At 39.4% G+C, this 118,999-nt stretch overlaps 8 protein-coding genes across 9 annotated transcripts; 2 read left to right on the plus strand and 6 right to left on the minus strand.

The window, feature by feature from the left end:
* Positions 1-8,160: 8,160 nt before the first annotated feature.
* On the minus strand, positions 8,161-13,828 carry LOC146307084 (uncharacterized). Its single transcript, XM_084710905.1, has 6 exons — positions 13,474-13,828; positions 12,164-12,323; positions 10,144-10,245; positions 9,916-10,041; positions 8,956-8,997; positions 8,161-8,573 (listed from the first exon to the last, which is right to left on the minus strand). The coding sequence occupies exons 1-6, from the start codon at positions 13,641-13,643 to the stop codon at positions 8,475-8,477; spliced, it is 699 nt and encodes a 232-aa protein (XP_084567031.1). The 5' UTR covers positions 13,644-13,828; the 3' UTR covers positions 8,161-8,474.
* Positions 13,829-15,442: 1,614 nt separating this feature from the next.
* LOC146307085 (bestrophin-3-like) lies at positions 15,443-25,672 on the plus strand. Its single transcript, XM_084710550.1, has 14 exons — positions 15,443-15,594; positions 15,763-15,925; positions 16,852-16,946; positions 18,492-18,579; positions 19,216-19,361; positions 19,977-20,131; positions 21,077-21,154; positions 21,354-21,506; positions 22,290-22,370; positions 22,924-23,075; positions 23,212-23,302; positions 23,714-23,832; positions 23,999-24,271; positions 24,779-25,672. Exons 2-14 carry the CDS (start codon positions 15,774-15,776, stop codon positions 25,173-25,175), a joined length of 1,980 nt encoding a protein of 659 aa, XP_084566676.1. The 5' UTR covers positions 15,443-15,594; positions 15,763-15,773; the 3' UTR covers positions 25,176-25,672.
* Positions 25,673-26,785: 1,113 nt separating this feature from the next.
* Positions 26,786-31,621, minus strand: nots (nothepsin). Its single transcript, XM_084710551.1, has 9 exons — positions 31,292-31,621; positions 30,803-30,983; positions 30,274-30,391; positions 29,518-29,636; positions 28,728-28,927; positions 28,230-28,355; positions 27,765-27,909; positions 27,513-27,611; positions 26,786-27,073 (listed from the first exon to the last, which is right to left on the minus strand). Exons 1-9 carry the CDS (start codon positions 31,348-31,350, stop codon positions 26,897-26,899), a joined length of 1,224 nt encoding a protein of 407 aa, XP_084566677.1. The 5' UTR covers positions 31,351-31,621; the 3' UTR covers positions 26,786-26,896.
* A 925-nt stretch (positions 31,622-32,546) lies between these two features.
* On the minus strand, positions 32,547-40,072 carry cct2 (chaperonin containing TCP1, subunit 2 (beta)). The gene is made up of 16 exons (XM_084711067.1): positions 39,992-40,072; positions 38,700-38,774; positions 38,545-38,610; positions 38,198-38,309; positions 37,407-37,483; positions 37,210-37,322; positions 36,857-37,059; positions 36,487-36,587; positions 35,940-36,067; positions 35,632-35,735; positions 34,777-34,896; positions 34,516-34,644; positions 33,933-34,036; positions 33,538-33,637; positions 33,132-33,273; positions 32,547-32,963 (listed from the first exon to the last, which is right to left on the minus strand). The coding sequence occupies exons 1-16, from the start codon at positions 39,992-39,994 to the stop codon at positions 32,933-32,935; spliced, it is 1,608 nt and encodes a 535-aa protein (XP_084567193.1). The 5' UTR covers positions 39,995-40,072; the 3' UTR covers positions 32,547-32,932.
* A 448-nt stretch (positions 40,073-40,520) lies between these two features.
* LOC146307088 (uncharacterized) lies at positions 40,521-44,194 on the minus strand. The gene is made up of 5 exons (XM_084710520.1): positions 44,128-44,194; positions 42,952-43,013; positions 41,784-41,958; positions 40,913-41,055; positions 40,521-40,672 (listed from the first exon to the last, which is right to left on the minus strand). Exons 1-5 carry the CDS (start codon positions 44,143-44,145, stop codon positions 40,564-40,566), a joined length of 507 nt encoding a protein of 168 aa, XP_084566646.1. The 5' UTR covers positions 44,146-44,194; the 3' UTR covers positions 40,521-40,563.
* Positions 44,195-46,663: 2,469 nt separating this feature from the next.
* Positions 46,664-57,679, minus strand: myrfl (myelin regulatory factor like). Its single transcript, XM_084711312.1, has 24 exons — positions 57,432-57,679; positions 56,574-56,724; positions 54,941-55,034; positions 54,607-54,668; positions 54,053-54,479; positions 53,679-53,894; positions 53,346-53,541; positions 52,868-52,944; positions 52,577-52,687; positions 52,409-52,502; positions 52,115-52,315; positions 51,916-52,024; positions 51,671-51,780; positions 51,339-51,484; positions 50,394-50,555; positions 50,210-50,275; positions 49,830-49,876; positions 49,468-49,629; positions 49,316-49,363; positions 49,144-49,228; positions 48,781-48,855; positions 48,472-48,583; positions 47,055-47,126; positions 46,664-46,794 (listed from the first exon to the last, which is right to left on the minus strand). The coding sequence occupies exons 2-24, from the start codon at positions 56,644-56,646 to the stop codon at positions 46,702-46,704; spliced, it is 2,838 nt and encodes a 945-aa protein (XP_084567438.1). The 5' UTR covers positions 56,647-56,724; positions 57,432-57,679; the 3' UTR covers positions 46,664-46,701.
* Positions 57,680-66,721: 9,042 nt separating this feature from the next.
* LOC146307090 (leucine-rich repeat-containing G-protein coupled receptor 5-like) lies at positions 66,722-98,443 on the minus strand. Of its 2 annotated transcripts, none has more exons than XM_084710746.1 (20): positions 97,925-98,443; positions 87,697-87,768; positions 85,996-86,067; positions 85,235-85,306; positions 82,831-83,046; positions 81,607-81,678; positions 76,158-76,226; positions 76,003-76,074; positions 75,407-75,478; positions 74,306-74,374; positions 73,420-73,491; positions 72,986-73,051; positions 72,530-72,601; positions 70,715-70,786; positions 69,925-70,050; positions 69,216-69,370; positions 68,693-68,773; positions 68,007-68,250; positions 67,583-67,737; positions 66,722-67,505 (listed from the first exon to the last, which is right to left on the minus strand). In XM_084710746.1, the coding sequence occupies exons 1-20, from the start codon at positions 98,173-98,175 to the stop codon at positions 66,784-66,786; spliced, it is 2,802 nt and encodes a 933-aa protein (XP_084566872.1). In that variant the 5' UTR covers positions 98,176-98,443; the 3' UTR covers positions 66,722-66,783. The 2 variants fall into 2 exon arrangements, with proteins under 2 accessions (XP_084566872.1, XP_084566871.1); XM_084710745.1 differs by having other exon boundaries at positions 68,693-68,776; positions 97,925-98,199.
* Positions 98,444-103,031: 4,588 nt separating this feature from the next.
* rab21 (RAB21, member RAS oncogene family) lies at positions 103,032-116,080 on the plus strand. Its single transcript, XM_084711278.1, has 7 exons — positions 103,032-103,533; positions 112,091-112,150; positions 112,245-112,352; positions 113,068-113,131; positions 114,429-114,483; positions 114,602-114,690; positions 115,048-116,080. The coding sequence occupies exons 1-7, from the start codon at positions 103,396-103,398 to the stop codon at positions 115,185-115,187; spliced, it is 654 nt and encodes a 217-aa protein (XP_084567404.1). The 5' UTR covers positions 103,032-103,395; the 3' UTR covers positions 115,188-116,080.
* The last annotated feature ends 2,919 nt before the right edge of the window (positions 116,081-118,999 follow it).

A 118,999-nucleotide genomic window follows, 5' to 3' on the forward strand; every position in this document is an offset into this window, starting at 1 on the left:
ATAACAAACTGTTGGGTTTATGCCACAAAAAGATGTGGAAAAAATGTTGTTACAGCCTCTCAAACTCATCTTTTCACCATCTTCAAGGCGTCTTTGTGGTTTGAGACAAATATACCCACAATGCAACAGTTCAACCAAGTTTGAACAGTATTCATGCCTTTTTTTGAACCAGAAAGTGAGACAGGGGTCTTTAGGGTATAGCTGACCCTTTTTATGCCTGATTAAATCATCTGGGACACAACTTTAAACATTTTCATACAAAATATATTTTAAAACAGAGATGATTATAATAGCAGATCTTTACACCTCTGTTATCAGTAGGTGTTGTTAGTTTTAGACTTTAAAGGATTTTAACACATTTTTAAATTGTCTGAAGTTGTGAATTCGTGTCTGGTTTCATGACACAGTTTAGAAATTAAAAATATTAGACTAAACCAAAACATTTAATAAATTACATATATTTCAGATTTAAAAAAAATTAAGAATACATTTTCTCCAAAAGATTAAAATTAAAGTGTTGGTATTAATAATTTTCCAAGGATTATTTGTAGGACATGATTTGCCCCAATTCTCAAGAATGAGTGTAATTTATTACATGACAAATCTGTTAGTGAATTAACTTTTTGTATTTTAACTACACTGTGTATTTCAAAACATGACAGTGAAATTTAAAAAATCCAATCCAAATTTAAATTGTACCACAATTTCTCAACTGGAATTTTGTTTTAAATCAATTAATACAGAAATTTGAGTTTAAATTACACACAATATTAAGTTGTTGTATTTACCAACTTTATAATGTCGGCACGACTGAACAGTGTGTGCAACTTAAAAACCTTTATCTAAACCAATAAATTAGAATTTTTATCTTGTAACCATGAATTTAAGTATAAGTGGTGGTATTAGATCCCCTGAATTACTTTTTAAAGTGAAACATAAACTTGAGCTGCAATGATGAATTGATCAACAAATAAACTGCCAACTATTTAGAAAATCTGTCCAAATTTTCTGATTTCAGCTTCTTAAATGTGAATATTTTCTGTTTTTTTTACTCCTCTCTGACAGTAAACTGAATATCTTTGTGTTGTGGACAAAACTAGACATTTGAGGACGTCATCTTGGACATTTTTCATTATTTTGAAAATACAAAGGATCTAATCGATTAATCGAGAGATTAATCGATGATGAAAATAATCACTAGTTGCAGCCCTGTGAACGCAGGCACTCGGCAGTCGAGAAAAAAGATGTAAAAAGATGTCGGAGTCACGCCAACAGAGTGACTTTTTTGCAGATATTCATGCTGGAACGATTTTGCTTTGAATTGTAACAAGACCTTGGCGTTATGTTAAACACAGGCTGCATCATGGGAAGTGTAGTCCTGCAGATGCATGTTTATAAAACTGATACAGGCTGGTCTCATCCCCCTGTTTGGGGCAAGTCGATTCAGCCAGCGAAGCAGTTTAACCTCTGACCACCACAACGCTGAGGCAGAGTCGCTCGAGACGAGCCTGCTGTCACAGTGCTGGGCTCAACACGTTGCCATGACAACCACGTGATGTTAAATAGTGTCAGTGCTGCAGAAGAAGAAGATCCACTTCCTGTTTGAAGTGTTTGATTCTTTTTTTTTTTTTTGATTTTTTTCAAGCAGATCATCTCTTTCGATAGACGGTCTGAGACTACGGCCTACACACTCTGCTGCTGCTTACATAACACACACACACACACACGCACGCACGCACACACACACGTTAAAGTGATGCTGGAGGAAACTAAAACAGGAAATAAAAAGACAAACTCCAAGAGGGAGAGACGGAGGGAAAGCGACAGAAAAGGCTGCAGGAAGACAGAAAGGAGGGATAGAAAAGGAAAAGAAATGAAACAAAGGACAAACATTTAAAGGTAGAGGAAGATAAGAGTGAAGGAAGGAAGGAATGTAAAATGAGGTGAAGGAAAAATTAAATAAAAGATGAGAAAAGCGGGAGGGAGAGGAGAGAGGGATCAAAGAAAGGCAAGGGGAGAGAAGGAGGAAGGAACAGGAAGAGAGGATGGAGTAAAGGAAAAACAAGACCTGGAAAGGAAAGGAGGAGAGGAGGAAAGAAAAGGAGAGAGGAGAAAAGAAGAGCCAAGACAAGGAAAGGAGGGAAGGAAAGGAAACAAGGAAAGGAAAGGAAAGGATGCAAGGTAAGACAAGGATGGAAAACAGGGATGAGGGAAGGAGAGGAGGAGAAGAGGAAAGGATGAGGACAAAGTGGAAAAGAAGAGAGAGAGAGGACTGTCAAGGAAAGGATCAAAGGAAGGAACAAGGACAGGAGGCAAGTAAAAGGAAAAGGACAAGAGGGAAGGAAAGTAGATAAGATAGGAGGCAAGGAAAAAGAAAAGCTGGAAGGAGCACAGATAGAGAAGGAAAGGAAAAGAAGTGGCAAATGAGGAGATGAGGAAAGGAAATAAAGCAAGAATAGAAGAGATGGATGGAGGGAGAGGAGAGAGGAAGGAAGGGAGAGAAAGAAGAGAGGAGGTAAAAGAAGGAAGGGAAAGGTAAGGAAGCTCATGAGGGATTTGGGAAGAGAGAAGAAGAGTCGGCAAGGAAAGGAAAGGAGACAAGGAAATGAGGAGAGGAAGAATTGAGAAAGAAGATGAAGGAGGGGAAATGAAAAAGATGTGGCAAATGAAAGGAAAGGGAAAAAGGAAGAAAATGAGGGATGAGGAAAGAGAGAAGGAATGCAGGGAAGGAGAGGAGGCAACGGAGTGAAGGTAAGACAAGGAAGCAAATGAGTGTGGAGAGAAGGAGAGGAGGTAAGGAAAGGAAAAGAGGGAGGGAACGCAGATAGAGAAGGAAAGGAAAGGAAGGGAGGAGAGGAGACAAGGAAACAAGGAGATGACAAGAGGTAAAAAAGGTAAAGTAGGTAAAGAACATTCGGTCACGACTTTTAAAGTTACAGACCGGCAGCAAGTGACTGATGCACACACACACATTCACACACACAGCCAAAGATATCGCTGATACAACATTAAGCAAACACACATGCATCTTTAACACACACACACACACACACACACACACACACACACACACACACACACACACACACACGGAGCTGCAGAGAGAGAGCGACTCACCCAGAAGATCACCGACTCGTTCTCCATGATGATAAACTGAAAAGAAAAAGGAAGGACTGATGATGGAGAGAGAGGAAGAGGAGAGAAGAGATGATGGAGGATGGAAAAAAGAAGAAGAAGAGGAGGAAGAGGAGGAGGAGGTGTAACTGGAGACGAAAAGAGAGAGGGAGGAAGAAGAAGAAGAAGAAGAAGAAGAAGAAGAAGAGGAGAGAGAAGGAGAGGGAGAGGCAGGATGAGTGGAAGGCTGGTCGGTTCAGCCCACACACTGCTAGCATGACACACACTCTGAGTATTAGGAGTGTGTGTGTGTGCGTGCACGTGTGAGCGTGCACGTTGTCTCCCACTCCAATGCGTGGGTTAGAAAACACACCTCTCTCTCGAGCGAGCGAGCGAGCAAGGGAGCAAAGAGAGAGAGAGAGAGAGGGGTAAGCAGCGTGGGTGTGGAGGAGCGGCCCCGTTGTCATGGCAACGATGCACTAGCAAAAAAAAAAAAAAGGACTCAGATTCAGCATCCAGGCATCATCATCGCCACCGGACCAATGATGACAAGCCCTGGTGCATGATGGGGGGGAAAAAAAAGAAGAACAGCTGTTCAGTTCTTTTTTTTTTTTTTTTTTCATATTTCAGCAGCGTTTTGATTTAATGACATTCTTCTATATGAGTGTGACCGACCAATCAGAGCACTCGTGGCAGGAGTCACATGACCCCGCCGGAGATGAAGAGGGTGTTTTCCACATGTGAACCTCTCAGTCAGTCAGAGACGCTGGAGGATCACTGACGGTGTTTAATGTTCAAGTCTGTCGATGTTATCACAAAGATAAGACGGATCAAAGACAAGATGGAAAGAAAAATGTCTCTTTAACACTTTTAGATCACAAACCTGCTCATACTGGGAACCTGTTTTACAATATATGACAAAAAAAATAAGGAAAAACTCTCTTTTGTATTCTTTAGGGATGATAACAAGTAATCACTGATCGGTTGTTAAGAATTTGATCGGTCATGTAAAATTTAATTGGCTACTGTTAAATGAACATCTGAAACATGAAGCTCTTCATATGTTTCACAGGGTTCCAGAAGGGTTCTTCCTGAAGGGCTGTGGTTCTACCCAGAACAATTTGCTTCTGAAGAACACATCGGAAGAAAGGGTTTGTCAAGGGTTCTTTGTAAGATTAAGGGTTCCAGTAAGAACCATTTTCATCCAAAGAACTGAAGAACTGTTTCATCAAGTGTTCTTTGTACCATAATATAAAACGGTTCTCGGGAGAACCCACTGGGATTGATTCTAGATAAAAACTCTTGGAATATAAAAAGGTTCTCGGTTGCTCAGTGAACGTTCTCCTGTCCTGTTTCCTGTTCTTAGATCTGCTCTGTTTGTTGAAAAGAAAACATTTTAAAGACGATTCAAAGATGCTGGGAGACTTAAAGATGACAAATAGTCACATGATTAGTTAGCTAACGTTACAAAACTAGCTACAACTAGCTACCTAGTTTTGCTAAAATTAATTATCAGATGTAACTAGCTACCAAATGATTGGTGTAGATTAGTTAACTAGCTAGTTAGTTAGCATTTTGCTGACATTAGCTATTTGATGTAACTGGCTACCTGATAATTGATGTAATTAGTTAGCTAGCTAGTTAGCAAAGGTTTTGCTAACATTAGCTATCAGATGTAGCTAGTTAAGTTATGATTAATGTGGATTTGTTGGCTAGCTGGTTAGCAAAACATGAGCAGTGCATCCAGGGAACATAACGCTGTTTGGTTTTTTGCTTTAAAGTCAGCATTTTGAATAGATTTTATATTTTTTCTTCATTTAGGTTTAATATATACAAATATTTTGCACCATTTGGACATTTAAATTTATATTTATTTAAAACTGTTAAAAGTTTCAGTGCCTTTTTGTCACGTGTTGAAAAAAAGTGTTTATTGATATATTCTTTATATTATACTCTGTATAAAGAATATCAGCCAATATAACAATATTGGAATTTTTGAAAATCCCTGATATCAGTATCAGCCCAAAAAAATTCAGTATTATTTAGACCTTAATTTATACATTTCCTGGGCTGTAATGCTGTCAGAGTTTATTCAACATGTTGCTGTGGAAATAAAGCTTTGAAACGATTAAATGATCATTAATGTTACCAATGATCAATTAAGGAAAGTCCTTTATATTTGCCACTCTAGTCCAGCGCTTCTACACTGTAATATTTCTCTGGAAATAACCTGCATCTTATTGTTTCATACAAAGATTTCAGACACTTCAGACACCATGTCTGTTTACCTTCTTATTCCCGGACAAATAAAAATAGAAGATTTGTCCTGATTTTTAAGCAATACTGACCTGCCTCACTTCAGTTTGATGATGGAGAGAATAAACAGCTTTTTAAACCGTTGCACGCTGACATTACAAAACGATAAAACAAACTGTCATCAGATAACTCGTTTTTTCTGAAGCTTGAGTTGAAGTCTTGATCACAACAATCAGTTGTGCGTTTATTTATGTGGCTTGAAAGGTTCAGCCGGATGTCAGAGCTGCGTTTGTTTGAACTGTCACTGCATCTGTACGTATGAAACAAACAATAGTGGAACCCTCCCCTCCCACTCTGATGGATGAAACACGAGCAGAAAATAAACCTCTAATCTGCGGCTTCCCTCCTCTATAGATCTGCGCTCACATCCCCCCACTGAAACTGAGAGAAATGAACTCAGATCTGTTTCTTCCTGAATGAACTGAGACAAACGGTGAGAACAGATGGAGCCTAAATCTTATCAATGGAAACAATAAGCCGACTGCTGGCTGATACAGTCAGACTGCTACAACTCAGCCACAGTGAGAAAAAAACAGATCATTAACACTAACAAAGAGTTTGAATGAAGCTGGTGATGATGTTAAAATTACAGTTTTGTGAAGGAGGTCTGGTTAGTTTGGTGAGAGCAAGAAATCAGCTGTTTCTGGTTAAACAAAACGTATCTTAGTCTTTAAAATCAGGTCTCTCACTGCAGTCATCCTTTCCATGATGTTGTCAGATTATTAGAAAACAAACTTAAAAACAGCTGTATGTGCGCTCGGCGGTGCGCGTCAGCTGCACTCCATCACTCTTCTCTGCTTCCATCACAGTTTCACCTTATATTTTATTTACCTCATTGCATTGTTTTAGTCTTATTACAATTTTGTACCAAACATTACAGTAGGTTAGAAAATATATTTAAGACCTTTGTAAATGAAATGGACCATTTTTAGGATGTGCGGATACCTACAGATGTGAACTGTCAGTGCTGGAGATTTAAATATGCTGACAAAACATCCTGTATTCAGCTGTACTGAAGTTTTTTGGCTGGTGCAAAGTTACAGCGCCCTCTGCTGGACTGAAGGAGACTGTACTCTGATTCTTTGACTCCTAAATTATGTGTTAAATCTGACCAAAAAAATCTCTTTAGCCACAGTAAACATCAACTCCACTCTGAACTGTTTGTTTGTTACAGACTGACGCAGCAGCAGCAAATTAAACCTACAAACCTGGTTCCACTTTTCTTTCCTTTTAGGGGTTTTTCAGCAACGTCGGATAAAAAGTTTCCCACCGAGCTGAAAATTTGCACTTTGGGATTTACATTTTAATTTCAGGCTGAACACTCGTCTGATAACAGACTGTCTAGTTACCATAGCAACAGCCCACCTGCTGGAGATTAAAACCTGTTTAACATGTGTATCTGAGGTGCGTTCAGGTGTTGGAGCTCCGCGGGGCGCTGTTACAAACCCCACAGGAACCAGCTCTGGACCACCGTGTTCTCCTCAACGCTATAAAGATCTTTTACAAAAATGTTTTGTGCTGTTTAACCCTGAAACATTCAATTTACAGCAACATCTATTAAATATATTGTATATCTTGAATGTCTCATCTAAAGCTGAAGACACAGTTGCAGATTACTATCACTTGCAGACCGAGTGCATCGTTCCAAATGATCACAGAGCACATTGTGGATTGAAAATGTGCAGAAAAAAACACAGCCAATTTGAAAATACTCTTGAAAACGCACCAAGCTGCAGTTTCTGCCAACGTAAATATCAGCTGTGTGAGCTGACTGATTCGATTAGATGCATTTTAATTTGTTCTTCGGACTAAATGTTTGTTTGGAAAGTTATGTGTGGATTCAGAGCGCCTAAACAAAAGCAGATTCTCATTTCTAGCTGACGACGGTGGATTTTGTTGGCTAAAATAATGACTTACAAGCAGCTGGCTGATGTGACTTGAGTCAGCTGAGTCTCCAGCTGATGTTTTAATGTTTCCATCTGACACGTTTTAAAACATGAACCCTGTGAAAGTGTTTATGTAAAGTTAGCTAACAGCTGGATACATGATATAACATTAATGCTAACAGACTGAGGCTAAAGCTAGCTTACATCTCAGCAAACATTGGTCAGATGGTGAAATACAGCAGGTATATCTACATGATAGATGACAGAAATACACTCATTAACTTGGGAAAAGGAAGCGCAGGGACTCAATTAGCGCAGCAGACCTTGAGACGGGTCACCCAGGAGCCGGGATAAGAGCTAAGCTAACCCCGCTTAGACCTGCATCATCAACCCACTTTGATTCTTCATCAGCCCACATCCTCCTCCTCAAACCCTCACAGAACAAATGCAGATGCAGTGGATCTAACAAGTTTATTTGGAGGTGAAGTTACTGCAGCTAGTAAGTTAGAATTAGTTAGCCAGACATGCTAATGTTTGCAGCTCATGTTAGAGCAGATGAACAAAAAAAGACACAGAGCCTCCTGCAACCTTCAACATGAAGAGACATGTAAAACTTGACAAGTTTTTTTTTTTTTACGTCTCTCTGACAGTAAACTGAATATCTTTGAGTTGTGGACAAAATGAGACATTTGAGGACGTCATCTTGGAGTTTCAGACATTTTCAGACATTTTATGGACCAAACAAGTGATCGAATCATTGAGAAAATAACTGACAGACCAAGCAACAGTGAAAATAACTATTAGTTGCAGCCCAACTTATAAATTAATTCACATGTAAACCAGAAACGTTTGAACTCCGAGTTCATTTATTTAGAAAAACAAGAACTTTTCCAAAACATCTTTTTTATCGTCTACAACATTCAAACACGCAGAGGGAATGTTGATGAAATATTTCATAGAAACCAAATACAAAGTTAACACATCAGATTCTATAATGATCAGTAATCTGATTACTGTAATCTGATTATAGTGCAACTAATACAGAATATGGTGCTTACAGGTTTCCTGATACTACTCACTGTTTTTATGACGCTGTTATTTTGGTGTTTTATTCTGATCTCTGTATTCTGCTCACTGTTCCAGTGGTGTGCGTTTGTTTTATGTCTCTTTCTGTCCCTTCAGTAGCAGGTCCATGTACGCTCCGGTTACAAGACTCTCCTTTGAAACACCGAGCTTCTCCATCAGATCCTCGGCCACCTTAAAAAATAAACACACACACACACACAAAGGACAGATCAAATCAAACTGTTTCAAACATGAAAGTTGACCCAAGGTTAAACTAACAGGAGAACATCAGGCGACTGAGTTTAACTTGTCTTAGATCTATTTTTATTTAATTTTACCTTTTTTTTTTTCCAAACCCCCACAATTAACATGCAAGCAACACTCTGAAAACTAAAGCAAGCTGCATTAATTTAATCTAATAAGTTTTAATCATTTATAGACCTCAGTTATCAGGCTGCTGATGTGCTGTGAAAATCAGTTACGCTGCAGTGAAAGCAGCGTGTCGAGACGACCGAGACTGAACACAGGATCTCGTCTGTGCAACATGAATCTCTACTAAAGAGCTGAAACGTACCTGCTGTCCCTCTTCAACCGTCTGCTCCGGACGCATCACCACCTGAACAAACAAACAAACAAACAGGTTATTCAACAGACAAGTTCACACTTTCTGAAGTCTGGATCCATTTTGTTCATCAACACATTTAATCACCTGTTTGTCTTTGAGGACGACTCAACTCTCTCACTGAGAAAATGACTTCCAGCTCAGTAACCTGCTCCTGTTCTGTTCTGTCTGTTCTCTTCTTCTGGGAAATCTCACACACTTCCAAAACAAACACTGTAACAACTATAATAAACCGCCGTGCAGCGTCTGCGTCACTCGTGACGCCGCTTCAAACGCAGCTGTGGAGGTGATATCATGACTCAGTGACAACACACAGTCACACACACGATCCACATCAGGTACAAAGTTTCACTTCCGACGCACCTGTCCAGTTTCATGACATTTTGAGCTCCTTTAACTCTCAAAAATGTGATTTATTTGAATATATTATCATAATTCTTTACAATAAAATAATCACCTCACTCCTGTCGGTGCTTGGGCACGAATGACAAACAGATTTCTGTTTTTAAGTCAGACTTTTGTTACAGAGAGGCAGTTATTATGGACTAAACAGTATTGTTTTATGAAACTCAGTATAATATTAAAAAGTATCCAGGAAGGCAACATCAACATGTAAAGGTTGATCAGTTTTTTTGTTTAATTGTTTGGCAAATAAAAGTCTTAAAGTTGAGGATTTTGAACTTATAATGAAAATAAAATAAAATAAAGATAAGCAGCAAATCGTCTAATTTTAGAAGATGAAAACTGAATAATAAGTTTCATTTTTGCTTCCATCCATTGATCGATTTATCATTTAAACACCAGTTAAAAGACGATAAAATGTATGTTTCAGAGCGTGTGTGTGTGTGTGTGTGTGTGTGTGTGTGTGTGTGTGTGTGTGTGTGTGTGTGTGTGTGTGTGTGTGTTTGTTACCTCCAGCTCCATGTAGTTCCCCAGTCCCTCCACTGCATCCAGGTGAACTCTGGTCTGACCAATCAGAAACAGCCGTCGCTCCTTACGCACCTCACCTCTGACCCCGAGGGCATCAGACAGCACGGCCTACACGTGCACACACGCACGCGCGCACACACACACAGTTATAAACCTGAATAAACATCAGTGTGTAGCTGCAGAAACACACTCTGGTTGTTGTGTTTTTACCCTGAGGCTCGGCGGGTCGCTGGTCGGACTGATGGAGTAACGAGACAGTTTGGGTCCATCTGTGTCGGGACGCTCGTAGAAGATCAGCTGACCGGACTGGTTCTGAAAAACAAACAGAGTCAGTTTTATAACCTGAGGACAAGATGTGGTAGATTCACGCAATGATACTTTTACTTTTACAGTAATTTTATTTTTCATTTTTACTTTTGCACTTTTATATCCTTTTCATTTTTAAAAAAAGGATTGTTAATTTTTAGTCATCTATTAGCCTTTTTACCTCATTAAAGGTGTCATTTTTACCCATTTTCATTGTTTTATTTTCTTTTTATTAACTTATTTTCTTTCAGAATTATTTCTAGTGAGTGTTGTTCCTTTTTCTTTTAGCTTTCTGAAATATTCTGTTTTATTCATTTATATTCTTTTTTTTTTCATTTTCATCATTTTTTTTGTCTTTTTTATTTATATATTGTCATAATTATTGCTTGTAAGTGTTGCTCAGGGGTATTTTTTTACACATCATTTTAATGACATTTGCATTGATCACTATTGATTACCTGAAGTCAAACCTCCCTTTCACACCTGTGTGCTGTCATTCAGGGTTCAGCGTTAATGTTTGTTTGTTTCCACTACTTGCCTGACATCAGTTTTGATTTGCACTTTGTAAATTGTTTTATATATTAGTGGTTATCAAATAACAAAGACTTAAGTTGACTGTCATGTTTAATCTTGGGTCGCAGCAGATAAACGTCAGAAAACTGTGAAAAATGCCCAAAAATGTCTTGTTTTGTCTGTCCAAAACCCAGATATGATACTGGAAAAAAAAAAAGTGGAAAATCTCCACATCTGAGCATTTTCTACCATTTTGATCAATTATCAAAATAATTTAACTCTTTAATTATTTTATTAAGGCAAGTGAGTTGCCAGATTTACTAACCAAACATGGTATTTTACAGGCAAGCAGGCAAACCTTACTGTCGAGCTCTGGTCATTAGTTCAAACTAGTTAAAACACAAGGAAACACACTTTACTTCTGGTTCATTGGAGTCAGTCAATGTGATTCTCCCAGTGGCCACCAGGTGGCGCTCACAGTTCAGTCTCTGTGTCTGCAGCTCAGTCTCTCTCTCTCTTCATGTAAATAAGACTCAGATGTTTAATTTGGAATAATAAAGATATTAAAAAAATAAAATAAAACATTGTTTATTGACAGCTGGGTAAAGAATATTTTACTAAATGAAAACAAACTTTTATTTGTACAGAATTTCTCAGGAAATATGGAATTCCAGTTACTCCAAAACTGTTTGCAGTTGGTTTTGATGCAAAACCTTACTGTCTTTTGAATTTATTGCAAGAAAATATTACGTTTGATGTGAATCTGCAGTTTAAATTTGACTATATCTTAAATAGTACACGTTTCAGTCATCCTGGAGGACTCGGGATCCACAACTCCTCCGACTAAACCATCGTGGAATTCCAGATGCAAAATTATTAAATAGAAGTCTGTTTGGAAATTTAAAAAGAATATTGTGTTACCAACAAAAGAAGTAAGCATTGTTTAAAATTAGACAATTATTTTATCCAGTAAACCAGGTGCTTGCAAACTTCAGAGACAATACTGATCTTTAAAAAAGTGTTTTTTGCAATAATGAAATGAGAGAATTTCTCTTTCGTTTTATGGATGCCTACATATTAAACTAATTTGGTTGGATTCAGAACATTTCTTTAAAACTGTAGACTCAACTGCTCAGCTAGAACAGTGACAAAAATGAAACTGATTGTTTACTTTAAATCTTTTTAATTTGTATGAGAAATTGTATATTCACAAATGTAAATGGACTAAAAAACCACAAACACAACAAGTCAGAATAGAAATCAGACATTATATTAGAACATTACATGGACTGAAAAATGGTAAAGCGTTTTTTCTGGTCTTATTTTGATGTGGGTGAAATTTTGTCAGTGATATGGTTATAATAAAGATATATGATAAAATAAAACACACACACAGTCATGTTGTCAGTACCATGAAGTCTCGGAGCTTCAGTCGTCCTTGGCTGCAGTTGAAGAAGGTGTCGCGCTGTCTGATGATCGTGCCCTCTGATTGGCTGAGCTGGGCGGCCTTCTCTGCGAACTTCGCCGGGTCGCTCACTTTGGCCTTGATCTCCACGTTTGACGGCATGGTTCTGAGCATGTGCAGAACAGATACACATTTATATGTATCCTCAACGACAGTGTCAATCAGTTTATTGATTATACGTTTTTCCAGTAATAAACATTTTATGGGAAATAAAAATAAACTACTTTTATTAAAATAAGTACCTTAAGTTATACAAGGTGTCTTTGAAGTTTTATACACTTTTGCCCACGTTACATCAGGCAATATTTAACATCTTTAGAAACTTTGGAAACTTTTGCTTAGATTCTGTACTGTTAGATTCTGTACTGTTTAATTGCTGATATTTTATCTCAGACTCTTTTTTTTTTATCCTAAATCCCTTATTTAAAAAATTATGGAGTGGAAGGGTGTTGCTAAATGCATTATTGACATTTTATGCTAAGATTTTGCATTATGAGCATGTTGTCTTTACCTATGACAAAAAAGAGGAGAGGGTATATATATCATAAATTTATTGATTATTATAGCCAAATTCCATAAAAGTTTACAGGCCAAAGGCCCAGAGGCCTGTAGAATATGTGCCTGTGCCTTTATTTTTATTTATTTATTTATTTATTTAATGTATTTAGGTTTTATTTTCATCTAGTTGTCTCTCCCCAGTCGCAGTTGTCCCCGTGGCTTGTTTGAATTATGAATTTTGTCAAAATGTTTGACATGCAGGATGCCTCTCCCCGGTCGTGTCTGATTTGTGAAACTCTCGCGGGATTTGATTACTCGTTTGGTCGTTGTGCACGTTAGACACACTATTTACTATTTATAACGTTACAAACATGTAGTTCAGATCTATTTAGTTTTATGGACAAAAAAAAAACACCTGGTTACGGTCAGATAAAGAACATCATTTGATAACTCTCGCGAGATCTTTCGTGGGACTGGAGTTCTCTTCACACGCACTTTAGTAAAACTGGCTTTATTTTCTCCTGAACGACTCAATTTGCGAAGTAGGGGTTGGTTACAGTCAAAATAAATGAAACAACGATTACACAGATACATTTATTTACCAAGACCTGATTATTTATTTCGAGAATTTACGAGAAAAGCTCGCGTGCCTGGAGTACAGTGAGTGTACGTTATTAATCATGGCGGGCGGTTATCTAACGGCACAAATAGCAGTATACATTAACACAAACTAACCACAGGCCTAATGTTTCCCTTACCTGTTCACGGAGTCTCTGCTGCTGTCTGTCGCTGTGTCCTCTCTCGATTTTACCGCCAAACACTCCCTCCTGCGGGGCGGAGCACCACCGGTCTGAGAACAGCTGAATACCCGAAGAGAGAGCCGAGAGAAGACGGCAAACTGACCGCAAAGCAGCGATCTGAGCCACATTAAAACAGGGGTCCACACTACACACCTCCGTTCTGTCGGTCCTGCCTAGAAGGGAACCCTTAATTTGCAAAACACTCGCGAGATTTGTAGACGTTTCTCCATTGTACGCCGTGTACAAACCAGTTATGTTTTATGACGCTACAAAGATGTGGTTAGAAAATGGTTTGGGTTAGGACCAAAAAAACACTTGTTTAGACTGACATAATCATTGTAGTTTGGGATAAAATTGTCACTCTCGCGAGATCTTTCCCGAGTCTGGAGTTCCCTTGTAGACAAGAGAGTTTCATACCAGAAAAGATCACTCTGCGTCTGCGCAGAACAGACGCAGCGAGGAAAGAAAGACGTCTCACTCCGGTCCATTTCTACTGTACAAAAGTAACAGCAGCCATCATGGCTCAATTTTAAAGGAATGTCCACCTAAAATCTGTCTTTTGAGTATAAAACACTCGCCCCACACATAGATTTGTATAGCAGCTTTGAAAAAATGTGTAAATTAGCAATGCATAGTAGTCAAACACATCCAAATGAAAAGACCAAATACGCCATACACGTGACAGACAGACGCAATATTTTTACATAAAGACAAACATTATTCATAATATTTGCTGAATTTAAAGTAGGTCCCAAACAATTAAGAATTTGTCAAAGATAGCATTTCACAAAGTTTATAAAGTTTCTTCTAACTCAAAAGCTCACAAAATTGTACATTTTTTTTTAAGGGAGTCGGGGGGCTTTCACCATGCACGAAAAGGAGGTAGTCTATATCAGTTACTCTTTACTGCATTTGCAAAATTTGTCATGTCAATAAAATGGTGTGTTTACCACGGGTTCTCCTGTAATTTAGAAATATATTATATAATATAGGTCAGGACATCTGCAATTTGGAGAAGCAGAGAGGAGCACAAGTAGGGAAGCTAAGTGATGTACTGCTGTGGACAGGGTCAGCAAATGAAGGTATTTCAGCCACTGAAAATGTCCACCTTAAATAGTCAATATCAGTTTAAGTGCTATATTTTGAGTATTTTAACCACTTTATCTTACGTCAGACAGATTCCTCTGACAGGAAACCACAGTTATATAAGCCAAATATCGCTCCCTTCAAATCAACCAAACTCTAGTGGCAAAGTCATCAATTCTACCTTCCAGAAAACAGGAGTTGCTGGTCTACTGGTGCTTCTATGTTTGTGTTACTGTGTGACTTCAGTGTTTTAAAAGGACAGTTCGACTTCACCAAAGTTACACAATAACACAAACAAACCAACAGACTGAGGCAGCAGTAGACCAACAACTCCTGTGTTCTGTCAGCTAAAATTACTGATTTCGCCAATTAAGTTTGGTTAATTTGAAGAGAACAATACTTGGTTCATATAACAGCAGTTTCGCATCAGAGTCTGACAGCAAAGTAAAGTTGGGAATATATTCTAAATATAGCATACACTTAAACTGATTGACCACCATCTACTGTAGGTAATACACTGACTACAGATAAATACCTCATATGACTACACTTCAAATAATCTGAACTATCCCTTTAAAGTACAACTTAAATAAAATATTGATGCCAAAAAGACTCTGGTGTGACATCATGTTGTCACTGACAGCGTTTCTGTTTATACATGTTTACCTCCACGGTCAGCTATGCCAACACGCACGTAGCTGAAACATGACTACATTTAGCTCGTCAGATCATCAGTATAACTCTGGACCTCTGTACATGTGTGTGTGTGTGTGAGTGTGTGTGCATGTGGTCTGCTGCCTGGCATTACCGGGCAACTGGACAGCATCACGGTGAGAAAACCAGGGAGCATCAGAGGGAGAGAGGGAGAGAGGGAGGGAGAGATGGAGGGGGAGGCAGTGGCAGTTGGATGGCATTTGGAAAAACAAATCAGGGAAGAAGGAGGCTGATGGAAAACACGGCTGAGGAAAAACAAAGACGTCTTTGAGGTTTTCTGTGAGTAAAATTCTTTGACAATAACAATAATTATCATTTAGATTCATAACAACAGTCATAATATTACAATGGGATTAATTATCCAAGATGTAAATGGAAAAGTAGAGTACTGAGAGTCTGTCTGTCTGTCTGTCTGCCTGTCTGTCTGTCTGTCTGTCTGTCCATCAGGGGGTCTCAGGATGACCGTCACATATTCCAGTAAGGTTGCAAATGCCTCCTTCTTCAGTTTCCACCGGCTGCTGCTGCGCTGGAAGGGAAGCATCTACAAGCTGCTATACAGAGAGTTCATTCTGTTTGTTCTGCTCTACACTGTGCTGAGCCTCGTGTACAGGTCACACACACACACACACACACACACACACACACACAGTTACAATGTGTTTGTGTGTTTGCAAGGTGGTTTATTAGTCAGTTATTAGGATCTTTGCATCATAGAAATCTGTCCTTTAAAACCTGTTTCTGATTGTACGTGTAGGTCCTGTTCACACCTGATATTAACATGTGCTGGGTGATCCAATCACAAGACAGCTCTGAGTGCATCAGCTCACACCTGGCAATAAAATGTGTCTCCACATGTGTCTTGAGAGACCACTTGTGATCTCATTTTACCCGCGCTATATGCAAATAAACATGTGCATCATTTCTGTCAATCCAAATGCAGCACAACTGTAGCAGCCAACATGCTGGGACAGACGGGACGCAAAGAAAGAAAAAACTTCATGTAGAACATTAGCCAAATGAACAACAAGGCCCAAATAATTAAGAATTTGTCATAGACTGCATTAAACAAAGTTTCTCCAAACTCAACAACTCTCAAAATTGGGCAATTTTTTCAGGGTTTTTGGGGTTTTCTTCATGTCTGACCCAGAAGTAGCCTATGCTGGTTTCTGTTTACTGTATTTGCTGCAAGTGATGCTGCGACAAGCTGAGTGTTGGTTTTTTTTTACATGGAAGAAACAACTTACTGTGTTGCATTTAATGCTGAACTCACAAGAAGGTCCAAATAATTAGGAATTTGTCATAAACAGCATTTTACAAAGTTTATAAAGTTTCTCCAAACTCAGCAACTCTCAAAATTGTGCACTTTTTCAATGGAGTCTGGGGACTTTCCCCACAGTAGACAAAGAAGAAGCCCTTATTGGTTTCTGTTCACTGTAAACGACACCACAACAAACTGTTGCCGCAACACTTTTTTTTTTTTTACCAGGAAGGAACAATTTAATGCGTTGCATTTGTTGACGCCTGTGTCCTCTGCAGACTCGTCCTCACCAACAGTCAGAAGAGGTTGTTTGAGAAACTCTCCATGTACTGTGACAAATACGCAGAGCAGATTCCTGTCACCTTCGTTCTGGGTACGTCTGACTGCTTACTGACTGTTTACTGTCTGTTTACTCTTCATCTAGCACCATCGTCAGGTCAACATTTTAATGAGTCCAATACTTTGGTTTATGATAAAATACCAGAAAATGCTAATTAGCAAATGTTAGCACACTGATCTAACATTAGCAAGTTAGCATTAGGTGCATTCCCACCCACCTTTTTAAATTCATACCAGCCAGCCAATCAGAAGCCAGTGTCGTCTGTTGCAGCTGTATTAAGCATCAGAAGTAGTTTTATTTTTCAAGACAAAAATAACACTTGAGTTTGACTCCAATTTATTGACGAAATCCTAAAGATTATCTACAGATTCTTTACAAGCTGAATCAATAAATACCTGAGAGGAGCCCTCTGACAGATAACATGATCATTATCTGTCTCGTTATCTGTCTCGTTATCTGTCTCGTTATCTGTCTCATTATCTGTCTCATTATCTGTGTCCTTTCTGTCCCTGGTGGACTCTAATGGTTTACAGTCTACTTGTCAGATTCACGGGGGATTAAAGAACACAGTCAGTGTTTGTTATTATTAATAATCAGAGGAGGAGCCGCGCTAATATTAGTCCTCTGAGAACAGAGATCAGACACACGGACGACACATGACTGCTGCGTTTGGACAAGAAGACACTGAGTAAATATTTACTCAAGTACTGTACAATTATAATTCAGGGGTTTTTTTTACTTGTAACAGAGTATTTGTACACTGTAGTATTGCTTATTTTACTGAATTATAGTAAATAGATTGTAATAGATCGATAGTAAAAAAAAAATTATAGTAAAAGATCTGGGTACTTTTCCATCGCTGTTGAAAACTAACAACTAAAATTAAACTCAAACAGAAGCTAAAACAACTAAAATATAAACGTTACGCTCCTTCTTAGAAGAGAGCCTGGCAGACAGACAGTTAGACAGAGAGACAGGCTGACATTTAGACAGACGGGGTGTTTGGTTGCCTCATTAGCAGGCTGCTAATGGAAACAGATCATTAAAGAGCAGAAAAAGACTAAAAGCAGGCTGAGTGTTTGTGTATCTGATCTCCACCCTGATGATTTCCACCAACACTCACAGAACAAACAGCGTCTGTATGTTCAACCTTCAAACAATCCTCTGTTCAACAAATCCAAAGTTTCCTCAATAGAAAGAGAAAAATAACATACATGCCAGAAAAATGACATAAGCAAATACAAATTTTAAATAATATAAAAAAAAAAGAATAAATAAATGCTTAAATAAATTAAAAAATAACACTTTTTATAAGTAAAAATGATATTTAATATAATGTCAGGTCGTATTTCTCACATAATTCATGGGTTTACGTTGAGTTTGGGCTGTATTCCCTGCATGTGTTGTCCCTGTCACTGAAAACTCTGAATGAGGGACGGGTTTGGGCCTTTTTGGCCTCAACTTTTAAGGCTGGATTAAAGTTCAAATTTAGGATGAAGCTGCAAACCAAGTTTTATTTGTATGAATGCATATGTATTTAATGAAAATGTTGTGAATGTGTGTTTGTTTGTGTTGTAGGTTTTTATGTGACTCTGGTGGTGAATCGATGGTGGAATCAGTTTGTTAACCTGCCCTGGCCTGATCGACTCATGTTCCACATCTCCAGGTAAATTAAATCTTCCATAAGAAAACATACGTTGTGAGAGGTGATTCTTATTCTGCACAGTGACACTTGCTTGTGATACTTTAAGCACATTTTGCTGGTAATATGCATGCATTTTTATTCAAGCAAAATTTCAAATGCATGACTTTTACTTGTAGCAGAGTACTTTTACATTGTGGTATCCTTACTTTTACTAAAGTTAAGTATGTGAGTACTTCTTCCACCGCTAGCATTAAGTTGTTAGTCTTCACCATGTTTTAATTGTAGATAATCACTCAGATTTTAGAGTCGCTAAAGTAAGACGGATGAATGTTAGTTCAAATGCACAGTTGCTGATAGTAGATCTTAGTTAAAAATTCAACAACAACAAAATTCAGCCCAAACTTGACCTGAACCCGTCCCTCATTAGCATATTTCAACCACAACCCAATTACAGCCTGACATTATTCTCATATAATAATGCAGCCCAAACCCAACTTAAGCCCATGAAATATGTGAAAATTATGGCCCGACCCAACCCAAAACCCGTCAGGTCCCATCAGGTTCGGGTACAGGTCTCAAGCTTGAGTTGGTAGGTGGTCCTGTAGTGTGTTTACAGTCCACCATGTGATTTATATCATCATCTGCCTCCTGCTCCAGCTGTGTTCAGGGTAAAGATGAATATGGCCGCCTGCTGCGCCGGACGCTCATTCGTTACATTAACCTGACATCACTGCTCATCTTCCGCTCTGTCAGCACCGCCGTCTGCAAGCGCTTCCCGACAATGGACCACGTGGTCGAGGCAGGTGAGAGTGTTCAGCTGGTCGACGGGCGACAAACCTGGAAACTTCTTTATTATTATTATGTGTACAATCTACACAGTATTTATATATTTTGTGTGCACATGTGTAACTAAACTCTCCGTGCTGTGTCTAAACTGAAATGTACAAAAGTCAGATGGAGTTCAGCTCCTTCCCGGCTGTTCTTCTTCCTTCCTGTAGCCGTCTGATCTGGCCCCAGGGATTGGCTCGTTATCGGCCAATTACAGCTGCAGGAGAGCAGAGCAGATTGTGATGTGCCTGCATGTCTGATTTGTTTTGTTTTGTGAGGAGTTAAAGTCCTAATGAAAGAGATTTGGAGAGTTTAACACTACAAGATTTCTACTTTTGCATTAAGGTGTGTTTTCTTTTTTTCTTGTTTTTGTCTTCCACAGCACAGGTGGAAATATTGGTTGATCTGTTGAACTGATAAACCCTCAATTCCACAGAAAATCACATCAACAACTAGATTTTCATAAAATTTGCTGTTGCTAGTCATTCCCCTCAATATTATATATTTATATTAAGTGCAAACAGGTTATTAAACTAAAAGAGATAAGATACTGATGACTGGTTGTGAATAATCTGTCTGTCCATCTGTAGGTTTCATGACTCCAGAGGAGAGGAAGGTGTTTGAGAACATCCGTTCTCCTCACCTGAAGTACTGGATTCCCGTCGTCTGGTTCTCTAACCTGGCGTCTAAAGCTCGACAGGAAGGACGCATCCAGGACAGCATCGACCTGCAGAACATTCTCAATGTGATACATGGGATTAAATTTAACATTTTTATATTCTGTGTTAAAATATGAATTTATAGACACTTGGTGGTAGACGACACACGAACATGAAGGATAAAACAAAACACGCTAAGATAAAGGAAAAATGCTGCAGGAAAATTGAACATAGCATGTTTTTAGAGGTGTTTCAGTACTAGCTAGCTAGGCCCATTTTATGGAAACAAAACCTAAGTTAGCACAAGAGGCTAACAAGTCTGTGTTAGGAGACAAGTTAAGTTTTAACACAAATATTTCAAACATTAATAACTGTCTAAATAAATAGCTGAATACACCAAGACTTTTGTACCAAACATGAACTAGCTAACAGCTATCTGTTTTGCAGATTAAGAATTAAGAATATATTTAGTTACAAAAAAAATGAATGAAGCTAAAACAAAAAACTTTGTGTTTTAAAGCAGAAGATTTTTTCTTTCTTTTGATATATTCCATGTTAACATATTAATATAACTGAATATTCTGTGAGTGCTGAAAAATCAATGAATTTAGTCAAAAATGCTGTTTTTTTTGTTTTTTTTTGCAGCCAGTGTAGTCGCCCCCTGCTGGCCATTAGAAAGACTGCAGGTTGAAGGCATTCCTGCATTGGTTTCACTTTTGAAGCTCGGTCCACTTCTGCATAACTGAGCTGATCTGAAGTGCTTTGAGCCTCAAGTGTCCCTCTGGTGTCACATTAACACAAACTGAAGTGTCCCATTAGGTGACAGATTCGTCCTGTCACAGAGAAATTGGCACTTAGGCAGCGACACACACTCGTACATCCAGTAAATCCATTTGAATCCCTGTTAGTCTGTGACCACATAAACCAGACATGTAGGTAATGTGACACCCAGCTGACTCCCAGCGGGTGGGGGGGCTTTTTGTGGACGTCAAACTGTCCCCCCTGATGTCTCTTTGTCCGTCTCTCTGCAGGAGATGAACACATTCAGGACCTGGTGCGCCACTCTGTTCGGATACGACTGGGTCGGCATCCCGCTGGTTTACACACAGGCCTGTCTCTCTACTTCCTGTCTCTCTACTTCTTGTCTCACATCTGTCTCTGTCTCATGTTTAAGACAGATGGAACTGCAGCTCATCTAATCACATCAGAGATCGTCCTCCATCATTACTGTAACCCAATCAGAGTTCTGGACCTCCCACACGGAGACACACAGAGGAAGTAAAGTCTCTGTCCTCTGTCTCTCTTCAGGTCGTCACTCTCGCCGTCTACACATTTTTCTTCGCTTGTCTGATTGGTCGTCAGTTCCTCGACCCCGCCCAGGGTTACCTGGGTCACGACCTCGACCTCTACGTCCCTGTCTTCACCCTGCTTCAGTTCTTCTTCTACTCCGGTTGGCTGAAGGTGAAAATCACTTTTACATACTTTGATTTAATGTCAACAAAAAGAATAAAACCATCAACATGTTTGGTTCCTACTCAACAGAACCTTTCACAATAAAGTTCTACTTCCTGTTCATTTGTTACAGGTCTACAAAAGCTGCACAGAGCGACAACAGAAAACTCAAAAGTCAAAAATACAGAAGAATAAAATCATATAAAGTATTTAAATATACTCCCTGACGTTATATTTAAATATTCCCTCACTGTACTCAACAAGTAATACAATTTAACAATAAAACAAACTTGCCAGTGATAAATGGCGCCTACACTGAGGGTCTAATATGAAGTCATGTTTGACATTAGCGACACACATCAGCGTCTGTTCTGTTCTCGTCTGTCTTGTTTTCCTCTTGACTGAGACATAAACAGGTGTGCTGTTGACCTCGTTGTGGTCTCTTAACCTTGTGCTGTTTTATTAATAACATCTCACATAAAGTTATTAATAACTGACTTGGTGGATACGAGCCAGAGAGGCAGAAAAGAGCCTCAAGAGCAGATTTAAAGATTGTCCTCTGTTTAGTGCGAGACGAAAGACAAGAACAGTCATTAAATTAAAAGTAGTCGACCCTCTGACAAACACTGAACACTGAATTTCATTACTCGATTTTGTATAAATCTGATCAACAGTTGAGGCGGAACCAAGAGGCTGCAGCCAAAAGTCCTTAAAACAAGGACAAATTCAACTTATGTGTTTAGTCGTGTCTTTCCACAGTGAGACTGAAGTGTGTTTTTTGTGTGTCGTCAGGTGGCAGAGCAGCTGATCAACCCGTTCGGAGAGGACGATGACGACTTTGAAGCAAACTGGATCATCGACAGGAACCTGCAGGTAAGCAGCCAATCACAGCGCTCAGAAACCAAAGCCAAAATCCCACCTCATTCGAGCATAAAAACTTGATTCTTTTCCTTTTAATTTCGCCGTTTCCATCCACCTTTTATAATGTGATACTTCAAGATGTATCAACATAAAAATATGATGATGGAAACATGGCTTCTAATCAATCTGGACTGTTATTGAAGCCAAATATTGTTCTCTCCAAACCAACAATATTCCATTGACAAAATTAATAATTTTACTTCACAGAACACAGAAGTTGCTGGTCTGTTGCCTCGATCTGTTAGTTTGTTTGTGTTATTGTGCGATTTTGTAACTTGAAAGAGTTAATTTGAATTCATATAAGTTACACAACAAACCAACAGATCGAGGCAGCGGTAAACCAGCAACTCCTGTGTTCTGTGAAGTAAAATTACTGGTTACTGGACAGCAAGGTAAAGAGCTGGAAATATATAAATAAATATAGTGTACACTTAAACTAATTTAGATTTTTTTTAGGTGTTGGTTTGTTGTCACTTCCTGTTTACCTATGTACCTGTCCCTGCAGGTGTCTCTGCTGGCTGTAGACGAGATGCACATGAACCTGCCTCACATGACCAAAGACATGTACTGGAACGACAGCGAGGCGCGGCCGCCATACACGCTGGCTGCTGCCGACTACTGCATCCCATCATTCCTTGGCTCCACCACCGATATGGGGTCAACACACACACACACACACACACACACACACACACTCAGAGCTCAGTGGGTAAAGTTATATCAGGCCAGAGTTCATGTTGTCATATCTATCTGCAAAATGAAAAACTTTTGTCCAATGTTTTTTTTTTTCCAGACTCTCTGATATCCTGCAGTTGGATGACGTTGATGTTACTGACAGTCGTCCACGACATCAGGACCCTATTTTAGCTTGGCGCCAAGAATCGGTAATAAAACATTTTTTTATATATATATATATATGTGTGACTATCGTAGTTGAGCAAATATGGAAGCTAGGTCAACTTTCCTGTTTTCCTTTACCCATGATTTAAAGGTTCACATCTTAAGTTAGCTATTGTTAGCAGAATGCAAGCTAACTAACTAGCTACAGTCCATGCAATGCTAGCTAACTAGCATGAGTGATGTAAATTAGTTAGCTTGCTTAATTAGTTTGTTTGCTAGCATTTTGCTAACTTTTACAAGTCATCCAGCAGCATCTTTTTCATAATTATCTTTTCAATGTAGATGAACTACACACACAGTATCTTACAGACTGATATCTACAGTCATTCATACAAACAAACAGATTGTATGTTTACAGAAAACTTTATTTCAGTCGTATTTTCTGATGTTTGTAGGTTCTGGGTCGAGTCCGCCGGCTGCTGAGCGTTCAGGAGCCTCCTGACCTCCGACCCCCTCGACCCATCTTCAAACGACACAGCAGTGATGCAACAGGAAGCTTCTTCCCAGACTTCAGGTACAGAATTGATCAATTTTAAGTACTAAAGACACCCATACTGGCTGAATTCAAGTGACAGCTGATATGGTATTTGACCCCAAGGTGGCTCAGTGGTTGAGACTGTCTGAGTCTGATTGTATCAAGTCTTCATGGCATTCATTTAATCGTACGTCAATACATCCAGGGTCCATCCAGGTTCAGAGATCATACGTCCACCGTCTTCCTTGCCTGTGCCCCCTCCTGCCATGGACACCCTGTCCACCTTAAGGGAGGTCAGCAGCAACCCTCCGTCCCCTGAAAGCTCGCCCTCTGCGGTTTTCCCCCGGCTCGTTGTCAGCCCCCCTTTGTCTGGTGACATCTGTCATAACGTGGACTCTTCTGGCAGTGAAGCAGCAAAACCTCAGAATGGACTGGATCCCTCACCCACTGAGGAGAGACAGGGGTTGGACGCCCCAAGGTAATTCAATGGTTTTCTGCTCAAAGTATGATAAATTCTGACTTTCAACTGTTTGTTTATCCACCTGTACCTATAATAAAACCTCTACGCTGTGGTTTTGAGATAATGTTTCAGTCTCAGCTTTGAGAGTATGCATCTTCTTTCTCCTTTAAATATTATAACCCTACCCTTCCACTCCTTTAAAGGCTCTTTTCCAGCAAATAAGCTCTGGCTCTTGAAATGCTTCTGCTCAGGATTTTAGCCAGTGAACCGGCCCATTTATCCACTTGTTTTTAACAGAACCACTGTAATCAAGGATGCATCATCAACAAAAGGCATCACTGAATGCACAAAGACTTGTAGAATATGATACTCCCTTCTTGGTTGGCTGGGAACCAACTTTTTAAGCCTCAAATCAATTTATTTTTGGTCTACATGCTCCAAACAGAATTAGGTGTAGAACCAGAGCAAAGACTGTTCCATGTTGATAGAAAAGGTCTATAACTGACTCAGTCTTTCTATTTCCAGGACCGGCTCTGCAGTCTGTTGTTCCCCCACCCAGCTGGGGCCCAAGGAATTCCGCTGGACATCACTAACGGCTAAACATTGCCCACCAATCCAGCCACGGGGGCGTCAGTTCTCCCTCCAGTTCTCCAGGCAGACTTCCAAAGGGTCGGTGCGCAGCCTACCGAGCCCCAAGGCTCTGGGAAGGCGGAGACGAGGCCTGGCTCGATTCCAGTCCAGACGATCACCTGGTCTACCTACTGACACTCTGCAGCTCCCAGATCTTGAGTTTGACCAGGACTTCCAGGGAGTGGCAGGAACTGAGGATGACCGAAAGGAAGGAACAAACAACAGCGAGGAGTCCAAACACTCGGACTCCCAGTCACAGAGCTTGGAAAAATATGAGAACAACTCACAGTAACATAAAACTGACCAAAAAGAGCCAATCAAGAAAAGTTAATTCAAACAAATGCTTAGAAAGTTCCAGCCTCTGAAGGGATCTTTTGAAGCTTGGCGTTTCTGCTTTTAGCCAACTTTGTCACTGGAAACAAACCGGAATCCTAACTCAACGATGGAACACCAAAGAACACAAAAGATACACAAGAATCCTAATACTGGTAATCAACTTTTGAAAGAGTTGTGCAACTTGACCCAATCAACAACCACTACAGCTCAGCATGATTGACTGAAATCTGCCATTGAAGAAAAAATCCCTTCTTGATGCCTTAATATTTTCTCTGTGGAATAACAACTGAAAACTGAATCTGTTTTGGAAAAAAATGTGTTGACCTTGTATTTGTAGGGAAAAGTTGGAGGTTTCCCCACTCACTTCAATACAAATCAGTTTTTTCTTGGATGCCATCTAGTGGCCATGAGAGGAACTGCTGCTAAACGGCTTCAGCTTTGGCTCCAACACTGTGGTGATTACTCAGGATTACTGACTGGACTCTAAAGGTTTCTAGAAGAAACTCTTTTCCAGCACAAAATCTTCTGCCTTCATGTGATAACAGTTACATTTGTCTGGAAATGTAAATGAACATATAGTACCTGGTGCTACTGCTAAATCACCAAAAACTGTACTTTTTAAAATAAAAAGTTGGGACTGACACGTCACTGAGTCATCAAAAATGAAGAATCTCCATACTCAACAGCAAATGATGATTGTTTGTCATTGATGATGTTATGGTTTTGGGTTTTAGTTTCCTGTCCTGTGTTGAAAGAGTCTTCCTTCATGCGCCTTTGTAGACAACTTCCTGTCTTTGTCTTTTTCTGGCCTGTTCTCTCTATCACTTGCGTTTATACTTGTGAGTATTTAGTTTGTGTGTTTCCCTCCTTTATTTGCCAGTTTGTATTTCACAGTTCCACGTGTGTCTTTGTTAACTACTTCCTGTCTTTTCCCGGCCTGTTTTCACTGTGACTTCTGTTTCAATATTAATTAGTTTCCTGCATATTTACTTTATGTGTTTCCCTCCTTACTTTGACAGTTTGTATTGTCACAGCCGTGTAGCAGATATATAGGATAACGGACCCAAATGTAGACTCAGAGAACAAAGTAATGCATTTCAAAATATTAATTGCAAAAGTAAACATAGGGCATGCTTATGGGGATGAAGAGGCAGGCAATGGTCAATACCGGGAAAGCACTCCAACACAGGTGAATAAATCCAAGGGAGCAGGCAAAATGCAAAATTCAAAATCCAAATGGAAGGCAAGGTCCAAGAAAAACAAAGTAAAAGTCCATAGATACTGGGAAAACACAGGACAGAGGAAGGACTCTTGACACAGAACTGCCAAGACATGAGGGGAACACACAAAGTAAATACTCCAGGGAGGCAACATCAATCAGAAACAGGTGAAACTGTGATCAGTGACCAAAAAAAGGTGAGAAACAGACAAAGACAGGACATAAAGAAACAGAAATTAAAGGAGAGGTGAGACACTCATGATCAGGGATAGTCTATGTTTGGGCACCGTTGAAAAAGTCAGAAAAGGATGGATAGCTTAAGCACAATTCCGCTAGCTAGTTGCAAATGAGTGTGATTTGTGTTAGTACCTTCAGAAGAACAACAAACTCATGTCCTGCCTTTTTAACTGTATAGTTTTTATTGATCACACAGTTGTTAGCTATTGAAAACTGAAGGGTTAGTCTTCAGTTGGGTGCTTGGCAGAGGCAAAGCCCACCCGGTCCTGTGCTCTGTCAAAGATGCTGTAGAACTCTGTCAGAAATACATCTCCCAGAATCCACAGAGGGCCTTCGGGAGAAACAATGTCCACGGCTTGGAAACCACTGAAACACAACTCCCTGTCGCCAAGCATCTCCTGGAGACAGATGATGGAGGCAAAGTTTGAGTATCATACTGTGTATTATATATCATGTAAACCATAAAAAATAGCGTAACAAATTATTGTTTCTCTCCAAACCAAGGGGTAACACTTCACTCGAAGGAGTGTGCATAAGATTGTCATTATACTGTCATAACCATGTCATGAATTCCCTTGACCTCAAGTAAAGTGGTATCATTTGGATTTGTCATAACAATGTCAGTAAATGTTAAAAGGACAGTTTGAAAAGGACAGTCATAAACACCACTCATGAAGACTGCTTCAAGGTCATGACAGGCATCATGACATGATTAACATTACAAAGACATTTTTGTCTTAGTTAATGTCAAGTTGTCATAACAGTGAAGTCTTTTAGCCATTTGGAAAGATAAGCTAAGGAAGACAAAGACAAGACAAGATGTCAAACTTGCCCCACCTTCCTGACGTAGTGCTCAGCAGTCAGTGTGTAGTGTTTTCCTCCCAGGGTGAATGTCACATGAGGCAAACTGGACAACCTGACACAGTCAATAAGGAACTGACACACACACACACACACACACACACACACACACACACACACACACACAAAAAAAAAAGGTAAAAGTCAAATGAAATTTTATTTTAAAAAAATCACAACTATCTGAAATTTAGGTAACACACTTAGATTATATAAGTAATTTTGTTTTACCTCTCCTATGTTTGTCGGCGAGGCTCCAATCAGCTGCTGAAGTATGAGGATGTCATCAGTTGGTCCGGCGATAAGGGAGGTTCCAGTATCAACAATCGCCTGGCAACCGTTAGGACAGAACGAACTCACACCCTGCACGGCCACACTGCAACATCCACAGAGATTGGAATTTTGCACATTTTAGGTAAGTTGTGGGCAAATTCTTGTTTTTCTATTGTCATCAGGAAATCTGCTCACAGAGATAAGTAAACATCCCTCCAAGTGAGGACGTTGCACTGTTTCACCTTATTTACAGAGTAACTGCACATTGTCTAATATTTCTGCTTGGACTGCCACCTAGTGGTTACTGCAAGAACTGCAGAGCACAAGAGACAATACTGTCATTTGCCACCAAAATCAAGTGCATGTTCAGGACTTCAGCTCAGTGATTACACAGAAACACAGTATTAAAAAGACAAGGGAAACCTGTCCATCTTAATCTGCCAGTATCCCTTAGCTGTGACAGGGATCCAGTTGATTGGTCCCATGTACAATGCCTCGTCTGTTCCACCCAGCAATAGCTCGCCTTCTGGGTTGCCATTACTTGTCCTCCTGCAGGGAAACAAAAAATGCATGATTGCACTGAATAATTTTCAGTGAGAAACATGTTGTCTTCACTTAGAGACAGACCTATGATCTCCAAATTTGTTTTCTTTTTTATATCTCTTTTGGGGTCTTCTATGCCTTTATCTTATAGAACAGCAGGAACTAGGACAGGAACCTTTCAGAAAATGTTGAGAACCCCAAAAGACCACACTCCTTAACCCTTGGCAACTCTTACGATTCTTCAGAACCCTGGGACATAGGACCCTAGATCTCTTAAATTGCCCTCTGGAACTTGACAACAGACAAAACTTGTGAGTCGCTGCATTGGTCGGGAAAATCCCTGAAGATGTAATGTGTTTTAAACTGTTGAGGTCGAACCTGCTGAGGAAGAAAGAGAAGACAGGATTCTCCACCGTCTTCTGTGCCATCATGTTGTCAAAAACGGGGTTTCCAAGAATTTCTGCCAGGGACGGGTAGCCCATCCCCAGAACACCGTCAAACTTTGCCATTACAAATGCGGCACCAGGCTCGTAGACTGACTCCCCAAACTCCTGGTTCAGGGTGGTCAGGCCCCCGACCTGAAACAGAGGACAAAGGATTAAAGAATATCACAAAATAAAGTCCATTTTCAGCTTCTCCAGCTACAAGGGGTCAAAACAAATCCTCAAACTTTTGCAGCTCATATACTGAAGAGAGTGTTAGTTCACTTTTGAGGTTGTCTCTTGAAGCTGGTTGGTTACTGTTGACTCTAAACCCAAACTAAATTTAACTCCATTGTACCAAAACTTTGAACTTTAAACAGTGATCAGGCATTAACTTTAAACTTGCACTTGAGGAGGTTTAACTTTTAAAATAGCTGCCATTTTGAGATGGACTGAGCAAAAATAATTCAATGCTGAGCTATCATGAGTAGGCTAACTAGGCTAATCAACTATTTAACTAGCTAGCAAACAATTTAAACTTTTGTTAACATTTTAGCTTGTTAGCAAGCAATATATTTTTTATTGTTTAGCTAGCTAGCAACAAATACAACTGCTTTAACTTTTTAGCTAGCTAGCAAACAGTATTACTTCTATTTCTTAGTTAGCAATAAACAATGTAACATTTTGTTAAGGAATACAGAGCAGTCAAAAGTTAACTATCAAGAAATGAGTGGAACAGAACCGACCTTTAGTGTTTCTCTGGCCATGACTCCCAGCAGGTGTCCTGATCCGTAGTGAATCCCAAACATCCGACCATCATGATGGAATGAGGTTGAGTCAAACGCCCTGAAACGCTTGTGCAACGCTGTGAACACACAAAGACCAAACAGTTGTGTTTTCACTCACTTCAGAGGATGTTACATTGACTTACATTCGTTTCCTGGAGACTTACCCTAACCTTGCTCCTTCTACTTTCTTACCCAAAACTTCATTCTATGCTAAGTTTTTTTTTTTTTTTTTTTAAGATTATTCTTTGGGCTTTTGCCTTTATTTGAATAGGGACAGCTAAAGATGTGACAGGAAAGTGGGTAGAGAGAGGGGGAACGACATGTAGCAAATGGGCTACAGGCGGGAATTGAACCAGTGACCGCTGCAGAGGACCAACAGCCTCAGTACATGGGGTGAACGGTCTACCAGCGGAGCTATGGGAGCAGCCCCTGCCAAGTTTTAACCCTAAAATTTAACAACTTACATTGAAGCTTCCCAAAAGGACAATAGGTCCCCACCATGGGAGTGTGTAAACAGGTGTCCCCACAAGAGTAGTAACACAAGCACACACAGACAGACCTTGAACTTCTTATCAGAGTCAGACTGAAGCTGAACCGTCCTGTCATGCTGTCCTGACCCACAAATACAACACTTTTAAAATACTAACACAAAGTCAAGCACTTGGATGATCTGTGACCTGTAGTGTTATAATGTGTTGTGTTGTGTTCAGGTACCACAGGCTTGGCTGACGCAGTAGGTTGACGGCACCCAGAGGTCAGCTGAACCTGTGTCAAAAACCACAGAGAAGTTCTGCTCCGGAGTCCCCAAAGTGATTTCACCAAAATACTGAGCCTGAAAAAATAAAATAAATACACAATGTAAGTCTCCAGCAGTATGACTCTAATAAAGAAAAACAAAAAAACATGGTTTTGTTATGGAAAATGGTTGCTGGTTTGAGACCTGACTTAATATTCATCAGCTGTTCCAATATATTTCTTTTTTTTCCATTTTTTTCCCTGATACTAATTCTGAAATCTATGTATCGGACGAGTCAGTGCAGCCTGCTGATCTGAGCCGCAGATTTAAGGAAGCTATAAAATAACTGTATTATAATTTCTTAATACATGGCTTTGTGAAATACTCGGTTCTGATTGATAGCCGACTGTTGCTGGGAAGAACAGACTGTTACTATGGACATAGTAATAATGAAAAACAAATAGGCAGCATCTTCCTGCAGGGTTCTAAAAACTAAGTTGTTCTTACGTCCATGAAGTTGTAGATTTTCTCACTGGAGCGTCCGAGCCGCAGCGATGGCGTGCCCGGCGGGAAGCACTGAGCGTAGCGGCGGTTAAACATGTCAGGACGGTGATCCTTCAGGAACTCCTGCAGCAGGCCGTCAGCTCGCAGCTGCGAACGAATCGAAGGCATCCGTCTTAGAGGAACCCTGAGGGGGAAACATGTCAGTATCCTGGAGTTAACACTTCAGTGATTCACAAAATTTTTAAAATTTCTTAAAGGAATACAGCTTCAGTGAAAAGACTAAAACTTCAAGGTTTTTTTGGACCTTGAGATGATCTTGAACTAAAACTGAGGATAAAAGTTCATTTCTAGCTATATCTCAAAATTGTGGGAATAAAAAAATGTTTAAATAAATTAACACATATTATTATTAACTTGATTTGGTTTCCTGTGAGCAGCCAAATGTAAGACTTGGCTGCTATAAACAGTTAATGAGGTTTGTGTTTTACTTACCTGACCAGCGCTGAGCTCGTCCATGTCCACATCAACAGCAGCACCAACAGCTTCATCATGTCTGTGAGTCCGTCCGTCTGTCAGACTGATGTTTGGCAGCTGACGAGGAGTTTATCAGGATTCACTGCTGCTCTGATTGGATCTAAGTCACCGTGAGAAAATCCACCCCAAAAACTGGACTGCATCACAGACCAACTGAAAAATGCATCATCATAAAGCTGAAAACAGGCAGACAGACCATGATGCATTGCTGTAAATAGATTAAACTACTTTTACTTTTTGTACTTTAAGAACATTTAGATACTTTTACTTAACTAAGGAAAGTGGGACTTCCACTTGTACTGTAGTATTTTATTATTAGTGCCAAAAACAAGAGGTGGACTTTTTAAACTGGATTTCAAGAATAAAAAACTTGAAATCTCAAGAATAAAACTGAAATACAATTCTGATTTTCATTCTCAAGAAGGTATTTCAACTTTATCCTAAAATAAATAAATAAATAAAATCCTTCTTTATTTTAAGTTTTTCCGTTGCCTGTGGCTGATACTAAAAGTTCCGACTTCCATTCTCAACATTTCGACTTTATCTGAAATGCAAAATAGAAAAAAAAGAAAAATCCTCCTCATTTTTTTCATGACACTAATAGTCTTCTGTGCATCTAAAGATTCTTCATAAAATATTAATTCAGATTTGGTAAAGTGTGGATTTGGACAATGCAAAAAGCTTTTTTATTATAAAAACCCTCCCTGTCCCTTTTTATCATTTTATTTCAGTGTCTTAATTCTCAGTGTAAAATACACACTCACGTTGTGTAGTTCTGTTGTGGACAGTCCAGACTTGTTGGGTAACTTCAGTATGTCGACACTCTGAGGTCTCAGTCACTCTGACCTGATGAAGCAAATAAACTGCAAGCACTGAAACACAATCAGCTGACACACGTACAGCGTTGATATCTGGGTTCTTAGCTGTTTTAAAAGTTCATATTTGGGTTTTTAACCATGCATTATAACACTGATGTGATGCTGTATAAACTTATGATGGATATGATCAACTGAGTTTTGGACCACAGGAAGATTAGCTGGTATAATTTCTAAATAAATAAATAACCATTATCAGCATTCATATTTGGGTTCTTAACCAAACTATTGTAACCACTGTTTTTTAATAACATGATAATACTGTTTATATAGGGTCTACAAACACACTGAGAAACGCTCAGAACACTGAGAAGGAACAGAAAGATGACAAACAAATCTTACGATGAGGATTGGTTCATTTATTTCAGTAAACAAAACAAACAACGTCCAAACTTCTGTTGTGAGCGACATCGGCACAAACCAGCTAACGTTAGCGTAACCAGCTCCCAGCACTGTGACCTCGGCTAATGTTAGCATCACAACATTTGACATTAGCTTCACACTTATATCGACCTCAGCTAAATATGATTAGCTTCCGTCTTGCTAGCATTAGCAGAGCCGTGTCAGATGGTCAGCTAGCGTTAGCAGCTAGCCTGTGCGGTGCTTCCACAGTGAGTTTAACAGAGAAAAAACCAGCGGCGCGTTTCTTTAATTTGAACTACACAGAGGTGATAAATAACAAAACTGATCCCCTCCCCCCGTTCATCTTCATCCTCCTCTTCCTCTAGCAGGGGTGGTGGTCAGGAACTCTTTTCCTACAATAAATAAACAACAGTCAATAACACAATAAAACCTTTAATTTGAGGAATTTACCGCCATTGTAGTCCACAGCGTTCAGGTGTTGTATAAAATTTAAAAAATAACAGACATTACAGATTAGCAGCCTGAGTCAAAGATACGAGACGAAGGTGTGACGTTTTTACCTGGGAGCAGCTTTGATGATGTTGTCGACTCTCAGGATCATCTCAGCGGCCTCAGAGGCGCTCAGCAGCACCTGACGCTTCACCTGGAACGACTCTGTGATCCCCAACTCCGTCATGTTTCCCACTGTACCTTCAGACATGTCTGCAGGGAGAAGAATAACACACACCGATCAGGAGCTGTCCACATGTGAAGCCTAACAAAAATCTGTCCTGTTTCGAAGGACTGATCTGCACACGTGGACAATTTTCTGCTGATGTGACTTCAATTTAAACTTCAAGTCACGATTGACTTCCAAAGCTAAAATAAGACACACTTGATTAAGAACTTATGAATTACAGTCTCGGTTTAAATTAGTAATATTTGCAGTCTTTCAGGTGATGGACATTTGAATATCTGTTCACTCACTCAGTCCGAAGGTGGTCTTGTTCTCCTGGTGTGCAGCTCTCAGCTGAGCCACCAGGTCGGCGCTGTCGTAGCCGGCGTTGTCGGCGATGATGGTCGGCAGCTGGAGGAGAAAACCGCAAGATAAATTAGATCAATAAGACTCAAAACAGATTTCCTAAAGCTCCAACATGCGACTTTCTACAGTTTTATTTCCCCTCCTCACACAAATGCTGTCAACAACCTCTAAAGACGTTTAAAGCTTTTAAAAGTTGATTTGTCATTTTTCAGTTATGAACAAGAGATCACTCTTAAGGGAACAACCACAAAAACTAAACCACTAAAAGTTTTCTGGTTGGCTGGAAGAAAGGAAGGAGATCTGGAAAATGGGCTCAAATGTGAAAAAGAAGGGTTTATACCATCCTCAGAGCCTTGGCGAATGACTCCATGGCAACTGCTTCCTTTCCTGGCGTCCTATTGGCCAGATCGGTCACCACCTTAGCCATCAGCATCTCAGAGCAACCTGATAGAGAAGAGGAGGGGTCAGATCGCTGAGAGTTAATATCAGTTTAAGTGTTTTTAGATTTTTTTTAGGCGGGAAATCACTGTTAAGTAAGCCTAACATTGCTCTCTACAAACCAACCAAACTCCATTGACAAAATCAGTAATTTTTCCTCACATAACACAGGAGTTGTTGGTCGAATGCTGCCTCCATCTGGTGGTTTATTTGTGTTATTGTGAGACTTTGGTGAATCCAAATGATCCTTTTAAAACACTGAAGTAACACAATAACACAAACAAACTAACAGATGGAGGCAGCGGTAGACCAACAACTCCTGTGGAAAAATTACTGATTTTATCAATGGAGTTTGGTTGGCTTGAAAAGAGCGATATACATCCATATAACAGTGGAATAAAACTTTTCTGACAGCAAGGTAAAGTGTGTGTGTGTGTGTGTGTGTGTGTGTGTGTGTGTGTGTGCGTGTGTGTGTGTGTGTGTACCTCCTCCGTAGACGGTACGCGGCTCCTTCACAGTCTGAGCCAACACACACAGAGCGTCGTGCAGCGAGCGCTCGGCCTCGTCCAGAATTTGCTGAGTTGCTCCTCGCAGGACAACGGTGCACGCCTCACCTGAAGGAGGGAGGGCGCGCATTAGTGGGGTCAAAGGTCAAACTCAGGTGCAGACATATACTGCCCTCTACAGGCAGACAGCAGTAACAAGTAGTGGAGCTGAGAAAACAGACTGAAATGTGACCTCCGTACCCATGGCGACTCCAGAGAAGTGGATGAGCGTGTCCTCTCCGATCATCACCTCCTCGATCAGTTTGCAGTGACCCAGTTTGACCAGCTCGGGGTGGTCGAAGGTGGAGGTGATCTCGCCTCCTGAACACACACACAAACACACAGTTCATCAATCAACTGATCGGACACGTCGATCAGAAATCAAATTAAAGCACAACCACAACTGAAAAGAAGGAAAATACAGCTGCACCTAGCAATTATTTTCAGCATTTATTAATCTGTGAATTATATTCTAGATTTTTTCATATAAAAATCACAAATTAGAAAGACTGGGGTGATATGTTTTAAATCTAAGGTCACTAAGATCTTAAATTTCCTGCCAAAGAAAACAAAGAAAACCGTAAGAATTCACAACTGATAAGCCAGAAAAATGTGGGCACTTTGGCTTAAAAGTATATAATTTAAATCAATAATGAAAATAGTTTTGGGTTCATTTCCTGTTGATTCAAACAACTGATCGAATAATCGCTCACAAACCGAACACAAAAGTCAGTCTATGAAAAGCAAAAGAAGAGTAGATGTGATAGTCGGTGTTTTATTTCTTCATTTTTTTCTATCAACCGTTCTGTTATTTCACTGTATTTTAGATCCTGTTTTATTTCATTTTCCTGTAATAAAACACTTTTTCATTATATCTGAATAACTTTTATTTATGAATTTATGCATGAAATATTTCAGTTGATATTTACAAGAATTTTTAGGCCTTTTTTTTTTGCTTGTTCACTTTTAATTCACAACATTTTTACTGAACTTTTTTGTATTTCAGGTGGGAAAGCAGCTGTGTGTGTGTGTGTGTGTGTGTGCGTGTGTTCGTACCAGTGACCAGAGCGAGGCGCTCGACGCCGGCGAAGTCGGCGTGTTCGATGGCCATGACACCAGCCTGAGCGAACAGCTGCTCTGGATAGTTATAGATCAACTGTCTGTGAGGAAAAAGAAGTTCAGTCGTGTTACAGAAACAGATAAAACATGTGAACAGCTGGTAAACCAACAGCGCCCTCCACTGGACGACTATTAACTTCTAAACATTTAATTTATTCCACTGCTGTTTCCTGTAAAGGATGTACAGTGTGCAGGTCGTTACTCTGTGTGTGTGTGTGTGTGTGTGTGTGTGTGTGTGTGTGTACCTGTTGATGAAGCAGTTGATTCCATGTTTCAGGATCCGGTCGACCTTCTCCTTCATCTTCTCTTTCTCTGCAAGTTCGATCTCTGCAACCTTCGCTGTCGAGTCGACACGAACCCTGGAGCCAAAGATCTGAAACACACACACAAAAACAAACAAACACACACACACACACACACACACACACACACACACACACACACACAGTGTAAATATACTGTGAATCAAGAACAGAAACGTCAAATGTGACGATACAGACGTCCTCTTCTGCATTTTCGCTTTAATCATCCACCTGCCAACCAACATTGCAAATTAGTTTCTCAGATTCAGACATTTCTCAGACGTCTACGCCAAATTTGCAAAAAAAAAACAAAAAAGCTAAATTTACAGTGTCACGAACCTAAAATTTGTTACTTTCCTATTTTTCACCAGTAGAGTAATTTTTTGCCATTCAGTGGACATCAATTCAAGATGGCCACCATATGAACCCCGTGGGACATTAGACACCTGTAGGGTTCTGTGTGTGTGTGTGTGTGTGTGTGTGTGTGTACCTTGATCTTGTCGGTGTCCATGCCGGTGTTGGCGATCAGGATCTTGACGTTCTCCAACCTCTTCGGCTGGTTCACTCCGATCTTCTTGTCCAACAGGAAACCTGAACGAAGCAGAAACACACGTGGTGTTACAAACCAGCCAATCAGAACAAAACGATCAGCTCAGCAAGTTGTGATTGACGAATCCACTAATTAATTCATCTGAATAACTGAACAATAATTTCAACAGTTCTGATAATTACAAGAATTCTTGCATCTTTTATTTGGGATTTCACTTTTTTAGTTATTATTTGCAACTTTTTTGAGGACAGCTCTTATTTGAAGCTGCAGGTCGAAAAGCAGCCACAAAGCGTGACATCACAGCCCTCACCTTCGTCCAGGTACGAGTCGGTCAGGCTGGCGCCCAGCTTCTTGATGATGTGGATGGCCTCCAGGTTCCCGGAGCCCTTCAGCCTCATGACGGCGTTTACGGCCAGCTGGGCGAAGTGGTCTTTGTGGTGAGTCAGCAGTTTGGAGGACAGCGTCGTCCGGGCGATATTCAGCAGGTCCTCCTGGAAACGAGCTGAGTCGTTGCTATGACAACAGGCAGGATGGTAGCAGGCAGAAGGAGATGAAGTCATGAGGAACAGATTTCTCTGTCAATCAGCTGAATTTTATCTAAATTTATTGTAATTAATTGATGATGTTGGATTATTATTTATTAAAACAGACTCTCAGTCTCACCTGTGGTCCACTGCAGCCTCACGCAGAGCGTCTCTGGCCACCTGAGTCGCCTTCCTCCAGCCGGAGATGATGGTCTGTGGGTGAATCTTCTTGGCGATCAGAAGCTCCGCCTCCTGCGAAGGCGACAGTGACGTTTAAAGAGCAGCGGTACGCACAGGATGATTCATTTGATCGGTTAATTTTTAACAGTGTCTTACCCGCAGGAGCTCTGCAGCGAGCACGGTGACGGAGGTCGTCCCGTCTCCAACCTCATCATCCTGAACCTTCGACATGTCTGCAAACATGGATTTAAATTTGATGCTCTCATGAGGCTCTATTCTGCGTCAGGTTGTTGCAGCAATTTTTGGGTCGATACAGTTACAGATTTTGCACAAAAATTAACCATTTTTGATCACTGGATATTTGCTAAAATCGTCAAAATCCCTCCAAAATACCACACTAAGACACCAAGACCTTCAGGAAGACCAGAGGAAAAATTTATGCCGTGATTTAGGGTCAAAAACTTTCAGAGGTTTCTGTAAGAATTGAGCAACTGGATGGCAAACACTAATGATTATTCAGAGACCTTTTAATTGTAAATAGAGCCTCAACTAACGTTTTTTCATTGTTGATTATTTTCTCAATTAATTAATTTGCTGTTTGGTCCATGAAATGTCAGAAAATGGTGAAAAATGATGATAAAAGCTCAAGATGACGTCCTCAAATATCTTGTTTTGACTGCAGAGAAACCAGAAAATATTCACATTTAAGAAGATGAAATCAGAGAATTTAGACTTTTTTCTTACAAAAAATGATTCAAAACGATTAAAAACAGTCCATTGTCACTGCAACATCTTGACATAAGAGGTGAAGGATACTCCTTTGAAATCAGTCATGCTGTTTTCTCACTCGCTAAAATTTAGCGAGACTTTGCAGCATTATTTAGCACCTTTCCTGATGAGCTGCCATGGCAACTTCCTTTGGTCAAATATCCAACTGCTTCACTCACCAACCAGAACTTTGGCAGCAGGGTTGTCGACTCCGATGGCTTTCAGGATGGTCGCTCCGTCATTGGTCACCGTCACCATACCGCCTTTCCCTCCGCCCAGCAAGATCTTGTCCTGAACAGAAAGAAGAGAAGAAACTGTTCAACTACAGACTATTTCCCTGAAGACAAATTTGATCAAATTAACTCCAAACAGACTCCTTTAAAAAAAACTCTTTTACAGCAGCTAAATCTGCTGCAAAGAAAACAGTTTCTACATGTTTATCTTTAACCAGATGTCGGTGGCTTTTCTCTCAGAAATACAATACAATGTAGAATCTAAACAATTTTCAGAGATCAACACGACCTACCATCCCCTTCGGTCCCAGAGTGCTCTTCACCAGGTCTCCAATGGCGATGGCGCCCACGAAGGAGGACTGCAGAAAGAATACACAATGAAAAAAGAGTTTCGGCATTTTTTTTCTTTCTCTAAAATGTAAGACCAAAATAAAACTCTCAAACCCACCAGTCGTGCAGTTTCAGCTTTCTCTTCATCAGCTCCATGTTTGAAGATGTTGACGGGGGCCATCGATAAGGACGCCTGCAGAGACACCAATCAACAAATCGATCAATATCTACACACAACTGACTGTAAGATGAGGAGTCCAGAGTTTATCAGCGTTTCACTATGTCTCTATTCTTAGGCCTCATCTCAGGACAAATGGTTCTGGAACTGGGACGACACTAAAGAGTGAAAAATGTAATACTGTGATTATTTTAATAGATATTGTGATGATTAGAGGTTTCACACTTTCAATATTAATCTGAAAATTGATCGAATTGATCTTTCAATTTCAATAATTAAAATTAAGTATTTATTTTCCTGTCAGTGGGGCGTCATGATGACAGCAGGCAGAATAATATCTTAATTCACTACATGAAAGGCTTAATGTTCTCTGCAAAGAAGTTGAAAGAACATATGCATATTGATAACTGCATGAGCCAAAATGGGTTGAAACATATCGGTAAAAATCCTGTATCATGCACCCTAGGGCTAAATAACACCTAGATTGTACAAATCAATATCTTAATCAGTGGTTTAAATAATCATTACGAGACTGTGTGGAGAATTAGAACAAATTTAGGCGTGGACAGTTCTATTTATTCCGAGCGCCCCTGAAAGTAGCAGCAGCAGCAGCGGAGCCCTGCCCCTCATCTTAGAAACCGCTAGAAGCTTCAGACAAATTATTAAGACAAAGAATTAGAAACATAAAACCTACTGACGAGTAAAAGTGAAGACATGTTAGATGAAAGTAAAACTTAAGTACTGTTTCACTCACACATCATATATGTTTAATATTTTATTTTTACTCTTTAGGCATTATTGTGTGTGATAGCCGGTTTGTTCCTCTCTTGACAGCCACAAAGCCCAAATGACAAGCTAAACTAGCAACATGCTAACAGGCTGTTTGAGGAGAACAGGACCGAGCAGACTCTGACAGATACACTCAGAAACACAACATTTAAGTTTACATCAGCTGTGACAAACCACACGGTCTTATTAAGCTGTATTAAACACTGAACGAGTACTCTGCAGCTGTTAGCTTAGCCGTTAGCACATTCATAAAGCCCATGTGCTTGCTCACCGGTGGTTAGCATCCCCAGCTAACAGAAAGCTAAACTGACGCTACAAACAACACAGACGGTCAGTAAAGAGCTTAACAGCGTCTCTGTGAGCTCAGCTCCACACAGAGCTGAAACGGGTTATTCTGGCTGTTTTATTTGTATATAAAAAAAATAATAAATGTAAAATCTCACCATGATGTCTGTGACTCAGGGCTGAAGCCGATCACGCACACAGAAGAAGGGCTGGACAGCGGAGTGACGCAGTGACGTACAAACGTAATGCTGCATTCACGGCAGATCACGGAAGACACGCTGCTGCTGCCAGATGTTAGAAAATAATTTGAGATCATCATTTCTACACCTGAATTTTTGTTACACTTATTTGAATATGTGAGTCGGTAAAATGTAACACCTTTTTTGTATGATATTATTACGTTTTTACGAATTTTTCTTTATACAATTTTCTTTTAATTTGCTCCTAGTTTTATGACATTTCAGAATGACTTATTTCATTCCTTGAAAAAACTGAAAAAGAAGAGCGCTTTCAGATTTGTTGAATTACAACATTAAAGACACATGGGGAGATAAAAATGGCATCAAATCTACTGTGTGAAAGTTTCTTGTTTAGATTCTGCTGTGTGTTTTTGTACATTAAGGAAAGCAGAAGGACAAAATCATGGACAAGAGAGGCAATTTAATTAATTTATTTTATTTAAAAACAACAGAAACTAAAAATGTTTACAGCATATTTCAGCCCCGCCTCCTCATTTCCTTTTCAGTAGGCCACGCCTCCTACTTCTGTGATTGGCAGCCTGGACAGGAAGACAGTAGATGTGCATGGGGAACTTCCTGAAGTAGCTGCTGACCCAGGGTCTGTGGAAGATGACAGAAAACACTACAGTCACCTTACAGTGGAGGAAAAGGGTCTCATTATTTTTAGCTAACAGATTTTGCAACTCAGCTTTCTTGGTCGCTCTGAGGAATTTATTGCTTCAGTTGACGACATTTAACATCAACGCTGACTGGACATCCACATGAAAAGTGGTGAATTTTCCCTTTAAATGTGAGGCGATCAGGTAGTTGTGTACTAGTCAGGTGTGAGCGTGTGTTTACTTGGTGACTCTCTGGCTGAGGCTCAGGTAACACAGGTTTGTTCTCAGCAGTTTGTTCTCCTGCTGACGGAGAAACTCGGCTTCCTGCTGCCGCTCGAGGTCCAGACGCAGAGACTCTCGAAGCTCCGCCTCGATACGACCCAGCTGAAACACACACACGGAAATTCATCTACTAACAAGTGTATCACAGTCTGATATGTCTTCTTCTTCCTCTTTTTTTGACTTAATCCCCGACACACCATCGGGCTGCCCCAAATACTCACGAGAGCATCAAATGTGGATTAATCCGCCTCTGAAAATAGTCCCAAACAAATGTACTATTTCCTCCTATTAAAACCTAAATGAACAAACATTTTCGTGGTAAGAACTACCTAAAATGACAGAAACCATGTCTGGGTAACATTTATTTGACGTGTACTTTTTTACTTTTTTAGTTTGGCACATGTGTGGGCGGGTGAGTCAGACCTATACTGCAGCCAGCCACCAGGGGGCAATCAAGATGTTTTGGTTCCACTTTTGGGGAGCTGCCATGACACTCATCTTTATATGCAGTCAGTGTTTGACAATAAGAAAAATATAGAATAGCTGCAGAATTACATTAAAATGGCAGCATGTGCAGTTCCAAGATTTGCCACCAGAGGGAGCAAACATGTGTGACATTTAGTTCACACTGATTGGACATAGAGGCATTCATTTTTAGTTTAAGGAATAAAAAAATAACTTAATTGTTTAACAAAGCTGCGGTAAATATTGAAGGCTCAGAATAAAAACACATAAATGGTTTATTTGATCATTTCCTCTGCTCAGAATTAAATTTCAACATTTTCAAACTCAAAAACAAAGAGGTGTTATTGTATTATTTTAAATGTTACCTCCTCCAGCAGACTCCTGTTGTCCTCCAGCCTCCTCTGCTGCTCATACAGAGCCAGAGACGCCGGGTCAGACAGACGCATCACTTCCTGTCTCTCTGCTCCGTCCACGCCTGGCCTACCTGCTCCACCGCCACCTGTGAGCTGCTGCTGGACGATGGGCGGCAGGAAACAGGTACTGACACACAGAGAGAGTGAAGAGTTCATATTTCACTTCATCAGGTTGTAATCTTGTCAAGCAGCTTCTGCGTGCTGAGTGGCAGAACTAATGAAGACACACACACACACACACACACACACACACACACACACACACTCTCATCCATGTAAACCAGTTTCCATTCAGATTTGTTTACAGTCGGGTCTGATCACGGTAACGAATCCCTCTGCCAAGGTCGTGCTTCAGTGGAGAGTATCACACACACACGCACACACACACACACACACACACACACACACACACACACACACTGTAATCAGATTGTTCAGACTGAGTTTCCAGCTCCTCTGCAGCAGTGTTTCCATCCAAGCTTTTATTTGAATCCATAGCGTCTAATTTTATTTATGTTTATTATTATTTAATTCTATTCGTCTGCCGTGTTTCTGCGTATACAACCCCAACTTCAAAAAAGCTGGGACACTTTGTAACAACATCCAGAAACACTGAAGACTTCTCTGGACCCGAGCTCATCTGAGATGGACTGAAAGTGGAAAAGTGTGCTGTGGTCTGACGAGTCCACATTTCAGATTGTTTTGACAAATCATGGACGTCGTGTCCTCCAGGCTAAAGAGGAAAACGACCATCCAGATTGTTACCAGCAGCTGTGATGGCATGGGGGTGTGTTAGTGCCACTGGCATCATGGGTAACTGTCACATCTGTGAAGGCCCCATTAATGCTGAAAGGTACATACAGGTTTTGGAGCGACACATGATGCCATCCCTGCTTTTTTTAGTAGCTGCAGTATTTTAATAATTCCAACATGGAATCAAAGTAGTCTGACGCTCCATCACTTTCTCTCCAAATGTAATAACGGAATGAATTTGAGTATTTTGAAAGGGCAACATTTAGTCTTGCAAGTGGACTCATTTTTGTGAACACAGTCAATACAATCACACATGAACGCATCATCAATGCTGCACTGCTTTTCAACCAATCAGCCGTCCTGTTACCTGTGTTCTCTGCTGTCCGACTCCTCCCGAATCTGAGAGAGATGTCGACCTCCCAACCAGCCCTGCAATACACACACACACACACACACACACACACACACACACACACACACACACACACACACACACACAGAGGATAGGGTATCAGTTAATTACATGTTCACAGAGGTCTGACTGAAGTCTGGAAGAGGAGGAGACAGACAGACAGTTTCCCCCGATGATAGTTTCCGTGGTGACAGGAGACATCTGTCCGTCAGTCTCCAGGCTGACAGATGACACCGCTGCACACATACACATACACACACACACACACACACACACACACACATGCACACACGTACTCACAGACAGCTGAGTAGAGATTAGTCACCTGTTTCAGCTTAGAAACTTTACACCTGTTTTTTGTTTAGTTTGGATTAAAAATTTACCTCAGAGGTCCCAAACTTTTTACTGTCTCACTGGGACACAAACTTATAACACCTACTTTTATAAATTGTTAAAGAACACATATCATGAATTTAAAGTTTTTGTTTTTTAACTTTTCCTGGAGGTTATAGCAATTAGTTATCAATGGCTAGCACTGTATTTTTTGTGTGCAAAACTTGAAATTTGTAAAGTAAATTGTAACTAAAGCTGTCAGGGAAAAGTACAATATTTACCTCTGAGATGTAGTGGAGTAGAAATAGAAAGTAAAACAAAGAAAAAGAAGAAACAATCAATTTATGTACAAGCATCTCAAATTTGTACTTGTATACGTACAATAAAATTATGATGGGCTGACCTTTACTCAATTGATTTAAGTAGATTTTACTTAAATACGTTCAGAAATTCCCCTTAAATGATAACAGAAACAGATAATACGACCAGGACCAGATTAAATTTTCAAACTTTATGGCTGGTAAATCAGGACAATATAAGCATTAAAAATAATTTCAAGGGCCATCAAATGAGGTTCAAAACTCTTTACTTACAAATCTTTGAATGGAAACTATGTCCATTCTCACTGAACATTTTGTAAAATATACTTAAACAATATGGAACTGCAGGAGGGGGCCATATTCTGAAAGACACAAATTTATGTAAAAAAAAAAAAAAGGAATATTTTTTTTGTGTAGACAGTTCAGTGAGATCTCACAGTGACCACAGAAAACAGTTGAATGATGTGAACATACTCACAGTGTGCTGGGCGTCCATCTCTGTGTCCAGTCCTGCAACTTTACCTTCCTCTCTGCAGCTGAGACGTTTGTCTCAGACACCTAATTAGTTTGGTGTTTCTGCTGCACCTCCTCCACCTGAATTAGTCATCAGTGTGTGTGTGTGTGTGTGTGTGTGTGTGTGTGTGTGTGTGTGTGTGTGTGTTTTACAGTGGAGGGAGTTATATGTTAAGAAAATCAACCCTGTGATCAAAAACATATTTTTGCAAACAATGGCATGACTAATGTCACTATAAAAATGCATTTACAGCTGTAAAAATACAAAAGTAGAAGCTTGATGGTCTGCCTTTATTTCTTAATCTGTAATCTTTGTGTAGAAAAAGAAAAAAATCAAATATATTACCTCAAATACTGACCGGGGCTTTTACTTACCTGAACTGCAAAAGGCACCAGTCCTTTATTTGAAGCAGGCTTGTATTAGAGACAGGTCTTTATTTCTAATTTCCACAGTTTGATAAATATAATTAGGGGTTCAAGCAGAAATGGCATAGAGCCAAAATTATTCAGAATTTAAATCTTTTAATTCATAAGAATCTGGTCTTTTGATTTAAAAACATCCTTTTCACAACCTGCTTGGACACCGTTGAAACCTGCTTGCAGATCTTGTTGATCATAATTTTATATGAACCCTGATTTTGATCTGCTCCCACTTGCTCTGTTAAAGTTACTGCATTATGTTGTTAATACATGATGTGAGGTAAACAGAGGTGTAATGAAATCACAAAAGACAAATTCACCCCTATTTACACTGTGGTGACCCCAACCTGACATCCTACAGCACTGTGGGGACTCGTGTACCTTCTGGGGACCAAAACATTTATCATCAAAACATTTGAGTGACTTTAGGCTTAAGGTTCAGATTTAGTTTCACCCACTTAGAGTCTTTATAAGGTCAACTGACAGTATGAACCCTTCTGATCCTCACACTGTAAATATTAAAACATTTTTAAGTAAAGACAGATGCAATGCGATTTTAAAACATTTTATTAAACTTGTTTTCATTTCACATAAAGCAGAGCAGCAACGTTCAATTCAGCTCATAGAAAAGATTTATTCTTAACAGTTTCACACTCAGAAATGAAAAATGACTTTTTAACAAGTAACTAACATTTTTGCATCAGTCAGACACAACTTTCCTGTTTATTTTTAATTCTGCTGTTGAATTACTACTTTTTTCCCAGAGTCTTAAAGTACAGTCATTCAATTTCAGAAAGTTTTTGTTGTTAAAGACGACATTACAAATAACAGTTGAAATATGAAAACCAAAATTCTGAGAACAGAATTCAGGCTTCATTTGCAGAATTACTGTAATTCATTTTGAAATAATGCCAAAATTGTAATCTTGTCCCACTTTATTGGATCAAATAAAAACCAAGACCAACCAAAACAATAAACTGCTTAATTCTAGACATTTTTCAAACTTCTTAATGAAGTTAAAATATGCTTTAAGACATTTTGGCATTTGATCCTGGATAACTGAGCAATGCCTCGGCACAGGTTACATAGGTCCACTGCATGACTCATGACCTGTTCAATCAAACCCTGATATTTTCCGTTTTAAAGTTTTCAAAGGCCTAAAACGTTAAAACTCTTAAAACTATTTCACAACAATATAGCATAAACCTTTTTCTTTTTTAATTTGAAAATCATCATTTATTTAAAAATAAATGTCCAAATTCTGTTAACTGAATTTTGTACATTGTCATAATAAATCCCATTCTCGACTATTGACATTTGTTTTAAAGTTGATTATTTAAGGGCTGGATGTTGATGAAGTGAACTGTGGGCTCATCTTATCATATTCAATTTCTGTTGGGTTGTTTTTCTGTCGACGCTTTCTCACAAAGCAGGAAAGTCATGAGAATGAAAGACAGGAAATACAAGAACACAAAAGAACATACTGTCTATCTCATCTAAACAACTTCCTCTGTAGACTATTTTTGCAATTATGCAGTACAACATATCCACAAAAGTGACTTATATCACAATAAAAATGGATTTTCAGCTTAAAAAACAAACAAACATAGAAGCGATTACACTCTGCTTCTATTCATTCGATTCTCATTTTTGTGTTAAAAAAGGAAAAAATTAAATATATTACTGTATTTCCTCAAAAACTGACTGGAGCCTTTATTTGCCTTGACTGCAAAAGGCAACAGGCCTTTATTTGAAGCAGGCTTGGATTAGAGACAGGCCTTTATTTCTTATTACTTCTGTCTGACTCTTCAACAAGCGTTTTATTGTGAAACATCTGCAAGAACGCGTAGTGAAAAACTCACTGCCATATTGTGGCTCTTATGAGTTACAACACAATACAGTTTGGCAGAGATGCTAAAACCAGCAGTGACTGAAATAACACTTAAGAGCAACAAAGTGTTGAAAATATCATGATTATATTAATGAATTCATCAAATTAAAGCAACAGTTTATATTAGCTGGTATGCACATTTTATATTAAGACAGCCACCGGGGTCTTTCCACTCCGGCCTGTATTCAAGGCCCGGCCTGTATTTGAGGAAACGCAGTAAATGTGTGTCTATGAGTCCATGCAACGTCTGTAGAAGTAGAAGTAGTAGTCAGTGAAGTATGCCCCTGCAAAGTTACGGTCAGTACTGCAGTCTGCTTGACCCTGAGAAGAGACATAAGCACACTTATATTACTTATAATAATATGGTAAATATTACAAAATAAAGGCTGTTGTGTCTTTCCAGAAGACAGTAATTCAGTAATGCTCTCATTAAAAGTAAACAATCTGCAGCAGATTAAAGATTTCTGAGGTTCATAAGTTGTAGTTATTTATAGATGCACTCAGTAACAGGTGTGTTATGCCACACAGCATCCTGCCTTATGGAAGGAAAGGACAGTAGAGAGAAAATTCAGTGTTCTTACAGCCACGGTGGAGCGAAAGTGATACCAGCTGTGATAAAGTCGAGACACATGAAGAGGCCACGCATGTTCTCCCTGCAGAGACGGATCAGAACACAAAAATCAGCTCCAGGTTTATTTAACAAAGGCTCAATACAAACATGTCACATCAGGCGTAACCTCTAACTCTTGCATTGAAACCAGCATTTCATTTGAAGCAAACTCTGAATGAATGTCATAAAATTTAGCAGGGCTGCAACTGTTGATTATTTAAATTTTCATTTAATCTGCAGATTATTGTTTTGATTAATTGATTGGTCTATAAACTGTCACAAAAAGTAAAACACATTTTCTCAAGGCTAAAGGTAACATCATCAAAAAGAAAGAAAACATTCAGTTTCTACATTTAAGAAGACAGAACTGGGGAATATTTACTTGAAAACCTGCTTAAATAATAATACATGATTATCTGTTGATCAATTTATCGACTATTATCGATTGGCTAATCGCCTATCCATTGCTGTTTGTATGCATAGCTTCAGTGATTTTATGTTTCAATGCATGATTGTTTCTGTCTGTCCTTAAAAACATTTTTAGGGTTTAGGGGTTTGTGGTTGTAACAACATGAAATTTTTAATGGTGTGATAACCATCTAAGGAAATATTGTGGCTTCACAGCATTATTATTATCAGTATTATTATTATTATTATTTATGATTATTACTGTCAGTCCCTGTCCTGGATTAGCGTCCTGAGCGCGGCTGTGATTAGCACGTCGTCGTCCTGATGTGAGGAAAACCCGACCAGACATCCATTATTCATCCGTGTTTCCTCACACTTCCTGCATTATTAACTGTGATGGTAACTGAGTCGGTGGACTGGAACCTCACTGACCCTAAAACCAACACACACACACACACCAGCTGATCCAAGCGTGTGTGTTTGTGGTTTTAAATCAAACACGGACGTCCGGTTTACCTCTATGGATCCACAGCTCGATGTGGGAAATTAAATCACACTTTTATGGAAAGCCTCTAAGTAAAGAAATACCTTTTCTTTCAGTTGTTCATAGAAGTTTGACGTGGTAGAAAGTAACTAAGTAAGTAACTGTGAACAAGGCATCTATAGTCTAATCGACTCTGATGTTGATCAACCAATCGGCAGAAAGTTGACCCTGTGGCCCACTTTGATTGACGACCTCCTCATTTGTGTGAAATGTAAATATCAGGGAAATGATACAGAATATAGAAAATATATTAATTAATTAAATGATGTCATTTTAGTCATTTATGTGTTTTTTTTTCTCCATTATTATGAACCAGAAACAGCTAGAAATCAGTACACGCTGACACTTTGCATCAGTGAATAGTAGAAATAAATCTGTGACAGTTCAAAATGTATTCAATCAATCAGATATAATCATGTGAACTGATGGTTTTTACCTGTGTGTTTGTTGGGTATCTGCTCCCGGTGACGGTGTTTATATCCAGCATGGCGGAGCAGGCTGCTGACTCATCAAAGCTGCACAGATGAACCACCAACAGCTCCGTAGAACTACACAGAAAAAAAAAAAAAAAATCAATTTAGTGTCATGTCACCTCAATTAATCCTACTGAAACTACTATTTATACTATAATACTGATTTGTATGTTGTATACTGTTAGAAAGATTTTATTTAATTGTTAAGAAGCTGATATTTCTAAACAACAAGCAAACAAGTGGTTTGATTTTTACGGTCAGTCAGAACTTACTTCATGAGCAGCGTGACTCTCATGTTGACTGGAACAAACTGGCTGATGGGAACTCTGAAGGTGTATCTACCTGGCCTGAAAAAAAAAAACACAATCTAATCAATCATATCAATCATTTTAACTCACTACATTTAAGACACCTGATCACAGCGGTGGAAAGTAACCAAGAGTTTATATTAAGTACTGAATTTCTGTGCAATTCTGTGGTACTCAGGCTTGAGGAGTAACAGATTACATGTGACAGGATTATGTAATGTGGATACCAAAGAGGTAACTGTATTCTGTTACAGTTGAAGAAAACAGATACCCCTTGTAGCATTCGGATAATAGAGTAATTCTGGTGTATTTTGCTCCTTCACTCACCCACATTCGTCTCTCAGACAGTATTTGCTGTCAATCACCTGCTGATTCTCTTTGATTATGAAAGTCTGGATGGTGGTGTTTGTCCCTGAGAGACAGACAGAATAATAATGTGTGCAGATAATCTCATCAAATTGTTTTTGTCAGCTCAAAAATGTACAACGTGAACACTCACAGTCTCTGGCACTTTTCAGTTTGTCGTAAAGTTTTTCTCTTCTTATTTCTGTTGGGCAAAAACACACCGACTATAAAACCAGAAACCAGCGTCACACACTCCGATATGTGTGTATTAATATCTACAATCATTGAACACTGAGCTGTTGTCACCTGTCAGATTAGATTTTTCTGTGCCAGGTGGTTCAGTGGAGGTGATGTTGGAGTCGGTGCTGCCCCCTGCTGGTGGAGTGCAGCAGTACACCTGATCACAGTACAGCAGGTCACAGAAGTCCACGGATGGGGGCCAGGGGCCAGGTGGACCGGTAGGTGGGACTGGTAGAGAGAGGGAGGGAGTTACCGTAAAAATGAGTTGTTCATTTATTGGGTTTTTTTTTTTTAGCATTGCTGCTAATATATAGAAGAATTTGGATCATGTGAAAAATAAATCACAACTCATAAATATGCCAACTTCAGAGCAAAAAGTTGAGATTAATCTCCGTAAACACAGTCAGTGCTGTGAGGTCGTAGGTCACCTGTACTGCTCCAGGCTGTGGTCTCCGGAGGAACCACACTGCCGTTACTAAGAGAGAAAAACAACAATCAGCACAAACAACCGCACTGAAGTGAGGCTGTAATTAAGTTGCTATATTACTGGTAACCATGACAACCCCATAAAGGCAAATCATGTTACTGTGTGCAATGTATGTGGTTACTAACATGTTACTATGTTACAAAAGGAATGCAAAGGTTACTCCAACAGTAGTGGTTACTAATGTTTTACTCTGGGGTTTCTATGGGATATTTAGTGGTTGCTAGGTGTTATCTGGTTATCACTAGGCTTTAACTAAATGGACTTAAACTGATGTTTCCAATTTAAATAATAATAATAATAAAAAAAACAATGGTTGTTTACCTTATGCCAGGAGAGACATCATAGTCCTTCAAGTTTAGTAGGTACAGCACGGTGATAGAGATGATGCTGCTCACACATAAACACACAGTAATCAATATTTGGAAGGCTTTGGAGTCAATATTTTTGTTTCTCAAATAAGCATTATTTCCATGTGGTAAAAACAGGAAGTGACATCAGGCCTCACCAGAGAGCCATGGTGGCTATCAGGGTAAAGACACTGGCCTGGAAGACTTTATGCTGCAGACAGTGACTGTACTTCTGACTCCAGCCGTCCTTCTCAATGTTCCCAGTCTTGCAAGTGTCTGGATTCGGCGGCGTCGACACAGTGCTGTGTTTCCTGGACTTCCTGTTGAGGAAAGCACAAGAATTACAGCTTTTATTCTGAAAATCACAGAATTTTTATGATGGCTTACAAATGTGATCCGTCATTTCCACAGTTAAAAGACACAGCTTACCATAATATACAAAAACAAAATGAAAGTACATAGCAAAAAGGCTTTAAGCAATCATTTCTAGATAACAAAATAATAATTTTATCAATAAATTATCAAGATTGTGTCGACCTGTGGCCTTGAGCAGAGTTCAACTGTGAACTTGCTGTCCTTCAACCTGGTTCATGGAATTCTGCTTCACTTACTCATGGCCTACATTTCCCACAGTACCTTTCAACAAATCACAGACAAAACCAGAGCACAGAAACTGCCCAGTTTGTGACATTTTTTCACAACTTTAGGAGAAATCTTTTAGCTGCAGATCATTCTGGTGTTTTAAAGCTGCTGCCCTTCCTTCACGCACTCAGAGTAGCCTTCAGAGAGTCCTTGAACTGTGATTTGCACGAACACACTGATAAGACAGTAATGCTGCTTTTATGCAACACACACACTCATGCGCACACACACACACACACACACACACACACACACACACACACACACACACACACACACACACACACACACACACACTTCATCCATACTTTTCCATGGCGTTGCAGTAGAGTCCTGCGTGGGACTGATTTCTTAATCCTGCTGGATTTTTGACCATTACTGCCCACTCTTGCAAATATTCTGGGCATTCACTGGAACTTGGAACTGGAGTTGTATGATAACAGATGAATGGATGAAGGTACCCGGTGGAGCGCAGGCTGCCTGTCAGGCTCTTAAGTTTTGCCAGTCGCCGGTTCCACACCTCCAGCTCTTTGATTCGAGTTTCCAGGTTGTCTGTGAGCTTCGACAGCTGCTGCACCGCCCCCACGTTCTCCATAAAGATCTGCTCCTATAGATCAGTAGAAAGAAAGCAGTTCCTACATGAAACTGCTCACAACAAGGTCTGTGGACTATTTTCAATTACAGGGTCACAAGTTCTGGAAAGGGGCACTGCTCTTGAGTTTTTCAAATATATTTATGATGCCTTTGAAGTTTGAAAAATCTGAAGTGTGGTATGAAAGGTGGAGGAAGTTACCTTGTCCACCATGAGGAAGTTATGAATCTTCTCTCCATCAGAAGAGCTGATGTCTCCGACCTCCCTCACCGCTGATGGCAGCAGCTCCTTCACCTCCTGAGCTATTATACCTGAAATACCAGGTAATAATGTCATTATAAACCATTCAAAATAAGCTCAATATATCAAACATCACACTCACCTGGTATAATAAATAAATTACAGCTTTAATAAAATAATAACACTGTAATAATGTGGTTTGTTACCTGTCTGGTGGGTGTGGTCTATTCCCATGGTGGATGCAAACTCTGGTTTATAATCGAACTCAACTATTCTCATCTGAGTGATTCTTTTCAACTGCTGCTCAGAGTCAATCTGAAACAAAACACACACGAGCACATTTTGAGAATGGTACATCGCCAGATGGATGGATGGAAGTATTTGAGTGATATGTCGCTGTCTTACCTCCTGTATGTTTTCCTTGACGCGGCAGTCGGATGGCTGCATGATGGCACCCATCACCTTGGCGTTGCCACAGACAACTAGCGCCTCATCAGGAGAGTCTGTGTTGATGCCCACTCTGCCTTGGCAGACCACAGCATCCTGCGCCACCCCCCGCTGCCACAGGGTGTCCCCGTCCGTCTCAAACTGACCGGGGTTAGACGCCTGCAGAGAGGAGATCGAGGACAGTTTCGTGAACAGGATGCAGAGATTTGTGGTTTGACTCACGGTTTCTTTGTTTAAGGTCAGCGTTGTTACCCGGACGATGATTCTCTCCGACACCAGAGCTGTGAGAAGGAACGTCTCCTCTTCTGCCACTGCAGCATACAGACCAACCACCATCTGAAAATATCTACAAACAAACACACAATTAGCACGGAGCTCCGACTGTTGTCCATTCATCCATTCATTGACTCAGTGACACACCTTTGGTCAGGGTTGGGTTTGCCTTTCTTCCTCATGTTGTTGGCCGTTGTCTCACTGAAATGCAGTCGACCAAGCGTTACCTTGGTGATTTTGCCGCTGGGCAGACTGACCCTGGAGGATCATAATTTATTGTTTTAGAAGTATTTATTACATATTACATACTTCCACAAACCTTGTGGTGGTACAGACCCAAATTGATTGAACAGTGCCAATGGTGTTTACAAGGTTTGCTCATAAATAGCTGGAGTGGCTGGTCATGGTGCGTGTATGGACACTTCGTTTGTTACCTACCTGACAGGGTGGAAGGGTTTCTTGCTGCGGTCAGGCTGAGACTGCTCGATGGTCACCTGGTGGCTCGGAGATTCCAGCTGTGAGAGTGAAACATACAAGTATTACGCAGAGGAAATACTCCCACAATTTTCAGTAGCTTTTCAGATTCTCTGGCAGCTGCAGCTGAAGTAGCACCTTGTGCCAAATCTGATCGGATTCATGGTTTCTCCCAGGGTATTGCAAGGCCGGATTACTACCAGGCCTAAGCATCAGGGGATTTTATTATCAGGGGATGTTTTTTCAACAACATTACTGTTGGAAACATAGGTATAGTTGGGGAGCTCACCACTGACATCTGTTTATTAAAATATGAATGCACTATAGAGAGGCAAAGTCCTGGCCTGGCCCGTCCTTCCTACTGACCGTTCGGTGCACTCAATTTAGATATTTTTCTTATATTTCTTATTACGTAGACAGACAGGTGGAGTCTTGCACACACCTTGATCCCGAACACTTTTATCTGGAAGTGGTCGACTGCCTGTGGCCCGGAGGGCGTTCTGACGTATTGGGGCTCTGCAGCCACGCCAATGTGAATGGTGACCTGGAAGTGATTCTTCTTTTGGCAGACGAAGGCCTCATCAGCTGCAGAGTAGATGAAGCCTTTATCTGTGTCGACATGGTAGGCAGGAGGAGACCTGCAAACAGAGGGAAAACAACTCCTGTTTAACTTAAAGCTGACTGGTGAGCTTGGTGTAAGGATGGTGACATCAGTTGATTGATCAAGAGCGTGATATCTCAACAACCACTGGATTACTTCTTGTTCTGTACTCACAGTGTCTGGTAGCTGCTGTTGTACAAAGTGCTCCAATGTTCTGGCCTGTATTGATCCCATGTCAGCAGCTGGTAGGATCCCAAACTCATACCAGTACCACCTACGCCGCTCCCTGCACCGCTACCACGAGTCCCGTCACCTTCACTGCAGGAAGCCTCGATTCCTGTTGATGTTTCGTCAGACTCAGATCTCCTCCTCTTTTTACTGTCTGTGGAGCTGAAGAAGAACGAGACGGATAAAGAGCTGAGACCAAACAGCCGCTGGGTCGCTGAATAAAAGTGCCTTGTTGAGATGAAGTGCTGGCAGACAATTTCTTGCAGCTTAACAACAAAATGGCAACTTGGTAAAACTAACAATGCTTAAGGTCAACTTACTAGGTGTGCAGCGTGGAGGTGGAGCCCAGCAGACAGGTTGGAGGGGCTGTGGCTACATGTGGAACCAGGCCTGGAGCAGTGCAGGGCGTGGCATAGCTGTTGGAGGCGGGCAGTGGCGGGGAAGGAGGTGTGGGAGGGGTGTAAACCTGTGAGCAGCTGTCTGGACTCAGGTAGTGTGTGTGTTCAGGTGAGTGGTGAGTGTGCTGATGCAGGGGGGCAGGTGGGGCAGGTGAGGTCCCAGCCTTGATGTAAGTGTTAGTGAGGCCCAAACTGCGGAGCTGATCGTGAGTCAGCGGCTCATGGTGTGCAGGGGCAGGGCCTCGGTCCTTGAAGCGACAGGACGAAGAGGGGGCAGGCCTATGTGCTGGCTGGAACACTTCCTGGTTGTTCTGCTGGTTGGACCAATAAGGCGACTCGTAGTGGAAGTCTACGAGAGTAACATCACTTGATGACTAGAGTCTAGTTTTTTCAACTAAATGTTACAAACCAGCTTCCAAACAATATCATTGTAATAAATGAACAGTAAATATGGTGGTTAAAGGTGTGAACAGTACCTGGTATCTGTGCAGGTGAGCAGGCCTCTGAGCTCGAGTCAGGAGGAGACTCAGGGAGCATGCTGGGAAAAAAAACAAACAGCACACACAAATCATAGAGACTGGTTGTGGAATATCTGGTAAAACAAGCAGTCTTGTTTTGTTTTGTATTGTTTTTTTTTATGCGTCCCAGTTTTGTGGTGAGATTTTGTAAATCTCCTGGTTCTTCTCTGTGCTCTGTATTTACAGCCGTCAACCAGCTGATAACCAACTAGGTCAATGCTGTTTGTGTGTATGTTATATAACAGTATGTGAGTCTAGGAATGACTATGACACAGTTATAGCTGAATCTTACAAGCTGTTGGGGTCCATGTCATTGCTGAGGTACTGCTCCAGGATGCTCGTATCCACGGTGACAGAACTGTCCAACACACCACTCACATCCTGACCTGCACACACACACACACACACACACACACACACACACACACACACACACACACGGTTTCAGTTGCTCTTGACTGTAACAACTAAAGGAAGATAACGACATAGAAAACATGCTGGATGCATGTGGATGAGTTTGGATGACTTGGCGTGAAGGTAAAAAAAAAGTTTCCATAAAACCTTTGAACAATTACATCAATAAATAGTAAACACCCAATCAGAGAGCTTCAGACTCCGTTGCCATGGGAGGATAAAGAAGTTTGATCTTTGTAGAACTAGTTGGATAAATTCAACATGAATTTTTGAACTTTTGGATAAATTTCAGCATAAATGTGTCCAAATGTTTTTCTTAAATTACACCATTTTCTCCTCAAGAACAATTACAACTTATTTATGGATCATATAAATCCTCCCAAAATATCTCTAGCGCTACCTTAAGGACACATTTGGATAAATATATTTTCCTCTACAACTCACTGGACCACTTCAAGAACAACCTGATTCTCCATTAGAACCCCTTGAACTTTCTAAAGCACCAGTGTAACCTCCTCTAGGATTCCTGGAACCTGCGTGAAGACCACTTGAACCTCTTCAAGAACCAATGGAGCCTCCCTCTCCAGGACCACTAGAACTACCTTAAGGAACATTCAAACTTCCTCAAGAGCCTATTGAATTAAATCTCCCCAATGAGGACCACTTGAACTACATGACCCCTGGAACGTTCTCATCAAATACCACCAAAAAAAAACCCAACAGATCTTTCTCAAAGACCCATGGTATACCTCATCAAAGACCACGAGACTCATGTAGAGGATGACTTGGAACTGTCTCAAGAACATCAGGGCAACTAAAGCTTAATCAAGTTGTCCTGAAACCTTCTTACAGATCACGCCAACATTTTACAGGACAACTTGAATCTCTTCAAGGACAATTGTACCTACTCATGGACCCCTGGACTGTCATCTTCAAAGACCATGAGAACCTTCTGAGGGGGCCCTTTCAGGGTCCACAATATATCTTCCTTTAAAACCCTGGGAACCACTTTAAGCATAACTTGAATCTACTTAAGAACCTTCTTATAATCCAGTAGACCCTTTCCTTGGATTCCTGGAAACTTAGCACTGCAACAACTTGTGGAGCTTTTGAACTTCCTCAAGGGCCCCAGGAATGTCCTCTTCGCGGACTGATACAACATTCTCAAAGAGTGTCCACAAGGTCCACAAGGAATGCCTCTTCAGAGATCTTTTTCAGTCACTTTACGAACCAATTGAACCTGCAGGTCGGCTGAACACCCCAAGTGACTCTCGGATTATTCTACCAAAGAACCACCAAAATCATTTTTTGCTTTCTGAAGGGCTTAATAGCCGCTAGATCCTCAAAATACTGTTGAAATTTGGCCAGTACTTTCTACAAAATGATCAGGTCCTTTTGTCTGAGGATAAACATTATTTTTCCTCTCAGATGTAAAGTTCTGACAAATTACAACATATTTCATCACTTTTACTAGAATCATCACTAATATAACATGATGTAACGAAGCTCACCACTGAAGAACTGCTGCAGAGCCTCGTTCTCTCCCACCACCTGGAGCGGCAGCCGACTTCCTCCAGGCTCCATGTTGCCCAGCAGGGGGCGCTGCAGTCGGGGAGTGATGAGGGATCAGGGGGCCCCCTGCTGGAGCTGCTGCTGCTGCAGCTGGAGACAGAATATACCTTTGGAATTTTGAGGTACTTGAATTTTCCCATTTTATTCTACTTTGTACATCTACTCCATTATATTTCAGATGAAAACATTTGTACTTTTTACTCCAATTCAGTCTCTCCAAGAAATTTTGATCTCAAAGGCTTCTGCACAACGTTGCAATTTGGTCCAGTCACTGCGACTTTGACCAATCAGTGTTGCTTCCTGCAAGTTCCACCAATCATAGCAGTTCCCTGTGTAAATGTCATCTGTACATCTTAATGAACTCACTCTGTATTTTATATTTTTTTTATTTTGTCACAGATACTAAAAAAACACACAGCTTATCAATGTTATTGACACTGTTATTGAAAACACCTGACATCACACATTTTAGACCACAACAATCCCAAAAAGAGGCTGAGAAATCTTAGATGGATTCAACTCAGAACAAGACATAATCTTTGGAGCTCTTTAAATCAATATTTAGTATGATTTGCAGCAACAGTTTAAGTTTTGTTTGTTAGACACTAATAATGTATTATAATTCATCACCCATGAAGCACCTTATTTTAAAAGCCAGATTAAGCATTTCTTAAATAGTTTGACAAATATCCATTCATTTCAGTATTTATTTCTGCAGCTCAGCTCTGATTTATCATGTTTAACTGACCTGGCAGCTCAGATCACAAACAGCAGCAGACATATTTGCTCAAACAGACCTGTCTTGTCTTTCCAAGATGGCCGCCAGTCGATCAGCGGTGATCTGTGATTTGATCCAGTCTGCTCGTCCTCAGGTACAATCCATCTGTCAGGGCGGATTCATAGTCTGATATCACACTGTCCTCCAAATGTGTCAAATCTTCTTCTGTGGTTTTAATTCCAAGAAGTAATTCCTTTTAAATTTTAATTCTTCTTCTTCTGGATGTTTGTGGCGTCATTGGACTGTCTGCCTGCTGAACTTTGAGCTTTGAACAGGAAACAGTAAAAGACATTCACACACCTGGCGCAGGCGTATAACACACCTGTGTGTGTGTGTGTGTGTGTGTGTGTGTGTGTGTGTGTGTGTGTGTGAAGCCATAAACCAGGCAGTTACCCCCTGGAAGTGGACACACAGATACACGTTTGTGCTGCTCTACTTGTGAGGACCCTCATTGACATCCATTCATTCCAAAGCTTTTAAACTTTAAATCTAATCCAACCTTAAAGTGTTTGGTTTGTCCATTCTCCGCCTCCTAGTCCCTCTTCTCCACCTCTTCATATCCCTCCTCGACCCTTTCGTCCTTGAAATCCCTCATCCCTCTCCTTGACTCCTCCGCTTGACCCCTTCATCCCCAAAATCCTCCATCTTTCTTCTTGAGCCCTTCATCCCTGAACCCCCTCATCCTTCTCCTTCATCCCCTCGACCCCTCCATCCCACTCCTTGACCCCTTTATTGCTAAAACTTATGTAATTCTGTTTAAATACATTTTTTAATTTTAATCTAACTTGGGCTGGACGCTGCTTTCTTGCTATTTTGTGAAATATCTAAATACTTCTTCCACCACTGATACTTTGACATCATATTCATGTATACTGTATGTACATATAATATTGTATCTTGGATTTGGGTCAGATATTTAATTTGTATTGTTAGGGATGTTTATGTGAGAGTAAAATGTGATTTTATGGTCTAAAACTAAACTTGGACCTCATAAAGATAGAAGCACTGAGCACACACACACACCTGCAGGATCCTTATCTGTTGTCATCGTGAGTCAATACTCTGCTGTCCTTCGTGTCCACAGAGGAGATGCAGGAAAAGGAAGACGTCCGTCTCTCATCTGTCCACCACAGGGCGCTGAAGAGTCACTGAAAAATGAATGACACTGAAAAGGAGATTTACAGAAACACAAATTCTGCCAAATTCCTCGTCATTCAGAGATTTGTTGGGGTTGTGGGGTCCTGCTGACCTAAAAGTCTGTACATGTAATCAGTTGTCACTAAAAATTTATAAGCTCCAACAAGTAATCAATTAGTTGTCAACTAGTCAATTGATCATTTTGACTATTTTTTTCAGAAATAAAATTTAAAAAATCTTTCATTCCTGCTTTTAAAATGTGAATATTTTCTGGTGTCTTTACTCCTCTCTGTCAGAACGAAACAAGACATTTGAAGATGTCATCTTGAGTTTTTAGGAAACACCAATTAGCATTTATCACTATTTTATAACGTTTTAACAGCTAATCAACTAATGATGGTGTACAGTGACCCAAAACTTTATAAGTTTTAAATATTGATGTAAATCTTGAAGATTTTAAATTACAAAAATCTCACCACAAAACATTATGCTAATAACATTTACAAAATGAAACTTAGCTACAAAAAGTTATGATCTATCTATCTACATATCTGCTCAATGAACAAGAGGTAAAATAAGTAATTTCGTGTAAACAAAAAAAATAAATAAATCAGAAACAATATCTAAATCTATCTTTTACTGAGCAACAGTCTCAAATGAGATAAAACAAAAATAATGTCTTTGTTTGTCCAGCAGATGATGCCAGAGGACAGCAGTGTCTTTTATCTGCTCTGTCCAGTCATATATGTCCTCATCTGTCCCACATGACTGTTGGTAGGAGACAAAATACCAACAGTTGTTTTCCCATGTTGAAGTCACACAGTTTGTTGACCCAATCGTCCAACTTGACGTCCTTTCAGTCCAACAGAATGATAAACAGATGACGGATTCAGCCCAACAGAGTTTAATTTAATTCCTGGCAGCGTGAGAAGGTTTTAAAACAGCTTGTAGATTTTTTAGGAAATGAAATGGTAATGCTTCATTTTATGAGCCCATAAATTGCCAACACAATTTGCTAGTAAGTTTCTTGGAAGGGACTTTGTAATCTGTTGCTAATTATACAAAAAACAGCGTTCTTTATAAGCTGTTGTGGATTTCCAGATGAATTTCTTCAAAGAACTGTTCCGTTTATCTAAAACGGACAGGAAATTAAAGCAGTATGATCTAACTCTTCTACCTTAAAATAACAGCTTCAGAATCATTTTGATGGATGAACGCTGCCTCTGTCATTCCCGCCCTGCGCTCTGGATGCCTGTTCCTACACCATGTGACTTTGGTGGCCGGGTCACCACAAGTGTGTAACGCTTTGCGGCTCTGATTTTGGTGGAACTGGGTCATATTTTATGGAGAAAACGTTTTCTACTTTTCCCTCTGATGTCCTCCGGCTGCTCCGCCTTGACTCTCAGTGTTTAGAGTTTCCTGATGGACAGATAGCTTTACTTGTTAAAGTTACCTCTAACTGCTGCTAACTGTAGCTACCGTTAGCTTGTGGAACTGGATCATATTTTATGGAGTAAATGTTTTCTGTTTTTCTCTATGATATCTTTCGGCTGCTCCGCCTCAGTTTTCTGTGATTATTACCAGTTCAAGTTTACCTTTTAACTGCCCTGATCTAATTTCGGATGGATATATACACATAAAGAAATAAACAATATCAGCCTATGACAATATTGTAATTTTTTGTCTGTGAAAGAAACATACAAATAATTTCTGTGTCACAGTAAATCTTCTGTTCCCTCTTATCTTATCATTATCACACACTCACACTCTCCATTGTCTTTCTTATCTCTATAGTGTTTCTTATCGATGACCTGGATCCAGATTAGGACTATAACAGCGTTTACCGTGCCAAACAGAAAAGTGAAGATTGTAATATGTTTGTAATAATGTTGATATTTGGACAGAACAAATGTGTGTGTTTTACAAAAAAAATGATCAAGTTTGGGGAGTAATGGATTACATGTAATGGGGATACAAAAAAAAGGTAACTATTCTGTTACAGTTAGAGAAAAGAATGATGTAATCATATTAGTGACATTTTGTAAAACTGGGGATTATTAACATGATTACAGCAATATACTAAAATGTGCTGCATTTTTGCCATTATTTTGTTTCAACATCTAATTAAAGATAACATTTACAGGTAAGACCTGCTGCTAACGTTAGCTCCAAAGGCCAACTGCTAACCTTACCAACACAGGTCTAACGCTAATGTTACCTACACAGACCACCGCTATCCTTAGCTAACAAACAGACTAACTGCTAATGTAACAGAGAGAAACAGAAAGTAAAATTACATTACATTGTGACACTTAGATTAGGTTACTGACAAGATTTTAGGAACTGTTTCTGAATAATTCTTAAAGTAACCCTCCAAACCCTCCAATCAATTAATAGAGAAAGTCATTAGCAGATTAGTCTCTAATGAAAATAATCATTATTTGCAGTAAAATGAGCTCCACCTCACAGTAAAACCCTGCTTTCATCCATCAAATCCACCAGAAAAGAAAAGGCAGACACCTTTAAATCTCTCCTGGTTCATGTAAGAGTCACTGGGAAGAAAATTCAAATGAAATCAACAAAACATCACCTTATGAACAACAAACAGTGAGTCACAGCTCTGGTTCTTCATTATTAGTTGTGGGTAATTGTGCGATTGCTTTAGTATAAACTCAGTGTGACTCACCTCGACCTCATTTTGTTCTTCTGCTGCAGCTTCAAACTGATTCTATTAAATCACATCGTCTTCTTCTTCTTTAGTAGGAACAGAGTATAAATACCAACACTGCGTCACCATTAGCTAATTGAATTACTGTGTTAACTTTCTGACTCACTGATGAAGGAAATGTCAAAGTTCATTGTGTTTAAAGACACAGAGAAAACTCCTCAACACCTGAGTCTGGTGACTGTCTGCACACAGGTGATGGTTAGGAGAGCAAACAGGTGACACCAATGATGCTAAATGAAGAAAAACAATAAAGTTTATCAGTTGGAACATTAAATATTTTCATCATTTGTTTTGTATTTAATCAAATAAAGGTTGAAAATGTTTTGCAAATGATTGCATTCTGTATTTATTGATGCTTTACGCAACATTTCAACTCTTTTTTGGAGAGATGTTATAACCTGCAGCAGCGATGAGGAGCAGCTGATCTGCTCTCTAACTGAACACCAACAGATTCATTTCACTTTCAAACATGCAAGTCTCAAGTGACATCACCTGAGAACATTTATCTAACTTCTCACAGCTCCATTTAAAACTGTGTTTCCAAATCTTTTTATTTCTGGGACTCACTTCTTGAAAATGACAAACCATCCCAACACAACAGACCTCATCGATAAGTATTTGGAGACTTAATCTGTGCATAAATGAACATTCCTGACCATTTTTACTACCATTTATGCTTCACCTTATATCATGCTGATGTGTGCATATACACATTAAATACTTTATAAGTATGAAATAAGTGTATTTAAGCTGAGTTAACAGGTTGTTTCTGTTCCCTCTTATCTAGAAAACAAACCTAAAAAAAAGTTGAGACAAAAAAAATTGGCTGACCTATAATCTTTGGTTGAGATAATTTACTTCTTCATGCAATTAAATAAAATTTTAGGGGGTTTCTAAAACTCCAAAGTGTCAAGTTTATCTAAAGAAGACAAATAAATTACCTCAACAAAACATTATTAGCTGCTAAAACTTTTTTCAGAACTTAAGTTTGAGAAGATTAAAAAATCTACTTAAGTTGCCTTGAAATTTTCTCAACTTTTTTGTTTTTAGTAAATAGGACAATTTAGCAAAAATAACTGCATTTAGGTCAAATTAACAAGCTCTTGTTTTTTCCTCTCATCAATGAAACAATATCCACATTTTAATTGCTTTATAAAAGGTGTTAAATTGACATTATTTCCTCCATAATCTTTTATTTATATCAGAATATCGTCAGAAAATTTGCAGCATTATTCTACTTTTTCTCTTTGGAAAGACGGACGACAAAAACCCTCACAGAGAAAATTGATTCTGTGTGAGTCAGAAACTACTGTAGCTTTTAAAGATGCTCACTGATGATACTTATAAATATCTTTTAACCCTCAGACGGTCTCTGCTGATGTGGAACGATGAGTTCATGACTCTGCTGTGGATCATTGTGTAATTGTTCAAATTCAAACCTTTATTTAGCCTAAATGAGTCACAGCCGCCCTGAACGATGTATGATAATATAAATATATATATATGTATGTGTGTGTGTGTGTGTGTGTGTGTGTGTATGAATCATAAAACACAGACACGTCAGAGCTGTTACAGCCACAATGTTATTTTATATATGTCACAAACTAGAACTTCACTCTGGAAGCTAAAAGAACAAAACATTCACATATTTTACAAAAGTTTACAACGAGAAGAAAAAACAGGTGAACGTTGAATCATTTAGATTTTTTAAAAAAGCTTTTTAACATCTTTTTTTTAGAGATTTTAAGTGCTGATCACAGAAAGTGCAGCAGATAAACGCTCACACAGCAGACATTCAAACAATCGATGATTTTTTTTAAAAAAAAGTTTCCATGGTTGCAGCTGAAGGCGGAGCCAGAAAGCAAGACCCCACCCACACATAGTCCACATGAAAGCTTTGATACAACTCATACCTTAGAAATTAAAAATGCAACTCAGTAAATTTGTTTTCAAATTCACAAAAAAATGTCAAAATCTCAGGATCCAGTTATTGACTTTTTTCAGTCTCATCTACAGAAACACACTGCTGCCAAAACAGAGAAACAGATCAACCTCACGTTTTAATACTGTGGGAAAAAAAGAAGTTGGATTCAAAATACAAACATTTAAGTTTTGAAATAAACCAAAAAAGAAAGATTCCCAATTTACAGTCATTATTAAGATAATTTACTTTTGTCTTCTAAAAACTTGAGTTTTAGAAACAAATAAGTTTGTATTTCAAGAATCTTTAAACTCATTAAAGTGAAGGTGAATAATGGTTAATAATTTAATATTTTCAAATACAACCATTTAATTTTCATGTTCCCAAATAAGACAAATCAGGTTCACGGCTCATCGTGAACAGTTGTTTAAAATACAACATTTTTCATGTTTCTAAAACTGTTTATCAAAAGACTCTTTTTAAAAAGTAAATTATTCTCTTGTTTTAGTTTATTTCAAAAAAGATTTTGAGTTTGATTTAAAACAAATTTAGTGAAACCAGCTGACTGAAATTTTCAGTTGACTGAAATATAATAATAATATAATGTTTTAAGACTGTAAGTTATAATAACATTAAAATATCTTGTTATATTGTGAAAAACGTTGTTATGACAAGAAATGCTTCACACTGACACTAATTCATTTTTCTTTTTTTCTCTTTTCTGGCAGCAAAATGCTTCTGTGCTCGTCACGTCTTCCTTCCTCAGTGGTCAGGATTTGCTCCGTTGTCATGGAGACAGATCAGTTGCTAAGACAGTGAAACGCTGCTAAAAGCTCCATTAGTAAGTGGACCTTGAGTTGAGATTCTTTTTGTTTTCCAAGCTCACATCAGATTTGTGTAAAAGTTCGTGCAGTTCTTCAGTCTCTCAGGACGGAGGTGAAGAATCTGCAGACTCACGCAGGAGTAAAATTTTACAGTCTGTAACAAAACAACAATAAAAAAAAAATACAATTAACGTGTTTTGACCCTATTAACACTTTATGTGTCACTTCATGTGTCTTGATCTTGCTTTTTGAATGTGTAGAGTGAATTCATCCAAGCAGAATTCAAGAGACAGATGTCTCTGTACTTCATTAAAAGTAGCAGGATTTAAATACTCTGTTACATGTGACAGTCCTGCATTCAAACTTTTTCTTAAAGGGATAGTTCAGATTATTTTCATTATGGTTGTATGACGTATTTATCCATAGTCGGTGTATCACCTACAGTTTGGAGAAGCAGCAGGAGTACCGGTGTGGGAAGCCAAGAAATCAGCAGCAAAATGTATTTTAGACTTATAACAAAATATTTTTCAGGCAGTCTTTTCTGACAGGAAACCGCCTATTTATTTGCCAAATAGCGCTCTTCAAACCAACCAAACTCCATTCACAAAATCAGTAATTTTACCTCACATGACTTGCTTGTTTACTGCTGCCTCTATCTGTTAGTTTGTATGTTACTTTGGCATTTTAAAAGGTTAGTTCAGTCAGTTCAGATTCAGTCACACAATGACACAAATGAACTGACAGATGGAGGCAACAGCAGACCAGCAACTCCTGTGTTCTCAGATGTAAAATTGCTGATTTTGAGAATGGAGTCTGGTTGGTTGGAAGAGAGTGATGTTTGGCAGTTTGGCAAGTTTCCTGTCAGAAAAGTTTGTCTAACCACAAGGTAAAGTCTACTGCAGGTGACACACTGACTATGGAGAAGCACCTCATACAACCACGTTTCAAATCTGAAATATAAGACTGTTGACATGACGAGTGTAAATAGGGTCATAATGTATGTACAGACATTTTAAACATTATATTCAGCAAACACATTTCTCACAGTCTACACAATAAGAAAATAGGATTGTCACATTAGCTTGTATTTACAACAATATGTACACACTTGCTATACACACACACACACACGCACACACACACACACACACGCACACATTCATACACACTTAAGGGGTCTTTTTAGTGAAGAAGTACTTAATTGCTCATTTTGGTATTTTCACTGTGAAGTTTTCCTTTGAGAAAAAAAAAAAATAAAGGACCAGTTCTGTGTTTCTTTTTTTTCCAGCAGCTGAACATGAGTCCTCTTCAGTTTGTTTTCTGACTCCTGTTCTCAGTTTGTGGGATCGACTCTGTGACAAAAATCACACAGGCGCTGCAGTTCTCACACACACACGCAAAAACATATTAGCTGTGGACACACACACACACACACGCACACACACATAGCCACACACATGCTCAGCAGCATTTGGGAGAACATTTGGTCGGATGTTTGGTAACACGATGCTGTAAATCGTGTTGGATTTCAAAATAAAAGCTGCTGACTGTTCGTAATGCCTCTGTGTGCGTGTGAGAGTTTGTGTGTGCTCTGACATAAAGCCTCAGAACGACCAATCACGGAGTGGAAGATCTTCTTCTTCATGTATTTCGATCTGATTGGTCATTTTACAACAGAAAAAAAACAAATGATAGAGAGATGAAGATAAAGTTGGACTTGAACCGGCGGTGTGAACTGTACACGTCTGTTTTTTTCTTTCACTGTCTTCTGCTACATCTGCTACCACACAGTCCCACCAGTCTGCAGTGTGTGTGTGTGTGTGTGTGTGTGTGTGTGTGTGTGTGTGTGTGTGTGTGTGTGTGTGTGTGTGTGTGTGTGATCTGTAAAATGAAGTCTGACCACAGACTGTATAAGAGAAGTGGACGTATTCCAATGCAAAGTGCTTTAAACCTGCACTCTTTCTAGTGACCAGCAGGGGGCGACTCTATCAGTTGCAGAAAATTGTCCAATTTTACAGAAGTGTATGAGAAAATGATTCTCAGGTGATTTATGAGCTCAGTTACCTGATGAGTTTATGATCCCAATTGACCCTTCACTAAGCCCCGCCCTCCTCAGTTACTGTTGCTAAGCCCGCCAAACTTTCCATTCTCACACTGAACTTGCAGTTTATGGTGATCAGTCAGAGCGCGACTGCCACAGGATAAGAGCTAAGCTAACCCGGCTCAGACCTGAGACAGCGAGCCAGAGAGAGATGCACCATCATCGAACCACTTTGATTCTTCATCAGCCCACATCCTCCTCCTCAAACCCCCACAGAACAAACGCAGACACAGTGGGATCTAACAAGTTGGAGCCTGGACGTAAAGTTAAAGCTAGCATTAGTTAGCCAGACATGCTAACATTTGCAGCTCATGTTAGAGCAGATGAAGACAGAGTTTAATCCATTCACCACGTGTGCTCTTGTGTTTCACGTTTTTGAGAGACGACAAAAAAGACGCCACAGTCCAGACTTATGACACGTCGAGTGTCGCTCTTCTCAGAGCCTCCTGCGCACCTTCAACATGGAGAGAAATGGAAAACTTGACAGACAGCCCTAGTTACGGTTGCTAACCTATGATTGGACAGTTGCTGTCTGGAGGTGGGGCTTAGCGAAGGGTCGTGTGTGTGTGTGTGTGTGTGTGTGTGTGTGTGTGTGTGTGTGTGTGTGTGTGTGTGTGTGTGTGTGTGTGTGTGAGAGAGAGAGAGAGAGAGAGAGAGAGACTAGTGATGAGGAACAACAAACACCACTGAATGTTGTGTCTCACTCCTTCCTCTTCCTCCCTCCTCCTCCTCTTCCTCCTTCGTGCCTCCGACCGCCACCAGCGCCTGTGTCGAGTCACATGACTGTTTCTCTGCGTCATCATCGTATGTCGAATTCATCACGTTCTGCCTTGACCTTCCTCCAGCTCCTCCTCCTCCTCCTCGCTTCATTAACCCTACCACCCCACAGGTGCGTTTGGCGAGTGCTGCCAGCTCCTGCCGGGCGAGCGGGTTGAAGAGGATGTAGAGCAGCGGGTTGACGCAGGCGGGCAGAGGCGCCACGAGCAGTAGCACGCCCTTTGCTGCCTCAGGCCCGGCAGCGGAGAGACGCAGCAGGGAAGAGAAGGAGAGGAAGGCAACAGGGAGGTAGAGGAGGCAGTCTGAGAAGAGCAGCCAGGCTATGTGCCGAGTCAACGCCGCCTCCTCCTCAACGGCGGGCGGAGCTTTGTTGGCCCAGCAGTATAGGCAAGTGTAGGCCAGCGTCATGACGAGGAAACACAGCGAGTCGAGGAGCACCAGGGAGACGGTGAAGGCCAGGGAGGAGGAGGAGGAGGAGGAAGGCAGCGGCAAGCAGAGGGAGGTGCTGCTGTGTCCGGCCAGCAGGGGGGGTAGTGTGACGGCCAGGCCCAACAGGAAGCACAGACAGACAGCGAGACGGACAGAGAGCAGCGACGAGGAGCGACCTGAGGAGAGAGGAGTGAAGTCAGATCATGACCGAGAAAAAAAACCTTCCATGTGTGTGTCTGTGTGTTTTACACACCATTGTGTCTGTCAGGTTTGTGGCGGCATGCTGCGGCAGCGAGGCATCGCTCCAGGGCAGCGATGGTGAGCAGGAAGAGGCCAGTCTGTGATGCAAATACACACAGGAAGCCGCTGAGGCGACACAGGAAGCTGCTCTCCCAACTCGCTCCGTACCTGCAACATCAAGAGACGCAGAAATCATCTCACCTCTAGCTCAGAGACTTTTATTTTGAAATATCTTGAGTTTCTATCGCCTTAATCTAAAATATTACTAAATTTCAGCAAGTCCCCATAATTCCTAGAATTCCCTGTACGCCACGAGTCCCACAAGTCCCCACTAACCACAGTATTCATCCCCTGAATCTATATTGTCCGAGTCCCCACAGAACTCCAGAGTTCCCAGCGTCCCCAGTCCTCTGTATCCGTCTGATTCAGTTTTGTACCTCCAGAAGCTTCCGAACGTCCAGGCGTCCACCGCTGCCAACCAGCCACTCCACACTCCCATCAGGCCGTTCACCAGGGCCAGTAGACCAATCAGCAGCTTGGGTGGTGTCACTGAGGAGGCGGGGGAAAAGAAGACGGACAGGACGACCAGGCTGTTGCTGACCAATGAGAGCACTGCGATGAGCCACACCCCTCCACGGACCAACCAGCTGCCGAGCAGATGGAGGCAGGGACGGAACGGTCCTGGAGGGGGATCGAACCAAATATCACTTTAAAGAAAATGTATTTGTGGACATTTATGTGATCTAACGTCAGTGACAAATATGAATTGTTACCTATTGATACACAATTAACAAATAATTATCATAAATATATAATTATAGAAATTTAAATATTTCAATTCTATGATATAAAATATGTCTTTGAAGACCAATTTGATTTTTTTCCCCCCATAATGGTAAAGTAAGAGGAATAAACAAAAGTGGTTGGGTGAATGGGGAAGGAAGAACCTTTACTTAATTATGAAAATCATTTAACTAACACGAGTAATGCCAAAAGAAGAAAAATCTAATTCATAATAAGTAGGTTTTCAAGTATTAGATGTCAAATATGATGTGAACATACTCAGCTGTATATAATTATAACTGTGTGTGTGTGTGTGTGTGTGTGTGTGTGTGTGTGTTACCTGGTGCTGGACTGCAGTGGACAGAGTGTTGAAGTTTGGGTTCATCTTCAAACTCCATCAGAAAATCATCCCAGTCCTGATCTGCTGCAGAGAAACAGCACAAGACAGCTGTGCAGCAGTCTTCAGAGACTTTTATTTTGAAATATCAGTAATTTATTCATATCACAGTATTACTCCTGGACGCTCCTGGATGCCTGACCAACCAGAAGCTACACCCTCCTACACGCACACTTCTGGCTGTCTTTTGATTAACATTAAGAGACTCTGAGACATTTTAAAAAATAAAATGATCGTTCACTACAACAACACTGCAAATTGAAATTAATTAACATTTTAAGTAAGTTAAGTAAGTTATCAACAGAAAAGTTTTTCTGTTTTATCCATTTAATATACTGGTGTTCAAGAGGATTTTTAAAATGAGTATGTGGATAATCAAAATGTGAAGTTGTTTGTATCATTAAATCGAGTTATTGATTACACTTCAGCCCTGTTTTATAAATGAGGGGGTTTGTTTTCGTGTCACCTTGGCTGGAGAGGACAGACGTTTCTTTCCCTGTAGAGTCTGCTGCCTCCTCTTTCTCCCAGGATGAACCTCCTCCTCCTCCTCCTCCTCCTCCTCCTCTCCTCTCACAGGAGACAAAGGCACAGCACTGGAAGGCGTAAGGAAGCTCCATCACCCTGAACACACACACACACACACACACACACACACACACACACACACACACACACAACCTTTAACATCTTCATTATTTAACGGTGTTCCAAACACGCTCGCATAAATCAACTTTATTACACCTGCTGTTCAGCAGAATGTCCCTTTAAATTCCTTCCAACAGACACAATGGAGACACACTGGGCTTGAGGACTCTGTGTGTGTGTGTGTGTGTGTGTGTGTGTGTGTGTGTGTGTGTGTGTGTGTGTGTGTGTGACATCTATAACCCTCCTCATGTTAATGAGCTGTTAAGTGGCTGTAAATTCAAACCTTTTCCAGTCAGAGGGAAATTCTGCTAAATCACAGCTGCCATGTTTGGAACGCTGGCTTTTGATTGGCTGGATGAAGGTGTTTGTAAACTAATGAAAGGGTCAGTGATGTCATCTCCCCTCCAGCAGCCATGTTGAAGGTCTGGTGTTGCTTGTATTTCGTGTTTCAGGTGAGGTAAGTGAACTGTGTGTGTGTGTGTGTGTGTGTGTGTGTGTGTGTGTGTGTGTGTGTGTGTGTGTGTGTTCACCTGACTCTGGGCAGGTGCTCTCGGGGTATTAACTCCATCAGCTGTGTGTTTCCAGCCAATCGCAAGTGAGTTAGACTCTGCAGACCAATCAGAGGCAGAGACGACAGCTGATTGGACGATAGGTCTCTGCAGATATAAACAGATGGGGACACAGGATGACTTCACATAACTTAATCACAGTACTGAACAGGTAGAAAGTAACTAAGTGCATTTACTCAAGTACTGTGTTCAAGTAGCATTTCGAGGTACTTTTCCATTTTATCCACTTTATACTTCTAGTCCAGTACATCTGAGAGACACATGTACTTTCTACTAGGACAGACCACGACCACTTTGCTTTAGTCACATCAGATTCGATCATCCAGTACGAATATTAGATCATTTCTTCTTTCTTCATGAGTCTGTTTTATCAGTAAGATCCACATATTATTGATCTGCTCCACCATAGTCAACGATTCGAATCATTCATCGGAGACTTTATTTTTTTTTCAGATTATTCCGACACCACATGAATGCAGGATAATATCTAAAGATATTCCCTGAGAATTCCCGCATATCCCTGATTTTTTTTTTCTACTCTGTTATTCAACCTCCAAACAAATGACAAGCCTGAAATTTTCATGTCATAATATTCAGAGATTTTGTTTGTTTCTCCAAACTTTATTCAGCAGATCTGATGTCATTCTGGAGGTTTTTGCTCAAAACAAACACAGCAGCTCTTTGTCATTTGTTAGTTTTCGATGGAAATCCGCTGGTACGTGTTGATGCTGAGGTTGCCATGGTTACTCACAGTTTGGTGAGAGCGGGCAGAGCGGAGAAAGAGTTCGGCTTCACTGATGACAACCTGTTCCACGATAAGTCCCTGCAGAGCGAGAGAGAGAGAGAGAGAGAGAGAGGCAGTCAGGGAGTCGAACCTGCAACCTTCAGCGTTCCTGCAGGTCAGATTCAGTCCCTTTAATCTCCCTGTAACCTCGGGGTGCCGACCTGCTGTGTTGTTAGCAGGATTAAAGATAAAGCAGCACGGGTTCACCGTTAACAGCCAGCCTTTGTTTCTAATCCCAGGATAAAAGAGTGTGTGTGTATTATAATACTCTTATTTATATAATACGATAATAAAATAAGTCACAATGTTCAGAGAGGCGCGACAGACACAAGAGGAAGTAAAACTGAGCAAACTACAGTTTTAAATTGTTGTCATGTCCGAGTCTTTAGTTGAAAATTAAATTTGATTATTTTTATGAATTCAAGTAATAATTATTTTTTCAGGGTTCTGTATCAAACAAAGATGTTTTCTGAAGTCTGGAGAACGACGTGTTGGACGGGAACATAATATTTAATCATCCTGTGATCTGAAAATTGCAGTAGAACATATTGCGATTTCGATGAAATTTCAATTAACTGTTCAGCTCTAGTAATAATCCACCTAAAATATGTTTTTGTGACAAACTGTATATTTTCAATGCATATATCTGACAACATTAGCTACACTGCAGATTCAGATTATTCATACAAAACACGAATAAACAACTAAATTATGAAGTATTATTATAAAGTTATAGCTCCACCTTCACATGGTAACTCCTGATTTGTACAGTCATGTGACAACTCATGAACACACCCTCATAAAAACGTACAAACAAACAATCAGTAAAGTATTTCATTCATCTTCTGTGCTCAAATTATGTTTAACATTATAAGTACAAATGTTTAATAATGCAGAGACAAATAAATGAATGTTTAGTGTTTGTATGTTCTCACAAGTTGTATCATTGGGGTTGTGTTAATCTTCACATTCAACAAATGTTCAAAAGTTTATGTACAAACCCAATTCAATTTGGAACTTTGTACAATATGTAAATAAAAGAGAATGCAATTATTTGCAAAAAAAAAAAAAAATCTATATTGAGGTGAATACATCACAAAGACTCAAACTCAAAGTGATAAACTGTTTGTTGTAAATATCCCGACATTGTGTTGTTTCAGGATCATGTTTCTCACTGTGATCCATCAGCTTTTCTTTTAACACTCAGTCAATAAAGTTTTAAAGGTAAATTCTTTCTCATTCTTTCTTGATATTCAACAGTCCACAGTCTCTGTTGTTGTATTTTGTGCTTCATGATGCACCACACATTTTCAATGGGAGACAGGTCTGGACTGCAGGCAGGTCAGTCTAGTACCTGAACTCTTTTACTATGAAGACACGCTGTTGGAACACGTCCACAATGTGTCGGAGCGTCGTCTCACTGAAATAAGCAGGGATGGCGTCACATGTCGCTCCAAATCTCCCCACTGTACTGCTGTTCTGTATTCTATTGAATATTTTTATAAATCACTGCCTTCAGTTTTCTTCTTTTTTGGAGTATTTCTTCCACCTCTCAGTATCAGTCGTAGTATGAGTCGTATTTCTGTGTAGATTTCTGACTTTGAGCCAAACTCTGGCATCAACCTGTCCCATCAACCATCAGACCACCTGCAGCTGTGTGCGAACATCTGGAAGTGTTTACAGAGGACATCTTCGGATCACTGCTCAGGATCTGCAGCCTAATTAAACCTGCGTGTGTGTGTGTGTGTGTGTGTGTGTGTGTGTGTGTGTGTGTGTTCTCACAGGGAACGTAGTGACATCAGACCATGGAAGGTGTTCTCCTCCAGTTCCTCTATCTCGTTATGGTGCAGATCACTGCAACACACACACACACACACACACACACACACACACACACACACACACACACACACACACACATTAAGTATTTCCATTACATCACGTTTATCAATCTGTTTTACAGCACAGAGAGAGTTTAGTTTCTTAGTGATCTGATTGGTCAAACATCATCTACAATGGTGCTAATTACTCCCATAATTCACAGCTGGCTGTACTTTATTGGTTGCTATGGTAACGGTTAAGAAGACAGTCACTGTGTGTTAGAGTTAAATGATGTACCTGAAGCAAAAAGATTCAAACAGCGTCTGTGGTTGAGTGAGAGTCAAATGCAAAATGAAAAACGAAAATAAAATGATGATAGTTATTAAAAAAAAAAAGAAAGAAAGAAATCAAACTCACATCTTCTGGACGCTCTCACAACCGGAGAAACTGGGGAGAGTCTGGATCTGATTATAGGAGAGGTCGCTGCAGAGAGAAAAAGTTTCAGCTGTCATCACAGTTCAGAAGTCCAAAACACGCTGAACGCATCACAGCGCCACATGTCAACAGGAGCTCACAGCAGAAGAAGAAGCACGATATTAAAAATGTATTAAATATGAAGAAAATAAATTCCTCAGTTTAAGTCATTAAAATAATTAAGAAATGTATTAGCAATGAATGGAACAATTAAAATAACTAATTACTGTAAAGTTTCATTCAGTGACCTGCAGGCAAACTGTTGCTCCTGATCGGTGAAAGAGTTTTAATATCTTCCTGTTCAGAAGTTAATTTCTCTGTTTGACCTGTTGTTGTTATCGTTCAGCTGTTTTCCAGCAGTTTATATCTGAACTCACAGCAGCTGAAGGTTCTGAAGTTGATCACACACTGAACTGGGCAGAGAGGTGATCCGAGCTCCAGTGATGGTCCTACACACACACACACACACACACACACACACACACACACAAGAAACTTGTTAAATGTGTTGATGTCAGAGGTCGAGGTCAGAGGTCGAGGTCTGTTCAAGGGCACTCTAGCTGAGTCGGGATGAGACCTTGATTCTGTCCAAAACAGAACATTATCAAGGTGTGTTCAGGTGCGTCAAAAGTGCATTATGATGTGTTCAGGTACACTGTATCAAAGTTGTATTATGATGTGCCTTGTTGAATAATGGTGTGTTCAGCTGCATTTAAAGTCTATCACATTGTGTTTTGGTGTGTTCAGTGATAGTAACAATGTACGATGATGATATATTAAATTAGGATACATATTAGCTTTTTTTTTATTTAGCCAAATTTCAGAGGACATCAAATATCCATCCGATGTTGAGAGGACATTGAGACGTTCAGTCACACTGAAGCAGAGAGCTGAAGAATGTGTGACAGTTTGTTTAGCTGGAGTTTTTATTTCCACTGCTGGTTCAGTGTGAGGTTACTGCTAAACACACACTGCCTTCATAAATGAGTTTAAATGGAAAAATACATGAAAATAAACACAGCGAAGGTGTTTATTATGACATGAAAATCTGGGCCACAACAAGGAGAAATAAAGGAGGTTTTAATTTCAGGCCGAGCTGCAGAAAAATAAAGTTACAGTCCGTCAGATGGAATAATAACTGCGGCGTATTAATGACAGCAGCAATAACACACACTGATGTCGACTACAACAGCAAACACGGTCAGATATGAAGCATTCCTCTGTGTGTGTGTGTGTGTGTGTGTGTGTGTGTGTGTGTCTTACAGGCTCTCCAGGCTCTTGGTTCCCGTCAGATCTGGAAACTCGGTGAGATCTGAGGCTCCGTTCAGAGAGCTGAGAAACACAGAAAGAGTTTGTGTTTGTTTTGAGCTCTAAGACGCAGATTTGTGCAGAGGAAACAGAAAAACACCACAAGTATCTTAAGTGTACGCTATATTTAGAATATTTTCACCACTGTACCTTGCTGTCAGACAAACCTTTCTGATGAGAAACCACTGTTATAGAGGCCTCTGCAACGTCTCTGCAAAGCCACCAAACTCCATATGCGAAATCAGTGATTTTACCTCACAGAACGCAGGAGCTGTTGGTTTGTTTGTGTTATTGTGTGACTTTGGTGTTTCAAAAGATTAGTTAGGATTCACCAAAGTCACACAATCACACAAACAAACTAACAGACTGAAGCAGCGGTAGACCAGCAGCTCCTGTGCTCTGTGAGGTAAAATGACTGTTTTTGTCGGTGAAGTTTGGTGGCTTTGCAGAGGTTTATTTAACAGTGGTTTCTCATATTCAAAATCTGTCTGACAGCAAGGTAAAGTGGTGAAAATATTCTAAATATAGTGTATACTTAAACTGATATTGACTTTTTGGGTGTCTAAAATACATTTTGCAGCTGTTCATAGCTTAGCTTCCAACACTGGGGATGGCAAAGGCATGACCCATCCTATTCTGATTATGATACTGTAACCAATCACACTCCAAATGATTACTAACCAATCACAGTGCAAGTATGGCGGTTCATTACTTCACCATCCTGGGGGAAAAAAAGCGCATCTAACCCAACCTGGAAATCAAACCAACTTCAGCGCATTATAGTGCCGCCCTTCTCCCGCGCACGCAGCAGAGGGAACATCTAGGCTATTAAATAAACAGAGAAATCGTTCCTCACTGTTCTTCTTGAGTCCACAGCTTCAGGATTTTAATTCTTTTGTCACACTTTGTGCACCGTTCTATGGAGAAGTACCTCATACAACCATACTTCAGATAATCTGAACTATCCCTTTAAATCTATAAAAATGTCTTATCTGCATCACTTATCACGTCTCTACCTTATTGTTATTTGTGTTGAGTTGAGTGTGTGTTTCTCACAGTGTTCGTAGCTCTGGGAGGTTCTGGAAGGCAGATCGTCCAACAGACTGGATCGGGTTGTCGTAGAAAAATCTAGAAAACACAAAAACACACAAAGACAGCTTCGTCATCTCATCATCACTACAGTAACACACATGAGAAAAATACTGCATGGCTAAAGAGTTGTTGTTCCCTGTGTGTTTTGTTCCAAATCGATCATATTATGTCACATTTTAATGCTTAAATAATTCCACAAATTCACTTTTAATGTGATGAAATACAATTTACAAATCAGAGTGATTTACAGAAGATACAACACAAACACGAGGCAGCATAATAAAGATTAAATTAAAACAGAAGCACGATGAAGCATAAAGTTTATAGGAGGAAAGGAAATAGTAGTTTTAACAAAACCATCCCAACTCAGGGTCTCCTTACAGTTTTTTTCCTGAGCTTTCACCTGCATCACGCGGTTCCTCAGATCAGTTTTAGTAGTTTCACTTCAGATGAGAAATTCGAAACAGCTGAAATACCCTTTAAAAAGCTGGTCAGTGGACCTTTAGCTGGGATTGTCTTGTCAAACAACATGAGACGTGAGGTGAGTCGGTGGTACCCACATGGTGACGAGTGACGGGTTCCCGGTGAAGGCGTGCTCCGGGATGGACTGGATGTTGTTGCTATGGAAACCGCTAAACAGGAAACAGAAGTGAAATGAGTTTCCTTCATTCCTTCGCTCCTGATCTGAACACACACAGAATTCGCTCAGACTCACAGTTCTTTGAGGTGACTGAGCGAGCGGATCGCCGTCGGAAACTCGACCAAACTGTTGTAGTTCAAATCCCTGAGAGGAAGAGACAGAAGTCATAAAAGACAACAACACACACGCAAACTGGGAATACCAGCTCTATACTGGGAATGTCAACTCTAGACTGGGAGAACCAACTCTAAACTGTTATAGTTCTAGTCTGCTAATGCTACTGTAACTCTACACTGGAAATATCAGCTCTATACTGGGAATACCACCTCTAGACTGGTAATGCAGCTATATATTGGGAATATCAGCAGTGTACTGGGAATGAGAGCTCAGTGTTGGCTCTATAATAAAAATCCCAGCTCTATAAAGCTGTGGGAACGTCAGCTTCAGACCCAGAGAGCGTTTCATGTAAATGTTTGTGTTTCAAACCTGATGTTTAGCTTAATCTTTTTTTCCCCGTCTTTTCAGTTTATTAAAAAAACATTTAACTGAGCCTCGCTCCTTTCTTTCATCACCAGTAGAGACTAGAGCATTCTCCCAGTCTACACATGGCTTCAATTAGGTCCTCTCATCCATCTCTGGGATGCAGGTGGCTGTTACACACACACACACACACACACACACACACACACACACACACACACTGAGTGGAATGAAGCTGCCGCATTGTGAAAATACCATTAAATTGAAATTGCTTCAGTCTGGTGCCGAGTGTGTGAGTACATGTGTGTGTCCAGAGGATGATTTGTAACAACAATAGCTTTCTGCCAAACTATTATTGGTGAAATTTGGAGGGCTATGATTGGATGAGAGCTGGATAAGAGGTTTCTGATTCAGGAGCTCGTGGGAGATCCAAAGGGTTTTGGAAAATCTTAATTATCGTGTCATGCTGTAAATTGTGCATGCTGATTAGGTTCAATAGGTTGTGTTAGTGGGTGGGGGAACATCAGGCGTCCTGCAGAAACAATGCTGTGAGTTTCTCTCATAGATAAAGTCAAAGGACCGTCGGAAACTCTGCCGGTTGAATCACCAGTGCAAACAATGAGCGTGTTTAGATGCACACTAGTATTCTTGTTGTGGTTTGGTTTTTGAAGTATCCAGGTTGTTGTTCATGTAAACCTCATAAGTCATCTTTCCATCAACATATTTTATTAGAAAAGGTTGACTGAAACAGAAAAATTCTATAAAGCTTGCCGCTTTATGCCTCTGCCAACTCTACAACTTCCAGTTTACATCCTTGTCTGTATAATCTGTGAAGACTTACTATTTTTTATCATGATACAGACACGTGTGATTCCAGTGAATAATTTCTAGGTAGAAACATGCTGTCTTCACTTAGAGACTGTTTTTACAGACGAGGATATAAAATGTCTTCACATTCACAGTGACTTTGATCTTAAACCACCAAAATCCAGGTGGACGTGTGGACCAAGTTTGAAAAAATTCCGTTGTAGTGTTCGTTGTTCACGTTCATGAGAAGGGGACGGATGGACGGACAACCCAAAAACATAATGCCTCCAGCCACAGCTGTCATTCAAACTTTACAGAAACTAAATAAAGCTCAACAAAAACGTCTTGGTTCATCTTTCCACTGTCCAACAATCAGCAACTCTGGTTTGGTCCAAATTCATCCTTAATTCCCGGCATAAAGGAGCGCAGGGCGTGCTGCGCAGGCCGTGCGGCGCAGGTGACAACAGCTGCAGCCTCAGGAGAGAAACTCTGCAGTGTGCTGATTTTATACCTGAAGTACAGGAGGACACACACTTTAAATTTCTCTGACTGTGAGAAAATCTGATATTTTCATATCACAGATGACGAAGAAAGACATTAAAACACAAGTCTAACTGCTAAAACTTGTAGGCTCATATAGAAATTTACTGTGGTGCACTGCACTTTAAAAAAAAAAAGGACGAATTGTTGAATATTCATCCAGGATGGACAAAAATTCATTTAGATGAGGCGACTGGTTTTGTTTCTCCTTCGTTTCTTTAGTGTAAATGTCTGACTGGTACAATCATGATGGTGTAGTTTTACAACTATAATACATGGACGTTGTGCAGAAATGGTCTATAATACATACAATATTATCATTTGAACAAAAATCCAAAACTCAGAGGAAAACAGAGAATTTAAAAGCTGCGGCTCCAAACTTTTTTTTTTAGTTGCTCTTAAGAGTAAAGTTTGCAGACCCTTTCTTGTGCAACAAATACATCATAGTGTGATAATTATATTTACTCCAGCACAATAATTACAGTTATTCTTGAGCAACAATTAGGTTTTTTTCTAGTGCATCATTACATTCATACTACTGCAATATTTCTTGTTCAACGATTCACCTGTTCCGATGTAAATTGCATTGTCTTTATTTATTTTACTTTACTGCCTGTGTCTGTTGAAGATGTTTGCAGAAGTTGATTTTGTTTCTGTGTGTTTGCATGTGTCTTTTTTTATTGCACTGATCATCTGTTGTATTCTGCACAATGACAGTAAAGGCTTTCTGTTCTAATTTTATAAATTCACTCCGAACCAGTTGATGGAAACATGCTTAATTAGCATTTTTGATTTATTTTATTTTATTTATTTATTTTTTGCAACATTTCAGAAGTTTCCTTTGAAATTGAAGTGAATTGAAGTGTCGTTATCCAGGTTTTGAGAAACCTAACTGTCTTTATAGAAACCAGGATACTGTGACATTAAAACCTAATCAAAGCTTCTGATTAAACTCTGTAATCAACTGAACTTTGGTGGTGGTTAGTTGGTAGAACCAAAGCAATCATGCGTCGCTCTAAATATGTTGAAGTGTTCCTTTACTGCTGTTCAGGAATGCGTCCTGACTGGCAGGTGTCTCGGCCTTTCCCACCGCAGTTCTGGTGGTTTTCCGAGGGGGTCTCATGCGAGCCACAGACAGTCAAACAGTGTTCCTGTGGTTCTTCAGAGGGTTCTAAAGGATGTTTTGAAAGCTGGATTTTGGGTTTTCTGCTCACCACCATTTTCGTCACTTACTGGAACCAGAAAATCCTAATTTGGGCATCGAGGTCGGGGTGTAGGTGAAGCTGAAGTGGAGAAGAGAACCACAGCTGACGTTCCTCTAAAACCTGCGTGTGTTTTCCTTTAAGACTGAACGGAGCCGGTTGGATTAATTTATTATATTTTTCTGTTTTAATTTCCGTTTTCTTCGTTTTCTTCTCTCTGTTTGTGTTTGTAGTTTCAGATGAACATGAGTCCCTGCTGTGGTTTATTATTGCTTATCATACAGGTACACACACAAACACACACACGCTGCCTCTGTGTGTGTCTGTTTGTGTATGAATAGTAATTATGATTAGCATACAGCCAGGCCCACACACAGAGACACACACACACACACATACACACACAGAAACACACACACACAGACACACACACACACACACACACACAGAAGTATTTCCAAATGAAGGCAGTGTGTGTTTGTGTGTTTAAACCTGCCTCTATGGTCGACTGAGAAAACAGAAACATTTCTATACACACACACATTCCTCAGATTATACACACACACACACACACACACCAGTATAAACACACAGGTTAATCTGCCCCCGACTCCATTTAATACCCTGAAATACTCACTAAAGTTACATGCTAACTGCTAGTGGCAGAAAAAGCAGCAGATATCTTAAATTTTAGGCGTTTTAAATTTCCTGTCACTCTTACAGAGAGATACAGAGTCTAATTAACTTAATGCTGAACAAAATGGCTAATAGAAACTAACCTGGTGGCTAATGCTAGCTTACTCTAACCAAACGACTCACCCATAAGCTATCTTATAGACCAAGCAACTGATTAAGCTACTAACTAACTAAATTTAATTTAAATACAACTATCTATCAACTATCATTAGCAAATTTACTACTAACCAGCTGGCTAGCTTACTTGCTAATTAACTGACTAACCTATTGGCTAATGTTAATTTACTGGCTAATCAAATGGATAGCCAACTCGCTAACTAGCTGCTAATCAACTGATTAACCTACTAGCTAACCTACTACTGAACAACCGACTGGCCTATTCACTGACTTACTACATACCAATTGACTACCTAGCTACCAGCTAATTTACTTGCTACCTTGCTTACTAACCTGCTGGTTAACCAAATGGCTGGCCAATTAGTTAACTTATTTTAACTTGACTATTTTAACATGTACAGGCCAATTAGTTGTCATGCAGGCTAACTTAATTATGAAATAAATGGCTAATGGCAACTGACTAACCTGCTGACTAATGTTAGCTTACTCCAACCAAATAACTGATCCATGAACTGACTTAAAGGCTAGCATAATGCTTAATCTACTAACTAACCATGAGTAACAAAAATACAGAATAGCTGACCAACTGACTAAAATTATTAGTTAATCTACTGCTAATCAATTACTAGTTTACTGGCTAAATCACTTGTAAACCTAATATCTAAGAGACTTACATATTAGCTAACCTAATACTGAACAACAGACTCACCTATTCACTAATTTACTGGCTATCAAACCAGCTACTAGCTCACTTACTTGCTAACTAGCTAACTAAGCTACTGCTAACCAAATGGCTGACCAATCAGGTAACTTTCTATTGACTATTTAAACCTGCTTCTCTGGTTGACTGAGCAAACACAGATTAGCTTAGCATAAGCACACACAGGTCAACCAGCCCCTGATTCCATTTAAAACCCCAAAATACTCACTAAAACCACATGCTAACTGCTAGTGGTAGAAATGGCAGCGGATATCTTAAGTTTTAAAAACATTTTAAAAAACATCAAGAGGAAAAGTACTTCTGTAGGAGCGAGACAAAAGAAAGAGTGACACTGATATGTTGTTGTAAATACAAAGAAAACACTGTTACACGCCTGCTTATCATAGTAAAAAAAAAAGATTTAAAAAACATAACTTCACTAAAACTGAACAGGTGGACTTACAAAAATTTAAAAGTGTCTGATTTTATTTAAATATGTGCAAAGAAACACTTTAATTGTTATCTAAATTGTTTAAATGGTTATATAATGGGTGTTTTGTGCAAGATGTGTCGTCTTGTTGACTAAGCAGTTCAGTGTGTACAGATAGCTGCCACCTGTGTGTGGTCTGCTGTCTGGTGTGCAGACTTTCAGTTGCTGTATTTATACAGTGTTGAAGTTTGAGCACTTGTGCTTGTGACTGAGAATAACTACTTACATGTAACTAGTTACATTAGAGTTTTAAGTGATTCTACTGTCCTTGTGGATTGGTGATTACCTAGTTAGCTGTTAAGCTGAACCCATCCTGGTACCAAACTGATGTTCTCTGGAGCGTTGTTTGAATAATTCCTGTGAAGTGTTCTTCACAAAAGTATAAATTAAATTTCTCTCTCATCTCCTCACCCCTTCACCCTGACCCCAACTCAACCCTGACTTCTCCAACTCCTCCCCAAAACACACACACACACACACACAGAAACTCACAGCGTCTCCAAACTGTGGAGTCCGTGGAAGCAGTTCGTTCCCATGGAAACGATCCTATTGTTGTTGAGATGCCTATGGAGAGAGAGAGGGAGACTGATGGACTAATGAAGCAGACAAAGAGTGTGTGTGTGTGTGTGTGTGTGTGTGTGTGTGTGTGTGTGTGTGTGTGTGTGTGTGTGTGTGTGTGTGTCTTTTTAAAAGGGGCCCTGGGGCCTCTCAAGAAGGTTTTTTTTCTTTTGGTAATTTCATGCAAATTAGCTTCAAGCCGATTGGACAAAAGAAATGACAGCAGACTTCAATGCTGCCGCGCTGAATGCCATCACACACACACACACACACACACACACACACACACACACACACACACACACACAAACAGAGAGTTTTGCATGTTATTAAGGAGCTATTACAGACAGTAAGGGACAGTCGCTGCCACGGTTTAACTTAATGCAGAATGCAATGACAGCTCCTAGCAACAGTCTGCACACACACACACACACACACACACACACACACACACACAAAGGCAACAACAAAAATATTACAAAAAACATCCTTCTGTAAACCTTAATGAGGACACTGTGGGTTCACACAAGTTCACTTAAGTAAGATGTTCACATTTACTTGACATTAAAGTCAGTTTTAGCTTCAGTTTATTAAAGTCTTGTCATGCTAACTAACTAACCGACTGCCTAACATGCTAATCAATCTACTAACTGATTAGCCTTCTGGCTAACTTACCTGTAAATCAAACAGCTAACCAACTGAATCACCCACAAACAACCCTACTGCTGACAACTAACAATTCTAATGGCTAACGGCTGATCAACTGACTAACCATCATGTTTAGCCTCCAACTAAACAATTACCCTTCATGGCTAACTTACCGTCTCCTCCACCACCTCTTTTAGTTCTGTCTCCTCATCATCTCTTTTAACTGTTTCACCTCCCCAGGAACAGAGAAATCAAACTACAGTAGCAGAAGAAGAAACTCTGAGTAAAATACGGACGGAATATATTGACTTTATGAACCATCTTTGTTAAATGAAGTTTAAGTTTCCTGCTGAAAATTTTGAGGCTACTAAGAGTCTCTCCAGCAGCCATGTTGGAGGTCTTCTCATCTATCATCTCATCTTTCATTTTAAGGATATTGTAACCTTCAAAAATAAATTCCAGGCCTGTTTTTGAACTCGGTGAATGTGTTTGTGTTCGTATTTTACGTACAGGACCACCAGGCGGCCCAACTTGCTGAAGGCGTGATCTGGTACATGGCTGATGTGGTTGAGGGCGAGCGTCATGGCCTGCAGGGTGGGCAGCTCGCTCAGAGCCTCCACCGGCACCTCTGTCAGAGAGTTATCGTCCAACCACAGGTGACGGAGTGAGCGTAGGCCGGAGAAACAGCCAATGGGAACGCTGGAGATGTGATTGGCATCCAGGCGGCTACGGACAGAAATACAGAGAGTGTAAGTGAACATCCAGACAACCAGTTTCCAACAGCCAACAGCTAACTGAACAACGTACTAGCTAATGTTAACCTATTGTCTAACCAAATGGATAATCAGCTTATCGTTAACCAGCTCACTAACCTATTAGCTACTTTATTGCTAACCAACTGACTCAGTTTGGCTACTGGCTAGCTCACTTGAAAACCAAATAGCTAACTAACTGACTAACCCACTGAGTACTTACCTAGCTAACTTACTATTAACCAACTGACTAGCCTACTGGCTAACTTCTGACCAACTGACAAACCTGTTGGCCAACAGTGCTGAAAAAAAACAGCACAGATCAGGTGGTTGCTAACTAACTGACTAAACTACTGGCTAACCAAATGGCTAACCAACTAGTGAACTTACTATTTACCATTTATTTATTGTTTTTATCCTATATTATTGTTGATTTTTTGTGTTATTTGGCCCATTGCACCCCTAAAATATGAATTACTTTGTTACTGAGGGAGGTAGTGAAAGAAAATGTACTAAATGAGTTAAGAGAGGAGAGTAATGTGAATATTCTCCTGATCTTTTCAGTTTAAAGTGCTCAGTTAACGAGAAAGACAAAAACTTGCATATCCTGTGAGATTTGACTGATAATTTGCAAGAAAAGACAGAGAAAATGTGAACAAATAGTGAGAGGAACTGAAGAAAAGTTTCTGGCGTTTCCACTGAGGTTTTTCTGTGTTCAAATTGAAAATAAAAAGCACGAAAACAGGTGGCTTTAAACCAAACTCCTGACAAAAAAAAACATCTCTTTTTTCAGCAAGTACGAGAGACTTTGAGATGAAGGTTTGTGTTTGTGTGTTCTCAGCCTCTGAATATAAAACGGGAGGTTCCACGTCTCTTTGAAGCAGTTTGAGAGGAACATTAGAGATCAAGTGTTTGAACAGCTCAGAGGAATGATCGGCAGGCCGCTCGAGAACCACTCAACACGCCAACGAGCTCTCAGGATAAACGAAAGTATTTTAATGAGCACAGACTTAAACTGCTCACTGTGTGTGTGTGTGTGTGTGTGTGTGTGTGTGTGTGTGTGTGTGTGTGTGTGTGTGTGTGTGTGTCAGTCAGCGCAACTACATTCAGTACACAGCGACACAGAGGAATAAGAATTAAAATCATATTATTATCATTATTATCGTCTTTACCTTGCTGTCACAGACATTTTTCTGACGGGAAACCACCATTATATAAACCAAATATCACTCTCTCCAAACCAACTAAATTCCATTGACAACATCAATAATTTTACCTCCCAGAACACAGGAGCTCCTGGTCTACTGCTGCCTCCATTGGTTTGTCAGTTTGTGTTATTGTGTGACTTCTACAATTTAAAATATTAACTCAGATTCACCAAAGTCATACAAAAACACAAAGAAAGTCACAGATAGAGGCAGCTGTAAAGCAGCAACTCCTGTGTTCTGTGAGGTAAAATGACTGATTTTGTCAATGGAGTTTGGTTGGTGTGGAGATGGTGATATTTGGCTTATATTACAGTAGTTTCTTGTCAGAAAAGTCTTTCTAACAGCAAGGTACTGAGTCTGTCTGTCTGTCTGTCTGTCTGTCTGTCTGTCTGTGTCCCCGTCTGTCTGTCCTGACAATACGTCCTCTGTTCACAGACAGAGGGAGGAGAGAAGGATGGGACTTCACATAATGGTCCATCAGATAAATGAGAGAGAGACGTTAGACAGAGAGAAAGACTCAGACGTCTCCATTCTTATACCTTATCTACACACACACACACACACACACACACACACACACACACACACACACAGGTACAGTTTCAGTATAATTACTGTGTGTTTTCAGACTGAGGGAACACACTGTCTGGACAACATACATTAATATACTGCTGCTCCGTGTGTGTGTGTGTGTGTGTGTGTGTGTGTGTGTGTGTGTGTGTGTGTGTGTGTGTGTGTGTGTGTGTGTGTGAGAGAGAGAGAGAGAGAGAGAGAGAGAGAGAGAGAGAGAGAGAGAGAGAGAGAGAGAGAGAGATTCCTTTCCACCAAAGAGTAAGATGAGACAAAAGGATGAGTGTGCGTGTGTGTGCGTGCGTGCGTGTGTGTGTGTGTGTGTGTGTGTGTGTGTGTGTGTGTGTGTGTGTGTGTGTGTGTGTGTGTGTGTGTGTGTCTCACAGTGACTGCAGGTTGTGCAGGTTGTTGAAGGCCTCAGCAGGGACAGACTTCAGCTGGTTGTTCTGCAGCATCCTGTAAACACACTACAGGTAAACTGATGAAGGTGACTACGAACACAGCGACAACTTCGAAGCATTTAAGTCACTTTATGATTATAGGTGCAATATATAATGAGTTAGTATGATAAAAAAGCTTTCTCTGAATAGTCATTGGATTATTACAAGAGAGTTTATCATATTAACTCATTATTTTGAAATGTTAAGTCATTGTAAGTCATTATTATTAAATAATAGTCATTACATTAAGATAATAATTCATTATTTTGAGATATTATGTCATTTTTTGAGATAATATGTCATTGTCAGTCATTATTATAATGGTAATGGGCCTCCATAGAGAGAGGCTTGGTCTCCAGTCAGTCCAACACTGGTACTAAAGTCACAGTGTTAATAAGAGCTGTAGTGTTTGTATTTATGAATAAAACAACAGAAAACAACACTGAACAAAGCGCTGGATGAAACACAACAAAATAACTGATTGAAATGCATAATTAAACATAATAATAAATAATTAGATGAGTAAACATGTGAAACACAAACAGAAGTTTTGATCCAAACTGCAGAAACTCACTCAGGAATTCTTCAAAGTGTCTCTGTGAATGATTATAGCACCAGTAAACACACCACACAGTGTTACAGGGTGTGTGTGTGTGTGTGTGTGTGTGTGTGTGTGTGTGTGTGTGTGTGTGTGTGTGCACTCACAGCACTTTGAGGTTGTAGAGGCCGGTGAACGCTCCTCTGGGGATGAACGACAGATCGTTTCCTGCCAAACGCCTGAGACAGAAACAGAGAAACAGAAGTTTGATGTGTTTATTATTTATTTATATTTATTATAGCTGCCCTGAAATTGAAAAATGAGTTTTCTTAACTTTTTTTTTACATTGTATAACATACAGCACACAGTACACAGTATTTTTACAGTGTACATATATATTGGATTTAGTAAAAACAATGTTACAAATAAAATAAATTAGTAAACAGGCATAAAATATAAAAAAAAATAGATAAATAATAATAAGATCAGTTGAATTATTAACATATCAGTGTTGATCAATATCTTTATTTCCCAATAAACCTGATTTTCCCAGTAAGTTTGTCCTTTAAAACCAGTAGAAAACACTGAGCTGTACTGGCTCCTGCAGGTCTGTTTGTTTTTAGAGGCCACTCAGAGTTCAGCCAGTCCGCATGTACCCAGCATGCATCTCTGCGGTGTCCTATCGCCGTAGTGACGTTTCTCACGCCACGGTGACAAATATCACACACACGCAGACACACACATATAAACACACATAGCTGGCAGGCGAGCAGAACAGCAGTCAGAGTCATGTTCAGGTCTCAGTGGGGTCAGCTGTTCTCTCTCTGGGTCTGTCTCTGTCTGTCCGTCTGTCCTCTCTGCGTGTCTTCAGTTTGTCCATCAGCTTCTGTCCATCCTGTCCTGTTCTGTCTTCAGACATGAACAGGACGCCGCAGAGGTCACATGACGTGTCCTCACAGAAATCTGAGCTCGCACATCAAGTCTGTGTTTTCATTCTCTAACCAGAGACACAAAATGTCCACCCTCTGGACGTTCATAGTCCTGCAGACCCTCTGAGACAGATGCATGTAGGAGGGGACATTCTAGAGATGGAACAGAATATACAACTATAAAATATTCTGAATTCATTTGAATTTAACAGCTCAGCACTTTGTATTTACCAACATAGGATCAAATTATAAACCCTAAAAATAATTCTTTAAAAATCTTCCGTTATATTGAATCCCAGATTTTGCTGTTTGTGCAGCTGCTGGTTCGGTCGGGTACCGTTCACATTTAAAACTGATACCCGTGCCTGGAATTAAGTACCAGTACCTTTTCATTTACTTTATGATCTCTGTAAAAACAAAAATGTAATTTCAACTGTAACAAAAATGATCATAAAAGTTCTAAGATTATTCCCAATTTCAATGTTAAATCTGCCACTGTTTCACTGTCAGCACGGTAATTTCCTAACCCTAACCTCCTAACTTCCTAACCCTAACCTCCTAACTTCCTAACCCTAACCTCCTAACTTCCTAACCCAGGACATAAAAAATGGTGTCTTGAAATATGCAATAAAACCCTTTCCACTGCTGGGATTCATCTGCGGGATGTTCTTGCTGTCAGGGAACATTTCTAACCACTTAACCACCGTGTTCATGTTCCACAGCGTTTCAGTTCTTATAAGTTCCTTTCGATGTTAAATGTAGCAGAACTTCAGCAGGTGCTGAGGAAGTAAAATAAACTGATGTCACCTCCTGAACTCCAGCGCAGTGAAGTTGTACAAGATTGATGACAAATCAACAAAGAATGAACCTGTGTGTGTGTATGTGTGTGTGTGTGTGTGTGTGTGCGTGTGTGTGTGCGTGTGTGTGTGTGTGACTCACAGCTCCTCGAGGAAGTGCAGGTTGGACAGAGCTCCGCTGGTCAACACAGTCAGATTATTCATACTGAGATCACTGCAGAGAGAGAGAGAGAGAGAGAAGGGGCTGTTAATGTCTCTCTACCATCACACCTGTATGAACACACACTGCTAACGTTCACAGCAACATCCTGACCACAAACAGAAATGACATAAAAACAACATCCTGATGCAAACGGTCAATTATAAAAAGAAAACAGTGAGTTAACGTCTCATTAAAAAGACAAAGTTCATCAGACAGCCACAGGGAGTCAAACACACACACACACACACACACACACACACACACACACACGCACACTTCACATGTAAAAACATTTAGTCTGACAAAGCATCCACTCAGCGACTGAAAACACACACACACCCAGAGGACTTCACGAGTCCTTCAAAGAGGCGCTGAGAGTCAACACACACACCTGAGTGAGAAACAAGACAGGAGTGGAAGTTACTGGAAAGAGACAGAAAACAAAACAATGAATGAATGAATGAATGAATGAATGAATGAACTAGCAGACGTCCCTCAGTACAGAGCAGATCTCTGCAGGCAGATTCTTTGTGATCACCAACATTTTAATTAGTAACTCTGATTTAATCTCAGTTAATCTAAAATTTTCTCAGTAATTCTAATGGATTACAAATACATTTATTCTGTAAATTAATTACATGTAACTAGTTACTCTCCAGTACTACTTTTCAGCGGTGGAAGAAGAACCACGATACCGCTACAAACAAATCTGAGGTCAGGTAAGTTTCTGATTGGCTCACATTGTGTGGTTGTGTGTTTGTGATGTTCTTCCCTCCGCTCTTTTCTTGTCTTATCTGACCCGTCTGTTTTCTGCTCTTTGTGTGTCTGATAACCATCAGCAGGTAACGTCTCTCCACTCAGGAGGTTCAGGTCTGAAAGGACACAGACTGTCTCTGTCTCACACACTGAGGGTGTGTCTGCCGGGTGAATATACCGCTTGTTAAGAAACTTTCTCAACACTCCATAAAGCCTGTTAATGTGTGTGTGTGTGTGTGTGTGTGTGTGTGTGTGTGTGTGTGTGTGTGTGTGTGTGTGTAACTTTACAACATTGTCGACAGGTACACACACAGAGAGGGTTTGTTTAGACTTATTTTAGCAGAATGTTCCTTTACTGTGACTAGACTAACAGAGTTACGGCTGATTGACTTTTACTGCTTTAACACACACACACACACACACACACACACACACACACACACACACACACAGATTTCATTGACTTCATTCATTAGCTGCTTCACTTACAATATATTTATATACGTGTGTGTGTGCGTGCGTGAGTGTGTGTGTGTGTGTGTGTGTGTGTGTGTGTGTGTGTGTGTGTGTGTGAGTGTGTGTGTTTTCAGACAGAGTTGTTCATTAGCAGACTGAGGTTCTGTAATGTTCTCTACATGTGGTCGCATATCTTAAACCGTTACCACAAAAATCTCCATGTTTTTCTGACACAGACCCCGGGTTCATGAAACCTTCTACCAAATTAGCAAACAGCAGATTTGGTTTGAGATCATTTAACGAGATTTGCTAGCTGTCCTGCTAACTGTTAGCTCTTAAATCACAGGTAGCTTAGCATAGCTTTGTGCCATGTTTGCTGGATCACGTCACGTTTGCTCCTCTACTTTTTAAACCCAGATTCCAAAAAAGTTGGGACAGAATGCACAGTTGATGTCTGCAACACGTTTCAATTCTGTTGTGACAGGAGCAACAAAAGACTGAAAGTTGTTGAACGTTCCACAAACAGCTGTTTGGAACGTTCCACAGGTAAACAGGTGAGTTGGTAACAGGTGACAGGATCATGATTGGGCATTAAAGGGGCGTCCTGGAAAGACTCAGTGGTTCACAGCATGGATGAGGTGAGATTCACCACTTTGTGAAAAACTGCAAACAGTCCAACAGTTTAAGAACGTTTGTCAACAAAAACCTGCAGGAATTTATAGATTTAACCATCTTCAATCCATAATATCATTAAAAGATTCAGAGAATCCAGAGAAATCTCTGAAAACCAACACTGAATGTCTGTGACCTTTGACCCCTCAGGCAGCACTGCATTAAAAACTGCATTAAAAACCCTCATCATTGTATAAAGGATACTACATGGACTCAGGAACACTTTGGAAAACCGTTGTCAGTAAACGCAGTTTGTCTCTGCATCTACAAATGTAAGTTCAGACTCAAAGAGAAAGACGTATATCAACAACATCCAGAAACACTGCAGACTTCTCTGGACCAGAGCTCATCTGAGATGGACGGACGCAAAGAGGAAAAGTCTGCTGTGGTTTGACGAGTCCATACTGTGGACGTGTTCCAGCAGCGTGTCTTCGTAGTAAAAGAGTTCAGGTCCTAGACTGACCTGGACCTGCAGTCCAGACGTGTCTCCCATTGAAAATGTGTGGTGCATCATGAAGCACAAAATACGACAACAGAGACTGTGGACTGTCGAATATCAAGAAAGAATGAGAAAGAATTTACCTTTAAAACTTCAACAGTTACAGACTGAAAAGCTGATGGATCACAGTTTAAATGTGACACAGAGTGATGGACGGTGGTGTTTTGATTTCTTTCAGCTCTGAGATACGAGACATTATTCAGAGACACACAGAAGACTGGAATAATGATGAGGATGATGATGGTGGTGGAAGACCATTGTGCTTTAACAATAAGGAAATACTCAGCTCTGATTACCCTGCTGGATAAAACTTATGATGTAATATGACCTCACAATAACAATGGTGATGATAATCTTGATGTTCAGATTATTCTGACGTAACTTTCACTGCTTTCTCGCACCAGAGCTTTTATTTTGAAACAGCTGCTTTCATCTGATAAACAGTGTTCCAGGTGCACTGTGAATAAACTAAATGAATACTCCGTTTCATCGTCTGTGCAGCGAGATGATTTATATCTGTCACTTTAACCATTTTCACCATATTTTGGGGGAAAATATTGTAGTTTTAAAAAATGAAAGAGTCAGAGTTTTAGAGCCGCCGTTTAAAAAATGACGGTAAAGTCAAAACATCTTGTGAGGGAAGTTGTAATTTGAGAAAAAATTCTAATTATAATTGTACAAGAAAAAGTTCTAATAATATTTTGAGAGTAAAGGTTTAAAAAAGAATATTTGGTGAATAAAGTTACAAATATGTGTGAAACTGTTTCCACACTAAAGTCAAAATGTTAATTAAAAAAGTCACAATGTAATAACAAAACGTTCACGAGTGAAACAACAAAAAAGATCAAAGTGGAAAAAGTCGTATTATTTTAAAGATTAAACTTGTAATATCTTTTTGAATGTCTGTGAAAATAAATGGAATATTCTGAGTTTAAAGTTGTAATATTAAAAAAAAAACAGAAAGTCATAATATTGCAAAGAAAATAAATAATATTACAAGAAAAAGTTGTAATATTTTAAATATATATTAACATGTATATTTGGTGGAGAAGTATTTTTAGAGAAGCGTTTAATTTGACAAGGCTTTTACTTTGATTTTAAGCAGTTTGAGTTTCAGAGCCACAAAAAGAGAAACCACGTTATTGTACGAGTTGAGATCTTTGAACTGATTTTGTTTTTTTAATGTGGTCTGAGGAGAAAAAGAGGCGTGTATGAAGAACAAGAAGGACAGAAGTATGAAAGAAAAGACGAATACATTAGCCATGTTGTGTGTTTTTTCCCTCTTTAGTAATGACTTAGATGAAGCTCGGTGTGTGTATGTGTGTGTGTGTGTGTGAGTGTGTTGTCTTTTTTCCGTCTCCGCGGGCTCAAACTGATGGATATCAGACGATTATTCAAATGGCCGCTGCCCGCAGAAAGACAAACTCTGGAGAAAGAAAGAAAAGAGAGTTGTGTAGTTTGGAGGCGTAGTGTGACAGCGAGGCCTCTCTCTGCTTTTTGTCCTCTTTCACTCTTTCTTTCTGTCTTTCTTTTAGTGTTTCGGGGGGCGGGTCAGCGGGGGGCCCCCCCGGGGCGAGTGAAGGCAGGGGGTTTATTCCCTGATCCGTCCTGTCAGTCTGTGCTGCTGCCTCCTCGCAAAGAAAAAGATACGGACAGGATAAACAAGAGCTCTGTGCAGACCTGCAGACACAAACAAACAGGAAACTGGAGCTGTGCAGAGGTTTGAAACTGTGAGATTTAATTAGGTTCATATCTGACTATATCAGTCCTGGAATAAAAGGATAATAACTAATCTTAAAGGTGCCCTGCAGACATTAAATTCAGAGTCTCTGCTCTGAATGTACAAAACCCCAATACAAAAAAGAAGCTGTAAATAAAAACAGAACATAATGATTTACATCACAATATTAGGAAAAAAGGCACAAGATTATGAGAAAGGGCAATTTTCAATTAATAAACTCAAAAAACACAGAGAAAAAGTTATTTTAAAAGAGTTTAAATTTTAAAGAAAAAAAGTTGTTATAATACTACAATATAATTCTACTCAAACTTTTTTCAGACATTTTTCTCATAATATTACAGCTTGTTTAGAATATGTTGCAGTGCAGTTCGCATTAAAAAGCTGCATTAAGTCACGGCATCGTGGCTGACGGCGCCATCAATGCTGAAAGGTACATACAGGTATTTGGAGCAACATATGACGCCATCCCCGATGTCCCTGTTTTTTCAGCGAGACAACGCCAAGATACATTGTGCATGTGTTCCAACAGCGTGTCTTCATGCAGGAAACTCGTGAACATGTAACTGTTCTCCTACAGTGACGGGAGTTTAAGATTTTGCAAAGTTATGTTTGTGTGACACACATTTTCTATTAATTTCCTTCAGTTAGGGTGGGAGCAGCAACTGTTCTTCTCTTAAAGCTTTTTCCTAAATCAGGTCCCTGACCCTGGTTACCACGGTAACCAAACAGTTAAGAGGATCCGGCCCCTGACCTCTCTCATGACCCCTGGGGGAACACAGGTAGTCGTCTACCTGGGCAGGATGTGTGGATGTTTGGACTGCTGCTGTCTGAGTGTGAGAGAGCGTTCAGTTGAGCTGTCATCAAGAGGCGCTTCACACACACACACACACACACACACACACACACACACACACACACACACACACACACACACACACACACACACACACACACGGGTAGTACAAACACCTCAGACAGGTAAATGGACTCCCTGTGAGCCCATCAGAGGTCATACAGGGTGATTTATTGTTCATCGTGTGTGAAAGCACACAGGTGGCCTCAAAAAGCACAAATACACAAAACCTGCTCTGATCATTTCATCTTTACGCTGCTCATCGTGTCATAACAACTGAATTTTCTCAAGCAGATACATTAACATTCGTGGTTCTGATATTTATTTTCTAAGAAGATACCGGCTGTGTAAAGTGTAAAGTGTTTTTTCCTGGTTTGGTCTCCAATAAATGGAAATCTGAAGCCACAGACTTAATCTAAGAACTAAGATATCTTAACTTAAGACTTAAGTTTCTGTAATACAGCCAAGGAGACAATGACAATTTTATCTGTTTCTAAAAAAGTACAAATCTCTACTAGACAGTAAAGTGTGAACCAATAAGAAGTGACCGGAGGTGAATGTGACGATGAAATGGTCCAACCGACTGTCAGCCGAGCTCAGGACGTCCAATATGGCTGCCAGAGAGGGCGTGGCCAAAACATCCTTCATATGTACATCAGCTCATTCATCACAGTGAAGCTAAATGCATTCCTGTGCTCCTGCTGTCAGTCAGAGGCAGAATAGAGACTTACAGGCCCATTGAGAGCTCGGACAGCTCTGCTTAGGCATGCAGCACACACACACACACACACACACACACACACACACACACACACACACACACACACACAAAGGCTTTGACAGATGGCAGTATTCAGAGTGACGGTGGTCAAACAGACAGAAGGAGGCTGTAAACTGATTCTCCCCGATGTCTGTCTGTCAGAGATCGTCCACTGTTTCATCTTCTGAGAACGTTCTTGTCCAAAGTTCTCACAACATCTCAGAAATCAGAAGTATTCGAGGTATTAATCCTGAGCTGGTGTGTGTGTGGGGGGGGGGGCGGGCGTCTGGCTGAACAGTAGTGACATCACAGTATGAAAATATTATATTAATAAGTTCTGAATTTAAATTTATATTCAAGAAAAAATAAACAAAAAAATGTGAGGAAGAATTGATGATGTGATCACAAACATTAAAGTTACTTGGAACCACTTGGAATGTAAAAGGGTTCAGTAGAACACTCTGGATGGGTTCTAGATGATACCCTTGAAACATAAAAGTGTTCTAGGTAGTAGATGAAAGGTTTCTCAGTAGAACTCCCTGGTTGGGTTCTAGGTGATACCCTTGGAATAGAAAACAGTTCTCAGTAGAGCACTCTGGACAGGTTCTAGATAAAGGGGCTTCTAGGTTCTCCTTTAGAACCTCTCAAAGAGGTTTCTGGATGAAACCTTTCACAGATGGTTCTAGGTAAAACCCTTTATGTTGAGTTCTAGGTAGAACCCCCAGAGAGGATCCCAAGTATCAACTTTATAGAAGGTTCTACCAGGAACCCAAAGGGGTTTTCCTATGGGGACAAGTCAAAGAACACTTTGTGGTTCTAGTTAGAACCTTTATCTCTAAAAGTCACAGTACTTCAAGTACATCAAGTACATTACATCTGATTATACTGACTTTTACTTTTTCAGTACAGGAGTACTCTCCAAAGTATCCTAATACTCTCTTGACCACTGTGAGGAGCAGTGCATTGTGGGATACTGATGACCAACTCTCCAAAACTCACAAAACACACAGAAACTCCTTGATGTTTTGTTGGATTCGATTCCTGATTGGAGCTTTAATAAAGACACAAAGACGCTTTGATCGACTGTCGCCATGTGAGTGTGTGTGTGTGTCCATCTGCCTGTCTCTGACAAACTGTAAGGAAAGTGCTTTCATTGACACACACACACACACACACACACACACACACACACACACACACACAGAGCTTGTCTGAATAGAAGAAGGTTTTCTTTAATGAGAGTGAAATTTAAATCCTGGACATTGTGCTGCTTTTAGACCACAGAGCCAAGACGGGCAGGTTTTCCTTGTACACACACACACACACACACACACACACACACACACACACACACACACACACAGAGTGATGTAATGGTTTTGCTGGGGCTGAAACACGTCTGGTATCGAGGCTGGTCACCTGCTGTGAGGTGAAATGGATTTGAATTAGTTTTAGTATTTGGCTTTAACAGGAGTTTACACTCAAGTAGAAACACTGAAACTTCACTGACACTGTTGTTAAAGGACCGACAGTGTGAGCCAACGGGCAGAACACACACACATTTAATCATAAAAACACACAACCGCCTTCACAAAGCTTACATTTAAACAGAATGCAAAACGTTTAAGACCAATATTCAAGTTAGAACAGTGAAAGACAAGATTCAAACTTTAGAAATATTCAGTTTTAACAACACTCAGTCTGTAACTGTTGAAGTTTTAAAGGTAAATTCTTTCTCATTCTTTCTTGATATTCAGCTGCTCAACAGTCCACAGTCTCTGTTGTTGTATTTTGTGCAGGTCTGGACTGCAGGCAGCTCAGTCTAGTACCTGAACTCTTTTACTACGAAGACACGCTGTTGGAACACGTCCACAATGTGTCTCAGCATCGTCTCTCTGAAATAATCAGGGACGTCTCTGAAGAAGACGTCAGTGATGGCAGCACATGTTGCTCCAAATCCCTCCATACCATCACAGCTGCTGGGAACAGTGTGGATGGTCCTTTTCCTCTTTAGCCCGGAGGACACAACGTCCATGATTTGTGAAAACAATCTGAACTCTGAGTTCGGGCCCAGGGTTCAGAATTCATCAACGTAACCCTGGAACCACGGTTCTGAAACCTCTGCAAGAACCACTGGAGCCTCTTCACTAAATCTCTGGAACCTCCAGATAACCCTCAAAGATTTGCAGAATTTAATTTAAAAAAAACACAACTTCTTGAGAGACTGAAACCTCCTCGAAATGTTCTAGAATTAATGGAACCCCTCTTAGTACGTCTGAAGCCTTCTCAAAAACTAAAGGAACTTCTTTAAGTACCTGTGGACCCTCATGGAGAAGCCACCAAACCTCCTCGACAGCTACCAGAACCTCGAAAAATCTCCACGAGTCTCCAGATGTACTGCAGGAGTGTCGTCAAAGACACCACAAATCTCCTCAAGAACACTTAGAACCCCCACTCCACTGACCCCCCTAAAGAATAAGTTCCTTGAGAACACCTTGAATGTCTCCATAGCTCCTGAAACCCATGGGTCCTAATCAACAAACCCAGAATTTCTCCAAAGGATTTCTACAATTTCTTGGACAATGACTTCTATGAAGTTCTCCAACACCTCTCCAAGTACCTCCTCAAGAACCACTGGAACCTCTTCAAGGAGGACATGTGGAACCTTGTCAAACCTTTTCAAAAACCACGGGAGCTTCTTTAGGTGCTCCAGTAACCTTCTAAAGAACCTCATTCTCTTCCAGAACCCCTGGAAGAGGAGGGGAGTAAGGATGTTAATCACTGATTAATTAAAAATTAGACTTGCACCGATTAATCGGCAATGCTCGGAATCGGGCCGGTTTTCACGTTACTGGCCTACAAATCCGGTTCTGTGCCCGTCATTGTCACACACATGTTCTGCACGATGGTCACCTCATGCGCGCAGCAGACAAACTGACCGTGACGTCAACACAACGCTGATAACAGCTACACACTCTCATGTCTGCTTGAAGATGGTGTCAGAGACAGATTCCAAGAACAGGATAAAGAGAAGACAGACAGTCTACAACGAGACAGAGCAGCTGACAAAGTCGCAGAACAGCCGTAAACTCTTTCGCACTTCAGGCTAATGCTAGCAAGCTAGCAGCAGACTGCTGTTCACAGAGGGACAGTTAAAATCTCACCTCCTGTTCTGGCTGAAGAATAAACAACCTGTGTTGATGCGTCTCCTCAAACATTTTCTCATCCAGACTCCTTTAACTTCTGTGTTTGTTTTTCTCACGGCAAAGTTTTACTTCAAACTGATGCACTGCGTTAGTCTCCGCTTTGTTTACATCCGCTTCCACAAAAGATCACGTGAAATCGCGTCCCACGAAATCCCGCGACGATCTCGCGAGATCACGTTCACCCAATTCATAATCTTAATATAAAATTATAATAAGGCCTGGTTGTAACCTGGATGATTTTGGAGAAAGTATTAAATGAATATTTAATAGTCAGTGTCTTATTATGAACATATTTACAAGAAAAGTTGCAAAAATGTTTGTGAATGCTGTCAATTACAGTTCTTAGACTGAAAATCGGAATCGGTAGGTCAGACCCCTCAAAAATCGGAAATCGGAATCGGCTAAGAAAGTTGAAATCGGTGCAAGTCTATTAAAAATGTATTGATGGATATTTAATCAATAGTCATGGCAGTAGTTGCACCTTGTTTTGTCTGATGGAGCCATTTGCTGAATAAGGAAAAGTAAACGGATTAAAATGAAAAATTGAGAAAACAAACATTTTTAATTTATAAATTACTGATAATTTATCGATTGTATGAAAACGCACAAACAGCCCTAATTTGAAGACGTGATGGTACATCAGAGGTTAAAAGTAACTAATACTCTGAGTAGTTTTTGTGATGAATACTTTGTACTTTTACTCCAGTATATTTGTAACAGCAGTACTTTTACTTGTAATTGAGTAACAGTAACAGTAACAGTACTTGAGTACAGATTTTCAGAACTCTTTCCACCACTGCTTTCAAAATCACTGGTTCTCCAGGTACCAGTTGAGCATCTGGGCAACCTTCTCAAAAACCACTGGAACCTCTTCAGGTGCTCCAGGAACCTCTTTGAGAACCTGTAAACCTTCCTAAAGAAAACTTCAAGAACCTGTGGAACAGCTATCTCCAGGTTCTCTACTTTAAGAACCTCTCTTTCTGTCATCATCTTCATCTCTGCAGACCTTCTGCACCACCACATGAACGACATGACATGCGCGTGCGTTAAAGGAGCGTGCGTGAGAGATAAACAGAGGCAGAGCGGGACAGGTGCTGCGTTTCTCACGGCTGCATAACATGCACGCACACACACACACATGGTTTGCTGTTTATTTGCTCTGAGCAGAAAAAGAGCAACAGGTTGGTAAAGAAAAGCGCAACTTAAACCCTGAGTGTTGACTTACAGGTAAGACGTGAACACGCTCAGGTTGCTCGGTATCTCCCGGAGCCCCAGGTCCGAGCAGTCCGCCCGGTGCAGCAGCCCGTCCACCTCGCACCGGCAGCGGCCAGGGCAGCCCGCTCGCCCCGCGTCCTCGGAGCTGTTCGCCGCAGCGGAGCTCTCCTCCACGGCCACGGAGCTCTGCATCTCCGCGGAGCTCCTCCACCCGGCCGAGAGAACTGCAAGCGCGGCCAACAAAGCCACGGACCCCGGCATGTCCTCCGCGGTGTCTCAGCCCCCCAGGAGGCTCAAAGTTTCAGCTCCAGCAAAGAAATAATAATAAAATCACACACGCAAAGTTGCAGCTTTGGATCCGGATCCGGAGTGGAAACGGTTCAGATTAACTTCAGATAATCCGGATTGAAAGTTGCACACAAAGAACATGAAGCAGTCACACTTTAAATTCACGTTGTTTGAGTTGAAGTCTGCAGTTTGGTCGCTTTCCAGGCTGCACGCGTGGAGCCGCACAGCCGGAGTGTGTGTGTCTGTGAGAGAGTGTGTGTGAGGGTGTGTGTGTGTGTGTGTGTGTGTGTGTGGGTCCCTCTGCTCACTACTAGAGTGTGTGTCAGCCCCGTTTGCTGTTATATAGTCTGTCTCTGTCTGTCTGTCTGTCTGACTGACTGTCTGCGGTGACAACCTGTTCTAACAACAGAAAAAATATTTAAAATTATTTTGTGGTTCCTGTTAATGAATAAACCTAAATTAAATCAATCAATTAAATTACCAAATTAAAAACGCTTAAACATATTTTTTTAACATCTAATGTGATAAATTCGATTTGCTGATATTTAAAATAACATTTATGAGTTGTTGTTTTTTTTTTTTAAGTTAAGAAGTAAAAAGTAAAAATCCTGCATTTAAAATTCTACTTCAGTAAAAGTACAAGTAGAGGCAACAAAATGTACTGAAAGTATCCAAAATAAAAGTACACTCTTATAAGTAAGAGTTCCAAAATGGTTCTTCTTGAAGTGCTGGGATTCTACTTAGAACCATTCAATTCTGAAGAACCATTTTTAAAGAAAGAGTTCTTCAAAGGGTCTTCGTAAGATTTAAGGTTTCATTAAGAACCCTTTTTGGAAGAACTTGTTCATCAAGGGTTCTTTGTACCAAAATATAAATTGGGTTCTAGGTAGAACCTCCTGAGAAGGTTCTAGATGAAACCCTTGAAATAAAAAAAGGTTCTTTGTAGAATCCTGTGTGTGTGTGTGTGTGTGCAAGATGGCAGCACTGAAATATAAAAGGGATCTTAATTAATGCTTCTCAAGGGCTTCTATCAAGAACCCCTTTATATTCCAAGGGTTTTATTTAGAACTCACTCAGGGGTTTCTACCAAGAACTGTTTAATATGTTAAGGGTTTAGTCTAGAACCTATGACCAGGTGTTCTACGAGAGCCCTTTTATATGCAAGGTTTTTTTTTTAAACCCACCCTGGAGTTCTTCCAAGAATCCTTTACTATTCCAAAAGTTTTATTTTGAACCCACCCAGGGAGTTTTACCAGGAACGCTTTCATATTATGGTACAAGGAACTCTTGACAAAAGAGTTCTTCATGGATTTCAACAATCATTGATGAACCCTTCCTTCAAAAAAGGTTCTAGGTAGAACCCCAGGCCTCAGGAAGAGCCCTTTTTGAAATCTTATTTCTAAGTGTGCACTCACTGATTCTCCACCAACTCCTGAGAGAAATATTTGGTTCTTTAGCAGCTAAATGTTCCACTATGTTCTCCAGCTTGTCTCTAACTGCTGTACTGTTGGTTTATCAGAACTTCTTTGATGAAAACAGCTGAGACAGAACCTCAGAACTAGAACGAGGAACTTAAGAGGCTGAAAAGAGTTTAGTTTGTCAATCCTTTAATTCCACAACGTGTTTTCATTCAGTGTTGATATTGTCCCTGAAAACACACACACACACACACACACACACACACACACAGGGTTCTGGTTAATGATTGATGTTCTATGACTTTGTTCTCCAGTGATGACTTCCTGTGAGTGTGTGTTAGTGAAGACAGTGACTCTTTCTATTACAGAGGATGTATGTGTGTGTGTGTGTGTGTGTGTGTGTGTGTGTGTGTGTGTGTGTGTGTGTGTGTGTGTGTCAGGGACCATGTAAAGGTGAGATATGAAGATGTTTATCACACACTTCACTAAAGCAATGATGCAACTGTTGACAGTGTGAAGCAATCTCTGTTCATTTAAAGGAAAAGTTCAACATTTTTGGACATACACTCATGACACAGCTGGTTAGCTTAGCTTTGCATAAAGGCTGAAGACAAGGGGAAATAGCTAGCGTCTAACCTCTAGATATGCAACTGTAAACACTATACATACATACAGACGGGAAAAAGAGAGAAACAGTTAGCCTCTAAGTCACTAAAATACAGTCAGTTAGCCTAGCATAGCATAAAGACTGGAAAAGGGGAAACAGCTAGCCAAGCTCTGACTATAGCTAGTGAGGTTAAAAAAAAAAAAAAAAAAAAAATCTTCATATTCAGTCTGAACACACTCTCAGGCTTGGTAACTGTCAGTTATAAATCTTACATGCAAAGTAAACTTGCAAGTGTTGAAATTTTTCATAAAATTAAAGATGAAGAATAATAATTACATGCAAACACACATTTGAAGGACTCAGGATTTCAGTTTAAATGACAAAATGATATAATATTTCATTTTTGTAAAATAAAATTAAATGAAAAACAATGAAATAACGAAACATTACCATAAAGAAAACTGAGCTCACAGTTATATTTAACCCCTTAAAGTTTTATTCATTGCAACTTTGTCCCTGCAAGAACAACTTTATTTTTTGCATTAGCTCACCATGTGGGTCTATCAGGAGAGAAAAATACTGTTAATGACGAAGCCAAAAATGAATCAAAGGCTAATTCATTGTGAAATATGTAATAAATTCATAAATACAGGTGATACATTTTAAAAAATAACACACACAAAACCTCCCTGATAACTCCTGGAATCTCCTCACGACAGTAAAATCTACATGTGAGATGGAAAATAAAAAATAATTTAAAATATTTCAAAGCTGAGAAACAACTGATTTAACACATGACACTACATTATTGCCATTAGTTCTCGTTTAACATTAACTTTAATGGTTCTCCTGCTTCTTTGTGTTTCAAAGTGGCTCCCTGTTCTTCCATTTTCAGTCAGACTCTGACCTCTAGTGGTTGTGTGTTTGTTCTGCAGCCAGAGAAACAAAGCTGGAATGAAAACGTTATTTTACATGTTTTGTGTTGAACAGAAGCCCATTGCAGTCACCTGAGAAATACAAATGTCCCCTTTTATCTGAATTTATTAAATAATTTTATGTTAATGAAAAATTCTGAATTGATGAGATAAATGTGCGAGTTAAAAAAAAACAAAACAAAAGAAAAGAAAATTCTTTCCTAAACTTGCCCTATTTTTTTCATTAAAAATGGTGTCTGCGGGAAAGACAAAGATTTAAATTACATGAACACTTATCAAATTAATTCAGAAACAAAGGGCCATTTTTTCACATGAACAATTATCTAATTCAGATAATCAATAAATTTGTCTTATGAAAATTATCTGATTAGTTCAGGAAATAGAAATGATTTTTTCACCTGAAAAATTATGTCATTAATTCAAAAAAAACAAAGCCAATTTTATTTTAAATAAAGAATTATCTCATTAATTCAGACAAACAGAGGTGATTTTTTTTTTTTACATGAAAAATGATGTCACCAATTTAAAAAAACAGAACATTTGTTGTCAAGTGAATGCAAAAAGCTTCCACAGAAAACAACAAAAAAGGAGAAATGAATTTGCAAAAAGGTTCATTGTTTTAAACATTTAACACAAATTCAGTTTCCCTGTTGCTCAGTTTTCAGTTGGAGTCTGACCTCTAATGGCTGATTGGTTTTACTGCAGCCACACGAACCAAAAGCTCTGATTTTAAAAAGTTATTTATATATGCATGTGTTGTACAGAAGCTTACTGCATTCACTTGAGAAATAAAAAATGCTCTGTTTTTCTGAATTAACAAGATAATTTCTCATATTAAAAAAACTTCAATTCTGTTTTCTTCTATTAATGAGAAACATTTTTTTCATGTAAATGTATGTGGCTCTGTTTTTCTGAATTAATGAGATAATGTCTACTTTTTATCTGTCACGTGTGTCTCTTTTGCTAAAACTCCAGAGAAAGGAATCTGAAGAAATACACATATGATTTATCCAAACATTTATTTTTCTTTTAACAAAATCTGTTTTTTTTTATTCTAAATTCTTTCAATCCCAATAAAAGATACATTAAATGTGAAAAAAAAAAACTTACATGGAAAAAGGAACAAAGACAATAATACAAAATGCATTTCAGCATCACATGAACGTTCCAGAACCCAGACTTCCGTTTGAATCGAGGCCAGTGAGGAAAATTGGTTCACATTTCTGTCCAATGTCTGTCCACATGATGAGTTATGATGATGTTGTGAGGCTGTTTGATGTGCAGCATCACAAACCCCCAGCAGCAGCAGCTCGGAGGGCTCTGACAGGCGGCCGACTGTCATCATGTGATGCTGCAGAGAGGAGCGAACAATGAAGAGCCCTCACTCTGCTGCAGATTCTGAGTACTGCTGAGCCATGGCTCTGGGTCAAAACTACAGAATAAAGGAACAAGAGAGTCCGGTGCCACCCGGTGTCCATTGACTCCAACCTTTGGACTCACTCCACAGCCGAGGAAATAAATCACGTCTGAGGAAATACATTGTGTTGAAGACGGATACAAGCAATAAGTCAAAAGGAGTGAGGAGTGTATGGAAACCCACTGCTGCCAATGTGGTGAAAAAAAAAAGATTCTGTGATCCAGTTCTCAAAATAATTACTTTTATCTCAAAATAACGAGAAACGTTTTCACATTAATTAGAAAGTTTGTCAAAATGAATACATATCTAAAAAACAATGAGAAACTTTTTCAAAACAATGACTTTGTTTTTGAGTCATTATTTTGAGAAAATTTCTCATTGTTTTGAGATGATAACTCATTTTCATCTCACCGAGCTTCCACGCTTGCAGGGTAAAACCAAGCCCAGTACTCAATGACTAAGTGATCCATCATACAGAATATAGACGATCTTCGGCGTAGCTAGCCGGCTAACAGCTAGCTCAGAGAGACGCCATTAGTTGGGTGAAAAGCAGGCATCGTATGAGGCTGAAAGGGGAAGTAGGTGACAGTTTACAGCCGTCCCCCTCTTACCTGTTGGCGGATACTGATAGAGGTCGGACTCGTTAATGCTGTCGACGTGTTTCTGTCCTGATTTAATCTGTTTTTCTGAAGCGGGAAGCTGATGTGAGCTGCGCAGGAGGAGCTGAGTTCAGACGGGGTTAGCATTAGCATTAGCTTTAGCAGCGCTTGTTTTGATCGTAAATCGGAGGACTTCTTGTTTAACAGACTGCCGGCCATGGCGGCGGGGGGGACGGGCGGTAAAACCTACTCGTTCAAGGTGGTGCTGCTGGGGGAAGGCTGTGTGGGGAAGACGTCTCTGGTGCTGCGATACTGCGAGAACAAATTCAACGACAAACACATCACAACTCTCCAGGTAAGAGCGCTGCTAGCCCGGTTAGCTTTCTGCTAACACAGCCTGACAGCTCAGGAACCTGTTTGTTTGTTAGGAAATCAAATCAGAGGGCGGTGGAGGTGTTTGTCGGGGTGGAGGTTGGGGTGGTGGGGGTGTTTGTCGGGGCGGTGGGGGGTGTTTGTATTGCTGTCATTTGTGTGTGTGTGTGTGTGTGTGTGTGTGTGTGTGTGTGTGTGTGTGTGTGTGTGTGTGTGCGTGTTGTGTAGCCCGAGCCGTCCCGGCCAGGGGAGCGGGGCTAATATTGCGAAATGTGTTGTGGCTGGAAGTGGAGCTGCCGAACAGCCGAGATTAACCGGGGTGAGCGGGGTGAGAGCCAGCAGAGCAGCGTGGGGCCAAGATCTGAATACCTGCTGAGAAATACACCTGTTACCAGCTTAAATTATCCCGATATCACTGCTAGACACACTTCCAATAATCAGTGTTTTAATAATTAAATGTATTGATCAGCCTAAATCCTTAGCATAAATCACACTGTCAGGTCGTCAATAATAATCCCTGCTGCATAATTGAATCAAATGCTGCTCAATCTGACCTGAGTTATCCATTATAATGTAATTAATACAAGTAACTACGTACATTTACTCAAGTAATTTGCTTATGGACAAGTTTGACGTATTTTTACAGGCATGTAAAGGGCTGCTTCACCCAAAAATGAAAATTCAGTCATCATCTCCTCGCTCTCATACTGATTGAAGGTTTGGTTTCAAATCGCAGGAAGTGTAATATTTTTTAAAGGCAAAATGTGTCAAAAAACTTGTAAATGAATGAATGTGGTGAGGCAGCAATATTGCTCAGTACAGTCTGTTTTTTCTTTTCTCCATTGGCTATTGTCACAACTAGGCTGGGCAATATAGCTGAAAAACCTGTTACGATAGTGAGGTTTCATATTGATTGATATCGATAAATATTATAATTATTGATCATGTAGTTTGCGACTGACTACATGTTGTGTACTCTGAGGGATGAAAGCGACTAAATCACCCCTCAATAATGCAACAATACTGTAGGAATTACTGTATTTCACAAGATATCAACACAATTGGACTTCTTGCAAAATAATTACGTATATGTAATGTGGATATAATGACTAAGAGAGTGAGTAAAATCAAATAATAGAACAGCTAGAACGGTCTAATAAGTTCAGAAAATGACATTATTTTACTGTGTAGCGGCTTCCGAAACCAGGAAAATTTGACACTTATGATGATATAATGAACAATATGAAGAAAAAAGCTCATGTCATGATACGATATATTAATATATTGATATATTGATATATTGTCCAGGCCTAGTCACAACCAGCGTCTAACTGCTGTGTTAAACCTGAAGAACATTAATATCATCATCCTAAAAGGAACCTTCATCACTTACTGAGGGCTGCTGTTTAACATCGTCAATCCAGTTATCCAGAACCGGTGTCTAGAGGGGAACCCCAAACTGCGAGATCTTGCAAGAGTGCCGAAATCATGAAAAATCTCATGAGAGTCTCGCAAATTCTCTGTTCCCTTTTAGACTCAACCAGCAGACACAGCCAGACCTGCCACCAACTAATGTCGGTGGCAGCAACTGTCACCTTCTGTTCCTGATTCAAACAAAGAAACTAATCAGGAGATAAAATGGGAGAAAGCTGATTATTATTGATCAAAATATCTATTTAAAAACAGCTTGAAGTTGTCAAATTTCAGTACTGAAGTCAAATCTCAAACCCTGAAAGTTTTTCTGTGATCCTAATGGTTAAACCACATTATTACACACAGTATTTATCAAAGAAAAGTTTCATTTCCTCTCCTGTCGTCCTCTTTAACAGGTGTTCACTTCTGTTTTCTTTTCCTCTGAGCTTCATTCAACAAGCAGCTTCTGATTCCAGCTGCTGCTTTTCTTTCTTTTATGACACAGTAAATAGGGCTGGGTAGTAAATCAGTTATTATTATATCAAGATATGAGACTAGATATCGTTTTATCGTGATACATTGTATGTGTTGTGTTTTCCTGGTTTTAAAGGCTACATCACGGTTAAGTTGGGTAATTGTGTGACTTTACCAGAGGACGAGATTAATGTGTTAACGAGGTATATTGAGTCTAAAGTCAGAGTCTCCAGTGTCAAGAAGGTTTGTTTCTTTTTTAAACTGGCTAGATCACCATGGTAACTGATGCTGAACTGATCACGTGGTCAGAAGCAGATTATATTCTGACGAAGTTCTTTATAAGCAAAGACATTAAAAATTAAAACTTGCTGAGTGAAGCCATATAATAAAGAAACATAATGTGATGTAACAACATCACGTTGCCATGGGAACCTCCGTTTGGTGATGCAGAGTACAACTTATCAACTATTAAATTAATTGCCAATTATTTTGATAATTGATTAATTGCTGTGAGTCTTTTTTTATTTTAAAGAAAAAACAGCCAAATTTCTCTGATTGCAGCTTCTTAAATGTGAATATTTTCTGGTTTCTTTGCTTCTCTCTGACAGTAAACAAGAAAAAAAACAGACATTTGAGGATGTCATCTTGTGTTTTTGATAAACACTGATCGACATTTTCCACCATATTCTGACATTGTATAGACCTGACAGATTAGTCAGAATATCTGATAGATTAATCAGATATAAAACAATAATAATAATTTGAGTTTGATTCAAATCTTGAAAATCTAGTGATGGTAACTGCCCTGAAATTATGACTTTCTCAACTTTTTTACAGGACAAAACTGATTAATTAAAAAGAAATTCAATGTTCAGTAAAGCTTAAACTGAAAACTGTAGTTAGAAGTTTTCACTACTTATTACAACTGATTAATGTGAGCATTTGGATAAAAAAGATGACTGGTCAGTTGCAGCTCTAGTCTTGTTTGTACAGGAGCTGACAAACTTTGAAAGGATAAATAAAGTTTCCAGCTGTAGATGGAATCTTTCCAAATGTACACATAGTTTTCATATTCCTTCATATCTGTGTTCTGTGTACGTGGCCTCAGACAGCTGATAAATGCTGTTATAGCCTCTGTGTGTTTGCATATCTCATATTTCAGCCACAGTCAGAGGAAGCTGCTGTTAATGTTGGTTGTTGATCTGCTGCTCTCAGGTTACACAAACCTCTGACTGACTGAAGGTTTAAACAGAAAAGGGAGGAAAAAAAGAAGAGGGGAAACTCCAGGAAGTGATGCAGCTTTTCCATGAGCAGCCAGAGATCATCAATAATAATGACTTTCAGACCCAATCAGTCCACCACAGAGCCTCTGCAGCTCTGAGCCTCACTCAGTCGTGTAAACTGGTGTCTCAGTCGAACACCTCGCAGTCTGCGCGCAGGTTGCATCATCAGCAGAACAGTTGCGTAGTCGCAGCTCCTTGTGTTGAAGTTTGAGCCTGAAGCCAGAAATCTGTTCGAGGAAATCACGTCTTGTAGTTGGTGTATAGAGGACAGATTGAGTGAGTAAATAAATTACTGAAGAGGTTCTCAGGTGCAGCGTCTCAGCGTCCAAAGTTTGATTCATGGCCTCAGCTGTCTGTAGGAGACAGAAGGGCATGATGGGAGGAGGAGGAGGAGGAGGAGGAGGAGACCCCTTCAGGTCACAGTCACATGGTCCTGAATGCTCCTCAGCTTCATATCTGCAGGGCTGAGACTCACTTTACTCTTCCTCACATGTGACCCACTGCCCAGAGGTGCATTATGGGACCACGGCTGGGTGATAAAAGATAAATAATGATTTTATGGCCGATTGAAGACAAACAAACTGTTATACGTAGAAGCAGATGTTTAATGTGAGTTCAGATGCAGAACGACGTTAACGTGAGCTGTTAAATGAGGAGATGAGAGGACGGAGGAGAGACTGTGGAGAAACAGTCATCTCCCAGCACGAGCTCTGCATGATCAATCTGTCACGAGACTCTTCACTGAGGAAAAAGTGACAGTTTTTACATATTTTCCTTCTCATTCACATAGTTTATCAGACACAGAGATGTTTCACAGTATTTTCCCCATTTCTGTGTTTATTATTCCAGGATCAAACGGTTCTGTCTCTGGGTCAGATCAGTCGATCGTAGAGTCATAAATTCTCACCGTGACAGACTGCGTGTTGGAGCTCGACCAATCATAGCTGGCCATCTTTTATTATTTGCGTAACTGCATAATGTCGTCCAAACTGACTCAAAATTGAGGGCAGAAAATTAACATTTTTCTTTAGATGATGCAGAGCATGCAATATTTCTTATTCAATTACTTGATTAATCACCAGAATAATCGATAGATTACTTGATTACTAAAATCAATTGCTGCAGATCTAATCTATATTTTTGACACCACCACTTGCAAGAACCTTACATCTAAAAATTTTCATGGTGTCAGAAAAACAGCTGTTTCCAGCTTTGTGATGATGCATTTTCCATTTAATTGAAGAGTTTATAAAAAAGTTTATTTAACTTAAGGAGAATTTTATCAACCGATGAAGGAACACGTCATCCTTCACTTTATCAGAAGCATTCAACGTCAAGACATCTGTTTATTCGACCGTACGGTCCTGAACTCTGAGTGTGAATTTATATGTACACAGTGCAGTGTGTCATCTTTTATAGTTGTGCAACACCACACCTGTCAGTGCTGACGCAAAGTGATGATTCATAAGTCCTGAGTAAACTCTGTGTGTTGTTTAGAGAGAGGTGAAGGAGTGAACAGAGGAGAAAATCAGAAGAAATAAGATTGTTGAAGAGCAAACTGCAGTTTATAATCAGATGAGATGATAATTCCAGACTCACTTTTAGAGTTTAAGCTTCAATATTCAATTTTAAATGAACGGTCTGTTACATTGTGAGTGTTTATTGGTGATTTTGTGATTTTAGATTTGTATATTTATATATTTAAAAGGCTGGTCAGCACAGACTTTAGCTGTACTGTAATTTGGGGTTTATAACAGAGAGATTTGATCATGACTCAAAGTTTGAACTGTAGAAATGTGTAGGTGCTCAAAATAGTCATTAATAAATTAATATATGACAGTTTTGGTGGTCAGAGTATCATTAAAGTCATATTTATGAGCTAAAATAAAAGGGTTTTTTTGCCTTTTGTTTTTGGATGACATTTATTTTATTTTTTTCCCATTGAATTTTGTTCTTTATTGTGGAAGAACTTTTTAGCTAGCTCAAAAATAATGTTGTTGTTATCTTTTCAGCTAATATTAACTTGCAAACAATGTAATTATTGGCTAAGTTTTTAGCTAATCTTAGATGGCACTTTTTTGTTAACTTTTTAGCTAACGCTAGCTAGCTAATTTTTTACTTTATGTTAGTCCAATATGATGTCCTCAGAAACTAGAAAGAAACCAGAAAATATTCATATTTAAGAAGCTAGAATCAAAATCAGATAATTTTGACTTTTTTTCCCTTAAAAAATGTCCCAAACGATGGGTGATTAATTTAATAATTGATTATTTGATTAATCAACAGTAAAAATAACCATTAGTTGCAGCTGCTGTATGTTATGTTGGGCTTCTTCAGTACTCAGCTGATATGACTGCGGCCACATTTGGGCTCATTTCCTGCATGCTGTCCAGCCACATACCAGGTTTTGACCCAGTTTTGTTTAAAACCATTTTAGCGACTCAGCAACAGATGAAACAAATAATTGATTAACTGTATAATGACCATAACAATGAGGAAAATAAGTCAGCAGTAGCTGCGGTTTAGAGCAGAGACTTCACCTTATTTAGAGGTCAGAGAACAAGTTCAACAACACACCCAGTCAGCTGACAGGACTCACACACACATACACACACTTACACACACATTTCTTCATGACCACATATCATCATTGTGTTCCTGCTCACTTCCTCAGTGATAAATCTCAATCTCCGAGCCTTCAGATATTTGAATCTGAATCTTGACCCTGAACCGTCCAGTAAACCAGAAAAATCCAAAGAGGGGAGAAAAAAAAGCTCAACCTTTTACCCAGGAGGACTTTGACCTTTTTGGTTTCTTATCAGAGCTGTTCGACAAACCGTCAGCCTGCAGCTCTCACAGTTTAACAGGTTCAGATGAAACTGACGGATGTTCTGTGGTGGCACAACGTGGGAAGTTACTAAAGAACCTGAAAGTGTTGCAGAAGAACTCAACTGTAAAGTTCATACATATTTTTATTATGTGGATTTTAGATCAGCTTTTCTCAAAATAAAAAAAAACTTATCTTTTAACTTCCTTCTGATAAAAACTGTTGACTGAAAATAAAAATGTTCTTATCTCCACCTCTGCTGCTTCCTCACTGCGTCTCAGTCTGCTCGTTTCTTTATAACTGTAGAGCCGCAACTAATAATTTTATTATTAATTGATTAGTTGGTCGGTCCATAAAATGTCATAAAATGATGAAAAATATTGATCAGTGTTTCCCAGAATCCAAAATGACATCTGCAAACTCAGAGATATTCAGTTTCCTGTCTTAGAGGAGTGAAGAAACCAGAAAATATTCACATTTGAGACCTTGGAATCAGAATTTTGACCTTTTTTTTTTCTGTTAAAAAATTACTCAAACTGATTTAATTGTTTATCAAAATAGTTGACGACTAATTTAATAATCGATTGATCGTTGAGGTCAGTAAAGAATCCAGAAAATATTCACATTTGAGATGCTGAAGTCAGAGAATTCAGACATTTTTTTTGACTAAAAAATTATTCAAATGGATATTGATTGATCAGTTGTTTGGTCTTTGGTCTTTTGTCCACAACTCAAAGATATTTAGTGTTTACTGTCATAAATGAGTGAAAAAAACAAGAAAATATTCACATTTAAGAACCTCAGATCAAGAAATTTGGCTTATTTTCTTAGAAAATGACTTAAAACAATTAATCGATTGATTAGTCCTGTCACAATTGTACGTACGTCCGTGTTCTCTGCATGTTTGGACATATTTTTCAACCATTGACATTACTGATCAATCTGTTGATAATTTTCCCCATTAATCAATTAGTTGTCAGTTTGATTTATTTGTTTATTTTAGACCAAAAGAGTCTTAAGTTGACTGAGACTAATCCACTTAACATAATGATATTATCTTGATTATCGGATGAAATTTAGACTTAAATGATGAAAAAACAGATCACAAAACAAGTTTAATAATTCTGTGATTTAAACTTTGTCTGAAGCTTTGTTCCAAGTTTGCACATGAGAGCAGGAACACGCCACGTCCCCGTGCATTAGGGCTGCACAGTTAATCGCAATTTTATCAAAAAAAATTTTTTAAATCAATTTTCAAATCAGTTTTAAATTAAACTTTGACCCACATACTGTACAGATGAAGAACAGTTTACTGCTCCTCTTAAATCTGTAGTTACTCAGGCGTCATCATTCCAGAGAGATTAAATGTAATCACAGCAGCATGTTAATCCCTCAGGTGCCTCCACTAATAAGAGTCCAGGAGGTCAAAGGTCACATTACAACATGAAGATGATCATGTGACCACGTCGTCTTTAGAGGAAGGAAAGGACGAAGGTGTGGTGGACGAGACGAGGCTCAGGAGCACAATCAGGATTTAAAATGAGACTAAATGCTCACAGTGACGATGCTAACATGCTAATGCTAAGCAGGTTTATCATGGTTTAGTATGTTAGCATGCTAACATGCTAATTAGAAGTTAAGAGACTGATGGTAATGTCAGAGGATCACTGACGTTATGACAGTTCATCTTGAAACTAATGCAACTAATGATTATTTTCATAGCCAATTAATTAATTAATTATTTTCCAGATTAATCCATTAATAGTTGTTTGCCCATAAAGTGTCAGAAAACGGTGAAAAATGTTAATCAGTGTTTCTGAAAGCGTATTTGACGTCCTCAAAATGTCACAGGAGAGTAAAGAAAACAAAAAATACTCACATTTAAGAAGCTGGAGACTTTATTTCTTTAAAAATTACTGGAACCAATTAATTGATTATCAGAATAGCTGGTGATTAATTTATTATTATTCATCATCATAGTATTTTTTTTCAGTGAATATGAAAATTTTGATGCAAAACTGATCATTTCCATTAATTGTATCACAGTTTCAGTCAAAATAATCACATTATGACTTTTTTTACCAAATCATATATTTTAGCCAATAAATGACAAATTAGTCAGGACAGAAAAACAAAATATATTTTTTGAAAAAAACTGTCATTGTTCTATATTTGTTCTATAGTTTCCTTACACTGTAAGGGAACCTTTTCAGAAATGTTTATTTATGTCACTGATCAATATATTGTTCTCTCATTTTATAAACTCACAGATTTCAAAACAAGTGAAAGGAAATGACATCATGTTGCAGTTTTTTTTAAAATGGACTTAAATTGATTTCCACTAATTGTTTCCCTCGTGTGTGAAATGAAAGATCTTGATAAGATATTGTAATTATTGACTCAAAGGTCTCGAGGGTTTGACTCAGATTTTCTCTGAAACCTTTGAGCCACATGTTTTGATTAAGTCCTCATTTATATCCTGATAGATTAATTATTAAACCTGGTGATTGTCATCATCGTGTCGTTCTCCTCTTCCTCTGCAGGCGTCCTTTCTCACAAAGAAGCTCAACATCACAGGAAAGAGAGTTAATCTGGCCATATGGGTAAGAGCTGTCACTGCTGTTTTTTTTTTAGGACGCCTCCAAACATGAAGGAAACTGTGAAAAACTTAACTTTATTGTTTGTGTTTGTGTGCAGGACACAGCAGGTCAGGAGCGTTTTCATGCGTTAGGTCCCATCTACTACAGAGACTCCAATGGAGCCATTCTAGTGTACGACATAACAGACGAAGACTCCTTTCAGAAGGTAACACACTGCAGCTTATAACAGCTTATAACAGACCTGTGCAACTTTATGATTCCACAAAGCTGGGGTTTGGTGTTAAACGGGAACTTTACCGATAACTTTTGAATATTTTCTGAAGTGCATCTTTAAAATTGAGCCTTCAAAACAGTGTTAAAAGTTTTCTCAGCTGCATCATTTTGCGATGATGTGATATTTATTGAGGTCTTCCTCATTATAATGCTGTTTTCTCACGTTTTCCTTTTTCCAAAAAGTGGTGGTTTGGTTCTGGTTCTGTGATTTGGATGCTGCTCTCGGCCATATTGTGATTTTATTGTGATTAATTATGCATCTGTAATTTAACTCATAACTTTAAGCACATTTTAAAATTTTAATTGCTCTGTTTGTTATTTATTAAAAACTGTATGGAGCTTATATGATTTCTGTCTTTACTGATTAGCGGACTGATAGAATCTGATAATTGATTAATCATTTAAATAATTTCTTTCAGAAAAAAATGCAGAAATATCTTTTTTTCTCAGATGAGAATTATTGCTGTTTTCTGAGTTTTCTATGATATTAATCTTCTCTCTCTTTAACGGGATACTTCAGATTATTTAGGTATTTATCCATACATCAGTATCTTATCTACTATTTCTCCTCTTATTCTCTCCTGCTCGTCCTTTTTTTGAGTGTAACACAGTGTGTTTGTTTGTGTTTGTTTGTGTTTTGTTTACAGGTGAAGAACTGGGTGAAAGAGTTGAGGAAAATGTTGGGGAACGAGATTTGTTTATGTATAGTAGGTAAGTTATCAGAAATCTTATCAGACATTTACCTGATGAACATCTGAGAGCATCAACAACAAAATCAACGTTCTCTCTCAGCGTTATCAATGAGTCTGATCGCCTCAAAAAACGCTGCAGATCGGCCACACACACACACACACACACGCACACACGCACACACACACACACACACACGTCAGGGTTCATGTTGGGATCTGCTCTGTTGCTTTTGTTGCTATAGTGTCTAAACATCAAGTGATTTTTTTTGTGTGTGTGTGGCCTCAATTTGTGTGTGTTTTTTCGTGTTTAACTTGATTTTGTTGTTGATGCTCCGCACGGGTCATAATGTGGGGCAGCTACAGTTACAGACGCTGCAGCTTGATAATGTGATTATGGTGTTTTTAATCAAGCAGTCACATGAGGACGTCCTTTAAAGTGAGTTTAGGACAGTGACGTTCTGAGGCTGTTAAAGGGATAGTTTGTACTTTAGACACCTAAAAAATCAATTTCAGTTTAAGTGTACAATATATTTAGAAAATTTTTACCACTTTAGACTTTTCTGACAGGAAACTGCTGTTACATAAGCCAGATATCACTCTCTCCAAACCAACCAAACTCCATTCACAAAATCAGTAATTTTAGCCTCACAGAACACAGGAGTTGTTGGTCTACTGCTGCCTCCATCTGTTCGTTTATTTTATGTGATTGTGTGATTTCTGTGATTTAAAACGTTAACTCAGATTTACCAAAGTCTCACAACAACACAAACGAGCTAACAGATGTGAGCTAAAATTACTCATTTTGTCATGGAGTTTGGTTGGTTTGGAGAGAGTGATATTTTGGAAGCTGTATTTAGAATATTTTCACCTTATTTTTTAATGGGAAACCATTATTATGTGAGCCGAGTTTGGCTTTCTCCAAACCAACCAAACTCCATAGGAAAAAACATGAATTTTACCTCACAGAACACAGGGGTTTCTGTTCTACTGCTGACTCGATTGGTTAGTTTGTGTTTGTGTGTGACTTTGGTAAATCTGAACTATATTTTTAAAGCACTGAAATCTCAAAATAACACCAACAGACAAACAGATCAAGGCAGCAGTTGACCAGCAACTCCTGTGTTCTGTGAAGTAAAATTCCAGCTTTTTTCAATGGAGTTTGGTTAGTAATTGAGGGTGTCTGTCTGACAGGAAATAGGGAATAGTTTCAGGCTAATTTTCAGTTGATGGAATGACTATTTGTATGAGCTCTACTCAATCTACCCATCAACCAACAACCAATTAAACTAAACGTCTTCTTTCTGTTTTTTCTGCAGGTAATAAAATTGATTTGGACAAAGACAGACATGTTTCAGTGGAGGAGGCCGAGAGGTGAGAATCAAACAGAAAACACACAATCAAACCAGACGATGGCGACAGAGTTTGTCTGTGGACGTCTCAGTGATCTGAACGCGCTCGTTTACTCGTCTTCCTGTCCGTTTCTGTGCAGTTACGCGGAGTCGGTGGGAGCCAAACACTACCACACATCAGCCAAGTTAAATAAAGGCATCGAGGAGCTCTTCCTGGACCTCTGTAAAAGTAAGAACCTGAACATCATCATCATCATCATCATCAGCTGGTGACGTTTTCTGAGAAATGAACATTAGAGCTGGAGATCATGTTAACTAGGACAGAACAAAGTGAAAAAATATCAAGATTATTTTGATGATACTGCAGTTGTGTGAGATTTGCCATATTTGAGGTCAAGATAAGGTAATTTTTCTTTTTCTTTAAGAAAAGTCAAATATCCTGAGATTACAGCCAAAACTTTATGAGAAAAAACTGAAACATTCACAGATTAAAGTAATGTTATTAAATTGTAAAATAGAAGTAATTCTAACAGGAAACGGTTGTTTGTCTTCGTTGTTTTCATGTTTTTCTGTTTTGTGTTTTCAGGGATGATGGAGACGGCTCAGGCTGAGGAGAGGTTGAAGGGTAACGGGGCCAGCCAATCAGCATCGGGTAGGCGGGGGGTACAGATTGTCGACGACGAACCGCAAGCCACGCCCGCCGGAGGATGCTGCTCCTCTGGCTAACACACACACACACACACACACACACACACACACACACACACACACACACACTCACTTTCTTTCTGTCATACATGCTTGCAGACAAAATATTCACACGTTTTCGAGTGTCTCTGTCGTTCTGCCGGTCGGCTCTAAAATCCTTCAAATAATCTGAGTTTCTGTTTCTGCTGTGTTCGTTCAGCGCCGCCTCTGCTGCTAAGGAGCATGGGAAATCATATTTTAAAATGGTTTGATCATTGTTCCCGCCAAAATAAAAGAAACTTGTGGTTTAATGAGTGAGCTTACGGTGATTTAAATTCAACAAAAGTCACATTTTCAGCACTTTGATGAAGCAGAAGCAGCAACTAAAACTAAAAACTCCCCTCTGAAGGCGTCACACCTCCAGACTGCAGCTGTTTCTGTGTGTTTAAGACTAAACTTCTTTAATAAAAGGACGTAAACTGGCGGCTCAGACTTCAGCAGAGATTTATGTTGGGTTTTTTTTTTTGTTTGCTTTTTTGGGGAGTAAAACATGCATCCACACATACAAACATAAACACACACTGTATAAACCTCCATTAATCATATTTATCTCACAATAGAAACATGTTTCCTGTTTTCATTCCCAGAGGAGCAGCAGGCGGCGCACAGTTTGTGGTCAAACGGCTCCACCTGCTGGAGTAAAGTCACACTGCAGGAAAACAACCAAACTTTAAAGGGCAGGTTTGGATTTTTTTAATGTCTGTATTTCTGTAAAGCAAAATGAAAAATATTAAATTAACAGGAAGTAACAATAAAGAAGACATAAACAGACATTTAGCACAAAGCTGCTGTTTTTGGTTTGTAACTTAAACTGCACGTTTGTTAAAATCAAATTTAGAGCTGAAAAATAATAAATTACCAATAACTTCTCAGTTTGCTGCAAGTTTGTTAAAAGTAAACATCAAAACTTTGATTAAAAGTTTATTTTTATGTTTGGTCATATTTATCCAAAACCTGGAGATGTTGATAATAAATAAAGAGAAAATTCTCACAAGCTGCTGATCAATTATCTATCCATCGACTTATCGATGAATCCTGAAGTCAAAATAAAATCTAAATTTAGAGCTTAAAAAGAGTAAATTCACGGTACGTTCAGTTTTAATATTCATTAAAAAAAATTGGGCTGCAATAACAATTATTTTAAGTTTAATTTATAAAATGTCAGAAAATATTAAAAAAGAGCCCAAATGTTTCGTCCAAAACTTAAAGATCTTCAGTTTAAAAAGAGAAAAATAAACTGAAACCAGGAAATGTTTCACATTTCTGCTCAATAATCGATTAAAAGTAATTTATCAAAAAAGTTTCTGATTTGTTTTTTTCTCAGTTGACTAAATGATGTAATCAGATATTCAGAAATTCACTTCTGCTGATCCAGATTTTGTGTCGATAAATTAAACAACGCATTAATATCTGTTATTAATTCATTTATTCTGATTTTATTTTAACATCTGATGGTCAGAAAAATACATTTCTAAATCTATAAACATGAATCAAAATGTGTTTGTGTCGCAGTTTGACAGATGATATTTAACAACATTTATTTTCAGTTATTTAATTGATTAATTGTTTAATAAATAAAATGTAATTATATACTGAGAACGTCTTTAAACCAGATGTTTTGTTCGAGAGCGGCGGCACTCGCACTTCTGTTTTTTGTTCTGTGATTTCAACATTATGAGTTAATGAATTTATCTCGAAACAACAAAGCTTGTTTATGTCTGATAACGAGATCATTTAATTAATTCATGGTGTCGAGATAACAGAACAAAAAAAAAAGTTTTGTCCTCAACCCAAAAATATTAGATGTAAAAGATGTAAAACAGAGAAAAGCAGCAGATCCTCATTTTTCAGAACTTGATTTCAAAATTGGCTTAAAAAAACTAAAGGTTTGTTAATTAATTATCTGTGTACTTTTATTAATTGACTAATTAGTTTTAGCTCTAAAACATAATAACAGCTTCCTCAGTATTGTGCTGCTGCTCCTTCATCCTCCTCTTCCTCAGATGGTGTATTTGGACCATTGTAGGTAAATAAAAAATTAAAAAGTACTGAGGGGAAGGGGGTTAAATTCTGCAGAAAATCCTCGATTAAAGTAGTAAATTTATGAGAAAAAAAAAGATATTCTGAGATTAAAGTTGGAAATTTACAAGAAAAAAAACGTGGATATTCTTTGAGAATAAAGTCGTAAATTTGCAAGTTTAAAGTCGTAATTTACAAGAAAAAAAATAGTATTGTATTGTATAATAATATTGTCCTGGATTAAAGTTGTTAATTATATCTCTGGTCCTAAATTTACAAGAAAATCATCTTAAATATTCTGAGATTATAAAATCATAAACTTGCAGGGAAAAACTCAGAAATTCAGAAATAAAATTAGAAAATTTATGAGAAAATGATGTGAATATTTTCTCATGTTAAAGAAAAAAAAATCAAGAACTGAACTTGGAAAAATATGAATAACTTTTTTTTTTTTTTTTTGTCACAATTTACGACTTGAATCTCAGAAATTCTGAATTTTTCTCATAATATTATCCCTCCTGTAGCTCTGCCACAGATCATTTTAACCTACAATGGCCACAGTTTGCCGTCAGATCTTCCTCTTCATGAGTAAACGGTTTTTAAAACATGCACACACACACACACACACACACACACACACACACACACACACACACACACACACACACACACACACTCTCTCTCTCTCTCTCTCTCTCTCTCTCTCCTGGACAGAGGAATAATACCGTGCATGTTTGATTTCTGTAAAAGGCTTCGTTTGTGTTTCTTTTAAAAGAACTGGTGAATAAAAACCTGAACAGCGATTTATTTAATAAGTTATATTCACGTGGCGCTGATGGAAATCTGTACATGAACAAAAGTTTTCTCTGTACTCTCTGCTGTGTACTTTTACTGTTGTTTTCCACCCGACTGTCGCTCCATTAATCTCTCTGCTTACTGAAGAAAAACTGCAGTGACGTTGTACAAAAGAAACATAACAGGATGTTTTATCTGCCTTTGGGAATAATCGATGCACATAGAAGAAGAAGAAGAAGAAAAACTAAACGCTGTTCTGTCCTGCTCATTCTGGAAAAATAATGATGGGAAAAAAAAAAAAAATGTGGTTGAAAAGGAAAAAAAAATCAGCGCACTTTTTGGAAATGTAATTTTTTAAACTGCTAGTGTCAAAAGTGTTTTTGTAAAGATAATAGAACAATTATAACGATTTACACAACGCATGGAGGTGTCGCACACATTGTCGTTATTTCATTTACACACGTTCACTCCTCTTCTCTTTCACTGGGTTTTTACAGGAAAAAAGAATATTTCAGTAAAATTAGAGCTCAAATTAAATCCCATCAGTTTACGGCAGCGGTCTGCACACATTTACTTTAACGAACGTCTCCATCAGTCTGAATGAAATGTCAGCTGTGTCTTTCCAATAATCGACCAATAGAGGGCGTTTGATTAACGCCAGACGCCTCTGACAAAAAGCAGTGTGACAGTAAATAAATAAATAAAAAATACATCAAATTCTGAAAGAAGACCAACAAAAACCAATAAATGAGTCACATTCAACAACTTGAAAACAAATAAAAAATAAAAATAAAAAATACTTAATGCTCCAAAATAGATTAAATTAACTCATTAGCAATGGATTCAATTAATTTTAAATGAAAAAAACAAACAAAACTTTAAATAATTGTATGGTTCTGATACTTTTCTGTGTTTGCTTCAAGCTGCAAAATTTGAGATTTACGTCTAAAAATTCACAGAACTGAGAGAAGAATCTC

The sequence above is a fragment of the Lutjanus erythropterus genome, chromosome 22, assembly GCF_056507025.1.
Source record: "Lutjanus erythropterus isolate fLutEry1 chromosome 22, fLutEry1.hap2, whole genome shotgun sequence".
NCBI classification, from domain to species: Eukaryota; Metazoa; Chordata; class Actinopteri; order Lutjaniformes; family Lutjanidae; genus Lutjanus; species Lutjanus erythropterus.

Excerpts from the sequence above, each read along its gene's own strand:
- LOC146307084 (XM_084710905.1), bottom strand. The coding sequence starts at position 13,643 with ATGTGGCTCAGATCGCTGCTTTGCGGTCAGTTTGCCGTCTTCTCTCGG. Across the intron at positions 10,246-12,163 it reads TGAAGCTCCGAGACTTCATG|AACCAGTCCGGTCAGCTGAT; the intron begins GTACTGACAACA and ends TTTGTTTTTCAG. Across the intron at positions 8,998-9,915 it reads GGAACTACATGGAGCTGGAG|GTGGTGATGCGTCCGGAGCA; the intron begins GTAACAAACACA and ends TTGTTTGTTCAG.
- LOC146307085 (XM_084710550.1), top strand. The coding sequence starts at position 15,774 with ATGACCGTCACATATTCCAGTAAGGTTGCAAATGCCTCCTTCTTCAGT. Across the intron at positions 15,926-16,851 it reads GTGCTGAGCCTCGTGTACAG|ACTCGTCCTCACCAACAGTC; the intron begins GTCACACACACA and ends TGTCCTCTGCAG. Across the intron at positions 23,076-23,211 it reads GGCTCCACCACCGATATGGG|ACTCTCTGATATCCTGCAGT; the intron begins GTCAACACACAC and ends TTTTTTTTCCAG.
- nots (XM_084710551.1), bottom strand. The coding sequence starts at position 31,350 with ATGATGAAGCTGTTGGTGCTGCTGTTGATGTGGACATGGACGAGCTCA. Across the intron at positions 30,984-31,291 it reads ACGAGCTCAGCGCTGGTCAG|GGTTCCTCTAAGACGGATGC; the intron begins GTAAGTAAAACA and ends TTTCCCCCTCAG. Across the intron at positions 28,356-28,727 it reads TTCTCTTTCTTCCTCAGCAG|GAGGACAAGTAATGGCAACC; the intron begins GTTCGACCTCAA and ends GTTTCCCTGCAG.
- cct2 (XM_084711067.1), bottom strand. Across the intron at positions 38,310-38,544 it reads CTCTGGGACCGAAGGGGATG|GACAAGATCTTGCTGGGCGG; the intron begins GTAGGTCGTGTT and ends CTTTCTGTTCAG. Across the intron at positions 34,645-34,776 it reads CTTCTCTGGAGTCGCCATGG|GTGAGGCGTGCACCGTTGTC; the intron begins GTACGGAGGTCA and ends TCCCTCCTTCAG.
- LOC146307088 (XM_084710520.1), bottom strand. Across the intron at positions 41,959-42,951 it reads TCGGACAGCAGAGAACACAG|TACCTGTTTCCTGCCGCCCA; the intron begins GTAACAGGACGG and ends TCTGTGTGTCAG. Across the intron at positions 41,056-41,783 it reads ACAGGAGTCTGCTGGAGGAG|CTGGGTCGTATCGAGGCGGA; the intron begins GTAACATTTAAA and ends TGTGTGTTTCAG.
- myrfl (XM_084711312.1), bottom strand. The coding sequence starts at position 56,646 with ATGGAGCCTGGAGGAAGTCGGCTGCCGCTCCAGGTGGTGGGAGAGAAC. Across the intron at positions 53,542-53,678 it reads AACAGCAGCTACCAGACACT|GTCTCCTCCTGCCTACCATG; the intron begins GTGAGTACAGAA and ends CTCTGTTTGCAG. Across the intron at positions 52,316-52,408 it reads CGGAGAGAATCATCGTCCGG|GCGTCTAACCCCGGTCAGTT; the intron begins GTAACAACGCTG and ends TCCTCTCTGCAG.
- LOC146307090 (XM_084710745.1), bottom strand. The coding sequence starts at position 98,175 with ATGCCGGGGTCCGTGGCTTTGTTGGCCGCGCTTGCAGTTCTCTCGGCC. Across the intron at positions 85,307-85,995 it reads CTCTACAACCTCAAAGTGCT|GATGCTGCAGAACAACCAGC; the intron begins GTGAGTGCACAC and ends GTGTGTTTACAG. Across the intron at positions 73,052-73,419 it reads CTTCAGAACCTTCAGCTGCT|CGACCTCTCCTATAATCAGA; the intron begins GTGAGTTCAGAT and ends TTCTCTCTGCAG.
- rab21 (XM_084711278.1), top strand. The coding sequence starts at position 103,396 with ATGGCGGCGGGGGGGACGGGCGGTAAAACCTACTCGTTCAAGGTGGTG. Across the intron at positions 112,151-112,244 it reads GAGTTAATCTGGCCATATGG|GACACAGCAGGTCAGGAGCG; the intron begins GTAAGAGCTGTC and ends GTTTGTGTGCAG. Across the intron at positions 112,353-113,067 it reads ACGAAGACTCCTTTCAGAAG|GTGAAGAACTGGGTGAAAGA; the intron begins GTAACACACTGC and ends TTTTGTTTACAG.